The following is a 136,656-nucleotide window of genomic DNA, read 5'->3' as shown; positions in this document are numbered from 1 at the left end:
ATGAGGATAATGTCTTGAGTGCCTTAGTGCTTGTTCAGAGTGCCAGTGCTGTATATAGCTGGCAAACAGGTCTCAAACAATAGTTGATTATGTCTCTATTTAAGGGTATGTGCTGCTAGCAAATATTATGGGGTCTATTTACTAAGCAGTGTTAGGAGACAGAGTGAAAAGTGATAACGTGCCAGCCAATCAGCTCCCAACACAGCCTGTGACATTGCAGTTAGGAGCTGATTGGCTGACACCTTATTACTTTTCACTCTGTCTCCTAACACTGCTTAGTAAAAGACCCCCTATATGTATTACAGGGGTTCCCCATTCACACCACTTCCTGTTCCTCATCCATTGATAAGAAGGAATTTATATGAATTGTTGTGAAGGGAATACACTAATTCATGTATCATACATGCACATTTCAATAAATAAATATATATATATATATATATATTTATATATTAGAAGATGAACATTATGTGTTTTAGAAAAAATGTGTTTAGCTCCTTAGCTACTTTTCAGCTGAATAAAACATGCGCCTGTTTTCTTTCTGAGTCTTACTTGTTCTTGGTCGGGTAAGAAGTAATATCAAAGACGTAAATTCGTGTGTCTCTCTCCACACGACAGGCAAACATCTTGAAATAAACATTGGGAACATACACATGATATTTATAAAACAGCTGTAAAATAACCTCAGGTGTTTATATTTGGCAGGAAGGCAGCAAAAGGCATAATAAGACATTGAACACTTGGGGGCATGTTATAGAAAGATTAGTAATAGAAGAGGACAGACAGAAGGGCTGCCGCAGTAACCAATCTATGGTACTGAGCACATTTACAAGAGCATGACCTTGAAGCAAGATGGTAAAACAAACATTGCATTTTGCTTCCAATCCAACTAATGTGTGACAATGTCATGAATATACACATTTCATACCTGCCTAATCTCCCAAAAAGTCCAAAGTATTGGGAGACCTCCTACTACTCCTGTAGGGTATGCAAAGAGCTTGGATATGGGAAGATCTGCCAATCACAGAACTGCGCAAGATGCGGTGGGACGACATGATATAAAGACAGTCCGGAGCACAATATAAGGCAGCCCTGGCAGATTATCGGTCCCGGGGCTCAAGTAGGATTAACTGCCAGCCTCTCCATTGGGTGGTAAAGGGAGCAATATCACATTGGAAAGAAAATGCAAATGTAAAGGATAGGACTGAATGCCTCATACACACCTGTTTATAACTCTTTATGCTTTGATTCTTCACTCTTTACTCTGGGCCTGATTCAGTAGGTAAAGGAAATCCGGATCCTGAAACAGAATGGATGCCTAAGCCAGGATGATCTCCACTGGGATAAGTGGATGGTCATCATTAGCACTCTTGGCCTCAGACTCTGTTACACCTCAGTGCCAAGCAGAGATGCAACTTTTGGGAATGCCTGCCGAAGGGATGGGGGATTGTGACGTCACAAAAACAAATATCGTTCTCACTGAGATATTCTTGTCTTTCTGCAAGTCAACTTCCTAAATGGTGTAACACAGGCCCTCAAACTAGCCCACTAGTATATAAAACAATGAAACTTTGTGTGTGCACTACTCTATCCTACACAACTAACACTTGTTTACAAAATAATCAACAAATATACAGACAAAAAGTAACTTGTCACATTTTGCATCCTGGAGTTCCCTACTGAGGGGCTGGAAGTTGTGGTCCTGGGTCAATGATGGAGTCAGGAGCGAGGGGCCTGGATGTTCAGTCTCCTCATCCATAAGCATTGGATGTTGGCAAGACCTGACTTAGGGTGCGGAGTCTAACCTGCCGGGAGGTGTTCTTCAGTGGCCGCTCCAAGTGGGATATGGGTTTCAGCTGCACCCAGCAAGCAGGTCGCGGTCCCCAGGTCAGGGATCCGATGCGAGTGGGAATAGAGAAAGACACAACGCTTTGGTCCACTGGAAATATAATCTCTGTACCACTAGTCCCGAGAAGCACAATAGAGATGTTTCCTGAAGAGGTGCTGTGGCAGACCAGAGGGAGAGAATCCACTGAGGAGTAGGTTGTGCAGCTAACACTGGAGGGAAGTGAGTATATGCTGCAGTCACTGAAGGAGAGTGATGATTGCACCAGTTTGGATGACGTGGTGTCTGTACACTGATGCACGAGGATATGACACTGGTAAATAGCACACACAGGCAAGGATGTTCTGTAGCACTGCCGTACAACGATATGACACTGGTAAATAGCACACACGGGCAAGGATGTTCTGTAGCACTGTTGTACTAAGATATGACACTGGTAAATCGCACACACAGGCAAGGATGTTCTGTAGCACTGTTGTACAAGGATAAGGCTCTTATAAATAGCAAAGAGGAGAAAGGTGTTCTATAACACTGCTGCACAAGGATATGGCACTTTGTAAATAAAGTAATACTCAGGCAAAGGCACTTGAATTAGCACATACAGGCAAGGTGTTCTGTAGCACTGCTGTACAAGGATAAGGCTCTTAAAAATAGCAAACAGGAGAAAGGTATTCTATAACACTGCACAAGGGTGAACATTTCCTGCACTGCTGCACAAGGGTATGGTACTTTGTAAATATTACTCAGGCAAAGGCACTTGAATTAGCACACACAGGCAAGGTGTTCTGTAGCACTGCTGTGTAAACAGCAAACAGGCAGAGATGTCCTATCACACTGCTGCACAAGGATATGGTAAGTTGTAAATAATCAGTAGGACTCAGTACATAGGAGATGTACAGAGCATATACTGGAAATACCACTGGGAAGAGTCTCTGGAAGATTGAATGGATGAAGCAAACAGCAACCATCTGGGAATAACAAAGTTGATCAGGCAATTTCCCGTTCACCTGGAGTCCTGTTTACACCCCCAGGTAGCTGTCCATTGGATGAGCAAGTCTGCTGAAAACTGACACAGCTACCACTGGATAAGGATCTATCAGGTGATTCAGCCAAGATGACTGCGCCCATGACCATCGTCGCAGGAACTCCGATATGGAGAATTGCGTGACACTCACCTGGGCCCCAGGGAGAATACTCAGCAAGTCACCCACTGCTGTACCTGACATCTCACTGCTCTCGCTAATGAGGGGAAGCTGGCGCTGCAGTAAGTAACAGCCGATCCCAGGCAGAATCCTGACAGTAACCAGAACAGGAATAACAAGTATAGTCAGCAACAGTGTAGAATTATCAATACAATCGTCAGAAACGTCTAAGCGAAGAGTACAGACACATGAACACAGTCAGCCTACTGTCAACGGAGCCTAACTGGGTTTCGTGACATAAGATTAATACAGATACCCTGGAATTTCAGACAACACTCACTTGCAATATAGTAGGCACTTGTATAGACAGTGGGCCTCACCGAGGACCTACCCGGTCAGCCGACCTTGCCTGGTGCTCTTTCTGCTCTTACAGAGGCACTTTGCTCAGGCCTTCTCTGGAGCTGGACAGCAACGACTCCTCAGCTTGCAAAGTGGTACAATCATGACATGGAGCTTCTCTGGAGTCTTCTGTAGACCCAGCATCTCCACTGGCTGGATCAGTTTCTTCTACACAACACGCCCTCATTTTTTGCCACCACTACCTGTTACTTCCCACAAAACGGCCCCTGTCTGTCAATCACTTGCGAATAAATACTCACTACAATCGTCACATTTGGGACGGGATGCACAATTGCAGATATTGTAGTCATACCTCAGAAAATGACTTTTTTGGAGGTTTGGCTGCTCACCGCATGTTCACCAAGCTCCGGAATGCAATACATTCTGAGGCTTGGATGCGGTGGGCAATGCCATCTTTAGATCACCCCCAGCTACGCGGCGCGAGCATCAACGCATGTGCAGAAGGACTTCTGGGTCATAAACCTGGAAGCCCTTCTATCGCAAAGGACAGCTCTTACAACTGTTCTTTGTGATTGTATTCATGGATATCGGCGCTATTTACACGGCATGTATGCGAAGAGTGGGCGGGATGCATGTGAAACTTGATGCATTCCGCCCTTGATCTCAATTCAATTGCGTGCATAATGGCCTAACTACCATAGGTGCAGGCAGTGCAGCTGCTATGGGGTCCAGAGCTGAGACTGGGTCCACCTTCCCTGTCAAAATTACATGTGTTGTATACATTTTTCACCATTGGTTGGTACATAGAGGCCCTTACAAACCTTTGCCCACAAATAATCTAGTTACGCCCCTGGCCGTGCACGTCCTTTGTGGCCAGGACACATGCGCTGATAATCGCTCCAATGCGTAAATATTGTCATTGCGTACATCTCTGAAACAGGCCCCTTGATATTACCATAGCTCCTGGCTAGGTTTTCATCACACTTCTCCCTCGGAAAGATAAATATGCTGTTTCAAAAACTTAACATGAATATTTAGAATCAATGTGATGTTTCAGTTTAATGGATGAAAAATTGCTCATTAAAATTTAAGCATAACAAAATATTGATGAATGCATTATGTATTTGAATTTTCCTATGCACTTCAAGTCTACAAAGCTCGTAGCTTGCACAATGGCTTTTAATGTCCTAAAATAATCTTGGATTGCTTCCTAGTGCTGACACGACAGTATTAAATTACAAACATGAACAGTAAATATTAACATGTTGGTACTGGACTAGAAGTACTCTGGTATGAATGAAACGTTCTCCACAAATCATGGCATGTCTAAGTGTGACAAGTGCTTCATCTGGATTAGAAATAATGTATTAATATACTTCACACTCTTACCCAGACATTACTTATGTAACTTGGTAACCTATATGTTGTAGGCAGAAGTAGACAAACTGATGGTGCTACACCAGGAGGCTTATGTAATAACAAGTTGCCATGCTATGTCCCATGGTATCCAAACATAGTTATAATCTATTCTAGTAAAATACATTAACAAAAGACAAAGTCTGATTGATTCTCTTATTTGTATTTACGCAAAATGAATTAATCTGATGCCTTAATATTTCACATGATGAAAACATGCATAACTGTCTGCACATATTACACGCAAACCCTCATATAACAACTGGCCTGGCTTTTTATTTACTTAGCCTTTTAAATTTTTGGAATCTATTGTTATTAAGAGGTTATTAATTAGCTCCAACATCGTCAAATACTTTCATGTATGTATATTAACCCCCTAATTACCTTCCTCAGTCTCATCTTAATTACTCAATAAAGAATGAACCCCTTACCGCATAGGCGTATCTATAATGAGTGCAGGGTGAGGTGCCCATGAGCCGCTGAGTCTAGGGTAGAACACAAACTGCAACTATACAATGTACTTACCTCTACGGAGTCCGGCCCCACTGCTAAATAAATCACCAGGAAAATTGTGCTGCCGCTATTTTCCCAGAAGATTTGCACATGGACCGTAGAGAAGTCACTGGGAACATGGTATGGGAGCCATATTCCCTGAGACCTGTGCATGGGTTTCTATGCAACTGTGCCAATGAGAGAGGGGTGGGCATGCATGGAAACTGCACATGGGCCCCCTCCTCTCTTAAACCACCCCTGCCTTACTCCCATTATTCTTACTATTACCTCCCATAATCTATACATCCCCACCCTACTAACTTACCTTTTGGAGATCTTTTCTATTCCTATCCTGTTGCAGCCATACAGCAACATCCAGCAGCAGCTTCCTGTCAGGCAGGAGGCAGGGACTGTGCAGCCTAGTGCTGCTGAGCACGGCCCCTGAGAGGTGAAAACTGTAGGCTGTCCTCTCTGCTCACCAAGCTCTAAGGGGCGCAGCTGTTGCCGCATTTGCAACATCTCTGGTTGGTAGATATTGGTGAAATAGTCAGTAGGACATATTTCTATGAAAATTCAACATTCACAATGTTGACACCAGACTGTTGAGAAGTGCTGAATGTCGGCAGTCAGAATGTAAATATGGGCATTAGGTCATTAGGTCAATGAGCAATATGTCAACATTCAAAATGTCGACATGGTTAAAATGATGACATGTTCATAATATCAACATTTATCATATCGACTCCATAATGTCAACATATTTTAATCTAAACCTAAACCTGATCCAGAAAAACCCCACAACACATTCTGGTGTTGACATGTTATATGTCAACATTATGAACTTGTTGACATTTCTGAATGTTGACATTTTTCTTGTCAACCTTATGTTCATGATGTCCATTTTGTCCTTCTGACTGTCGACATTCAGAACCCGTTGATGTTCTGGTGTTGACATTCTGAATGTCGATATTTTGACTGGATATCTCAACAGCCCAGCATAGAGCTGATAGGGAGTACGGGCTTTGACCACTTGTGGCACTTTTCTTACATTACAATACAATATACAATCTTTCAAGGAGATTTGAAGTCTTTATATTTTAATAATATTTTTGACCAGCTAAATTTATAGTATTAAATCCACCTTCCTGACAGTGTAGTAAAAAAGTTAACAATGTCTTCTGTACAATATTTAGGCCCTACAGCAAATCCTCTAATCAGAGAAGAGAATCTGGGCCTGATTCAGACCTGCTCGCGAGCGCTGAGTGCTCGCAAGCGGGTCGATGTTGCCCAAGTGCGCATGCGCACGACGGAGGCGGCTCCGTCGTGCGCATGCGCGCGACCCGAATAACGACGGCCAAGCCGTCGTTATGGGTCTCGCACCAAAGGGGGCATGCTGTCGATGGTGATTGACAGCACGCCCCCTTTGGTGGGCGTGCCGGGGGCGTGGCTGCCCAGACGGAGGCGTTCCCATGGGAATGCCTACTGTCTGGGGCCGGCCCCACTGACATCTCTAGTGATGTCAGTGGGAGTGCTTTTGGCTCTAATAGAGCCAAAAGCACTCCAGGGCTTGCGGCATCTTGACCATCGCAACCATCATTTTGGCCGCTCCAAAAAGGAGGAGGGACGGCCTTGATTCAGAGCGAGCGCTCTGTCCGGCTCTGAATCAGGGCCTCTGTTCACATAGGAAACTCTTCTCGCTATACAGAACAGAGAGAACCTAGGGCTCCCATCATTTTAAAATGAATCCTAGGGCTCCCATTATATTTAAACGAACACTGCGACTCATGGAACCTGAATATTTATTTAGGCTATAAAATTCATCCTTTCTTTTGGGTGTTAAGCTTGTACAAACTTGTGATAAATGGAACTGAACTAAAGATACATTGTTTCTATGAACTGTACTTGTTTAGGCTATGCTAATATTATATAGAAGATATCAGATGGTATGATACTGTAGTATATGCACAATTGGCAATATTTGTACCATTTATTTTTTATAATTAATGAGAATATATTATAGAAGAACTTTTTAATAACAAATAAATTGATTTGTAATATTCTACTAGTTAAATTCAGCAATGTAAATAGGCTGTACATCAGCGCAGTTACTTTGGTTTTATATTTTCTTGCTGAGTAATGATATGTTTGCATAACCCTCCTTGTTACTCATTACAGGTGAGATGTCAAAGTGTGTGATGCTCACATTGTGTCATGTGATGAGAGGCAGTCTGAGGGGGTCTATTTACTAAGCTGTGTTAGGAGATCAAGTGAACGGAGATAAGGTACCAGCCAATCGGCTCCTAACTGCCATGTCACAGGCTGTGTTTGAAAAATGACAGTTAGGAGCTGATTGGCTGGTACCTTATCACCGTTCACAATACAAAAGTGCTGAATGAGCATGGAACACAGGGCCTGATTCAGAGCCGGACGCAATTCCAACCACGCATGCGTCCGGTTATCACTGCGCATGTGCGGCCGTATCTTTGCAGTCAGTTTTTTTTCGCTCGTATACACAGCGCGCAGGAAGTGACCTATGTAATTTGATTGACAGAATGGTCCGTTTATGGGTGGTGACGGGGGTGGAGATTTGAAAACGCAGGCGTGTCAAGCCGTTTTTTGGGCATACATTGATTATCTTGTGCGAGCGCAATATTTGAACGGAAGTTGTGATACTTCACTGTGTGATCCATTTTCCATTATGACTGCTCGTTCAGCTTGTGGTAGGGTATTGGATCTCGCAAAGACGATGGTGTCTTCGTAGCTCCCTTAGCGAATCGATGATTTGCTATTCTTCTGAATAAGGCACAAGACCAATTATTGGATCACTTGTTATAATGTGATGTGCAATGGCCCTGATTTATTAGCTAAATTTGGAACGCATGTTGTGATCCTATTTGTTTGTATGTTTGGAAATTACAACAGCAATCACCTAATAAATGTTTCATTTGTTATGTTATTTGAAATGTGATTGTTTTATTTGCTATATTTCCTACGCATGTTGTTGGCACATTTCCTTAGTTATTTTAGAGCACAACACCAATCACCTATGTTTTTTTTTTTTTTGTTTAAATACACAAAGATAATCACCTACTAATTGCTTAGCTTGTGTTATTGTTTACTTACCTGTTGGGTTTTGTTTTTTTTGGGGTGCAAATATTTTAGTATATGATCTTTCTCATGTATTTAAGTATGTTTGTTGCAGTCCCTTTTACCCAGTTGATAAAGAAATTTCAAACATTTTTTGTTTTTTTGATTTGCAAAAAAATTTTATTAATGTAATTTGTAGAAATATTCTTTTTTTTTGGGTCAGCCAAAAAGGAAAATTTTGTCATTTGCACAAATAAGAAATCTTACAAATTAAAAAATTCACAAGAAAGGAGATGGAGGTTTTGGTGTGGCCAAATATGGGGCAAACACAGAGATGGATTTTGTGGAAATTAGTCTGTGCTGTCAACGCCTTTTCGTCCGCTTGGCCTGGTGTTGCTGGGAGCATGACTTTGTCCGTGTGCTCCTGCGCCTGGCCTGGCCAGAGGTAGATGTTGTTGCCTCTGGCCTAGGCATAGGGCTAGGCACATTTTGAGGGATGGGCGATGTTGCGCCAGAGGTGGAGGGCCCTGATGTTCCGTCAGGAAGGGAGGGCGGCTCCAACATGCGCAGGCAGACGAGCTGCTCCAGGGCATTTGCTATTCTCACATTGGCCGCAGCATTTTCCTCCAGGGCGTCCGCCACCGTAGCAGATTGGCATCCATCCTCATCAGAATCTCGGTGTTCTTATCCGTTTTTTCATTGAGATCTGTGAGGAGGGCCACTGCCTGCGAGGGGGAATGCCCTGGACTGTCTGCCACAGGGTCCCCAGCCGGATATACTGCTTCCTCCCCTGCGGAGCCAGCAGGTCTACTGCGGTCAAAGCTCACTGGAGCAGACTCGTCCTCTTCTGTGCCTGTGTGGAAAAGATAGAAAAATAATGAAATTAGTAAATTAGAAACTTTACTTCTACATTTTTTATATAATTTTCATAAATTTTTATCTGCGGCAACATGTGGAGCCACAAAGTCTGGCATGTCTGTGTCCATGTTGGACACGCCAAACACCTCCTCTTCCTGCACACACCCCTGTGCCAGCTCCTCCAAATCAGTTAGCTCCAATGACACAGGGGTGGGCCCACCACCTGTCCCCCCTGCATGCCTAGCCCTATCTGCCAATTTTTGTTTTAGCCGATATTTGAAGTCGCTCCATCTGTTGTTAAAAAATGTAGGGTTAGACTTTTTCATAAAAAAAATAATAATTTGGAAATAGGTTACAGCATTTACGTACCGGCGTTTGACCTCTTTGGTTGAACGGAGAAAGTCACCAACCCCATTGACAGCACTGGCTATTTCCTCCCATAGTTTCCATCTCTGGGTTGCACCTATATTTCGGGGTGCCTGTGCCAGGTTATCAATGCACTTTTGCACCAAAGCCTCCATCTCCTTTCTTGTGAATTGAGGCTGCCTTTTGGGTTTGGCCCCGGCCTGGGTACTAGGCCCCGCAGCCTCCTCATTCTCAGTCTCAACACCTTTCAAAAAAATTAAAAAGAAACATTGGGCCTGATTCAGACCCACTCGCGAGCGGCTGTCCGCTCGCAAGTGGGTCGATGTTCTGCACTGAGCATGCGCACGACGGAGGGAGCTCCGTCGTGCGCATGCGCCAGACGCGACGAGCGAAGGAAAGTCCTTCGCTCGTTGTGTCTGATCAAAGGGGGCGTGCTGTCGATGTTGATTGGCAGCACGCCCCCTTTGGTAGGCGTGCCGGGGGCATGCCTCCCTGATGGGGGCGTTCCCATGGGAACGCCTCCCGTCAGAAGCCGGCCCACTGACATCACTAGTGATGTCAGTGGGAGTGATTTTGGCTCTGATAGAGCCAAAATCACTCCGGAGCTTGCGGTTGAAAACCTCAACCGCAGGCTCTGGCTCGCAGTTTAGATGGTCGCGATGGTCACGACCATCGCGGCCATCAAACTGCACGCTCGTATAGCCTGTGGGTGGTGACCCACAGCTATAAGAGCGTCCAGGAGGACGCTCCATTTTCATGGAGGGCGGCCCTCATTCAGAGCGTGCGCTCTGCTCAGAGCGTACGGCTCTGAATGAGGGCCATTATTTGTCTATTTTTTTGGGGGGTAACTTTAATTTTTGAGTTACTTACTGTGAGGTCCTGGATTTTGGCTTTGCTGCTTTTCAGTGGACATGATGAAACACTTGAATTCAGCAGACCCATTGTGGGCTCTCGTGATGTTTTTATAGATGCATTTGCATTATACGGGCGCATCTATTATGCGTCATTGATTTGAGCAGGAAAGTTCTGGCTATTTAAGGCTTTTTTGTAGCCTTGTTTCGGGGTGGGTTGTTTCGAGTGGTTGTTGTTGGAGTTGGCGTTGGAGTTTGAGTGTGAGTCGGAGTCGTGGTTTTTGGAGGAGAGTTTGGAGGTTTTTGGGAGAGTTTTGCTTTGCTTGGTTATTTTCGTTCGCATTTTTGCGTATTTTTTGTTTCACTAATTTTTCTTATTTTTGGAGGTGTTTTTTTTATTTTGGGTCGATTATAACTTGCAAATATTTTTTTCATTTTTAAGGTTAATACGTGTTTGCTTTGCTCTTATTTAGGTTTTGGTTTTTTTTCATTTGGTGTTTGGGATTTCGTTTATTTTGGTGTGTTCATCTTTGTGCGGTGTTTTTTTTTCATACATTATAACCCGTTATTTATCTACATTTTTCATGTTTATTTAAGGGGTCACGCTATGCAGATAGGTGTACCTAAAAACATGTTTTTTTTTAAATGGTTGTTTTTTGAGGAAAAATTTAAATGTATTGCGTATAGTTTGATCATCTCCTGTCTGTGGGTTAAGCGTACCATTAAGCGTTATTTTGTAAAATGTATTGCATATAGTTTGAACATCTCCTGTCTGTGGGTTAAGCGTACCATTAAGCATTATTTAGCAAAATGTATTGCGTATAGTTTGAACATCTCCTGTCTGTGGGGTAAGCGAACCATTAAGCGTTATTTTGTAAAATGTATTGCGTATAGTTTGAACATCTCCTGTCTGTGGGGTAAGCATACCATAAAGCGTTATTTTGTAAAATGTATTGCGTATAGTTTGAACATCTCCTGTCTGTGGGGTAAGCATACATTACAATTTTCATGTAAAATCCAAGAATAACTCAACATCATCTGTGTAGTGCATGCATTCTTGATATTTTGGCCTTAGCCTGTCATGTTTTTTGAAAAATGTTGACATTAATTATATGGAAATTCTAAATCGTAAGTTTACTGCAAGATGTCACTGCCCAACCCTGTAAGATTCTTCTTAATATGAAAAAAAGATAAGTATATTTTAACATTCTTAAATTTCGAAACCATAACTACATTGTCTAACATTTCAGACTGATGTTGGGCGAATTATAGTTGCAATGGTCCCGACCCCGACCAACCTGGACATCCTCCTAGGCATAGGCCTCATAGGCATGCAAGGCCCCAGATATTTCGAACACGTGTCACCCTTTTTGGAATGCCTGATGATGTGGTCTTAAAACGTTACCGCCTACCACCCCAAATCATCCTAGAGACTCTTTCATTAATAGAGAGTGATCTTGAAAGGCAAATTAACAATCCAACAGCAATACCACCACTTACGCAGTTAATGTCGGTGTTACATTTTTGTGCCTCAGGATCCTTCCAGACCACAGTCGGCATAGTAGCGGGAATTTCCCAATCCTCCTTTTCAAGGATCCTGAGGGCGGTAATGGATGCCCTATTTAAGCACATCCATCATTTTATTAATATGCCATTGGATATGGGATCCCTTAATGTGGTTAAGCAGAAATTTTTCGAAATTGCAGGCTTCCCACACATCATAGGGGTTGTGGACGGCACTCACATATCACTTCAACCTCCAGTAGTGCTGGAGGCAATATTTAGGAACCAAAAACATTTCCATTCAATGAATGTAATGGTGGTATGTGATGCCTCCCTCCAGATCCTGTCCCTGAATGCCAAATTTCCAGGAAGTGCACATGATTCATTAGTCATCTGGCAATCAGGGCTTTGGCACAAATTAAACAACCTACATGCTGGTGATGCGTGGCTTCTGGGTAAGTGGTACCCTTAATTTTAAAAACAAACACTGTTGACTTAGAAATGGTACTGATGTTATTTTTATTTTCACAGGAGACAGTGGTTACCCTTGCATGCCCTGGCTGCTCACTCCTTATTTGGTTCCTACAAGAGGGCCACAAAGTCAATATAATTCTGCACTTACTGCCACCAGGCAGGTGGTGGAGCACTGCATTGGCCTTTTAAAAGGCTGATTTAGATGCCTCCACCGCTCTGGTGGCGACCTAATGTATTTGCCGGCTATGGTTTCGAAAATTGTGGTCCTGTGTGGGATATTTCACAACATCGCCATAAGGAGTGGTGTCCCAATGCAGCCAGAGGATGCCTTGCCCAAGGATGGCCCCCCCGAGGTTGGTCAGAGGAGAGTGTCTGGGGGGCCATACGTGATGAGGTAGTGACACGTTTTTTCAGGTAATTTATTTCAAACATTTAGTTAATCAAACATTTGTGTTTTATATTTTTTGGACTGTTAAATTTCAAATGTGGTTTTTAATTTTAATTTTTCTTCTCTTTTTTTTACCAACAAATAAACAACCTGCATACTACCTGAAAATAAACGACTGTGACAAATATGTACCAAATTGGGAATTTACATCTGGACAAATTAATTATTACCATGAATTGTGGAAACATGTTGGCATGCTACATCTACAACCAGTTCTTGATGTTCTTTTTTTAAAATGTATATTAAGGGTGTTTGTGTTGTGTTTATTAAATGTTTGTTTGGAAAAATGTGTTTAAGTTACCGAAAATTTTTGGATTGAAAAAATGGGACAATGGCCCTCATTCAGAGCCGCTCGTTAGCGGCAGTACGCTCGTTCCGAGCGATGTTTGCACATCTGCGCATGCGTATGCTTTTTAGTACGCATGCGCGAACCAGTCAGTGCGGCTGAAAATCCTTTGTACGCTATATAGCGAGTGCCTGCTATTTTGAGTGACAGAATGAGGCGTATGTGGGTGGTAACAGGGGAAGGTGCTTGAAAATGGGGAGTGGAGATCCGAACGCAGGCGTGCTTAAAGGTCAAAACGGGCGTTTTATGGGTGTGTATATTTAAAACAGCAGCGTCATTGACCACGTCACTGGGTTATTTTATAGCCAGAACTGCACGCAAATTTGTGGTAGCAAACACCAACCACAAGAATAGCGAGCAGTTCATACGCTGGTCGATGTACTCGATTAATCTAATAAATAGCGGACATGACGTAGGATGCGTGCGGCCAGGGGGCGTTTTTAACAAATAAACGAGCGTATGTTTTGCTCGTTCGTTCAGACTTAGAGGTGTGAACACACTGCAATGTGCGTACGGATCATTTAAATAGCCACCCCTTGTTTTTAAACGAACGACCGCAAATAGCGTCCGGCTCTGAATGAGGGCCAATATTCTTAATTTTGTCCCAAGTGAAAACTGTTGAAAAAGTGGCTAAAATGCATTTAAAGGAATTCACTTTTGACACAGGTTTTTTTTTTTTTTCTTCGTTTTTTTTTTGGCTTTTTTTTTTTTTTTGGGGGGGGGAATAACAAAAGGTATTATGGCTAAGCAGTATGGAGGGAAAGACTAATACAAACACGGTTACGTAAATGTATCCCTAAAAAAAAAAAAATAATGTGCGTTATGGAATTTGCAAAAATTCTTATTAAATGTAATGGTATTAAAATGACCACTTTCCAAATTACTTGGAGTTCCCAAATATTCCTTTTCAAAATGTCAAAACACATTCCAAAAATGCAAACTTATTATTTATACCGGGATTAAAATGTTAGAGGCAAGGAAAGAGACTTATTAAACTTTTTTTTTTTGGACAAAAAAATGAAGAACTCTATCTAACAAAAAAAAGGCACAATTAGGGCCTCTTTAAGGCCAACAAATGGTCCAAACACACGAGAATTCCAATAATGTGGCCACGCAGATGCCCAAGCTCCTCGAAGACTGCATCAGTCTGCATCTGTGCCTCTGTTGAAAGAGAAATGTGTGTATTACTAAAATGTAGACATTAATATTTTTGATAATGGTCATTAGGATTAACATATAAAACAAGATAAGATACCATGCAAAATGGGGCAAACATTTCACATTTATTAAAATAAACTCCACATTGTAAACTTTCAAACACAAAGCAAATGTTAAATAAAAAAAAATAAAAACAAAAGTGGTTAGAACTAAAACATTTGCATATGAAGTAAGCCTAACACAAGTTGACAATGTTAAAATTAATTTAAAAAAACAGGAAAGACACAAGTGGTAGTGGTTTGGCATGTGTCATATGCGCAAGGTTAAACCAACTTTTTGGATTTTTTTTTAAAAAAGCAGATTTGTACTAAACAGAATTTTTTAGGTACACAGGGCAAATTTAAAGATCATATAAAATGGATCAAAAAGAAATATAAAGTCCAAAAAAACCCAAAAAAAAAACCACAGTGTATGCATAAAGGGAACATTTAAAAACATTACTTCCACCAAAAAAAAAAAAAAAATACCTGCAGCATTCAGAACCGGGGCAGAGTGGCCAAGCTCATCCTCAGATGATGACGGCCAATGGACATGTGATGTGGGAGGTGAACATGGAACTGATGAGGGAGTGGAACATGGAGAGGGTGGATCAGGGTGGGGGAGTCGAAATATGGATCCAAGTATGTATGCCGAACGAGAAACAAGGCAATCGAAAACCGACAGGCCAACTTCCGGAAATTACTTGTGCGAGCACAGACATCAACCAAAGACGAGTAGAGCGCTCGCTATTTTGAACGCTCGCTAGCTAGAGGAGGGGTTGGGTGAATATGGGGCGGAAGCCTAGCTACGAGCGAACAAACGTGCGAGCACTTTGTTTTACATATTTCCATTCGTACGGACTACGAGCGAACGGCCGCTTGCGTCCGGCTCTGAATCAGGCCCACAATCCTCTATATTGGTATTAATTTCAGTGCAGAGTTATAGCTTATTGGAATGAAACAGTGTAGCAGTCAATAGCAACAGATATAAATCCAATGATCAGTCTAAAAGGTATAAAATAATCCTCCTAAGATCCGTTTAGAGAAAAAAGGGTTCCTTATAATAACTGTGGATGTTTCTTTACCGCTAAAGTAATATTCAATATATGATGTAAAAACACTCCTGGAGTGCTGGTCCCACTGATAATACCTGTCCAGAGGGGGAAACATCTTTTTCCAATCGGCAGGTGTGGTCCCAAATAAAGCACCCCATGTGAAACACAAGTCGCGGCTGTAATGTTATCCTTATCTCCTGACACTCGTTGGCAACACGGCACCGCTGGCAAGTCACTGCCAATAGCTGGCAGCCTCTGGTGTCCCTGTGTAACTGTAGAGAAGGTAGGCGTCCCAAGCAGGGAGAGCGCGGACAATGCTCCGTTAGCTCAACCAGCACTTCACGTCAGTTGATGGTACAGAGCGGTAGTGGCCAGCTTACGTGTTCGGCACAGACCTGCTGGTAAATTGCTGTCAACAGCTGATCTGTTCAGCTGTCTCCTTAAAGGCAGCCTGTGTTTCCAATGTTCAAATGATAGCAGGGAGAAATAATGTCTCGCGGCTCACTGTTCGGCAGTGTAAGCAGATAGAATATGTGGTAAGGTCACAAATTGGGGAATAGCAGTTCAAGCCCCTCAGATGTTAGAATGCATATGCCGTCGCTGGGGCCTATTTATACACGCCCCTAAAATGGCGTCTAGATGCCCAGGCACGCCTGCGTTTCTCTGACCACCCCCCGTCACCACCTTCAAACGGTCACTTCCTGTAAATCACTCTGTGCAGACTCTGCGCGCTCACTGCGATTTCTTCCCGAACGCTGTGGCCGGTTCACGCACGTGCACTGTGTCTTATACTCATGCGCAGATTACAAACATCAGCTGGCTGCATCCAAACCAACCTGAATCAGGCCCTCAGTTCACCGAGCAACACTAATAAATCTATATCTTCTATTTGAAATATATTTGCTGGCTTGTTCTGATTATTTCAAGAACATCCATAAGGAAACAGGATGTCAATGACACTATATTTTGCAAGGCATTTCGAGCAATCCAGGGACTCATTGTGTTGCTCTGCGTTTTGTGCTAGCAGCAAAATGATGACCACCAATCATAGCTTTCATATAAAAGGCATTCAGATGTGGATGCAATGCCATTATTTACGCAGATTTTAGCCATTGCACATGTGTGTCAGTTGCACCACGCATGTGCAGCGATTGAATTGCGATGGCGCTCTCACAGAGGTTTCACTCGTAAAGTGAGTGACTGGTAGTCAGCGTTTTGGGAAGGTAACAGGAGTGGTTAGAAAAAATGCAGGCGTGTTGCTAATATTTAAACACTGTTTTCTAGGCATCCATAAATTAGCCACTGCATCCTTGCCGCAGCAGGAGAGCCCTCTGCATGTCTGGAGCCCCGCTATGTCTGCGACAGCTTAGACTTGCCCAAAAAGCTGATGGCTGCCTGATCTGCATTCAATGTTTCTGCTTTTGTGCGTGAGCAGCAGATGTGAGATGCTTCCAGTGGGCGTCTCTAAGCACTGGTTGGCAAGTGGCTCATTAGCATATATTCGCAATTGCAAATCCGTAAGAGATCGCAGCTGTGATGGCATATGAATCAGACCCAAAGCTTCCACAGACCTTCCTAACTAACTGTATAAAACCTATGTTCCAACACATCTTGTATTTTCTTTAGCTGGTCATATCTTATTGTAGAGCCATTAAAATATGTGATGCCCTGGGAATTTCTTTAGTGATGCACCACTAGAACCAGGTTTCGGGTGTGATTGCTATGCTTCCTTGTGGCCAAGCTCCCCGTCTTTGAGATAGGACACACCATGACAGAGAGGCAAGCCTAAGTGATATCCCCTTTTGCAGACACAGTGACCACTCTGGAAGGAAGGTACAACGTTATTTTATTATAGCAATAATAGGTACAATACAACAATTAGTATAGAAGGTATATAATAGACAGAATATAATTTTTTACAGATTACAATAGAAACGTATTTACTTTACACCTCCCTGTCCTCTACCAGTGACCCCAGCTGGCAAGTAGGGGTCAACAACAGGAAACACAGTTGTCACAAAGCTTTACGTTACTAAAGAAGTGAGGAATAAAAAGAAACACATAAAACTATGCTTGAATCAGTAGTGCACCAGCAGACGGTAGCATTTAAACACAGTCTTTGCTAACACTTGACCTTGGCTGAGAAAAATAGAGAAAACACATAGGCTATGTTTGAAGCAGTAGTACCCTGGCAAATTGTAGCATTTAAACACAGTCTTTGCTAACACTTTGGCCTTTGCTGAGAAAAATAGAGGAAACACATAGGCAATGCTTGAAGCAGTAGTGCACCGGCATTTTGTAGCATTTAAACACATTCTTTGCTAAGACTTTGGTCTTTTTCCGTCTTCCGGGAAGAATAGGTGCTCTCAGGCAGCAGCTCACTCCATTCTTTGTTTGTGATATCAGCGCTGTCCACATACAGCAAACCCCTTTTGACTAGCTCAGTGGAGCTCCACTCAATAGTCCCCAGCGCCGGCTGGCTCTCCCCATCACTCCAGGGAACTATTATTTAATACCTCTGTGCCACTCAAACACCCCTCCTCAGCAAGGCCTGACCAGTGGCGTAACTAGGGTCTGCGTAGCCCAGGGCAAGTTTCAGATTGGCGCCCCCCCACACACACACACTACAAATATATCTTGCGCGCCGAGGGCGTGCACCAAAAATATGGGTGTGGTCACCTACCAGAAGGTGGCGTGGCTACTGAATATGGGGCGTGCCAACATGACACAACACCCATATTTTGGCACATTCTTTTACATTCCATATGCACCTTATCTCTGCGGTGGTTTCTCACAACGTGGAACCTCTGAAGAATTGTATCCTCCCTGGGACGATGGCATCTTCAGTCGGTATTCACTATACATGTAGGTCACATCGTCCGGAAGATGCCTGTTCGTGTGGGAATAATAACAAAGTCATCATCATACAACAGCGGTTCAACCAGCCTCGTGCCTCCTGTGTAACTTCCTTTCCCCTGCGTCTCTCAGCCACACCATAATCCCACTGCATCATCCGTCAGCCACACCATAGCCTCCCCCCTGTGTCGTCTCACAGCACACCATCACCGCCACCCTGTGTCAACTCTCAGCACACCATCATCTCCCCCCTGCCTCATCTCTCAACATACCGTCACCTCCCCCCCTGCTTCGTCTCTCAATCAGGCGATCAGCTCCCTCCCTGCGTCGTCTCTCAGTCACACCATCATCTTCCCCCCGCGTTCTCTCTCAGCACAGACACACTGACACAGATATATATACACACACTGACACATGTATACACAGTCACACATATATATATATTATATATATATATACACATATACACACACTGACATATACACACTGACATATATTCACAATGACACATATACATACACACTGACATATACACATACATACACACTGACATATACACATACAGTACAATTCTGACACATAAACACACACTCAGGGCCATAGGGAAGGTGGTGCGGCTGGTGCCTCCGCACAGGGCGGAGTCCTCTAGCGGCACTGGCCACGAACTGCCCGACTCCAGAGAGGTCTGCAGAAAGTGACCTGCAGTGCTGCGCGGCGCACACCAGCGATGCCGGCGAAGATCCCCGTTCTCCACCCACCTCCGAGAGGAAAAGGTAAGCGCTCAGGGGAAGGAGGGGGGTGGGGGTGAGCGAGAGGGGCCGAAGTGCAGCACAAGGCGCACTGCCGTCCTGCTACGGCGCTGCACACACTGACATATACACACATTGACATATATTCACACTGACACATATACACACACACTGACATATACACACTGACATACACATACACACACTGACATATAGTCACACTGACACATATACACACACACTCATATACACACACACACTGACATACACACTGACATATACACATACAGTACATACTGACACATAGATACACACTGACATATACACATACAGCACATACTGACACATACACACACTAACACATATATACACACACACTGACATATACACATACATACACACTGACATATACACATACAGTACATACTGACACATATACACACACTGACATATACACATACACACACTGACACAGACACACACACGCAGACACACGCTGACACAGACGCATACAGACACACACAGACACACACACTGACACAGATACACACTAACACAGATACACACACGCTGACACAGATACACACATGCTGACAGTAACAGATACACACATGCTGACACAGATACACACATGTTGACACAGATACACACACTGACACATATATACACACGCTGATGCATATATACACACAAGCTTACACAGATACATACATGCTGACAGTAACACAAATACACACATGCTGACAGTAACAGATACACACATGCTGACACCGATACACACATGCTGACACATATATACACACGCTGATGCATATACACACATGCTTACACATATATACACACGCTGATGCACATGCTGACACATATATACACACGTTGATGCATATACACACATGCTTACACATATATACACACGTTGATGCATATACACACATGCTTACACAGATACATACATGCTGACAGTAACACAGATACACACATGCTGACACAGATACATATATGCTGACACACATATACATACATGCTGACACAGATACACACATGCTGACACAGATACACACATGCTGACAGTAACAGATACACACATGCTGACACAGATACACACATGCTGACACAGATACATACATGTTGACACAGATACACACACGCTGATGCATATACACACATGCTTACACATATATACACACGCTGATGCATACATGCTGACAGTAACACAGATACACACATGCTTACACAGATACATACATGCTGACAGTAACACAGATACACACATGCTGACACAGATACATATATGCTGACACATATACATACATGCTGACACATATACACACATGCTGACACAGATACACACATGCTGACACAGATACATACATGCTGACAGTAACAGATACACACATGCTGACACAGATACACACATGCTGACACAGATACATACATGTTGACACAGATACACACACTGACACATATATACACACACTGATGCATATATACACACATGCTTACACAGATACACACATGCTGACACAGATGCACACATGCTGACACCGATACACATATGCTGACACATATATACACACATGCTTACACATATTATATACACACGCTAATGCATATACACACATGCTTACACAGATACATACATGCTGGCAGTAACACAGATACACACATGCTGACACAGATACACACATGCTGACACAGATACATATATGCTGACACATATATACATACATGCTGACACATATACATACATGCTGACACAGATACACACATGCTGACACAGATACACACATGCTGACACATATATACACACGCTGATGCATATACACACATGCTGACACAGATACACACATGCTGACAGTAACAGATACACACATGCTGACACAGATACACACATGCTGACACAGATACATACATGTTGACACAGATACACACACTGACACATATATACACACGCTGATGCATATATACACACATGCTTACACAGATACACACATGCTTACACAGATACACACATGCTGACACAGATACACATATGCTGACACATATATACACACATGCTTACACATATATACACACGCTGATGCATATACACACATGGGTCCTCTTAGATTGCATTGGTTGATCTGTCTCAGGGCACCGCATTATAACACATTTTCCTTTATAGCACATTTTTACCCTTCACTGTGTGTTTAATATATATGTACTTCACTTTTTTATTTTCATTCTTTATGTGCAGCTGCAGCTGCTCCTAACTATCTCTTTACACTGCACTTTTCTTACTATGGTGGTGCCCTGGGGCAGCTTGGCTGGGCCGGTTTTGGGGGGTCCTGCGCTCTGGATTTGAACCCTAGTATGTTAAGGACCTACCCGAAAGAGGTTACCTGGATATGGTGGGTAGGCCCACAACCTTGGCTATGATTATGCTAAAAACCTCTATTGATTGCAACATTTTATTACATTTATATATATTATTAATAATTTGGAGTTGTGCACCTGAGATTTGTCTGTTTCTGTAACACATAGCACTCGCTGACACCCATAGACTCTCCTTAGGGATTTTTGACGTTTCTTAACACACAGTTTGTTCTCCTGTCTTAGTGGTTATTTTCAGCACTGATTTTCTGATTTTCATTTCTTTGACACCTCTTATAAACTCTGAGTGAGAAGGACTTGCATCACAATGAGAAGCATAAAAAGATACCTTCACTGGCAGCAGTTGCAGAAGCACCACTAATATAAATAAAGGCCAAGGCCTGAGCTTTTCCCTGCCACTGCGTGTGGTGAATGGCATATTGGCAATTTTATGTTTTTATGCACTAAACTTTTCCTTTATTAAAGGTGTTTTTTTCTTTACCACTGTAAAATATATATATTTTTATTTTAGATGGCCTGAGTTAAATCCTCTATGCCCTTGAGCATCGGCTTTAGTAGATAATGTTGAAGGAATAGTAACATCATGACTACTGCAGCACTAGTATTTGGTTGCTGCTCCTGCCCTTCTCTCAACTGATCGTTATCCATAACCACACACACACACAAGTTGTACAAACAAAAGAACAATTATTAATATATTTTGTGTAAATGACAACTGAAACTGCGGATTCACACTGCATATATTTATGTGAACGCAGTGGGTGACAGCGCACACTGGTTGTACAAACAAAAAACAATTTTTGGAACATTTAAAAAACTATTTATTTAACTTTTTGTGATACTGCGGATCACACCACTAATATTTATGTGTACACGGTGGGGGACAGCGCACACAGGGACTGATTCAGACCCGGACGCTATGCTGCGCTCGCTTACATCGAGCGATTTTTTGCAATCTGCGCATGCATATGAGTCGCAATGCGCGTGCATGAACCAGTCATTGCGATGGGAAAGTGCTAGCCCGTAGCCTGCAGTCGGGCCGCTATTTTGAGTGCCGTTTGTGGGTGGTAACAGGGGGAGATGCTTGAAAACGCGGGTGTGGATGTGCGAACGGAGGCATGCCCGACTGTCAGAACAGCGTTTAGTGGGTGTGCATAATTTGCAAAGTAGCGTCATGACACACATGATTGTATTTTAGCCTGAACTGCTCGCAATGTTGTGGTGGGAAAAGGCTACCACAAGCACTGCGAGCAGCTCCGATGGCTTCCGATGTTCCTGATTAATCCTACAACTGCCGGAGATGACGTGTGTTGCGAGTGGCAAAAGAGCGTCTTTATACAGGTGCGAGCGCATAGTGCGGCCGCTCGCTATTACTTAGTGGGCGGCTTTACGCGACACAGTGCGAGAGCATGATTTAAATAGCCGGCCCCTTTTAGCCAGCGAGCGGACGCAAATAGCGTCCAGGTCTAAATCAGGCCCACAGGTTGTACAAAAAATAAAAAAAATTATTTAAACTTTTTTTTTTTCTTAACTGAACACAATGGGGCATGTCCTGCTGAGTCACAGTGCAGCACCAGTGTGACAAACACAGTAGATGTAATAAATAATAACTAAATTCCTATACTATAAAAAAAAAATAAACAATGATTTACTATCTGCCTGTACTGTAAATCTAGCCCCGCTAATATTATTAACACTAAGACGTCTGAGGGGACTGGAGTGGACAGGTAGGTCAGCTCAGCACTGGAGTGAATGGACACAGTGGACAGATAAGTCAGGTCAGCTCAGCTCTACCACTGGAGTGGATGGACACAGCACAGCATCCACTGGAGAGGATGGACACAGTGGACAGATAGGTCAGCTCAGCCACAGGAGTGGATGGACACAGTGGACAAGATAAGTCAGGTCAACTCAGTTCAGGCACTGGAGTGGATGGATACAGCACAGCAGCAACTGGAGTGGAAGTACAAGGTGAACAGATAGGTCAGGTTAGCTCAGCCACAGGAGTGGATGGACACAGCACAGCAGCCACTGGAGTGGCTGGACACAGTGGACAAATAGGTCAGGTCAGCTCAGGCACTGGTGTGGATGGACACAGCACAGCAGCCAATGGAGTGGATGGACAAAGTGGACAGAGAGGACAGATCAGCTCAGTCTCTGGAATGGATGGACACAGCACAGCACAGAAGACACTGGAGTGGATGGACGCTAAACAACACAGCAGCCACTGGAGTGGATGGACACACAGCACAGCAGCATGAAGTCAGCACAGTGTGAAATGGAGCCCGAATCACCACTGCAGGGACTTATATAGAATCCGTAACCCACGAGAATCCGGCACTGGGACGATGACTTTTGCCTCGTTTTGAAATCTGGAATCGGTTGGGAGATCCAAGTGGTAGGTCTGGATTCCTCGGATTGTGCAAAATCGGGTCGGCCCGGTTCTCAGAGAGCAGAACCCGCTCATCTCTAATACAGACCAATATGTGAAACAGAATTTGTAACTTTTTTCCTACTCCATTGTGTCATCCTGTAATTACAGTTGCACTGTCAGTCACAAGATCTATGATATTAGAGACAGAAATTCCTTTTCTTCTTCAATTATGTGATTGAAACACCAACAATCTCTTCAGCTGAATGCTTGCCAGTTACTTCTAAATTAGCCCAGAAATGTGTTTGTACATTTTCATTAATAACTGTTCAGACAAAAGAAATGATGATTTGAAATTGCACTGCAATATCTGATTGAGTAACAAAGAAATACTGTACAGTGGGCCTGAGTCATTACGGCTCGCTATTGCGATTACGCACGCAGATGGCCGATTGTTGCGTACTGCGCATGCATTGCAGAGCACGTGCGCAAAGGCTTCACTGCGATCACACTGAGAGAGCAGTGACTACGCAGACCCATCTCAGAGTGATTGACAGTAAGTGACCATTTGGGGGTGTTGACGGGAGGGGGGTCGGCGAAACACAGGCTTGTCAATGTGTTTGAACGCCGTTACACTGCGATGGCATACACAGCTCCAGCTTTCAGGTTAGCAAATTCTGAGCAATTGTAGTTGTGTGTGAGGCTCCGATGGTACTCGATGTTACAGATGGTTTCACAGACTTGCATGGTATTACTGATATGAGTAAGGGGAAGTGGGCGTCCTTATGTTGTGCTGCGATGGCATAGCGATTGCAAACATTAGCATATTTTCGCAGTGGGTCTGCATGCGTAATAACAGCTGCGATCGCAATAGCGATTCATAATGAATCAGGCCCATGGCCTTTTAATTGCTTAATTATCAATGTCAGTGTCAAGTGTTTCCTTCCCAGAGGACGAGATGCACTAACATCTCGTCATACTTACCGCCGGTCACCGCCTCCCTGCTGATCGCATATGCACTGACATATGCAATCAGCAGGACAAAGGACAGCTCTTCCGATAAGAGCTGTCCTTTGCGATCTGCCCTGCGCCGTGGACTTCCGGGTTTATGACCCGGGAGTCCATCTGCGCATGCGCAGAGTGACGCGGCGGCTGCAGGGCATGCTGGGAGGGATCAGATCGGATCCCTCATACCAGCACAATGCGGTAGAAGCCCATAGGCTTCTCTAGGGTAACGCCAGCAAAAGCTGGCATTACCCTCCGCATCAGAGCCCGGCGGCCAGGAGATTGATACATACGGAAAATGCGGTAAACAGGGGTTTTACCGCATTTTCCTTTTAGGGCATCCCGGCCAGAAAGAGTCTGATGATGAAGGTTACAGGTTTTCATTTGATTGCATCATTTCTCAATGATTTTAGTAACGTCATCATTTGTTTACATTTTGATTGAGGCAGTTCTCCTTTTGCTGTTGTATACAATGTGTCACACACATGCTGGAGCCCTGTGTGCTCTTACCAGATCCCAAGGTGTTGTTCCCCACTCTGCTACACTGATAAATACTAACAGGGAACACATCACATATGGTAGCCAACATCGTGCATTTACCTGCGCACAGTATTGAGGTGTTGTTGGGGGCAAAGTAGGAATATATATCCATGCCGTTATCAACATTCACACACCGTCCCAACCGCACCTCGCATGCATTACTACAACACAGGGGCGGATTGGGCCACCGGGACGCCGGGCCGGTTCACGCTGGGCCGGCCCCTTTTTATGCCCTTTAGGGGCCGACTGCCGCCCTTCCCTCACCGACCCCACTGCCGGCCCAGCTGCAGTGCTGCAGCTTCTGGACATTGCCAGCAACCACCCCTCAGCTTACCCAGCACTCTGCCGCGATCGGAGCTCAGCTCCGATCGGGCAGTGTTTTGACCATAATAAAAATGGCCGACAGGGGAGATCCCCCATAAGCCATTGCGGAGCTGTCAGTCATAACTGACAGCTCCGCCTACAGGCTGCCTGCGGTCCGCCTCGGCGCCTCCTGGACCACGGCCGTCGGGGGGAGGGTGGGACGGACACTGCAGGGCGGTAGTGTGGTCGGCACATAAGTGCCGTCCGCACTACCTACTAGGAACAAACACACAGCCGCCGGCGCCGGCAGCTGTGTGTTTGTTTTAGCAGCCGTTGAGAGTAAGACAGACTCTCATTGGCTGCTGCGCCCACTGCCGGAGCCGGGCTCCATTTTCCGGCTCCCGCAGTGGGTGATGGGAGAGACATCATGACGTCTCTCCCATCATGCAGAGCACACCCGCCAAGGGGACAGAGGAGCGGATTGACTGGGACCTGCAGGGGGGGCGATCACTGCTGGGGGGAGGCTACCACTGGGGGAAACGCACGACTACTACTGGGGGCACTGCTAAGGGGGGAGATCACTACTGGGGGCACTGCTGGGTGGGAGATCACTACTGGGGGCACTGCTGAGGGGGCAGATCACTACTGGGGGCACTGCTGAGGGGGGAGATCACTACTGGGGGCACTGCTGAGGGGGGAGATCACTACTGGGGGCACTGCTGAGGGGGGAGATCACTACTGGGGGCACTGCTGGGGGGATCACTACTGGGGGCACTTCTGGGGGGGAGATGACTACTGGGGACACTGCTGAGGGGGGCACTGCTGGGGGGGGATCACTACTGGGGGCACTTCTGGGGGGTGGGGGGGAGATCACTACTGGGGCACTGCTGAGGGGGGAGATCACTACTGGGGGCACTGCTGAGGGGGAAGATCACTGCACTGCTGAGGGGGGAGATCACTGCTGGGGGGGCACTGCTGGGGGGGAGATCACTGCTGGGTGGGGAGGGGAGATCACTACTGGGGACACTGCTGAGGGGGGAGATCACTACTGGGGCACTGCTGGGGGGGATATCACTACTGGGGGCACTTCTGGGGGGGAGATCACTACTGGGGGCACTGCTGAGGGGGAAGATCACTACTGGGGCACTGCTGGGGGGGAGATCACTACTGGGGGCACTACTGGGGGCACTGCTGAGGGGGGAGATCACTACTGGGGGCACTGCTGAGGGGGGAGATCACTGCTGGGGGGGTACTGCTGGGGGGAGATCACTGCTGGGGGCACTGCTGGGGGGGAGGGCACTGCTGGGGGGGGGAGATCACTACTGGGGGCAGGCTACTACTGGGGGAACTGCTGGGGGGGAGATCACTACTGGGGGCACTGCTGTGGTGAGGCTACTACTGGGGGCAACGCTGGGGGGGAGATCACTACTGGGGGCACTGCTGGGGGAAAGCTACTACTGGGGGCACGAATACTATGGGGACATTGCTGGGGGGAGGCTACTACTGAGGGCACGACTACTGCTGGGGGGAGGTTACTACTGGGGGCACTGCTGGGGGAGGCTATTATTTGGGGCTCTATTACTACTGGGGGCATTGCTGGGGGGGAGGCTACTACTGGGGGCATTGGTGGGGGGCTACTACTGGGGGCACTGCACAGGGGAGGATTAGTACTGGGGGCACTGCACAGGGGTGTGCACCTTGCCAGGGGTTAGTAGTAGCCGCGACTGCGTACAACTTAGAATCAGGCTCTATACGGAGGGAGTATCTCATTCCCTCAGTAGGACCCTGCCCTCTCAATAGAGCCCGCCCCCATCAGGGCTGCTTGCAAAAATCTCCCGGGCTGGTTTTCGATCCCAATCCGCCCCTGCTACAACATTACTTTTATCTGAATCAGCTCTTTTGTGTCAAGTGTATTCTACTGAATGGAAGAAAGGCAATAGCCAGAGTCAAAGCCGATGAACACCGGTATCATCATCACAACACCACAAAGGAACAAATAAGACTAAGCACACATGTGCAAAAATTGCATTCCTATTTGTTACAGATGCCTAGGCATACAGGAACTGCAAAAGCGGGGCCTGATAATGAATATAGGGCCTGATTCAGCAAGGATCGCTATTGTGATTACGCATGCAGACAGCATCGTAGTGACTACGCAGACCCATTGACAGGAAGTGAGTGTTTGGGGGTGTTGACGGGGGAGGGGGTGGTCAGGAAAACGCAGGCGAGTCAGTGCGTTTGAATGCCGTTACAGGGGCGTGCATAAATTAGCCACTGCGATGGCATGTGCAGCTTGAGCTCTCACTGCGTGCGATGAGGTTAGGAAATTCTGAGTAAGGCCAGACCTGTTGTAATTTTGCGTGAGGCTCCGACGGTACTCGAAGTTACCGATGGTTTTGCAGTCTTGCAAAGTATTACGGATGTGAGTGAGGGGAAGTGGGCGTCCTTATGTTGGGCTGCGATGGCAAACATTAGCATATTTTCACAATGGGTCTGTGTGCGTAATTGCAGCTGCGATCGCAATAGCAATCCGTAATGAATCAGGTCCATAACACTATCAGCTTGTCCAGCAACTATGACATGCTATTATTGCATAAAATCTAAAGCCACAAGAACAAAAATAGGAGCAGGGTCTCAAGATCAATAACATTCATACACAGTGATGTGTGGTGTCCTATGATATTACCCACACCAGGAGGCAACCAATACACAGGGCTGTATTCATCATGTTAATTATTGGACCCCGACAATTAATATTCCTACTCGCCCCAAGCAGAGCAGTGTAACTAGTGGCGTGCATGACCTACAGGTCACGCATGCGCACAAGAGTCCCGGCGTCCGGTGATAGGAGCCGGATAGGGGTGGAGGGATCTGGAAGGATCCCTTTTTGCGACTCTGGACTCCTTCCCACAGGGTAGAAGCGGGTTGCGGGTGGGAGCACTCTCCATCTGAAGAAGGCGAATGCTCCAGCAGTCAAACTTCAAAAATATTGTATTTTCGGAGCTTGATGAATACTGACCCCATACTAGTGTATGGGGACAGCGGGCTATTCCGGGAGAGAAGGATAAGCAGGAGTTATCTATGATATCTCCTGCATTACCTTTTTGATGAATGGCCCGAATGTTCATTTTCATCTGCTTTTGTAGAAATTAATTGATGATGAATTGAGCTCTCAGTGACTTTTACAGATGACTATTCAATATAAAGGGGTCTATTTAGTGAGCAGTGTTAGGAGACAGAGTGAAAAGTGATAAGAAAGTGATAAGGTGCCAGCCAATCAGCTCCCAATTGTCATTTTTCAAACACAGGCTGTGAGATGACAGTTTGGAGCTGATTGGCTGGCACCTTATCACTTTCTTATCACTTTTCACTTTGGGGTCTATTTACTAAGCAGTGTTAGGAGACAGAGTGAAAAGTGATAAGAAAGTGATAAGGTGCCAGCCAATCAGCTCCCAACTGTCATTTTTCAGACACAGCCTGTGAGATGGCAGTTAGGCCCGGATTGGCTGGTACGTTATCACTTTTCACTCTGTCTCCTAACACTGCTTAGTGAATAGACCCCTCTGTCTCCTAACACTGCTTAGTAAATAGACCCCCAAGTCACGTATCTAATGAACAAAGAAAAATGTGTCAAGTTACAAAACTGAGCAGTGGAAAGGATGTGTGAAGAAGGAAGTATATCAAACCTTCAAGAAAGATAACGTGGAGAAGTTGCTCATAGCAATCAGTTTCTAGCTATGGTTTATTTAGACCAGTCTATAAAATGAAACAAGCTGATTGGTTGCTCAGGGTAACTTCTCCATGTTATCTCTCTTGAAGGTTTTATACATCTTGACCATAGTGACTGCTCTACTGCACTGCTAGACAGCTATAACCAGAAGGATTGCGATTGCCCTGATCACCTCCTCTCATGGATCCACCACTACAGCAACCAAACCTACTGTAGATATTCATTAAACTGTCAGCAGAAAGAATAACCATAGGTTGCAAATAGACAGTTATAGATGAATGTAAAACAGATGGCAGGGTTGTTCACTACAAAACTTTTCCATGAGAAGACATCAAATGTTTTTAAGAAACATGGGTCCAATAGACTGAGCCGGTTTTGAGAAGGTGTATCAAGTTATCACTGTTGTAGTTTTCTGGGCCTGATTCAGCACGGATCACACGGCTGCATTTGCCCGCTAGCTGAGAAAATATGCTAATGAATGCAATCGAACGGCAACTGCAGCACTATACCAAGATGCCCATCACTGTATAAAGTCGCCCACTTCCCATGACATGCATCCGCAAGTCAGCGAAAACATCGGTAACATAGAGTAACATCGGAACCATTCGCATAGTTGTGGTTGACCTGACCCTACCTCACAAACTGCTAAAATTCCTGTTGCCATCTAGACCTCTGCCAGTGTATGCAATCGCAGGGGCTTCATTATGCACGCCCCTGTAACTGCGTTTAAATGCACACGCATGCCTGCGTTCCGCTGATCACCCCCTCTCCACCCCCAAACGGTCACTTCATGTCAATCACTATGAGATGGGAGTGCGTGCTTCCTGATCGCAGCGGTTTGTTCGCGCACGCGCAGTGCAATGCATACACATGTGCAGAGTGCAAACATCTACCGGCTGCATGCGAATGCAGCCTTGTGAACCAACCGCAATAAGGCCCTCTCTTCATTGTTACAATGTACTGTATTCCAGAATCTCTTTGTTCAATCCATCTTGTTACACTATGAAGCTTACACTATGCTAAAAAATGCTATCAGACCTCTGAAAATGCAGTTTCCCATATGCACCAAGACTTTCCAGAGTTTGTTCCTGATAGGCAATGCCATCTATAGATGGCATTGCCTACTAGAAGCCTATTTTGGAGTTTTCCCCAAGAGGAATCCAATAGAATCCCTCTCAGGGTCTCCCACGACTCGTGCATGCGCTGGCCAATGGCCGCGCTCTTTAGAAGTATAAATTGCAAGCTCTTTTGCACAGCTTAGTCATTGTGACACCTTCCACCGTATAATGTACACAATAATAGAAAGCATATAGAAGTAGGAAGCAGTGCTGCGTAGTAAGTTCATATTATACACTGGTGAATTGCCAGGGACAATTTCACAAAAAATAATACCATTACTGGAAATCAAGGATGTTCAACAGCCATGAATTAATATGTATTAAGATTGAATCACTCCGAATAACACAATTATCTCTATAATGCAATATTAAGGACAAGACAATTGTATTATGTTTAACACACTTTTACATGTTGCTCACAATTTATTGATTTAGTAACTGTTTGTGATATTACAAATGTAAAGGGGAACAATCAACAAATTTGTATTATTTAAATTTATATTTAAACAAAACCTGTGGAAGTGTGTAGTTACTACTATACTGTATGCTTTGGTGCTGATGCAGAGTTTAATGACAGTACATTTTCAGAGAATATTTTGTGTGTTCTTCCTCTGCGCATGCTCCAGAATCTAGAGTGCTCAAATAAAGGTGATGCAGAGCCCTACTGTTACAATCCATCATGACAGCTCATATCTGCTGCAGATTCCTGCCAGAGCTGAGAGGGTTAACAGGCAAAAGCAGCCACAATGAGGTTTGCTCCAGCTGGGAAGCCTCCGTAAACATGCAGCACTCAGCTGCTCATAGTGGTATTTACCAGAGGCTGGTCTTGTTTGCTCACACAAGATTGGCTCTGACTTCTGTTATAGGGCAGCCAGCCCATTCCTGCCTTACCAGAGATAGTTTCTTTTGGAAGTCATGCCATCTGGTCCCTGTTCCTGTATCTGCTGTTTGGTATTCCTGGTTACTGTCCTGGATCTGCCTTGCATTACCTGTACCTGTTGCAAGTGTACTTTTGCTATTCCATCCTGCAATATTTGTACATATTTATTGCTGCTATTATACTCTGCAAAACACACGCTGGTTAATATATTGCTATTCCGTTCTGCATTATATGTTATGCTGCAATTCCATACTGTCAGTTGCATGTGTATCTGCGTTTATTGCTATACCATCTTGCAATATATCTGTTGTTTGTGATTGCCACTATTTTATGTAGGTGCGTTTATATGCAATCGTTTTCTGTTATTATATGCAGTGCATGCTGCTCTGTGGTAATTATTCTCCGATAACATTACCTTTGTACTACTACTCCAGTTTTATCTTGCAAACTCCTGCTGTTTGTATAAGCCCCTAATGTCCACCAGAGGTTAAGACCTGGCGGCATCCTAAGTACTGATGAGTGTGTTGTACTCTAAAAAAATGGGCGGTTGTTATAGGCAGAAGCTCTCCCTAGAGTGGCTCTAGGGGACTTATTCAAATACAGAGAAGATTCATTAAACCTACTCTCCATTTGTGACTAACGGAGCATGAATGGGCTGTAACTGGGCATTTTCACATAGGCATGGTTCAGTGTCGACGGAAATGCAGTGTATTCAGAGTTGTTTGGGAGCATAAATACACCTTCTTTCAGACAGATATTTGCACCATGTGTAGAGCTAGTTGAAGTGTGCACTGATGGTGATGATGGTATCAAACCGAGCATACTATGGGAACGATCTGGCCACTGAGATATGTACAATTCTGCATATGGGCAAAATCCATTGTGAGAAGCATCAACAGCACTGCTGCTGAGAACTATTGGAGATATAGATTCAATTTGAGAACTGTTTGGTGTCTTTTTTATTCTATTAGTTTAGGGTTTTACAAATAAGAAAACAGGTACACCCATTTTGGATTGCATTTCAATAACTATAGCAAAGGTGTTGCTCTATCAAGGATTCCTACTGTTTTGCAATGCATCCACTAATTAAGTTTTCTGCATTTTCCAGCTATTAACAAGCTGTAGCTGTGTCTGGACTTTCAAGCCATAATGGCCAGAATGGTGATAATGTTTCCTCTGTATCTGAAAACCTTGTTCCTGACCTGGCAATCTAGTGTATCTGTAAACCTTGTTCCTTACCTTGTCAGTACCAGCAGTAATGGACATGACTGGCCTGCTTCCAAACACTCAGCAGGTCAATAATTGCTGGCTTAATGAATCCGAATTCTCAACAGAACCCAGCTGGGCTCAGCCTCAGGCTAGAGATGACATAACACCTTTCTCAGGTGTTATCACTAATCTCCAGCACTGATGACTATTGCTTTCAGTATAGTTTGCTTCCAGTGTTGTTTAAACTCCGGTGTTTGGTCTTCTTGACAGCAGCACATCCATACCTACATTTCCATAGGTGGTGTTTCCAGATAGATTCCTCATACCAGCTAAGTACTCTGCTGCTTTCATGGTGGGACCAACTATACAGAGCTGCAATCTGGGTCCTCACTAAGTAAAGTTCATATCCTCTTTCAGTGATCCTTGGTGAAGTCCAGTGAGGGTCTTAGGTTGAGACAATATCACGTTTGCATTTATGATCTATGTGCATGTGTGTACTCTGATACACTTGCTGTCTTATTTTCAGGCCCAGGGTTATTGAATCTACTCTATGTATCTCATTGCATGCTACACGCTGTTCCCACAGTGCAAACATATCCTTGCCTCTCATTGCATTTTACGCACTGTTCCGACAGTGCCAATACATCCATGTCTCTCATTGCAAGATACATGTTGTTCCCACAGTGACAATATATCCATGTCTCTCATTGCACACAATACACTATTCCCACAGTGGCAACACCTCTGTGTACTTTATTGCATGCTACGTGCTGTACAAACAGTGCCAACACCTCCGTGTACCTTATATGCTATACAAACAGTGCCAATACCTCTATGTTCCTTATTGCATGCTACACACTGTACAAACAGTGCAGTGTATCTGTGTACTATATTGAATGCTACCAAACTACTACCTCTCGCACTATTGCAGCTTTCGCCGCTTTTGGTGTTTTCCTGTACAAGCAAAATCCCAAGGCTTCACAGACCTGTGAACCCTCTGTATCAGCAAACATTGTTTCTAATCTGGTAACACTATCTACTAACCTTGTTCATGAATTGGTATATTTTTGTATCTGCATATCTTATACCTAACCTAGCAATCCCATGAGTTTTTGCTACCAGTGTGCAATCTCCAGCTCCTGTGACTTTTTGACCTATGTGCAATCTTTAGCTCCTGTGACTCTGTTGTGTGTAATCCCCCAGGCTTTTGAGGTTTTGTTACCCATGTGCAATCCTCAGCTCTTACCTGCTTGCTATCCTGATTGCATGCTTCACCCTAAAGGGATCTGAACCATTGTCTATTCCTGCATGTTCCCATTTCAAGCATATTGCTATATTTTACATCTTCTCCACTTACAGAGGCTTTATCCAACAACACAATGTTTATTGCTGACAAACAGCTAGATATGGAAAGCTCAGTAGTGAGCACTTTGCTATTCTATCTTTACAGGCTTGTTATACAGCCATGGCCAAAAGTTTTGAGAATGACACAAGTATTGGTTTTCACAAAGATTGCTGCGTCAGTGTTTTTAAACCTTTATGTCAGATGTTACTATGGTATACTGAAGTAAAATTACAAGCATTTCATAAGTGTCAAACGCTTTTATTGACAATTACATGAAGTTTATGCAAAGAGTCAATATTTGCAGTGTTGACCCTTCTTTTTCAAGACCTCCGCAATTCGCCCTGGCATTCTGTCAATCAACTTCTGGGCCAAATACTGACTGATGGCCGCCCATTCTTGCCTAATCAATGCTTGGAATTTGTCAGGATTTGTGGGTTTTTGTTTGTCCACCCACCTCTTGAGGATTGACCACAAGTTCTCAATGGGATTAAGGTCTGGGGAGTTTCCTGGCCATGGACTCAAAATTTCGATGTTTTGTTCCCCGAGTCTAATAATGACCCAATCAATTCAGTTTGATTTCTATTGGGGATTGTGATTGGTTTCGGGCCACAGACACTGCTCTATTAATCCAATTGTTTCTAAACATTCTTGAATCACGGTTGCCCTAGAGTAAAAGCATTTGTTTCACAGCACTAGGCCAAAAATGTCTTATTGAAATATTCAGCAAAGACGGATAAATTATATTAAGTAAATTGTGCTTATCAAGTATGTGGTGGTGGACTTCTGTTTGTCTACATATTTTATGAAAGGCAAAACCAGTGCTGGTGGCTGCCAATCATATTGACCATAAATTTGATTTGGTTGTGGACCACTAACCCGAGTTGCAAGCAAGGCACCCAGGGCCTGATTCAGATGTTGGCCCAGTGCGCATGCGCACTGCACGAGACCCGGATAGCGACCAGCAAGCCGTCGCTCCGGGTCTCGTACCAAAGGGGTCGTGCTGTCGATGGTGAGTGACAGCATGCCCCCTTTGGTGGGCGTGCCGGGGGCGTGGCTGCCCGGCCCCACTGACATCACAAGTGATGTCAGTGAGAGTGCTCTCAGCTCTGATAGAGCCGAAAGCACTCCTACCACAAGGGTCTCGTTGCAAGCCCGATGGTTACGATGGTCTTGATCATCGTGACCATCTTCCTGGCCACTCGCTATAGCTGTGGGTGGTCACCCACAGCTATACAAGCGGCCAGGAGGCCACTCTAAAAATGAAGAAAGACGGCCCTGATTCAGAGCGAGCGCTCTGTCAGAGCGTACGGCTCTGAATCAGGGCCCCAGTTTGGAAACCACTACTTTAATCTATTTAAATCACACTGATATCCAGTTACCACACTCACATTCTCATAATGCTACACCCCTCTCTGAGTCCATGAATAGGACAAGTACTGGCAAAATTTGGACTATTGTGAGGTATGAAAGTATGTCTCACTCTCTTATGATGATCGTGGAGTTTCACACTGTAACTACCCGAACACTGTTTCTACAACCACTGATCCAAAGGACCAGATAATGTACTCTCTGGAGGCCTGACAACTTTAATTTGTTCTACAGGGAGATTGTCATGAACAAGACAGTATGTATTTTAATAGGGACAGCAGAGTGACCAGACACACGCATCTCATCTCTTATGATCCATAAATGCCACGAAACCTCTAAAGCTATGGTTGATACATATGTGGAATTAAGGCGAGATCTCCCAGACTCCTGAGACAGGGCCGTAACTAGGGGGAGGGGGGGGCTAGGGGAGCTTGTGCACCGGGTGCCGGATTTGAGGGGTAGCCAAGGCGAGATATGTCATGTGACTGATGATGTCAGCTCACCTCCGGCCGGAGCTTCCGAGTGTGTCTATGTCAGCGCTCCCCTCTCTCTCTCCCTGGCTGCACACAGGCATCCGGGTCCCGGGCAGCAAGGGAAACCGGATCGCCATAGCAATCACAGCCCTCCCACTGTCAGTCCCCTGCCCTGACACCTCTCCTGGGGCCCCCTGCTGATGGCACTTCAGGATGCAGTGGCTTCTGGGAAGTGTAGTTTCTCCAGTTTCCGGCATGAGGCCCTGAGTGACTGCTAGAGCTGGATGTTTACTTCATGTTGTGAGGCTGCAGACTGGTGTGGGCAGAGCATAAAGTGGTCCTGGAGAGGTGGTGGAACTCATTTCCCCCGCCGTCTACTCTCCCCCCCACCCCCAACCCCCGCCACGCTAGTCTAACAGGCCAAAACAAGTGTGAAAACTGTTCTCTACACACACACTATTGTGTATAGGAAACTGTAAAGTCAATGGCAGGGAGCCTGGGGGCCACCTAGGCCCCAGAAGCTTTTGGGGCTATGACAGTGCGAAATACATTTTAGATGCTTTTTTTAGCACTCCTGCCATCAGCTGAGACTACAATGTTATAGAACTTTTTTTTTTTCTTTTTAAGTGATCTATCATCAGTGTTATCTTTCTGCCGTGCCTTTTTTTATGGGGTCTCCACAAACTAGTCTATGTCACTTGGATGCCTAATGTTTTTTGCATCCCCTATGTATTGCCTTTGCTTTAGTCTTTCCTTACCTATATGCTGGTTTCTCTGAAAGGGACCTCTGAGTAAATTGAAACTCCCCCTAGACAGACAGTGAGTAGCTTTGTGTCTGTGGGACTTCTGTGCAGGGACTTGGTGGAGGTGGAACTAGTTCCACCTGCCATTAGAGGTGATGGAGCTCAGGGGGTCATTCAGACCCGCTCGCGAGCAAAGGATGCTCGCAAGCGGGTCGATGTTGCCCCACTGCGCATGCGCACGACGGAGGGAGCTCCGTCGTGTGCATGCGCGACACCCGGATAGCGACGGGCTCTCCGTCGCTCCGGGTCTCGCACCAAAGGGGGCATGCTGTCGATGTTGATTGACAGCAAGTCCCCTTTGGTGGGCGTGCGGGGGGCGTGGCTGCCCAGATGGAGGCGTTCCCATGGGAATGCCTACCGTCTGAAGCCGCCCCACTGACATCAGTAGTGATGTCAGTGGGAGTGATTTTGGCTCTGATAGAGCCAAAATCACTCCTGGGCTTGCGGCAGCGAGACCCTACTGCAGGGTCTCGTCGCAAGCCCGATGGTCGCGAAGGTCTTGACCATCGCGACCATCTTTTTGGCCGCTCGCATATGCTGTGGGTGGTCACCCACAGCTATGCGAGCGGCCAGGAGGCCGCTCCATTTTCAGGTAGGAGGGCCCTGATTCAGAGCGAGCACTCCGGTCAGAGCGTTCAGCTCTGAATCAGGCCCTCAGGCCCTGATTCAGAGCCGGATGCTCTGACAGAGCGCTCGCTCTGAATCAGGGCCGTCCCTGCTCCAGTTTGGAGCGGCCTCCTGGCCGCTAGCATAGCTGTGGGTGACCACCCACAGCTATAGCGAGCGGCCAAAATGATGGTCGCGATGGTCAAGACCATCGCGACCATCGGACTTGCGACGAGACCCTTGCGGTAGGGTCTCGCTGCCGCAAGCCCTGGAGTGCTTTTGGCTCTATCGGAGCCAAAAGCAGTCCTACTGACATCACTAGTGATGTCAGTGGGGCCGGCCCCAGACGGTAGGCGTTCCCGTGGGAACGCCTCCGTCTGGGCGGCCACGCCCCCGGCACGCCCACCAAAGGGGGCGTACTGTCAATCACCATCAACAGCATGCCCCCTTTGGTGCGAGACCCATAACGACGGCTTGGCCATCGTTATTCGGGTCTCGCGCATGCGCACTTGGGCAACATCGACCCGCTTGCGAGTGTTCAGCGCTCGCGAGCGGGTCTGAATCAGGCCCTCAGGGCCTAATTCAGAGATGAACGCAACTGCAAGTCGCATGCAGAACAAGCGATTGTTTGCCATTGCGCATGTGTATACATCGCAGTGTGCGAAGGCAGCAGGGCATTTGCTGTGCGTTCATGCAGACCACGGAGGTCCATTTCAGATTGATTGACAGGAAGCGACTGTTTGGGGGTGTTGACAGGGTGTGGTTAGGGAGACGCAGGTGTGCCTGGCCATTTGAACGCCGTTATGTGGGCGTGCATAAATAAGCCACTACAATTGCATACGCAGCCCTGCGTGGCAGAAGAGCTCATTGGCCTGCATCAGGTCAGACCTTCCGCAAGGGTAAAATGGCCGCCGATGAACTTTGAAGTTACCGATGTTTGTAGGTATGCGTAGTAGTGGATGATCTGTGCTAACAGTAGCAAATTTTTGCAACTGCATTGTGTATGGAGACGCAGTTGCGGTCGCATTAGTGTCTGTCTCTGAATCAGGCCCTCAAAGTGCCTGGGCTCTGTGTATAATAAAGAGCTGGGACAACCTATGTTTAGAGCTGAAACCCCCTATACAGCTGAGCAACCTCTGTATACAGCTAATGCTGACCCACCCCTATCTATGTTACTATATCAGCTGTTGCACACAGCAGGGGGTTGAAAAGACAAAGGCCCTCATTCAGAGTCGGTCGTAAGCAGCCACTCGGTCATACGCCTAACGATCGAGAATCAGAAAAAAAAACAATCGCACGGCCGGGCAATCGCAACCAAAGTGACGCCCATACATGAACAAAGCACCTCCTTTAGCTAACGAGTGATAGCAGTCAGGGCCGGCCTTCCCATTACGCCAAGTACGCAGCTGCGTACGGCGCCAAACTGTAAGGGCGCAGCCGGCATCACAATGCCACTGCACCACTTTCAGGGGAAGACTGCAGTCCCGGCTCCTGGAATCCCAGCTCCCGGGCCCGGACCCTGACTCAACGAGGAAGCCCGCCGAGGTCCGCCCACTCCTATCGCTACTACCTCCAGCGGCGCTCGCCGCGTCCAAAACAAACTTTGCTGAACATACCCGCCGGCGGCAGCCAGCGGTCCATCCCCTATAGTCAATAAAGTTTGTTTTGGATGCGGAGCCCGTGATGACGTCACGTGCCGCTGGAGGGAGTAGCGATAGGAGCAGGTGGGCCCCGGCGGTATGAAGTGGTGACAGGGCTGTGGGAGTCTGGATGTACAGGAAGGTGAAGGAGGTAGAAGAAGATGGAGGCTGGGCCAGAGGAAGGTAATGAGGACTGGGGGGCAGAAGGTGACAGGTCACAGAGGCAGGTGAAGGGGACAGAGGATAATGAAGGAGGCTGTAGACAGAGGAAGGTGATGGGTGGCAGGAAGCAGAGGCAAGTGAAGGGGGCAGAGGATGATGAGAGAGGCAGAGGAAAAGGTGATGGGAGTAGGAGGTGACAGGGGCTGGAAGCAGAGGAAGGTGAAGGGGCAGAAGCAGATGAAGGAGGCTAGGGCAAAGGAAGGTGATGGGGGCTAGGGTAGAAGGTGACGGGCTGGAAGCAGATGAAGGGGATGGTGCCTGGGGACGGAGGAAGGTGAAGGGGACAGAGGAAGGTGATGGGGGCAGGAGGTGACAGGCTGGAAGCAGAGAAAGGTGATGTTTCCTGGTGATGGTGGCTGGGGACGGAGGAAGGTGACAGGAGGCTTCTGGGTTGAGGATGGTGATGAGAGGCTGAATTTGAGGAAAATGATGTGGGGCTGACGACTAAGGATTGCTGGCTGCAGACACCATTCCTCCTACCCCTGAGGCATCCACAGTACTGTCATCAAGAAGACCTAGCACAAAAGACGGAAGACAAGAACTACAGACTGAGAGACAGTGTGGTAAGCCATGGCGTATTTTTACTTTATTTAAAGGCTGGCATATATTTAAGTATTTCAGTTTTTATTTTTATATATATATATATATATATATATATATATATATATATATATATATATGGGATGTGCAGGCTCGGATAGGTTCGAGTTTGCACGTGGAGTTCGGATTTTTCCCTCCAAAAAAACGTAACTCAGAAAGAAGCAAAACGTCATCTTGCACGGACGAACATCATCATTCCTGGACAAAAGTCCAGGAATGATGATGTTCGTCCGTGCAAGATGACGTTTTGCTTCTTTCTGAGTTACGTTTTTTTGGAGGGAAAAATCCGAACTCCACGTGCAAACTCGACCCTATCCGAGCCTGCACATCCCTAATATATATTGGTAAATAGGCGGCACTCCAGAGACTTCTACCTCCGTGAACAAACGTTTTATGTTCAACGTGTCAGGGTTACATTCCCTTCATCAGGATACACAAACGGGGGGGAGGCACGGGGGGGGCGACATGTTCTTGCACCTGGGCCCACCACTCTAGTTCTGACACTGGGGGGAGGCATTACATGTATGTGGCATAATGCAATATAAAGGGCATTGCATGTGTGTGGCATAATGTATTAGAAAGGGCATTACTGATGTCACCCCCTCCCTGTTACCAACTGCTGTCACTCTCTCCCTGCTGTCACCGTCTTCCTGTCACCCAGTGCTATTACCCTCTCCCTGTCATCACCCACTGCTGTCACTATCTCCCTGTCACCCAGTGCTGTCCCCCTCTCCCTGTCATCACCCACTGATCTCCCTGTCACCCAGTGCTGTCACCCTCTCCCAGTTGTCACTCAGTGCTGTCATCCTCTCCCTGTCACCCAGTGCTGTCACCCTATCCCTGAATATGTATCTTTGGGTATAAATGCAACTTAGCACCCAGGGTGGTCCTGCTGTATAAGGACTTCATACATAGTCATGTGGGGTCTATGTGTTTTTTTTGCAAAGCATAAAAGCATAATTATTTTCCCGTGGGGGCTAATGTGTGTTTTTTTTTATGCGTAGCCTATGGGGGTTATTCAATTAGATGCAGGGTTTCCCCCGTGACTAATTACCATAAAAAAATCCCCGCTGCGCGGGGAAAGGCTGTGCAATTAAATAACTTTTTTCTGTTGCCGAAAAATCGGGAATATTCCATAAGGGGCGCCAAAATTTATATCCGCTTACCAAAAAAATTAGGCTTGGGCCGGCCCTGATAGCAGTTAGCTATCGAGTTGATCGTTGTCAGTCGCTGTATGTTAATTTTCTTCTGATGGTTGCGGCCGCTTGTGTTGTGTGCAAATTACACCAAAAATTACCAAAAAAACGCCGTCCCCATGAAATGTATTTATTCTTATTATTCGCTAATGCAACTGAATCAATTACAAGCCAATTAGCAGTGTTATTAGCAACAACAAACGATTATTAGCTGCTTGCATTGTGTGGCACAAAATAGAAGCATCAAACATAACATCAGTCACATTCGATAGTATCGATTGTACTCTGGTGCTTGAGAGAGCACATACCCAACCTCAAATTGTACGATCAGCCAGGCCTCTAACCTGCTTGCAGAGTGACGTTTTACTACATGCGGCCTTCTACAGTATGTCGGTCGTAGCAGGTAATTTATGTACACCCCTAAAACGCCCTGGAAACGGTGAGGAACGCCTGCGTTTTTAGACCACCGCCCCTGTCACCACCCACAAATGGCCTTTCATGTCAATCAACTCTCTGAAGCCACTTCCTGCTCGTAAGCCGTACGATCGACAGTATTTTGGATCGCAAGGTCTCGTACGCACATGCGCACAACTAACCATACGCATGCGTGGTTTGGAAACATCGCTTACTACTGACTCTGAATGAGGTCCAAAGTCTATAGTTATGGCGAGGGGGGGGGGGGGTCGGGCGCCAAATTGCTGCTTGTCCCAGTTAACAAAAATCCTAGTTTCCTTGCATGCCTACAAAGTGGACACAAACCTTCTGCTAATACTCTGATATACTGAAGCAAGATATGCCCACCCATTCTATTCATCCCTCCTGTCTGCATCTCACAGAAATGAGGTATGAAATGTAAGCAAGTGTGGCTAAAACTTAGGTGTGAGTAGGGTCCTGCGAGCCGTTCCACATGCAATAATTGTTCAGAGGAAATTCATATTTTTGTGCACACCCCCTGAACAGGTGAAAAGATAGGGACAATCTTTATTTTAAGGTATAAATGTAGGGACAGGATTCTGGTACAACACTCCTAATGAATAATCATGCACTTGGAGGGGTTTAAATAGCATAACATGGGCAATAAAGACATGCCAGTTTTCAGGTGAACTTCTATAAAAAGCTCAATATTGGGTTAAATGATGTGGGACAGGTATGTGCAGGTGTAAATGATGTAGGACAGGTATGTGCAGGTGTAAATGATGTAGGACAGGTATGTTGAGTTTTAAGTAATGTGGGGACAGGTATGTGGAGGTGTAAATGATGTGGGACAGAATTGTGGAGGTATAAATGATTTGGGACAGGTATGTGGAAGTGTAAATGATGCGGGACAGGTATGTGGAGGTGTAAATGATGTGGGACAGGTATGTGGAGGTGCAAATGATGTGGGACAGGTATGTGGAGGTTTAAATGATGTGGGACAGGTATGTGGAGGTGTAAATGATGTGGGGCAGGTATGTGGAGGTGTAAATGGTGTGGGACATTTATGTGGAGGTGTAAATGGTGTGGGACATTTATGTGGAGGTGTAAATGGTGTGGGACATTTATGTGGAGGTGTAAGTGATGTGGCACAGGTATGTGGAGATGTAAATGATGTGGAACAGGTATGTGAAGGTGTAAATGATGTGGGACAGGTATGTGAGGTGTAAATAATGTGGGGTAAGTATGTGGAGGTGTAAATTATGTGGTACAGGTATGTGAAGGTGTAAATGATGTGGGACAGGTATGTGGATGTGTAAATGATGTGGGACAAGTAAGTGGAGGTGTAAGTGAGGTGGGACAGGTATGTGGAGGTGTAAATGATGTGGAACAGGTATGTGGAGGTGTAAATGATGTGGGACAGGTATGTGGAGGTGTAAATGATGTGGGACAGGTATGTGGAGGTGTAAATGAGGTGGGGCAGGTAGGTGGAGGTGTAAGTGATATGGCACAGGTATGTGGAGGTGTAAATGATGTAGGACAGGTATGTTGAGTTGTAAGTAATGTGGGAACAGGTATGTGGAGGTGTAAATGATGTGGGACAGGTAAGAGGAGGTGTAAATGATGTGGGACAGGTATGTGGAAGTGTAAATGATGCGAGACAGGTATGTGGAGGTATAAGTGATGTGGGACAGGTATGTGGAGGTGTAAATGATGTGGTACAGGTATGTGGAGGTGTAAATGATGTGGTACAGGTATGTGGAGGTGTAAATGATGTGGGACAGGTATGTGGAGGTGTAAATGATGTGGGACAGGTATGTGGAGGTGTAAATGAGGTGGGGCAGGTAGGTGGAGGTGTAAGTGATGTAGGACAGGTATGTGGAGGTGTAAATGATGTGGTACAGGTATGTGGAGGTGTAAATTATGTGGTACAGGTATGTGGAGGTGTAAATGATGTGGGACTGGTATGTGGAGGTGTAAATGATGTGGGACAGGTATGTGGAGGTGTAAATGAGGTGGGTCAGGTAGGTGGAGGTGTAAGTGATGTGGGACAGGTATGTGGAGGTAATGTATTGATTGGAGAGGAGTTAGAACTTGCCAATGAGAGGTAAAAGTGTTTATTCTAATTTTTCCAAACTTATACAAAACCAGTTTTCTATAACCCAAAATACTGAAGAGACTTTAATTTACTGAAAAACACTTGCTTGCTATAATTCTTCCACCATTAATAAAAAGTGCAACAATCAGCCATTGTTACTGTTTTAAAAACCTCCATTACTTTCCTAATGGCCACTAACAGCCTTCTATATGGTCCTGCTATCTTAGTTGTCACTTTTTTGGGGTCCAGGATGGTTTCCCCACTTTTTCATGCACTTCTTCCAGGTCGCACACTCGCCGCAAATTGGGATATTTAATTGGATCTTGCATTTTTCGGGTGCACCCAATCATGCGAAGTATGCGTGTTTCACAAAATAAGCTTTCGCTCCTAATCAGATTGTGCCCAGAAAAAAAAAGATGTGATTGCTATTCATAGTTTAGCAAACAGACACTTCTTACTTAGTTTTGCAATTTATTCATATAGATCAATATATTTTTCTCAAGACAAACAGTTTGGAAGGAAACAGTGGATGGAATGACCAGACAAAAAGAGCAGTTGGGAGGTATGAAAACACTCTCCACAAGTTTAGCAAAGTTTACCTAAAATAACTTGTTCAAAGTACACGAGTGCAGTGAACAAAATGATGTACTTTGGATCTTTATCGGTTATTTTACTGCAAGTTGAAAAGTTTGGTTTAACTATTTTCAGGCATGTTTAAAGTTATAGTATATTCAGATACATGATAAGTCATGCTCTGATGAAAGTGCATTAATAGAAAAACATTGGATTTGCATTAAAACAATGCAGGGGTGTATCTAGGCGTTTGAGTGCCCCTGGCAAAATAAGGGACTGGCGCCCCCCCCATATTTGAAATAGGGAAGGTGCACATGGCAAAAAGAGACGTGGTCTTGTGGAGAAGGGGCGTGCACACACACATTATATATATATATATATATATATATATATAAAATATATACAGTCAGGTTCATAAATATTGGGACATAGGCCCTCATTCAGACCCACTCGCAAGCGGGCGCACGTACGTTAGGCGTACGTACAAAAATATTTAAATTCAATGGCTCGCTCGTATTTTCGTTCGCATCTAAAATTCCTCCCTAAACTCTGGCGACCCCTCCTCTAACTAACGAGCGTGCGAAATAGCGAGCGTACATCCCCGAAATGGCTTGAAGGGAACGCACGCACAAGTGAAACCGGAAGTGGCCTTGTCAGATGTCGATTACCTGCTCCTTTATTCTGCCTACCTCCCTCAATCGTATCATGCCAATCAATGTATCAATTAGCTTAATTGTTTTTTTTTTTTCAACACAATGCAAGAAACTTTACTCTTGTCCGTGTTTGTGTTTACCCGCAGAATACGTACGGATGGAACATTCGCTTTTATTGTTCAAAAAACATGTGAACCACAATTAAACAATTGTTCTATTGCTGTGGATCCCCGCATATTTTCCGGGGTTCATTTCTTTATTTAAATTTGCAAAAGCATGTCACTGCATCAAGCCTATCATAACTCTCCAGAGATTTCTGGCCCTGTTGAACACATGACTCATACACTAACCAATAAAATTGCTCCTGTTAATTTCCAAAATACATTAGCCAATCAGAAATTTTGGCCACACTTTATCAAAAATGTTTTGTATGAAAAACTCCATTGCCATCATGAGAGCCTCCGCATTCACCAGGCGCGAGCTGCTGGTGCTTACGGAGGTGATGGATAGGCGGATCACCAGCCAGCCTCCACCCATCACCAACCGGCAGAAGCGCTCCGCGTATGCGGAGGCACGGTCCAGCCTGCGGTCGTTGGGTTCACGCCGCAACATCGGGCAGCTTGAGCGCAGGTGGTCAGACCTGCAACGGCGAACGCCCCGCTTGCTGGCATGCTTTCGCATGCAGATCGTTGAAAGTAAGTGTTATGTATTGTGGTTTTCATGTTTGTGTTTGTGGGGCAAACTGCGTGTGCATGTTTTCCTGTCTGTCCTATTAATTATTTGTCCTCATATCTGCGTGTGCATGTTTTCCTGTCTGTCCTATTAATTATTTGTCCTCATATCTGCGTGTGCATGTTTTCCTGTCTGTCCTATTAATTATTTGTCCTCATATCTGCATGTGCATGTTTTCCTGTCTGTCCTATTAATTATTTGTCCTCATATCTGCGTGTGCATGTTTTCCTGTCTGTCCTATTAATTATTTGTCCTCATATCTGCGTGTGCATGTTTTCCTGTCTGTCCTATTAATTATTTGTCCTCATATCTGCGTGTGCATGTTTTCCTGTCTGTCCTATTAATTATTTGTCCTCATATCAGCGTTTGCTTGTTTTCCCTCTATTTCTGTTTTTTTCATTCTACTCCTTTTTGCATGTTTTTTGTTGCTGGTTTTTTTTTTATTTGGGCCCCGGATTTGCCCAGAAACTAACCTCAATTTGTTTGACATATTTTAGGAGGACAGCCAAGACTACGCCGTCACCGTCCGGCCAGAAGGCGTTCCCGGCCACTATCCCCAACCCCCAGCCAACACTCCACCCCAAATATTTCCCCTATACCCCACTCCTCCCCAGCCTTCCCAGACCCTCTCCCAGAACTGTCGGGCCTCCTTCCCCTCCGTCCCACTTCCCCCTCTCCTCCACCCACCCCTCTTCCAATTACCCCCTCCCCGGAGTCCATCATTACCCCTCCCCGTTCTTTGGGGAATGAAGGCTCCTCCTCCGAGGAGGAACATGGAGGGACTTCCGGAGCTCCCGTTTTGGCTCCCGGTATGTTTTTATTTCTCATTTTTTTTAACCACAAACTGTTTGTATGTAATCATGTGTCGTGCCTTTATTCGTGCTTGTTTGGTTTACTTTTGGTGATTTAGCAGTTTGCCTTTACCTCTTCCTGCTGATTTCAACATACACATATCACACCTGTGTGAATTTGTACATAGGCCTTGTATTTTTGCCAGCACCCCCTTTTTGTTTTGGTTTTTTTTTTTCGGTTTAGGAGTGATTTCGTTGTGTTTTTGTTTTTTTAATGTGGATTCCCTATTGTTTTATTAATCCACACACTTTTCTCACCCACAGAGGAACAGAGGCGTCGTCAAGAGGTGGAGGATTGTGTTGGCCAGATGCGCCAACATGTAATTGGCCTTCTTGTGGCCCTTGACCGGCTGTCTGGCATCCTTCGCCAGTAGTTTTTTTTGTTTATTTTCGTTTTGTAAATAAATTTTGTAGTTCTAATATACGTTCTGGCTCATTCTTTTTTTCTAAAACACAAATAGTTTTCCCTGACATAAGTAGACTGTTCCTGCAAGGATTTCCATTTTTTAAAAGTTAGATTGTATTTTGTATTTGTATGTTAAACAGCCACAAGAAACACATAACAGTAACAATGTCATTTCCCTTTTTGGGTGTAGTGTCAATTAGATATTTCGCCATTTTACAGGTTCCTAGTTGGTGTGCAAGCTGCTTAGGCCAATCTTCAAAATCCAAAGGTTTGGACAGGCTTCCTTTTGGTGTGGGTTGGGAACCTGCAAACATATTTCAGTTTACATCAACTGGTGTCAGTACTGGATTACCCCTTAGTCAATTGTAAGATGTGTTAACCTGGTTCCACTTGCTGTTAACGTCCAAAAAAAGGAAGACCATTTCACTCTCCAAACATTTATTCACAACATAAATGAGAAATCAAAGTGGTCAGTCCCAAAACAAAAAAACAGTGATAATCTCAAATACAACACATACAAATAAAATATTTAATTAAAAAAAACAATCAAGAACTGGTTGACGAAGGACCATGCCAACATGATTCCACAAACATGGCGTTGCGATATGGGTTCCAGAATATATGGACAAAATCACCAGATCCAGGTTTGGTAAGGGTAGCAGGAAGTAGTGAGCGTTGGAGTGGCAAAGATTATGTGAACAAACAGAAGATGGTGAAAAAATAAAAAAAAATTAGATGTTCGCAAACAAACACAAACACATTAGGTATAAACACTGTAGTTTGGGTCAAACTTACCTAAAAAATCTGGCCACCACATCATCGCATATGGCCCCCCCACATACTGACCTCCGACCAACCTCGGGGGGGCCATCCTCAGGTAAGGCATCCTCTGGCTGCATTGGGACACCACTCCTTATGGCAATGTTGTGAAATATCCCACACAGGACCACAATTTTCGACACCATATCCGGCAAATACATGAGCTCGCCACCAGAGCGGTGGAGGCATCTGAATCGGCCTTTTAAAAGGCCGATACAGCGCTCCACCACTTGCCTGGTGGCTGTAAGTGCGGAATTATACTCACTTTGTGGGCCTGGTGTGGGAGCCAAATAAGGAGTGAGCAGCCAGGACATGCAAGGGTATCCACTGTCTCCTGTGAAAAATAAGAGACAACATCAGGAACACTGTGTATCAAGCTTAACATTGTTATGTACTAAAGGTCTCCACTTACCCAGAAGCCACGCATCACCAGCTTGTAGGTTGGTTAATTTCTGCCATATCCCTGATTGCCGGATGACGAAGGAGTCATGTGCACTTCCTGGTAACTTAGCATTCAGGGACAGGATCTGGAGGGAGGCATCACATACCACCATTACATTCAGGGAGTGATAGTGTTTCCTGTTTCGAAATATTGCCTCCAGCCGTGCTGGAGGCTGAAGTGGTATGTGAGTACCATCCACAACCCCTATGATGTGTGGGAAGCCAGCTATTTGGTAAAAATTGGCCTTGGCCACACTAAGGGCACCCATATCCAAAGGCATTTGAATAAAATGATGGAGGTGCTTGAAAAGTGCCTCCATCACTGCCCTCAGGATCCGGGAAAAGGAGGATTGGGAGATGCCCGCCACTATTCCCACCGTTGTTTGAAACGATCCTGAGGCACAGAAATGTAACACCGCCATAAATTGCGTCAGTGGTGGTATTGCTGTTGGACTGTCAATTTGTCGCTCAAGATCACTTTCTATTAACGGTAGCGTCTTAAAACCTCATCATCGGGCATTCCAAAAAGGGTGACACGTGTTCGAAATATCTGGGGCCTTGCATGCCTACGCCTGGGATGAGATTGAGGTTGGTCGGCTTCCGGGAGCATGGCCAGAACAATCCTCCCCAGATCAACCTGAAATTCCAAAATTTAAAAGTAAGGCTTTTGACCCACCCCAAAGCTATATTAAAACAACTTAGCTTGATGATACCATCCATTGCTGCTTACATGCCGGGGTATTGTCATGATACGTCCAAACTGAAAATAAACAACAAAATTACTTGACACATTTCACTCTGTGCATTTTTGTGGATACATTTTGTGCTAGACCAAAGTTCAAATATGCCAAACACCCATTTAGCAAAACCGCAAAGCGACATTTAACACAGTACATCAAAACGGGTCGAAATGTTGGCTCAAAAAGCGAAAGCTAAACCATCAAAAAGTTAGAATGATTATTAAGCTGTTTAAAATGCGCTAATTAGTTCGCTAATACAAGTCACAAGAGTAACTACTAAAAATGTGCTAATTAGTTCGCTAATACAAGTCACAAGAGTAACTACTAAAAATGCGCTAATTAGTTCGCTAATACAAGTCACAAGAGTAACTACTAAAAATGCGCTAATTAGTTCGCTAATACAAGATAAAAAATGGACTTACCAAGAGCAAATATCTAAGATGCAAAATCAAAAGGTCTTTGGGGTCGAAAATAAACAAAATCTAAAATAGAATAAATTAGGTATCCAAAAATTACAAAATATACGAAACACAATGAAACAACAATTGAACAAAAGTTAGACTTCACAAAACTTACCAAATCAACAAACGAGGTCCCAAAAATATAAACCAACAAAGATAACGGAAAAAAAAACGCAAATCTAACCAACAAACGATTCTCCAACCTCCAACTCCTTTCCACACAATCAATAAACTCCAGCCAAGATAACCTCCAACAATCCAAAAACGCCACCTCGGCTTGAGACACACCAAGCCATAAATAGTGTTTCGTTTCCCGCACAAATTAAGGAGGGATCATAGGGCCGCACAATCAATGATGCGGCCGCAAAATAAGGACGCATGTATAAATACGTCACGAAAACACATTCAAATTCTGGTGTATTTCTTGTTTGGACCGCAGACATGGCGACAGACCAGGTAAAAAATGCCCAAGAGTCAGGCGGTAAGTCTTTCATGCATTTTCTATCAACGATTAATTGAAACATAAGATGAGGCAAGTTGTGATTTTGTGAATTCTGTAAATTTACACAAATAGGTGAGGAGGATGACATGGAAGAGGCTGCTGGGCCCAGTATTCCGGCCAAAGCGGCCAAAAAAAAAAGGCAGCCACATTTCACAAGAAAGGAGATGGAGGTTTTGATCCAGAAGTGTGTGGACATCCTGCCACAGGCAGACAGGAATATGAGTCTAAGCCAGAAGTGGAGAATGTGGGAAGAGGTAGCCGTTGCTGTCAATACGGTGGGTGATTATGTCCGTCTAGCCCGGGATGTCAAACGGCGGTAAGTAAACCCTTGCCCCACCTAAAAACAAACCCCATTTTAAACCAAAGGATAATGGCTTCCATTTTTCCCCACAGATGGGGCGACTTCAAATATCGCCTAAAGCAAAAACTCGCGGACAGGGCTAGGCATGCAAGGGGGACAGGTGGGGGTCCCACCCCTGTGTCATTGGAGTTGACGGATTTAGAAGAGCTGGCACAGGGGTGTGTGCAGCCTGTGGAGGTGTTTGGCGTGTCCAACATGGATACGGACATGCCAGACTTTGCGGCTCCTCATGTTGGCCCAGGTAAGTATTGTGATGTCACCAACTCTGAAATGCTATTGTGCCAATATGTAGATTCTAATGTGAGTCTTTTCTCATTTTTCCAACAGAGACACAGGCGGATGAGTCTGCTCCAGAGGGAAGCCTTGGCCGCAGAATTTCTGCTGGCTCTGCAGGGGAGGAACCAGTACATCCGGCTGAGGACCCTGCAGAAGCCAGTCCAGGGCGTGCCCCCTCGCAGGCAGTGGGCCTCCTCACAGAACTCAATTTCAAATCGGATTTCCATACGGAGATTCTGCAGAGGATGGACGCCAGTCTGCTACGGGTGGCTGAGGCCCTGGAGCAAAATGCTGCGGCCAACGTGACCATTGGTCAGGCCCTGGCGGAAAATACCAGGGCCAACATCCGCATCGCCGATGCCCTGGAGCAGCTCGTTCGCCAGCACATGGTGGAGCCGACCTCCCTTCCTGCCGGAACATCAGGATCCTCCACCTCTGGCACAACATCAGCCAATCCTCCAAATGTGCCTAGCCCTGTGCCTAGTCCAGAGGCCACAACATCTGCCTCTGGACAGGCCAGCCCGATGGCATCCCGGACCCGGTCTGGCGCCCACCCTCCCCCATCCAAACGGGCGAAAATACGGTGACAGCAATGGCGACTTTTCCCACACTCCTTCTGTGCTTGGCTCATATTCCTTTCTGGTCAAAACTTCCCTCTCCTTTCTTGTGAAATGTTTTTAAGTAATTTTTGTACGTTTATGTTATCAGTTATTGATTTTTTTTTTTGATAAAAAGTATCTTTGGCAGAAAAACTAAAAAAAAATATTATGCCAATTGGTTTGTGTTTAAACAATAAATTTATGAAAAAAATCTGACATTGTATTGTGACATTATTGGACAAATGGGTTACATTTAATCCTGGCCCTAAAGGCAAAAAAGGACACCAAAAACCATTTCATTTGTATACAAAAAAGGCCTCTTGAAGGAACGTTTAAAAAAACACATAACGATGCAAATTGCACATTAAAAAAAAAAAGGGGAGCTAATTAAAACATGATGACATTATTGTCACAATAGGCCATAAACAACAAATTGAGGCCAAAAAAAACCCCAAAAAATGTACGCCAATTGATTGTGTAATCCTGACATTAGCAGGTATGATTTCCACCTGCGTACGGTTTTGTGCTATCCCAATAACCTGCTTTCCAAACACATACCAAGCCGGTTTTCAATACAACACTAATTGCTTTTGTGACCACCCGCGATTAATCGCTGCAACATCGTGGAGTCCCGGGACGGAGGAGAAGGCCATCGCCAATGTGGTCGAGTAATCCAGACCCTAAACTGTGCGAGCATTTTGAAGGGAAAGAGGATGTTCCAGTGACGTATGTGACGGTCCGCACACATTTGACGTTCGCATCTGCTAATGTATGTACGCCCCAAAAACGCCTCGCCACGCCTGCGTTTTTCCATCTCCACCCCCGTCAACACCCAAAAACGCCCTGTTCTGTCAATCACATTTGACATGTCACTTCCTGTACGCTATTTTAGGAACGACAGATAAAAAGCTCGCAATCTGCCGTACGCACATGCGCAGTGTAACACCGATGCATGCGTGGTTAGTCAACATCGGAACGCAACGAGCGTACTGCTGTTTGCGAGTGGCTCTGAATGAGGGCCATTGACAGAATTTTCATATTTTGGCCTCTATTCACCACCACAATGGCTTTGAAATGAAACAAACAAGATGTGCTTTAACTGCAGACTTTCAAATTTAATTTGAGGGTAATTACATCCAAATCAGGTGAACGGTGTAGGAATTACAACTGTTTCTATATGTGCCTCCCACTTTTTAAAGGGCCAAAAGTAATGGGACTATCAACTCAAAAGCTATTTCATGGACAGGTGTGGGCTATTCCCTCGTTATTTCATTATCAATTAAGCAGGTAAAAGGTCTGGAGTTGATTCTAGGTGTGACATTTGCATTTGGAATCAGTTGCTGTCGACTCTCAATATGAGATCCAAAGAGCTGTCACTATCAGTGAAGCAAGCCATCATTAGGCTGAAAAATCAAAACAAACCCATCAGAGAGATAGCAAAAACATTAGGTGTGGCCAAATCAACTGTTTGGAACATTCTTAAAAAGAAAGAACGCACCGGAGAGCTCAGCAACACCAAAAGACCCGGAAGACCATGGAAAACAACTGTGGTGGATGACAGAAGAATTATTTCCCTGGTGAAGAAAAACCCCTTCACAATAGTTGGCCAAATCAAGAACACTCTCCAGGAGGTAGGTGTATATGTGTCAAAGTCAACAATCAAGAGAAGACTTCACAAGAGTGATTATAAAGGGTTCACCACAAGATGTAAACCATTGGTGAGCCACAAAAACAGAAAGACCAGATTAGAGTTTGCCAAACAACATCTAAAAAAGCCATTACAGTTCTGGAACAACATCCTATGGACAGATGAGACAAAGATCAACTTGTAACAGAGTGATGGGAAGAGAAGAGTATGGAGAAGGAAAGGAACTGCTCATGATCCAAAACATACCACCTCATCAATAAAGCATGGTGGTGGTAGTGTCATGGCGTGGGCATGTATGGCTGCCAATGGAACTGGTTCCCTTGTATTTATTGATGATGTGACTGCTGACAAAAGCAGCAGAATGAATTTTGAAGTGTTTCGGGCAATATTATATGCTCATATTCAGTCAAATGCTTCAGAACTCATTGGACGGCGCTTCACAGTGCAGATGGACAATGACCCGAAGCGTACTGCAAAAGCAACCAAAGAGTTTTTTAAGGCTAAAAAGTAGAATATTATGCAATGGCCAAGTCAATCCCCTGACCTGAATCCGATTGAGCATGCATTTCACTTGATGAAGACAAAACTGATGGAAAATGCCCCAAGAACAAGCAGGAACTGAAGACATTGGCAGTAGAGGCCTGGCAGAGCATCACCAGGGATGAAACCCAGCGTCTGGTGATGTCTATGCATTCCAGACTTCAGGCTGTAATTGCCTGCAAAGGATTTGCAACAAAGTATTAAAAAGTGAAAGTTAGATTTAGGATTGTTTAGTTTGTCCCATTACTTTTGGCCCCTTAAAAAGTGGGAGGCACGTATAGAAACCGTTGTAATTCCTACACCGTTCACCTGATTTGGATGTAATTACCCTCAATTTAAATCCGAAAGTCTGCAGTTAAAGCACATCTTGTTTTTTTCATTTCAAAGCCATTGTGGTGGTGAATAAAGGCCAAAATATGAAAATTATGTCCCAATATTTATGCACCTGACTGTATATATATGCACACACACATATATATATATATATACACACATATATATTTATATATATATATACACAAACATATATATATATATATATATATATATTAGGGATGTGCAGGAATGATGTATAGGGGCTGCAGCCAATGCAGTCCCTAGAAGCCAGTGTGCATGCACGGGTCTTTGTTTTTGTTTTCTTCTTCCCCTACACTGACCATGGCTTGTGCTCTTGCTCTCTTATCTTTTGTTCTTTATCACCCCTTACCTGATGATGCTGCAGTGCGGCAGGCAGCACGGCGGCAGGTGCGGACATAGCAGCAGGAGGAGCAAACAGAGAAGAGGGAGGTGCTGGCAGCTCCCTGGGGCTTAAGGTTGACGAGACACTACCTTAGGGTCTCGTCGTAAGCCCGGATGGTTGCGATGGTCTTGACCATCGCCCTTAGCGGTCGTTAGAGCTGTGGGTGTTAACCCACAGCCTAACGAACGACATGGAGGCGGCCGTTCAGGATGCAGTCACCCTGATTCAGAACAACCGCCAGTGGCGTAACTAGGGCAGGGTGAGCGGGGTGCGTGCCCTGGGCGCCGTGGGACCGGTGGCGCGGGGGGCGCCGCCGACCACGGTCCGGCCCGCCCTAGTTAGCCACCAGTAAAACACCGACCGCAGTGCGTGCGGTCAGCGCTACACATTTACACAGAGCCGGCGCTAGGCTTCCAGCGCCGGTCCTGTGCTGCACACCTGAGCCCGTTCCCTCCCCCTGAGCGCTTGCCCAATAGCACCAGGAGGCAGGCTCAGGCTGTGCATAACACACGCATCGCTGCCAGCGCTGGCAGCGATGCTTGTGTTAAACAGCAGCCAATGAGAGTCAGATAGACTCTCATTGACTGCTGCAGTGCCCACTGCAAGAGCCGGACGGAAGTCCGGCTCCTGCAGTGGGTAATGGGACAGACGTCATGACATCATGACATCTCTCCCATACTGCTGAGCGCGCCAGCCCGGGAGGACTGGCGGGCGGCGGCGGGAGAGTTGTCGCGGACCGGAGCAGCAGCGTGGATTCAGGTAAGTATATTTTTATATATATTTTTTTTAAACCTGCCTGCACTACTGGGGGCACAACGGGGGAGGGGGGTGGCTACTACTGGGGGGACCATTATTGGGAGGACCTCTACTGGGGGGGGCTATTACTGGGGGCACCATTATTGGGAGGACCTCTACTGGGGGGGGCTATTACTGGGGGCACTTAATCGGGAGGGGGAACCTCAACTGGGGACCACTACTTGGGGGGGGCTACTACTGGGGGCATTATAAAAGGGGCCTACTACTAGGGGCACTGCACTGGGGGGACCACAACTGGGGGCAATAATAGGAAGGACTACTACAGGGGGCACTGGATAGGCGGGATCACTACTGGGGGCCTGCATCAGGGGGACAACTACTGGGGGCACTGCATGGGAGGGGGGGAGCTACTACTGGGGGCATTATAAAAGGGGCCTACTACTAGGGGCACTGCACTGGGGGGACCACTACTGGGGCAATAACAGGAAGGACCACTACAGGGACCACTGGATAGGGGGGGTCACTACTGGGGGCCTGCATCAGGGGGACCACTACTGGGGGCACTGCATGGGAGGGGGGTACTACTACTGGGGGCACTATATAAGGGACTTACTGCTAGGGGCACTGCACTGGGGGGATCACTACAGGGGGCACTAGATAGGGGGGATCACTACTGGGAAAACTGCATGGGGGGGACTACTGCTGGGAGCACTATATAAAGGGCACTGCATAGGGGGGGACTACTACTGGGGGCACTATATAAAGGGCACTGCATAAGGGGATACCACTACTGGGCGCACTGCATTGTGGGGACTGCTACTGGGGGCACTGCATAAGGGGGAACACTACATAGGGCACTGCATTTGGGGGGACCACTACTGGAGGCACTGAGTAAGGGGAACTAATTGGGGGCTGTAAAAGGGGGACCACTACTGGGGATACTGTATAAGGGGCACTACTATGGGCCTGCAAGAGGGACCACAACTGCATACTGGGGGTACTGTATATAGTGGGTACTACTGGGGTTAAGGTGCATATGGATAGGAATGTTCAGCGTGAAAATAAAGGGGTGTGTCATGTTGACACGCTCCCTTTTTTAAGTGACCACGCCCATTTTTTTTCAGCGCGCGCACATATCGGGGTGATGAGGGGGGCTCCCTTTTCAAATTTGCCCTGGGCTCCAAATACCCTAGTTACGCCACTGACGACCGCTTGCATCCTACGACCGCCTCTGAATGAGGCCCTCTATCTATATATTAAAGTGACATTTACCCACCAACTCCTGCATCTTAAGAGGCTACATTAGGAACAGGTGTTTTTCCCTTTTCATTACAGCCAATTGTCCCAAATGCATATTATCTATCATTAATGTTTTTATCATGTATATCATGTAAATTTTCTATTTAGATATGAATAATATTCATTAAACCAATTTATATTTAAATCCATTCCATTACATGTATTTACTTGTTAATCAAAATGTAGCGCTGTTTTTATACCTTTATATCATTTGTCTTCTTGACGTTGACTACCCTCAATTTTCACAGCAGCTGTAGAAATACAACCCTAAGCAGCGCCTGACACAGAATTTACCTGTTAATTCTCACTCTAGTGCGATATACTAACCTGCTTTCAGTTGGGCAGGTCCTCCTTCGGCTCCCTCCATCACTCCATGGTCCCTCTCAGGCTCCGGCTGCTGCGCTGTGTTCTCCCCACCGCAATGCTGCTGCTGCCAGGTAGCGTCTCCCCTCTGTTCCCCGGTGACACTTGTAAGTGCTTCTTCAATTAACTGCATTTACAAGTGCCACCGGGGATCGGAAGGGAGACGCTTCCCGGCAGCGGCAGCAGCATTGTGGCTGGGAGAACATAGTAAAGTTTAAACAAAAAAAACTCTACAGCCCCCCTTTGCCTGCAGCCGCTGTAGACCGGGAAGATTTTTTTATATTTAATTACCTTAGCTGTATTCAGTGCTGTGCATGCGCAGTACTGTTTCCAGCTGCGGTAAGGTAGGAATAGGCAGGGGGAAGTATCTATTTCCCGAAAAGTTGACAGCTTTTCGGAATAGATACTTATGGAGAGGAGGAATGAAGAATTCCTCCAGTAATTAAGTAGAACTCCATGCGAGTTCTAAACCTAATTACCACCAAGAATATTTAAGTATTAATGAATAGGCCCCTGTGTTTGAAAAATGACAGGAGCTGATTGGCTGGTACTTTATCACGCTCCAGTTTATCACTTTCCAGAGCTCGGTACATCTGCCCCTATGTCTTTATGTCACACATAGGGTGCGGGGCAACCGGCTTTAGAAAGTAGAGCACTTAGCAGCTTAGGGATGGACATGGACAGCCTGGCATCAAATGGTTGCCGGGCTTCTGACATCAAATCATGCGACCCGATGGCAACTAGCCATCACATCACAACAATTCTTTAGTATCTATGATGTATTACAATACAACAGATGAAAAGATTTTAGTTCCCATTGGGCAAGAGCCGATCATACACTTTGGGCTTGTGCTATACGGTTACAAGTCGCAGTATGAATACTATCAGTATTCCACACTGCTTATTATTTCATTTTCTTTAACCATGTGTTTAATGTTTACACTAATTAATTTGTTCAGATTGATTATGCATTATAGATTCCATTCTAATAGTATATATGCATATATTGAACCTGATTCTGAGTCACACACAGATCTGTACGCATCTGCAGCTAGTGAATTTTAGCAGACTGCGCAAGCGCTGTATTGAGCGTAAACATTTCTGCATATCGCCGGGCAAATCTGAATGGGACCCATCTAGGCTACTTCTCTCAATTTGTGAAATGGGAGTTTTTGTGTGTCAACTGGGCTTTCACACGGAAAAAAGAACCGTATCATGGGAGTGACGTGAACATGTATCCAGAATTGCATCCTTTTCTGAGACATGGGGATCGATTCAATTCATCGTGATGCTTGATAGCCCCGGGAGGGAGCTTCCAGAGCTATTCAATTCAGCGAGCTGTTTGGTCTAACAGTTGGCAGCTAAGTCGGAGAATGCTGGTTCTCACGACTTAACCTGGGTGTTTAGTTGCAAGAACCGGCATTCTCCGAATAAAGTGCCGGCCACGAGTCTGTTAGCACTGCGCTAAGCCGGAAAACAGCCTATCGGTCTGCACTTTTGTCGGATGTCTCCTTGCACCCTCAGGGGGTTGCAAGAATAAATCCTTTAGTCGGACCAAACAGCACGCTGAATTGAATAGCTCCAGGGGCTCCAATCAGTGGCTATTCAGCATCGCGCTGAATGAATCGAGCGCATGGTGTGTCTGTGAAGTAGGTTGTTCATTAGGAGTGCCCAACCAACCTTAGTTACAAATACAATCAGCTCCTAGCTGTCACTTTACAGGCTGTGTTTGAAAAATGACAGCTAGGAGCTGATTGGTTGGTACTTTATCTCCATCCACTTTATCTCTCTCCCAGGCTTACTACATAGACCCCAAAATTGGAAAATCATGCTCAAAGCCCTCTTGCGTTCAGCTGTGTCACTCTAGTCTAGGTAGTCTGGGTAATACCCAGGCCCGCCGACGGGAGGACTAAGGGGACACCTATACCATTAGGAAACACAAATGATAACTATGGCCCTCATTCAGAGCCGGACGCTATTTGCGGTCGTTCGTTTAAAAACAAGGGGTGGCTATTTAAATGATCCGTACGCACATTGCAGTGTGTTCACACCTCTAAGTCTGAACGAACGAGCAAAACATACGCTCGTTTATTTGTTAAAAACGCCCCCTGGCCGCACGCATCCTACGTCATGTCCGCTATTTATTAGATTAATCGAGTACATCGACCAGCGTATGAACTGCTCGCTATTCTTGTGGTTGGTGTTTGCTACCACAAATTTGCGTGCAGTTCTGGCTATAAAATAACCCAGTGACGTGGTCAATGACGCTGCTGTTTTAAATATACACACCCATAAAACGCCCGTTTTGACCTTTAAGCACGCCTGCGTTCGGATCTCCACTCCCCATTTTCAAGCACCTTCCCCTGTTACCACCCACATACGCCTCATTCTGTCACTCAAAATAGCAGGCACTCGCTATATAGCGTACAAAGGATTTTCGGCCGCACTGACTGGTTCGCGCATGCGTACTAAAAAGCGTACGCATGCGCAGATGTGCAAACATCGCTCGGAACGAGCGTACTGCCGCTAACGAGCGGCTCTGAATGAGGGCCTATGTTATCAAGTAGGAACGCTGCAATGGGTGGGTTTCCAATTAATTGAGAGTAGCTGGAAAATAGGGATAGTTAGTCCCTTAACCAAGAAAATAGCAATCAAATAGTACCAGCGCTCAAAAATATAATCACATTAAATATACATTATGTTTTCTTCAAGAGCAATATAAAATATACATAAAAAATACATAAATAATAAAAACAATATAAAAAAAAAAAATTTGATATAAAAAAATTGCGTTCTGAGCAGCATATAAATATTAAGGTGATCCACCATATAGGCTGCATATAGTCTATTAAATGGATTTGTCTAGCAATAGGATAATCCACATTGTCTCACTGCAGCCACAGTATTAGTTTCTTGTACCGCAATGTTCTTAGGAGACTTAAGATCCCAAAATGTTTAATGGTGAGAAGGGATGTGCATTCCCAATTGAAGATATAGTTACCAGTTCCAGTGTCCTAAATCATGTGGGGTCTTGTTTTAGCAATGCTCGCAGAACTGTCGCAAATGGATGTTCCCCCTGGGCACGGTTCCTGGTCCAAAGTAGCAATCTCCAGTAATGGATAATCTCACCAAAGTGTAGGGAATATATATACTCCAAGCGGTAAAGGTGGTCTCCTATAAGCCAAAACTGACGCGTTTCACTGCGTGGAACCGCAGCTTTATCAAAGGTAAATAAATTGATAAAGCTGCGGTTCCACGCAGACAGTGTCAGGGGCTGGAAGCAGAGGAAGGTGATGGTGCCTGGTGAAGGCGCTAGCCACAGCCCGTGATGCATACCACACTCCCTGTGCATACCACACCCCCACAATACTGGTCATGCCCCACCGCATCACTAGTCACACCCCTGAGGTGGCACACAATAGGCCCTTTGTAGATTTCAGCTCCAGGCCCATGTGGACCTTAATCTGTCCACAGCCAGGAATACAGTCTCCCCTGTGCCTCTGGATCACTGAGGAGTGAGTTCAGGTTCTTCTGTCTCAGATGTCCAGCCCCAGGTATTCCATGTGCACGATGTATTGATGATTTCGCTGCATAGTGCATATACTGTAAATGTATACATACCCATTCATATTTTCATGACCTATTTGACCAGATGCCTTGCATGGTATTTTATAGATTTGTGGTCAGAGTGCGCATAACAGTTAAAGTAAAAAGTCACCTGTACATGTAGTTTACTGTTGCCATGTCTGGATGTGTTAATCCTCAGGAGGGGAACCCCAATTTACGTGCCCCTCTCAATCGGGCCATCTATCTTTTCCAATAGATATAAAGGGCCAAATGTAATAGGTAGTCTGTTTTAGTAACAGTACAAACTCGCACTTCCTCGCACTTTTAAAAAGTGCGAGTTTGTACTGAAACTCGCAAATTCAATAGCCTGCAAACTTTTCAGCTCGGGGCTACTGCATTTGCGAGTTTAGGACTATGTAAACTGACACCTTTTAATTAAAAGCTGCGAGTTTTAGAGAAGCCATCACAGATCAGTGAGATCCGTGATGGCTTCTGTGTGTGTTTTAAAAAAAAAAATGTGCACCCCCTCCCCAAAAGCATAACCAGCCCCGGGCTTTATAAAGCCTGTTCTGGTTCTAAAAATACAGGGGCCAAAATGCGTAGGGGGCCCCTGTATATTAAGAACCAGCACAGGGCTTTGTTGAGCTGGTTCTGGAAAATCAGGGGACAAAATGAGTAGGGGTCCCCTGAAAATTCCAGAACCAGCACCGAACTCTTTCTAGCGGGGGGATAATGCCACAGCCAGGGAAAACCTTTCACCGGTTTCCCCGGCCAAAGCATTATCCCTGACCGCTAGTCAGTCCAGGCCGGGGATCCCTGGGGAGTTGGGTACCCCCCCAATAAAGGGCACTGATAGCCCGGGGCTATCCCTGGCACCCTATGCCCGTGGGTGCCGGGTTGATAGTGTAAAAATACATTTTCCATAGTCTTTATTTGTAGAACCACAAGTACCAGCAAGCCTCCCCTGCATGCTGGTATTTGGAGAGCCACAAATACCAGCATGCGGGGCATTACGGGCCCGCTGGCACTTGTAGTTCCACAACTAAAGAAATACGTAAATAAACAAACATACACCGTGAATGTACAATTTTATTAAAATATACATGCACACTCACAATCACACTCACACATACTCACCTAGTATCCGAAGTAATCCATAGGGGTGTACCTGAAAAAAAAAATCCATACTCACCTCTCCTATGCGTCGATCACGTCCACTTGTCCAAGTAGGTAATCCAGGGGTTAAAATAAAAAAACACAAAAAACCGAACCATGCCGGACTGAGCAAAGGTATGTGTGTACACATACCTTTGCTCCGCGTAAATGTGTGCCCCGTCAGTGAAGGGGCCGCCAGCCAATCAGGGAGCATCTCCGTCGGAGCAGCTCTCTGATTATCTGAATGCGGCCAGCCTGTGTGTCCCATAGACTTCTATGGTGAGAAATCCCCATAGAAATCTATTGTGGGAACCGCTACATCGTAGCCGCAAGATTAATTGAGGTTAATCTTGTGGTTACATCAATGATACAATGTCGCGAAACCAGTGAAAGGTTTTCCCTGGCTGTGGCATTATCCCCCCGCTAGAAAGAGTTCGGTGCTGGTTCTGGAATTTTCAGGGGACCCCTACTCGTTTTGTCCCCTGATTTTCCAGAACCAGCTCAACAAAGCCCTGTGCTGGTTCTTAATATACAGGGGCCCCCTACGCATTTTGGACCCTGTATTTTTAGAACCAGAACAGGCTTTATAAAGCCCCAGGCTGGTTATGCTTTTGGGGAGGGGGTGCACATCATTTTTTTTAATTTAAAAACATTTAACATAAGTACACACAGAAACATGTACATATCTCATGAATATGTGCATGTTTCTGTGTTAATCTGACCTGCTCAGGATGTACTCGCTAGCCTGAATAGGTCTATTATTTGGGGACTTTTGGTTATCTTTCTTTTGCGAGTCTGAAACAGACACTCTATTACATTGGGCGAGTTGATTGTTTTCAATGTGAAAACATCTGGATGCGAGTTTGAGAATGGAGAGTTTTAGTAACTCTGAAAAATGCGAGTTTTAGTGAACAGACACCCTATTACATTGGAGAGTTGTGAAAAATTGCGAGTTTAGCACCAAACTTGCAATTTACCAAAACAGACTACCTATTACATTTGGCCCATAATGTTCACCATTTCTAAACTCATCTCTGTTGACCTTTTAGGGATAAAGCTTATTTTAGCCCTACTATGCCTTGCCCTTATTCCTTACACAGTTCCTGTTAAGCAAGACACCTTTATTTATTTTTTAAATGTTATTTTATTAATTGAGCAATATAGAATCAATAGTGCATTTCCTGGGATGTAGCCAACGTCGGAGCAGGCAGCACACAGTGCTTCTCCTGGGATGTAGCCGAGGCCAAAGCAGGCGGCAGACAGTGCATCTCCAGGGATGTAGCCGAAATCGGGGCAGGCGGCAGACAGTGCATCTCCAGGGATGTAGCCAAGGTCAAGCAGGCAGCAGACAATGAATTTACAGGGACATAGCTGAGGTCAGGGCAGGCGGCAAACAGTGCATCTCCTGGGACCTAGTCGAGGTCAGGGCAGGCGACAGACAATGCATCTCCAGGGACATACCCGAGGTAAGGGCAGGTGGCAGACAGTGCATCTCCTGGGTCCTAGCCAGGTTCGGGGCATGCAGCAAACAATACATCTCCATGGACGTAGCTGAGGTCAGGGCAGGCAGCAGACAGTGCATTTCCAGAGACATAGCCGAGGTCAGGTCAGGTGGCAGACAGTGCATCTCCTGGGACCTAGCCGAGGTCAGGGCAGGCAGCAGACAATGCATCTCCAGGGACGTAGCCGAGGTCAGGGCAGGCAGCAGACAATGCATCTCCAGGGACGTAGCCGAGGTCAGGGCAGACGGCAAACAGTGCATGTCCTGGGATGTAGCCGAGGTCGAACAGTTGGCAGACAGTGCATCTCCAGGGACGTAGCCGAGGTTAATCAGGCAGCAGACAGTGCATTTCCAGGGACATAGCCAAGGTCAGGGCAGGCGGCAGACAGTGCATCTACTGACCTAGCCATGGTCAGGGCAGGCGACAGACTGCATCTCCTGGGATGTAGCTGAGGTCAGGGCAGGTGGCAGACTGCATCTCCAGGGACATAGCTGAGGTCAGGGCAGGTGGGAGACAGTGCATTTCCAGGGACATAGCCGAGGTCAAGGCAGGCGGCAGACAGTGCATCTCCAGGGACATACCCGAGGTCAGGGCAGGCGACAGACAATGCATCTCCAGGGACATACCCGAGGTCAGGGCAGGTGGCAGACAGTGCATCTCCTGGGTCCTAGCTGAGTTCGGGGCATGCAGCAAACAATGCATCTCCATGGACGGAGCTGAGGTCAGGACAGGCAGCAGACAGAGCATTTCCAGAGTCATAGCCGAGGTCAGGGCAGGTGGCAGACAGTGCATCTCCTGGGACCTAGCTGAGGTCAGGGCAGGCAGCAGACAATGCATCTCCAGGGACGTAGCCGAGGTCAGGGCAGGCAGCAAACAGTGCATCTCCTGGGATGTAGCCGAGGTCGAACAGTTGGCAGACAGTGCATCTCCAGGTACGTAGCCGAGGTTGGTCAGGCAGCAGACAGTGCATTTCCAGGGACATAGCCGAGGTCAGGGCAGGCGGCAGACAGTGCATCTACTGGGACCTAGCCGAGGTCAGGGCAGGCGACAGACTGCATCTCCTGGGATGTAGCTGAGATCAGGGCAGGCGGCAGATTGTGCATCTCCAGGGACGTAGCCGAGTTTGGGGTAGGCAGCAGACAGCAAAGGAACAAGATGTTTTTAGGATTGCAGATTTTTCTACTTTTTTTTTAGTGCAGGTCTACGTCTGATGGCATAGTGTCTGCTTCCATTGGCATGTTGTGATAAGTTTCACCCCATTTAGGGCACACATATTGAATGTTATCTAAAAGCTTTTGGTTCGTGATAGTAATTGGTTCTTTGAACACTTCACTATGGGACAAAGGAATTTGCTGTTTTTCATCTAGATCCATATAGTCCTTGTGCAATATAACTGGGGATGCTGTTTTTCCAGTCTCTGTCACTGCCCAGTTAATTGAAGAGAAGAAGCAGTGTTTTCGGACATTGCCATTTACTCCAAGCCGGAGGGACTGTTCCTTACACAGCAGCTTTGTTATAATGTCCTTTGTTACAGGATCAGTAATCCCTGAATACGTTGGTTCTTGAGTAAGGATCATTGTGTTTACCACAGAAGCTGACTCTCCAATAAAAGGGTACTTGCGTAGGGTGAGTAGATATAAAATAACACCATATGCGAACCAATCCACACCAGCACTGTATGGCTGGCAAGTTATAATTTCTGGAGCATTATAGCCATTGGTCCCACCAAGTACTTTGGCGTTGGTTTGTCCATATGCATTCAATAGGGCCAGACCAAAGTCTGTGTTTTTAACATGTCCCTCTGTGGTTAGTAATATGTTCTCCAATTTGAGGTCTCTGTGAATAATTCCTCTTGAATGCATGAACTGCAATCCACAAACCAGTTCAGCAGCTATAAATTTTATTGTTGTTAGGTCCACTGGTGATGTCTTCACAAAATCGACCTGATCCCCTCCGCCAGCCAGTTCCATTACACAGTATAGATAGCTCTCTGTGTGGAAGGCTGCATAACCATGGATCATAAAAATGCTCTCATGTGACATTTTAAGTACCTGACACTCAACCAAACTGTTCTCATGTTCTATTATTGCTGTCTTCTTTAAGATTTTAATTAATGCTCTCTTCTTTAAGATTTTCAAGATTTTTCTTTCCCTACGAATAGCATCTGTTGCCAGCATCACTTTGCCATAACCTCCCTTTCCAAGTAGTGAGTGGAAAGTAAATTGCTCCACTGTTAAAGGTACAGTGTCTGTGCTTTGGTGGCTGGTGGGCACTGTGCAGCTCTCTTCTGCAGTTTGCTGAACCATTGGGATGCCTGGTTGGCCTCTGCTAATTGCTGTTATGAATTGATTTTTATTCTTTTTTACAAATCCAGCAAACCTGTCCCAGCATCTCTGTATAGCTGCTTTGCCTGGTTTCTTTTTGGTCATCTCTTTTTTTGAAAGGTTTGTCTGGCCTACCCAATGGCTGCATCCCTCCCCTGGATCTTTAGCAATGTCAAAGTTTCTCCTGTGTCTCACTCGCCAAAATCTGGGACATCTGCTGCATGCTCTTATGAACTGGTCTCTTTTCTTTTTTAGAAGTCCAACAAACCTGTCCCAGCCTCTCTGTACACCTGCTACAAATGCATTGTTTATTCTCACCTCTCTCTTACCTGCTTTTGCCTAGCCTGCCTCCTTTCCTCTGCGTCTCTCTGCTTTTTTGGTATGTTTTCCTCGGTTTTTCCGTCTCCCCGCTTTGTCTGGAGGTTTTTTTCTCTTAATAGTTCCCATGTTATGTCAGAAGACAACAATAGGGCTCTTAGAGAATAAAGCAAACTTGCAATATCACAAGATGTGACTGCGCAGTTTGGAGTTTCTGAAAACAGAGTTTCAAGGGTTTCAACAGCTGTACAAGTAGTTCTGTGATGTCATCAATAATTGTGATGTCACAAGTAATTGCAGTGTGCAGTTGAGCTTAGTCCTAAAGCACATACATTATGGCAGTTGATGGATATGTAAGTTTCATCCTGTCCAAACTGTAAAAGATACAGTATATCTAAAATGTACTTGTGCCCATATTAAGACATTAAAATGAATAATTTATAAGAGAGAATACATTTTGGATATTAGACTGTATTGCTGACAGTATTTATCAGAATAGAGAAGCATTTTAAAACAGCCTTTATTTCAATTTTAGACAGTGGGTTACAGTCAGAAATAGCACAGTCTGATCTTTGTGATGCTAACTGCTATGTATTACAGAAAAAATGACCAGTAACCTACTAGGCTTCATTTTCACTTTAACAATATGGGGCCAATTTATCATAAACAGTCCTTTTGTGGCGATATGTGAGACTTTTTTATGTCAATAACCGTAAGATGTCTGCCAGAGATAGGAAACTGCAGAGATATGATTGGTCTGCACAGTCACAGTTCCAACTGGACCTTTAATAGGGAGGTTTCAGGTTCATGTGATCATTAAGTGCCATTATTCTTTTTTGTCACTTTAACAAGGGGTATCTCCTTTTATTTGTAGACTTTCACATTACACTGTTGATATAAGCAGAGTGGGGGGTGCAATTGAGGTGATTAAAGGAAGGCGCTAGGCAGGGCCGTAGCTAGGGTAGTGCGGTTGGTGCCATCGCACAGGGCACCACAGGTCAGGGGGCGCTGTTTGGGCCTGTCAAATTTCTGTTTATTATTATTCTTGCTTGTAGCTTCCTCTTATTTCATCCCCAGCAGCTCCTGGCCTCTCCTATCTCTTCCCTGGCCCTTCCCCATGAAGCCATGGCCCTTTTTTGGGTGCATTATGTCCCTTTGAAAAATGAGAGGGGCGCCAATGCTCTTTCTGGCACAGGGCACCAAAAAGTCTAGTTACGGCTCTGGTGATAGCCACAGCCCATTATGCGGACCCAGGGCCGGCTCCAGGGGTCGGAGCACCCTGTACTGGTCCTTTCAAGTGCGCTGTATCTTCGCACACGGCAAAGCCGCCCGTGCCCAAAAATGGTGGCGTGGCCTAATTACCATAAGCCACGACCCCCTACGTGACGTTATTAGGAGGCATGCTGACCTCCAAATAACGTCAGGCTGGGGGGAACCTCACTAGCTGGGATTTCCCCATGCCTTTTCCCGTCACTGAATGGATGTCGCGCGCATGCACGCAGCATCCATTCAGAGTCTCCGGGGTCCGGAACCGCCGCACAGCTGCAGCGGTGGGGGTCCCCAACCTCCCAATTTGACCACCCGCGGGCTACTTCGACCCACGGGTGGAACAGCGTCCCGCTGAAATCGGGATGTTGCAGAGGGGTGCACCCTCTATGGGTGACGCCCCTGTGTGACTGCACAGGTCGAACACCTTTAGAGCTGGCCCTGTGCAGACCACACCCCCACAACACTGGTCATGCCCCACCACATCACTAGTCACACCCCCTGAGGCAGCACAAAATAGGCCCTTTGTAAATTTGAGCTCCATGCCCATGTGGACCTTAATCTGTCCACTGCAGAGACATTAGTGTACCGGGCACCAAGATTTCTGTTGCCAAGCCTGGTAATACATTCCTATGGATGTTAAGTAGTGTAGTCCTATACAGACCTTTACGTGTGCTTGCCATCAGTATCACACTGTATCAAAATGTGTCGGTAAAGAAATGCACTAATAAATCAAGCAACATATACAAAATAGTGCAGGATCAAACAAATAAACTGATTACTACTTGATGCCGTTACTCCAACACCGATATTATTACTTGGGATAGGAGCAGATAACAATTGACACTGCCAGCTTACTACTAGGATGTCAGTCTTTCATTAAGGTAGAGCAGTCATGTATTATTTATTAAGGAGACGGGGTGGCGGAGGCTGACGTTAGTAGCTGCCTCAGGGGACTGTGGTCTGAGTCAGAGGCAGCAGCGTCACTGGTGACTGATGTACACACAGCAGCTACAGGTACAGGGAGACACCGGCACTGTCACTTTAAGGCGTTAGGTGACTTAGCTGCAGTCACTTGTCCCTCGGCGGCTGCCGTCAGCGGCGGAGCGTGTTCGGGAAGGTCGGGTGGCAGAGGTTACAGCTGCACCACGTGTGTCAGTGTGAGGAGAGTGGCCGCCGGCTCTGTCCTTCCAGCAGCGCGATCCGCCCCCAGCACAGACAGAGGACATGGTCAGCAAGACGGAGGAGCCCGGCGTGCAGAGCCCCCCTGCCCCCGCTCACTGCCCCGACAGGAGGCCGGCACCCTGCTGCGGTAATTGCACTGTGTCCTACTACTACATCTGTGAGAGTGTGTGTGTACAGTGTGCTGCTATCTAGGCGAATGCGGAGTATGACCTGCTCCTTATACAGTGTTTGACGGACATACAGTGATACAGAGCATGATCTGACCATACTGTGATTCAGGGCTGCAGTATACAGTTGTGAAGAGTATGACTTGCTCTTGGACTTTATAAAGTGATTCAGTGTTGCAGTATATAGGGTTTCAGAGTATGACTGTTCTAATACTGTGATTCAGTGCTGCAATATACAGTAGTGCAGTGTATGACTTGCTCTTGGATCTTATACAGGGATTTAGTGCTGCAGTATATAGGGGTGCAGAGTATTATACTGTGATTCAGTGCTGCAGTATACAGGGGTGCAGAGTATTACTTATGCTGTGATTCAGTGCTGCAGTATACAGGGGTGCAGAGTATTACTTGTGCTGTGATTCAGTGCTGCAGTATACAGGGGTGCAGAGTATTACTTGTGCTGTGATTCAGTGCTGCAGTATACAGGGGTGCAGAGTATTACTTGTGCTGTGATTCAGTGCTGCAGTATACAGGAGTGCAGAGTATTACTTGTGCTGTGATTTAGTGCTGCAGTATACAGTAGTGCAGAGTTTGACCTGTTCTTGGACCTTATACAGTAATTAAGTGCTGCCATATATAGGAGTGACGTGTATGATCTAGATAAACCATGTGGGTTAGTCGTGCATAGTATCAGGGGTCTGATCACCGTGATGTGTGATGAAAAACACTCAGTGAATGGTAATGTGACTGGCAGACAGAGGTCTGTGTAGTACTACTCAGCGGTATAGTGTTGTTATCAGGGTTTGTTGGCAGATGAGCTGCTATGGCGTTTTCATGGTGGGTGTATGCAGTATATACATTGGAGTTATTGAAGGCCCACTTGTTATAAATGAGCCCCACATTGTAGAACTCATGGATACTTTACTAGTATAATAAGCACAGAAATACTCTCACACTGCCCCCTGGTTATAGCTGAGACCACACTGCTGGTACTGCCATGGTCTTTGCCAGCCAGCTCATTATTGTGTTCCCTTCATTCCCAGTGTGGAAACTATTGTCCTTGGGGGAAGGCTACACACACTCCTGCCGATCCCGTGACAGCCTATGTCTGCTGCTGGCTGTGATCACACTTGCAAAACCAGCAGCTTGTCCTTGGTCTGCACAGCAGAGCACACTGCTGGACATTGTAATGTCACTGACCTAACAGCTCAAGTGTAATATAGAAACCAGGCTGCTACAGCACTTGCACTGAATAATGAGTGAGACTGACATGTATCCAATCTGTAACTCTCTGGCTTCACATTGTATAACTGTAAATGTCTGGTGATGTGTTTATGTGTATATATATATATATATATATATATATATATATATATATATATAATTTATTTATTTTTTTTATTTATTGAAAAAATTGAGAATCAAAGAAATGAAGTCAGTTTAATAACTTTCTGAAGTTCTTCTGGTAATGCTGGGTTTTGGATTACACCCATTGCTAGTTCCTTAGATAGATTGCTGAGTTGGAGATCACTTAACTTGGGAGTCACAATGGATTATTATCAGCAGGCCTGTGTAGTAACATGGGGTGCATAATTGGCTTCTCATCGATACCCAGCTGTTAGAGATCCCTGTGTGTAACTACAGGTCCCAGCATGCCTTGTCAGTCTGTGTCTGGCAGGAAATGCTGGGAGCTGTCACAGCCAGAGACCTGTGTGTGTGATCACATGGTGCTGGAGGTGACTGCGTGCTCAGGGCACTATGGGAACATGAAGCACACACAGCAGCTGACACACTTCCTGCTCCCAGAGCCTTAATCAAGGTCACCTTCATCCGACCGTACCATTTTTTTGTGGGGGTGTATGTATTCCCATGTTTGTAGCAGCAACGGGCACATACATCCATGTCCTAGGGCACGTTAAAGGCTGCTGATTATTTATGTAATAGATGTAATCCGAATAAGATATTTTAGCTTGCTTGGGTCACAAGCGTGAAGTCGGTTATGGGAGAAAAAAAGAGAGCACCCCTCTGTATTTCGGTGTAAATGGTTGCTCCCCAGAAACCCGGATGTTATTGGACGCCATGCTGGGACTGGCAGAGGGTGTTCAGTGGGAAAGCGAAACTGGACAGTGAGACTGGATGGCAGGCTAATTAACCCATCATCTGCCTTACTGATGGGACAATCCCAGAGCATGTATAATAAATCTAGTAGTAGTAATCTGCTGGTATGTGTTCCCACTGCCCGCCCCACATGATTATGCATTTAAAGCTAAGGCCTGTATTCAATTAGATGCGAAAAGTCGGAAACTTTTCGCCTAGTGTACTTTCTGCCGCATTAGCCTGTTTGAGATGCGAATTTGTGGCATGCGCATCCCCGTGATTCGCCCAATTCGTTATAAATTCAGAACAGGAGAAAATGCAAATAGGCGAATGCATAACAGGCGGAAAGTACTGAATAGATTGGGGGAAATCAGTCTGTACCCCAAAATAAGATACACTGACACTGGAAATCATTACAGATGTGTACTCTTAGCTCTAATAAATGTACTTTGGGCGGAATTCAATTGTTTACGCGGTCCGGATCTCCCGTCTAAAGTGACAGATCGTGGGCCGCTATTCAATTGCTGCCATTTTTCACGGTAATCGCGCCCAAAGTGGTCGGGTTTAGCCACGTAAAGCATCTACCCCCGACCAAAGTACTGGGTGCTACCGCGAAAAGTGATGTTAAATATCCACCTGCTGCATGCACCTGCAATCCTAAAAACACCTTGCCCATCCCTACAGCCCCCCAAAAAACCTATTTCGCTACTTTTCAACCTCGCCCCCCCACCCCACTTTTTTCATTTTTGCCCCCAAAATGACATGTCTTTTTTGGGGTGTTCTAAGGTTTTTCTTTTTTTTTTGGGCTGATTTGTCCTTTGGGGGATGTCCAAAGGGTTCTGAATCAATTCCTCACATTTGCACCCCAAAATAGAGATTTTGCACTTTTTTACGCCTGCCATTCTTTGGAGAAACTTTCGGCCTGTTTCAGTGCATTGAGTCTCTTGCAAAGTGATTGACAGGTAGTAATAGTGTTCACTCTGTCTGGCTCCGGGCCTAGAAAGGGCACTCTTGCGTGCGCCCGGAAAGGGGGCGTGGCCATGAGAAAAGGGGGCATGTCTTTAATACGCACCCTTTTTTTTAAAATCACTCCCAGTAGGGGCGTGCCCATACTGGGCTGCCTCCAAGCTCTCCACTCTGTGAATAGATACGCACAGGATCTATTCGCTGGTGGTGATCTCTGCACTGCTATTTTTCCCACCCGCAAGACCCTGCGGGTGGGTTCTATGTTGTTTTTGTGGGTGCTGGCAAAATGTCAGGGGACAGTCTACCCTTTTGAAATCGGGCAGGACGCGGCACCCCACTAAAACGGCCTAGCGGGAATGCTAAGTAAGCATTTAGAGGTGGTTAAGGAAGCATGTCTGACCGTTCAAACGCCATTTCACAGGCGTGCATAAATTAGCCATTGCAATCTACTTCGCAGCATGAGAGCTCCCTGCATGTCAGGAGAGACACAGTTTTTGAGACAGGTCAGACTTCACTCAGGGCACTTGGCTGCCAAACTGCATCGATGTTCCCGATGTTTACGCTGATGCACGTCGTCGGACAAGTATGAGAAGGCAGCAGTGGTTGTCCCTATGCTCAGGTAAGCTTTGGAATAGCATATTAGCAATTTAGTGTTCATTCTAGCACCCTGCACCTGTCACAACCCGTGCAGTTCTTCTTTTCTGTCTGGGGTGTCACTCTCTGCTCTGGGGCTTCTAGCACACTCAGAAGCCCCAGAGCAAAAAGAGACACCCCAGACAGGAAGGAGGACCTGCGCGAATTGTGACAGGTGCAGGGTGCTAGAATGAACACAAAGCATTGTCTTTCAGCAGCACAGAGAAATATGTTACAGTACGTTTATAGATAAAAACAGGCACAATTCTAAAGCTACAAAACTCTTTTCTGTGATTCTTCCTATTTAGCTAAACTGTAGCTAAATCATCTGGGTATATGGTTACTACATTTATTGTGATTTGTAAGTTACATGGTCTAGAAATGGTTTTTAATTTTTTTTTCCTTTTAAATGTTTTGTTGATAGCCTTCTTGAAAAAATAAAACACTATCTCAGATCTCTGTTATTCAACATATATATTCAGTGTAACTTAAACTGGGTACAGATTACCCTGACACACACACAGGTGATTCAGCCCATAGAGCCTGGTGGCTGGATCACTGCTGGTGTCATTCGGGCCTGTTGGTGTGGCCAAAAATGGCAGCTTGCACAGGCAACTCCTGATCACATTCTCAAAAATTCACTATTAAGATCTTATTGGTTTCTACTGGATTACACATTGGCATTGTTTTCAGGCCAGTTGTGTGCATTGTGCTATTGGATCAAACCTCAATTGACATCTACCACTGTATCATTTATTACAGGCAGGGGAGATTTGATGCGGGTCTCCCTTGCAAATGAGCGAAATCCCACACCTCCCAATTTAAAACAGAATTCACTTTGTATACGCGGGATCCCGGCCGATGATATACTGACACCGGAATCCAAAATGCTGATGCCACTATCCCGAATGAGCTCAGGATGGTGGCGGCGGCATCCCGACCACCGGAATCCCGAACGTTCAGACGCCGGGTAAGTATGACTGTCTCGGGGATAGGATTAGGCACCCCCAGGGGGAGATTAGGATTAGGCATCCTCTGGGGAGGGTTAAGCACCACTAAGGGAGGGTTAGTGGGGGAAGAGGTGGAGGGTTATGGTACTTACCGCCCCTGTCGGGATCTTCAGTCATCGGGATGCTGTTGTCGGGATTTGAATTGGCGGCTGTTGAGCCACCGGTATTTCATACAAAACCCGTATACTCTGTACAGTCATTGGGTGGTCAGGAAGAGGCTTTTGCTATGTACCCTCAATGGGTAGACTGAAGTCTGCGTTCACTAGGTACAGCAATTAGGTTGCCGGTAACTGTAAGTGATTATTCCCAACCACTTAAGTGGAGTCAAAGGGCCCCTCCTACACACTACACGATTTGGCCGATTCCGATGCATCAGAACGACAAATTGTTAAAATCGTGCAGTGCGTAGGCACTATATCGTGCAGTGCGCGCTCCCGTGCGGTCGTCAATTGCATCGTCTGATCTTTTGTACATGCAGTCCAACCAGACGATGTAGCTGACTACTCCATGCACTGGTATGTGGTGGGGGCCGACATATCAGATGGTCGGGCAATGGATCGTCGGCGGGATTCGTCTTGTCGCATCGCTGGGTACACATGTCGTCTAGTGTGTACCCAGCTTAAGTCTGTCATCGTGTCATTAACAAATGGATTTTGACTGTAGAGACATGCTTTGCATGGAATAGCCAATATGACCTAGGACTGGCAGGTGCTCTAATAGGTTGTTGACAATTAGCAACAAGTTTAATATTTCTTTGACAGCTAAGTAAATGTTCTCTTAACAGATCGCCACTCTTCAGATGCACCTCACAACCACAGCGAACACTTTGGGGGAAATAAAAAATTTTTGAGACGGCCGCTGGAAGTATTTAAATGTTGTGACGATTGGGTGTGAGTGCCGTACGTGCCCATAATTTTTGTGCGATAAGTACGGCTTATGGGTCCCCAAACTACATTTTCGGCAGTGCCCGCAATAGTTTAGTCAGGTTTAGCTGCTTTATGCGTCTAAACCTAGTGCATTTGGGCCCAACATATGCAAAATGTAATGGACAACCAAAGCAATTGAATATTGTCCCCCCGTTAATTTAGAAGGGATAGAGGGCACGAAAAGATCAGTTGAATTCCCCCATCCGCCTGTTACGTACTGTGCTAAATGACATTCATCATGGACGCTGAAATGACCAGTAGTTGCCAAACATACAGTGCATCCGGGAAGTATTCATTCAATACCCCATAATGACAACGTGTAGAAAGTTTTTTATTTTTTTTTGAGATTTTTGCAAATGTAATAAAAAAATAAAAGGAAACTACATGTACATAAGTATTCACAGCCTTTGCAATGAAGCTCAAAATTGAGCTCAGGTGCATCCTGTTTCCACTGATCATCCTTGAGATGTTCCTACAGCTTAATTGGAGTCCACCTGTGGTAAATTCAGTTGATTGGACATGATTTTGAAAGGCATACACCTGTCTATATAAGGTCCCACTATTGACAGTGCATGTCAAAGCACAAACCAAGCATGACGTCCAAGGAATTATCTGTAGACCTCTGAGACAGGATTGTCTCGAGGCACAAATCTGGGGAAGGGTGCAGAAAAATATCTGCTGCTTTGAAGGTCCCAATGAGCACAGTGGCCTCCATCATCCGTAAATGGAAGAAGTTCGGAACCACCAGGACTCTTCCTAGAGTTGGCCGGCCGTCTGAACTGAGCGATCGTGGGAGAAGGGCCCTAGTCAGGGAGGTGACCAAGAACTCGATGGTCACTCTCTGAGTTTACAGCATTCCTCTATGAAGAGAGGAGAACCTTCCAGAAGGACAACCATCTCTGCAGCAATCCACCAATCAGGCCTGTATGGTAGAGTGGCCAGACAGAAGCCACTCCTTAGTAAAAAGCACATGGCAGCTCGCCTGGAGTTTGCCAAAATGCACCTGAAGGACTCTTAGACCATGAGAAACAAAATTCTTTGGTCTGATGAGACAAAGATTGAACTCTTTTGGCGTGAATGCCAGGCGTTATGTTTGGAGGAAACCAGGCACCGCTCCTCACAAGGCCAATACCATCCCTACAGTGAAGCATGATGGTGGCAGCATCATGAAGTGGGGATGTTTTTCAGCGGCAGGAACTGGGAGACTAGTCAGGATAGAGGGAAAGATGAATGCAGCAATGTACAGAGACATCCTGATTGAAAACCTGCTCCAGAGCGCTCTTGACCTCAGACTGGGGTGACGGTTCATCTTTCAGCAGAACAACGACCCTAAGCACACAGCCAAAGATATCAAAGGAGTGGCTTCAGGACAACTCTGTGAATGTCCTTGAGTGGCCCAGCCATCTCTGGAGAGATCTGAAAATCCAACTTGATGGCGCTTGAGAGGTGCTGCAAAGAGGAATGGGCGAAACTGCCCAAAGATAGGTGTGCCAAGCTTGTGGCATCATATTTAAAAAGACTTGAGGCTGTAATTGCTACCAAAGGTGCATCAACAAAGTATTGAGCAAAGGCTGTGAATACTTATGTACATGTGATTTCTTCGTTTTTTTTAAATTAAATTTGCAAAAATCTCAAAACTTTTTACACGTTATCATTATGGGGTTTTGTGTGTAGAATTTTGAGGGCAAAAATGAATTTATTCCATTTTGGAATAAGGCTGTAACATAACAAAATGTGGAAAAAGTGAAGTGCTGTGAATACTTTCCGGATGCACTGTACAGTATTGTGTGTCTGTGGTTTCGGAGTCAGATTGTAAACTCTTCTGATACAGGCTAACTTCTAAAAATAAAATATATATTGTAAGGCACTTCATATAATGTTCTTGAGTGGCGACATGACAGGGGCATATTCATTTAGCCGCGATAAGCCGTTTTTTGCGAAAAAGTTTCGCAGATGACATCATTTCGCCAGGCGAAAACTTATCCCCGTATTCAATGCCAAAGACTTTTCGCCTACGCAGAAAGTCAATGCATTGGTATAGGCGAAAAAGATTCGCCTATGAAACCAGGCGGAAAAAGTGCAGAATTGCGGTTTTGGGATGCAAAGGTGGGGAAACCACCCTGCACCCTTGGGGCAGGCCACCAAAGGTTAACTGAGTCAAAAAGAAGAACACCCCAAGAAATTACTTTGAAAACTAGGGCTAAAGATGCATTTTTTTTCAAGTTTTTAAAACTTCACTTTTGCGATTTAAACCATGCTTGCACCCATTTTCATGTACCCCAAATTTGCAGGGACTAGTTATTTTCACCATAAAAAACTGCTAAATACTATTCTTCACCACTTGTGCAAATATGCTAATTAGCAGCTATTGGGAGCATTTAATTACCCCAAATAGCTTCAGCAGGGCTATTCAGGGGCATCTACATTGATCCCCAATGTTAGTGCATCTTTTGGGGGTGTCAGGCTGATTTCCCCAAATCTGACAGCACTTTTCTCCTGTCTGAGTTTTGCTGGGCCCCTTTTTTGCATCCTTTGGAATTGACTAGGGCAAATAGCTGGGCCGTGCACAAAAAGTTTTAGCCTCCAAAACCAAAAAGTCGGCGAAAAGTACGGCAGGCGAAACCTGTCTGTCTTTTCGCGTCTAATTGAATATGCCCCTTAGCCTACATTAATTGAAAGAACAAAAAGTTAACCCTGTATTCAAATCTTTAATGGCTGCACTATAATTGTACAATCAGTCGGCTGTTTAGGGAGGGCTTTATAGAGAGATGTCCCATTTACAGTCAAATTACATGGCGATAGATTAAAGTTAATAGGCAGGTTATTGGCAAATGATTAATTTAATATTCTCTACTATTGTATCAAAATATGAGTAATGAAATCACAAAAATCAGTGTGCAGTGCGCTAGGACACTGCACCTCCACCTATTAGGATGAATTACAATTAAATCGGCAATGCACAGGATGATCCAGCCACTCTGTGGAGGGAATTCAATTGTTTGCGCCGGTGGCCATCTATGATGGGCGCGTGACAGCAATTCAATTGTTTCTCCTTTCCGGGGCGAGAGGCGCCAGCATTTCTACTCGCACCCTCCTGCGGTGGCGAGCAGAAATGTGTGAAAAGTCTGTGGTGTGAGCGCCCTAACCACAACTTCAGATGGGTTTGGCAACTACACGCGGCTAAACCCTGTCTATTTGGGCAACAAAGGGCAATAATTAATGGGCGCCTAAAACAATTGAATTGCTCCCTGTATGTACTAAATGACAGGATGGATGTCCTGATTGGCTGCATGCAGGTAACCACCTAAGATTAGATCTGGTCACCTGGCTACATCCAGCAATAGTTAATCAGACAAGATTGTAAACTGTCCACATTAGCCAGTCGGTAGTGGTCATTTTCCCTTTGCATTTATTAACATGAGCTGGTGGGATTACCATTGATATCTGCAATCAGCTGTGATTCCACAGTGTGTGTGACCAGCTGGAGGGTCCAATAATTGATGACCTGTATCATACTGAAGACTACTTAAGTGCAGATATTAATGGTTATACGGGTTGAGCATTCCATATCCAAATATTCCGAAATACGGAATATTTTTAGCATGACTGAGATAGTGAAACCTTTGCTTTCTGATATTTCAATGTACAGAAACTTTGTTTAAGGCACAAATTTAATACAAATATAGTATAAAATAACCTTTAGTTTGTGTGTATAAGGTGTATATGAAACATTAAATGAATTTCATGTATGTATACAAACTTTTTTTTGATGCACAAAATTATTTAAAATATTGTATAAAATGACCTGCAGGCTGTGTGTATAAGGTACATATAAAACATAAATGCATTCTGTGTTTAGATTTGGGTCCAAATTACAAGATATCTCATTATGGTATACAAATATTCCAAAATACTTAATATTCCGATATCCATAATACCCCTGGTCCCAAGCATTTTGGATATGGGAGACTCAACCTGTATTGAAAACAGAAAATGCATCACTATGTTAATCCTTCGGTGTATTAGCCAGGTAATCCTCCTTCTGTACTGTATATTGTTTTCCATTTTTTATTTTAAGACTGTTAGATTTTATGTGCTGTGTGCCCTTCCCATGTTTCAGCTCGGCCTGTTCCGTTAACATCTGGAACACTTGGTAGCAGTTAGTCCAATTTTAGTCATGTTTTGTAGCTTCTGGAGAGACATCAGCCCTGCGAAGGCCTCTTGTCAGCTCACACACTTTTACTCTGAGGCTCCGTAACATCCACTTTGTTTTCAGAACTTGAGCCTTCAGTGATGCCAAGTCTGGCCAGCAGCCAGCAGAACTTTGTAGTCCACGCACCACGCTTTAGAAGTACAGTTGGGATCTACAGGCTGTTCAGTCACAGTCCTTTATTTATTTTCTCTCTTGTATATAAATAGTAATGCCACCACCGCACCAGAGGCAGGGTCAGGATTATTACTTGTTATATTTAGCTTGTCCTTGTAGTACGCATGTGGATGTTACATTTCGTCAGTGAAGATGGGCAACTGTATTTGCTGCACGCGTTGCCTCGAAGTCATCTTTCGTAAGATAGTCCCTGGGTTAGAAGGTGAAGGCCAATCACTGTTGCAAAATTCTTCTTCCCCGCAAAGCTTTATGCAGGACCTTGCCAGGAGAGATTACGGCAGTCGCCAGCATGGGAAATTGGCAGAGGATAAGTTTAGTAGCGATGTTTGTTGCCAAGACACATTTGAAGAGCAGAATGACTTTGGTTATGCCCATGACTCTGAGGAAGATGAGGGAATATGCGAGTGTGAAGACATTTTGGCTCCCCGTGCCTTTTGCAGTGACCTTCCAGCTGGCATAACGGATGTGCCAGACCACTCTCCCTCCCTGCTGACATATGCTCCTCCAGAACTAAACTTTACTGCACAGCAGCTACAGGGACCTGAAGGAACTTCTGACCCGATGGTGGATTTTGCAAAGGCAGATAGAGGGACAGTGCAACAGCAAAGAATTATAATATGTCATGATTTGTGCACCTCTTCTAAGACTTCAGATAATAGTAAAGACCTGCGTCTTGCCAATCCATGCCATGGAATGAGATTGGAGCAGAAGGCCATGGGTAGCATGGTAGATGAACAGAGAAATCCCAGGTCTCATGCAGTACTGGCCACAAATGAAGCAAACTCCCATGAAAGATTGTGTTATATTAAGAGGGAGTTGAGATCAGGTAAGATGAGATTGCTATGCCCCATTTATCAACCTAGAGGCAATTATTGTTTTATCCATTTGGTTTTACCTAAGATCCTAGTGATGAATAGCAATAATTGGTTAAAGGTCATGTTTGTGCGGAAGCCTAGAATGATGTAATCGTTACTGGCTGAAGCCATTTTCTGCTTTACTGGCCAAAACATTGTACACAACAAGGAACAATATGGGGAATATTTTGCATTACTTAGGATGAAGTTCTTATTTAGGTAGCATATTGTTATATAGCTTTATTTTATATTGGGAAGAGCAGAAAAGTGTGTAGTTGCAATTATCCATGATTTCAACAAAACAGCAAGATAGTGTCACTAGTGCAGTCTGTATGGAGAGGTCTACAAGATGTCCATCTTCATCTCACAGAATATCTTCACCACTGCTTCATTCCAAGATATGAAACCATATAATGGATAGAACTCACCACAGGCACTCAAATACCATTCACTGAAAGGTTTCTTTAACACCTCCTTTTTCTTTAGACAAGTCACACTCCTTAAGGGTCTATGGACAGACACTCACCATTAATCCGCCTTGGTTCATGCATATAAAGGTTTCTTGTTACGACTCCCCTTCTATATCCAACTGATGCCGAAAAAATGTCTATTTTATTAAAACAATTCTTTATTCCAAATCGGAACCATAAAAGGCAAAAATAATCACATCACATCATATAAAAAAATAATTATAAAAACATGAAGCAGTATTGGGACTGGAGGTGGCAATAGGATATTCACAATATGGTTTAGAAACACATCTCTGATAACCCGGGAATATTCAGAGATGTGATTATTTTTGCCTTTTATGGTTCCGATCCATTATATGGTTTCATATCTTGGAATGAAGCAGTGGTGAAGATATTCTGTGAGATGAAGATGGACATCTTGTAGACCTCTCCATACAGACTGCGCTAGTGACACTATCTTGCTGTTTTGTTGAAGTTGTGTATTATCCATGATGACTTCTAACTTCAAGCATTTATAGGTATCATTTCAATTAGACTTGACAGGGGCAATTTGCTGTTGTAACAGAGTGGAAATGTTGCCAACAGCTCAGCAACATGCCTCTATGCGGCCCGTACTCGTGGATTTTTATACTCTGCCCTAGGGTACCGCCGGACTCTTCGAGTCCAGGGGTACCGTAAACTCGGCATGCAGCCTCACTTGCTTGTGCCTAATTGAATTGACCCCATAATGCTGAATAATAATTATTTATTATTAGTTATTGGTTTGATCCACTCATGTGAGCCAAAATAACTTTGGTGTATGCATATCGTGTATTTATTAAAGGGACATGCATTAACATGACCTTAAATGTATGTAAAAGCCAGCTGCGTTTCTACAAATGTAGTGACAGTGTAGGGTATTATATTTAGTACGATAATCCCTGGGAGCAGCAGAACCGCTCTAGCTATAATATTATCCTCCCTTCACAGGTAGTGCCACCTGCATTGTTACCTGTATAGTAGAGATCACCCCTTCCCTGAGCCCGAGCAGGCAGGAAGACCAGGCACAGTGCTGCTTGCCAGGTATATGTAGAGTGGATATGGACCTGTTTGTGGCTGTTCCCACAGCTATTAAGGGTGTTGTGCTATAGAGAGGAGGATAGGTCTAGTGTGGCACTAGGTAGGGGAGAGATGTGTGAACACCAACATCTCTTATACACTCTAAACAAGAATATAATTTAGTTTAGTGAAGCATAGGCTGTGATATATATATTACTGGCCAACAATAGGCTTTCTTGAGTAAACTAAGAGGCTACTATTGTTTTATTATTTTGGGTACTTTTGTATTTTTTATGGAATTATTTACATATATTATTATTTATTTCTTCCTGTAAGGCAATACTAGTTTATAGAGAAATGTAAAAACGTAGACAATTGATACACTTCTACTGTACAAAGTTTGTATAAATACAGTAAATTGTGTTGTGCTTAGTTTTTATTTTAATCACAACAACGTTTCATCGTCTGACTTCATCAGGAGGCGACTGTACTGTGTATGTTTACAATGATTTGCCCCCGGTCCTTGTATATGTAATCTATATATTTAGTCTTAGATCACAGAGATTTCTTACATTTCCCCCAGAGCAGGTAAGTCTTCATAGCCAGTGTGCAAATAAATGGTGACTGACCTCTACTCTCTGACTTTGATGACTGGGCACTTACTATCGTGCCTAAGTAGGCAAAAAGAATATATATGTGAGAGAACAGAATTAGGTTACAACAAAGTGAATGTAGACATCTTGTGGACTGAACCAATATTCACTGTAGTGACAGAACTGTGGCATGAGGCACAAAGTGAATGGATAGGTTACACTCTTATCCAGGGATGGGGAACCTCAGGCCCAGGGGCCGTATAAGGCCCGCGGAGTCATTTTATCTGGCCCTCAGAGCTTTTCGCTGCTAACCTCATCTGGCTAGCAGTGTGCCTAGACTGGCATCCTGCAGCCAGAATCTACGCAGCAGTGCCGCCTGGAGCGTCCTTAGGACGCATCAGTCGGTCACACCACTGCCCTTACAGCTCCCCGCAGCATCCTCAGGATGCTCCAGGCATTGCTATAATCACCGGCAATTGTGGCCCCGCCCAGTGTGACATCACATGGAGGGAGCGTGGCCTGCAAATAATGTTATATATATCAAATTGGCCCTTGGCAGTAAAAAAGGTTCCCCACCCCTGCTCTAATCAATTTAGGTCTAGGTATGCAACATTTTTATAACTGTTATAGAACTATTACCGTGTTTGCCAGCAGAATAAGGCCTAATGTGGCTGATGCAGTTAAAGGTACCCTGTTTGCAGATCGTATTGTGTGTGTGTGTGTGTGTGTGTGTGTGTGTGTTTGCTTGCTCTCTGCATGTTCCGAAAAAGGGAAGAGAAGGCTGCAGGTAGCCATGTTGACCCCTAACTTAGAACACTTATCGGTGTCCATTCAATTAGATGTGAGGGAGGCGAATTGCCATTGTAACAGTGTGGAAATACTGCCAACGGACCAGCAACTTGCCCCACTCTCGGCCTGATTATCGTCCGGACTCGTGGATTTTTATACGCAGCCGTGTGCGTTTACAAGGCTAAGCCCTGAATTTGATCACAACAGCGCGATAAGTAATGGGCACCCTCGCGCCTGCTGGAGTAACATCGCAAAGTGCGCCCTACTTACTCCAACCCTGCTCCAAGCTTAATGTGTTCACAGTCATACCCCTAGCCATACCACGCAGGAAGATGAATTGACCATTGTCCTCGTTGTAGTCATAGCCTCTGTACTCTTTTGATTGCGAATATACAAGCACGGTGTGGAATCTCATGGTTTAAGCTGATCTCAAGGGTTGTGTGAGCAGAACTCTGTACCTCTGTGAAACTTTTTCTATATATTTTTGGCACAAATTGCTCCTTTCTCCTTCAGTACATGATAAGTTGCCACCACGGTGTCTAGGCGACAGCTTCGCTGGAGCATTTGCTAGCATTTTGTTGCTAATAGAGAAGTTTGTTTAGTTAACCTTTCAATGACTTCAGAGGAGGAATGAACTTTATTAGAGTATGGCAACGTTACTTGGGCAACCTGTAAATGATTTCCTGAGTAATTACTTAAATTCTAAAAGAAAATATTTCATAATTTTTCTTTCCAGATCCCTTTATTCATCCTTGCAGCAAGAAAATAATATCCTTTGTTTGGATCATATGACGTTTGCGAGTCTGAGTTTGTTGAAGCATGATATGCATTCTCTGTAATCAGCAGGAAAACTCTAAACTGGTCCCATAAACAAGGGAAAACCTATAGACTCACAAAAAACCTACAGAGCCTGTTCTTCCCTTTGCCTGGGGTTGCAGCCACACCCATAGTGGGGATTTTGTGAAAACTTTCTGCCAGTATACGAGGTAATCGGCCTCTCCTTTTTATTTAACACGGACGTTTTACATTTATTTTTATGATGTGCTGCTCACGTCTTCTTTAGTCATGGAGGTCACAGATTCTGCAGGTAATATTATTTTGCATTGCTTTGGTTTGTTCTCTGTGTACGGTCTATTTGGTATTTATGAACACAGAACAAGATGCAGAGCAGCAGAATCTCAGAATCCGTGGCACTCGCATAGAAGGTGCTACATGCATGCAGGTCAGACACATTTCACTCCAGCTCTGCGGTTTATATCTTTTAGCCATTGCCCCTGGGATCCTCCTGAAATTTCTTATGGTTTTCTCAAAATACATAGTTGTATGGTACTTTATTTTTTTTTATTTGCTTGAATAATGTAGAAGGCACAGTAAGGGCCACATGTGATGAATGGCTTTAGAGTTGTACTGGTGTGGAATAGGAATTGTAATATAGAAATTATTATTTAATGCCTGAAATATGCAGAGGAGGAGTTCTGTTCTATTCCAGCCCATTCAACCGAAAAGGTCATCTATAGAATATCTGGTGTTCGCTGTACTTTTAGGCACTGTGTGTAAGGAATGATGCTGTGAATTTTATCCACAGATTGTTCTATTTCAAGGCTTTTTAATATTTTCTGCCTATCCCAAATCTGGCACAGTCTAAAAGTGCCTAGGAATATAGCTGAGGTTCATGCTTTTTGTGTTTTTTTTTATTTTTTTTATTTTTTGCAGTGGAATCTAAAAATATTAATTGCCTACGACAGTGGCAAACACAGGATTTCTAGAGTGGGATTTCCAAATGCTTGATTTTAGAGTGAGTGTGGCCAGTCCATCAAGAGGACATAATTAGCACTTATTCAGCTTTAATATGCATCATACAAAAGTGTATTGTGTGTCATAATTCCAGCATATACAGGTCCAGTGATCACAGTAAGCCATTAAATGTGGCAGTAGGGCCATCCTGCTTGAGTGGAATGTTTTTATTTCAGATGTGGGTACTATTCCAGAGCATTGGAGCAAGTCCTGGAGTCTGGGGAAACAGCAGAAGAACCTAGCACTGCCCTGGTCATATATGTAGATATTGGTCTCCTTATGCACTGGATAGTGTATTATTATACAATATTAATAATGAAGCCTATTGATGGTCAATAGCAGTGCACCCCTAACAGTGCATGTTTTCCAGATCTAGTTGGTGCACAGGTGTATTTATTACTGGCTGACGCATGTTAAAAGATCCACAGGTGGTGTAATTATTTAATTTGTGATACTGATAAGAACATGCAGCATTAGTAACATTCTATTATATTACTATTTCTATTGTGGTTATGGTGTGGGCTGGGGAGGGGGGTTTCCAGGCAACTGGAAACTCCCCCCTGCATTTTCCTATGCACGTTGTCCACTAGGCTTACATGTGTGACCTTACCACTGTTGTGTGTACATTTAGGAGGCGTAATATACTGTAGGTCTATTCTAGAGTATATCTAGGATGTTTACTACACAGGGGAATACAGAGTATTTCCTGTTAATGCTTTATTTATATAAACCAAAGTAACATGTTCTTATAGCAATATACCTCACACTTGTGGCTTAACAAAAACAAATATCTCTAGCAGCCAACCAGCACTCACACGTGGAGAATGCCAATCTCCACACACAAAAGAATTGGATACAAAGACAACAGTGCAGTAAGCTGTGGCACTCAGAAATAATAATCGTTCATAATTCAATTAATAGCATAAAATTTATTAAAACATTTTCTCACGTCAAATACCTCCCTGGAGTACATATAAATAACAATGTGTGCAACATTAACAATACAGGTGGCCACACATCTAAAGATTATCTGTCCAACCAGCCAACTAGTTGATTGGTTGGAATGAAAATCTGGTAAGGTATGAAAGCAAATGACAATCAGCAATTTGCTCCCAACGCTGGAAAATGGACCAAAACTCTTGTTTGAACAAATTGTTTAGATCAAATATTTAACAAACTTGTCTGATGACCATTTTCATCTGTTTTCTGGCATTTAGTAGCAAATTGCTGATCATCAGTTACTCCCATACATTACCAGATTTTCATTCCAACCAATCAACAAGTTGGCTGGTTGGATGTAAGTTGGTCTAGTGTGTGGCCAGCTTAAGACATCAATGTAGAGAATAAATGTGCATATCTCTTTCACACAGTTGCAAGCAGCTACACTAATTTAATGATATTTTTTATACAATGCAGCATGAAGCACACGAGTAACAGTGTTTCTAATATCAATCCAGGAGCACAAATTAAAGTCAGCCTTTTCTTATAGTAGGGCCCATACACCTACACGATCAGCTTCCGATCCGTTTTACATCCGATTACCCTGCAGTTCCGTTGGCACGTTTGTTTTTTCTTAGCACAGGATCTGTCGTATGATCGATCCTGTGCCTCACGCGCTCATTAGGGAATAGGGACAAACAGTCATTGAAATGACTGTATTGCCACGCGATGAATTGCATGAAAAAAAAATGCCACGTTCTGAACACGATACGATGGAACACATGTGCTGCACATATTATCATTAGATACGATTGAAGGACCCACGGGAGTGCACATCGGATGTAAAAATGCACGATTTCAACAAGACTGAACGTACGTCGAAAATCGCGTGATCGTCTAGAAATTGCGTAGGTGTATGGGACCTTTAGTTTTCCGTAACAAATGCTGAGCACAATTTAAAGGGCATAAAATAGCATGTGCTAGAAGATTCCAATAGATCTCTAATCTTCCGTCTGGTAAGTTAGAAGTGTGGGGTTAATACTTTCACAAATGTAGGTAAAGTCTTGATATCCAATGTCCTCACTTTATACTCACTGTCCTTGAGTACCAAGCAAACAGCGTCACAGCTGGCAGCTCACGCCGCTGCACAGCAAAGAATTAGCTGATCGTAGGTGGCAGGCAAGCCAGGGAGTCGCTGCACTCCAGCGATCATCTACTGCGAAGGTGAACTACAGACGGCCCATCCAGAGTAACAGTTGGTCAACGGTGTTGAACAATTCCACAGCATATAGGTTGATCTGGACACAGTGGGATGGAGTAAGGCACAATGCAATGGATACAGCACGCTGTGTGCTCGGCACTCAAGGACTGTGAGTATAAAGTGAGGACATTGGATATCATGACTTTACCTACATTTGTGAAAGTATTATCCCCACACTTCTAACTTACCGGACGGAAGATTAGAGATCTATTGGAGTCTTCTAGCACATGCAATTTTATGAGCTTTAAATTGTGCTCAGCATTTGTTACGGAAGACTAAAGGTGCCCACACACATAGCGACATTTTACACGATTTGATTTTGATTTCAACGAATCGTAACAACGAATCGGGTAAAAAAAGTACAAATCGTGAGTTTATACTCACGAGCACGATGCCGATGCACGTCCCCGCTCGTCGTACATCGCATCTTCTGATCTGCCGTGCTGTAGGGCAGATTAGCCAATCTGGGATACAATGCATTGGCTGCAAGATAGATCTTTAGTCAGATTGGACATTTTTAACTCCAAATCGTGATCACGACGGCAAGGGAGCTCCCGTGAAAGTTCATGAGGAAATTGGCCATAAAATCGTATCGTGAGGACATCGGTATGTGTGTGGGCACCTTAAGAAGAGGCTGACTTTTATTTGTGCTCCTGGATTGATATTAGAAACACTGTTACTCGTGTGCTTCATGCTGCATTGTACAAAAAATATCATTATATTTAACAACAATTAGTGTAGCTGCTTGCAACTGTGTGAAGAAGATATGCACATTTATTCTCTACATTGATGTCTTATTATTAATGTTGCACACATTGTTATTTATATGTACCCCCGAGAGGTATTAAACTTGTGATAACATGTTTTATAAAATTTATGCAATTAATTGAATTATGAACGATTGTTATTTCTGAGCGTCACCGCTTACTGCATGGTTGTCTGTGTGACATGTTCTTATGTTACTTTTAAAATGATATCTCCAATTATATCTGCTTCTTAGTTGAAAAAGTGTTTTTTATATTTTTTTTTTTCCTCTTTTTTTGTAGTATAACAAAGTATTTCTTGAAAACAAGTGTGTGTAAAATAATCTTATTACTATAAAGTTTGTTCCAAGGTGTGTGTTAGCAGAAGGGGGCAATTCAATTCAACGGGATGTGGATAGTGCCGGGAAGGAGTTCCCGGAGCAATTTATTTGTCCCCATCACATCCTGCAGTTAGTCGGGAGATGCCTGTTACCGCGCCTGTTTAGATGCGCTAACCTGCATTCTCCGACTTAAGTGCCGATCTCGATGCTGTTAGCGCTGCGCTAAGCCGGACGGTCGACACTTAAGTTGGATTTCTGCTCGCACCTCAGGAGGGTGCAAGCAGAAATCCTGTAGTCAGACTTAACAGTGTGGTCATTTGAATAGCTCCGCGGCCACCTCCTCCTGGCACTATTCATATCATGTTGAATTGAATCGTCCCAAAGAAGGCAAATCACTTCTCGTCAATGGGAAGTTATGCACATCGCCAAGAGTTAGTATTCCGCAACATTGAAATTATTCCTGCACGCCTCTGTGAAGTGTCAGGAGAAATGTGCGTTGGTGATGGTGGCAAGGTATGGGGAGTTTGACTGGTCATACTGCACTTTGGGCATCGCTTCTATTTGAATTGTCCCCAACAAATGTTTAACTTCTATATTCTTACCGTTCAATGTAGGCGACCACTGTTCATGCATGCATCAGTGATGAATGGATGTTTTTATACTAGCCTGCATCAGTTTGACGTTTTGCCATTTTTGTGAGTTACATTGTATAGGTGGCACTTGTAGTACCTGGTTTGTGTCTCATCCCCAAGACAGCATTGCATGCAATCTGTATCCTAATGCTTCTAATGGGAATTGGCTTAGCAGATGTATTCCTGTCCCCCTCCCCAAGACATTATACAGTAGTCAGATAACGATGTACACCATGTGTCACAGTCTTCATCCCGCCCACATGAACATTCATGGCTGATACTGGATACGTCCGCTAAATCTCAGCTAATTGCATTATTCATGTCCTATTCACCCAGTAGAGTTTCAAAATGCGCTGAAGCAGCAAGATATTAAGATGCTTTGTTTGGTTTGCAGTCAGTTTATTAGTCTCATCCTAATAGAGCAATTTATCGGTTTAAGGCAGTGAGCTTAGTTAGGACTGACTATTTTTTCTCCTCCGTTTACTGAGCCAGGCCTCTAAGTGCTTGTATATCTGCTGTCAGAAGATGTTTTATTGCTAGAACTTAGATGCTACTACTCACATTACAAAACACTGTTAAATACAGTACTACTGCCCTGTGGTACCACATACTACAACCAAAACCATGATTTAAAAGAGAAAGAGTAAGTGTCCTGCACTCATCATGTCTTAATGGATAATCAAGGCTTTTCGTTAGGGAAAAATATATTAATTTACCTAATGAACGCCAGCTCTGATACTCATTTTAGCCGGAGTATGTTGACATTTCAGTTAAGCAAATTGTTAAAGGAGCACCAAAAGCTACAAGCTGCATTATATGTTGATTAATTATACGAGACTCTAAAATGTTGGAAACATTACAGCGTTCATTCACTTGTGTTTTTTGGACCAGTTTTTATGGATGTTCCCTCGTTTATATGTAGAGATGCTTTTGTATTTCTGAGTGTCAACAGACTACTGTTTGATAACATCCAGGAGTCTCCATCAGGCAATGCTCCATTATTCAGCCAGTCAGTCCCGATCACTGAAGTAAATAAGGAGCCTTTTCTCTTTCACATCAGAACATTCCAGCGGCATGACCTTGATGAATGGAGATAGGGCCCATGAGCATCAGACAGAGGTGGAGCCAAAGCAGAACGGACATGATGTTGGAGAGCAGGCAGAGGACGGAAGTGAACAGGAGGTCATTGTTATCCAGGATACTGGTTTCACAGTCAAAATACAAGCCCCTGGGATAGAGACATTTTCTATTCAGGTAATGCGTCAATTATGCATATTTTCTTTTCAAAGCTGCACTTATTTTGGCTCCATTTCCTCCAGTCCAAGAAAGAGGATATGTATTTGGGTATAACGCAATATTCTATATCTGTCTGTCTCCTCAGGTGTCCCCCCAGGAGATGGTTCAGGAGATCCATCAGGTTCTCATGGACAGGGAAGACACCTGTCATAGGACGTGTTTTTCACTCCAGCTGGATGGAAATGTGCTTGACAACTTTGCTGAGCTTAAAACCATAGAAGGCTTTGAGGAGGGCTCTGTCCTAAAGGTTGTTGAAGGTGGGTGATATGTTATGATTTAACACACACATTGCTTTGATATACATATGTAGGTATCATTTTCATAAATACTGCAGTCTGATGTCCTGTCAAACCATTTTTGCTTACTCTTTACTGGGAGGTAGTCTGCATCCCGACAAGCGGGATGCTGACGGTCAAAATGATGGCCCCAGAATCCCGACGGAGAACCCGGCTCCAGTATCCCGACCGCCGGCATCCCGAAGGTAAGTATTTGGGGTTAGGGGGAGGGTTAGGTTTAGGGTTAGAGTTAGGCACTTGGGGGAGGTTTAGGGTTAGGCACTAAGGGTGGAGGGTTAGGTTTAGGGTGCGGGGAGGGGGAGGTTAGGTTTAGGCACTAGGGGGGAGGTTAGGGTCAGGCATCGGGGGAGGTAGGGATAAGGGTTAGGGTACTTATCTGATGGAGTCGGGATTCTGACTTTCGGGATGCTGCTGTCGGTACCATTGCTGCTTGCAACCTATTTGCTTTTTGGGATCTGATGAAACCGGATGTACCTGGGGGCAACGCAGAAGATGACCGGTCACCAATGTAACTCATTTGTGTGCCAGGCATTGTGTGGTGCCTGTTGACAACTTGTATAACATTGGTGATTCACTGTACATTGTACTCCTTTGGTTGCAACTCTTACTCAATGGGAATCTGTATTACATGTTTATAGGATTTCTTACTGTCATTTTGGAACTGCAGAGTAATAGATGTTTGCAGTGTTCTCCCCAGTATTTTGCGGGTGCACCACTCGGCACTTTGGGAGCCTACAAGTGGGGACAGTAACTGGGAGCTGTATAAAAAGGACCAGATCCTACAGACTTTGCAGTTTTTTCATAATCAGACAACTGGGCCTCTAATAAGAAGAGGAGAATTAATATATAAAATGTTATTTCAATTTTAAAACATTATAAGGTTAGGGTTTAAAACATTTCATTATTGCGAAGGCCCCCACCTGGCTGCTTCTTGATGCCACCCAGCTGGAAACATTTTCTGGGGAGAACACTGTGTTTGTATTCTGTAAGAAACTGCTCCTCATATTTTGTGGGTGTCTGTAATACATTCATGTCATGTGCTGGTTACATCTCCACATATAGAACCATACACTGTGCGTGAGGCCAGAATCCATGTACGCCACATAAGAGACCTTTTGAAGAGCCTGGACCCGTCTGATGCATTCAATGGAGTGGACTGCAACTCCCTGTCATTCTTAAGTATCTTCACAGACGGTGACCTTGGAGGTGTGTGAGTTGGGCAACCTGGGTACATTTAAATGTAGAATTGAGGGATTTCCAACCTCTCGAGATTTTTCATTATACATTAAACTTGTTTTCTGAAATCCCTGTCGGCTAAGAGCAAAATTTAAGTTTTTTTTTTGTTTGTTTTTTTTTCCAAAGAACTATAACATAAGCCAAGTATTTCTGTGTTTATCTGGAAACTGAACACTGTGGGGCTAATGCAGATGTGCATGTCAGTCTGTTTGCGTAGCGTATTTTGTGTGGGTTCACACTGCGCATGCTCAGAAAATGAGCGCAGGCAATTGCAGCTGCGCAGCCTCAGAAGTAATATAAGCGCATAGACCTTTACTGAAGAAGTGGAACTTGGATGAGAATGGGCGTACTCAAGTAGGCAAAGTATAGTAAGTGGGCGTGTTCATGCAAATGCATCCCAACACGTAAGCAAATCAGGCGGCGTGTCTCTTGTATCTAGTACACAATAATCTAGTACACGATGTGTAAGTGCACGATGAGGATGATTAATGGTAAGCCAAGCACATTTGTTGCTCAAGATACAGTTCCCTATTTTTCTGTGCACGTTTCTTTTGAGTAATTTACACTTGGTTTGCTTACAACTCTACCTAAGTCCATGTGCTGTCTTTTATATCTCATACTGTATAAACCTGGAGTTTACACACCGCGAATAAGCAGATCCTCGCTCACACTCACATGTTTAGTCTTGTGCATTGCTACTGATTCCAATATCCTGATATGTCGCCTTTTAATGTCTAACATGTCAGAGGCTTTCCCATTCCATTTATTCACATTATAGATAGGAGTAATGTGACCTGCTCCTCTAAAAGATGAAAAATATATACGGCCTATTTATGTTGCAGATAATGGAAAGAAGAAAAAAAAGGGGGCTGAGCTGGAACAGATAGACTGCACCCCTCCCGAAAACATTTTGCCAGGCAGTAAAGAGAGACCCATCTGCCCTCTTCAGCCACAGAACAAGGACTGGAAGGTAAAATGATAACATTGTTGAGAATAAATTAGCAATATTGTAAAATATAGTTCATTGTACATTCAAAGGAGTCACTAGTAATCGCACTGAACAAGTGACTTTGTTCTTGGTTCCATAGATAGAACGTGCCCGTGAGCTACTCAATTGCTTCCCGTGACTAACTCCAATCCTGCACTTAGCGTACGTTTCTGCTCACACCCACATGCAGTGTGAGCAGCAGTCTGCGTTAAGTTGGCCTCTGGGGCAAGTGTGCTCGGCACTTAGCCTGGAAGCTGCTGCTTAATGCAGCTAATCCTGGGCATTATCGTGGGAAATAGTGCTCGTTGTGGACGGTAATTGAATATCTCCCAGGCCCGGGAGCTAAATTCCTATGTAAGAATTGTTTCTCTACCACAGACACACAATCGAAGGTGCTTTTTTATCAGCAGTACCCAGTACCAGTATGGTCAGGATGCATTGTATTGCAGATCATTAATTGCTCACCTCTATACAGAACAGGTCAGTAAATACTATGTTTGTTTATTTTTTGTTTAACAGCCTTTGCAATGCTTGAAAGTGTTCACTATGAGTGGCTGGAACCCCCCTCCCGGGAACAGGAAAATGCACGGAGACCTGATGTATTTGTATGTGATAACTATGGAGGACCGCCATGTCAGCATCACAGCGTCTACCCGGGGATTCTACCTCAACCAGTGAGTATTGCTTTATAATAAGACCTAGGGGTAAATTTACTAAAGTGAGAGTTTTTAGAAGTGATGTTGCCCATAGCAACCAATCAGATTCTACTTAACATTTAACTAGCACCTTTTAGAAGATAATAGCTAGAATCTGATTGGTTGCTATAGGCAATATCACTTCTAAAACTCTCACTTTAGTAATTTTATCCCCTATAGTCCAAACATGAAGCTGAACCAGTCGTCCATTTGCACCAGTCCGACATATGCTTTGACAAGTTTGATGGTAACTCATCTGTGGAGAGTACGAACGCAACTCAATAGCCATGAACCCTTCTCCCGTATAGTAGAAGGGTAAAGGTGCGGTGGCCAGGACCGCAGAGGTTCATCCGATGCTTGCCTCTCTGCGTGCCTGGGAAAACAGCCAAGTCCTAAAGTTTCACGATTACCTCTTACACTTGTCTCTAATTTTCAGATTGTTATTTCACATTTAGTAATCTTAGTTAGTCATACAAGTGGTATATAAAGTTTATCAGGTCATTGAAAGCTGTAACTGGTGCTTAAGAATCTTTAGATGAATTTTTAAACAGCATCTATTTTGGTGTTCAAGGCTTGATCTAGTACATCAGTCAGATCCAAGGTTGCCCTGTACTTTCTCTTGAATAATGCCCATTAATCAATTTGTTTTTATATTTAACCTTCTTCACTAAACTTCTGAACTTTTGTGCCTGGGTACCTTTGGTAATTACACTTTCCATTCCGCAGATCTACAGCATACAACTTTAATCCCAAACCAGCCAACCCCAGCTTCCTCAGTCACTCCTTGGTGGAATTGCTCAACCAGGTCAGCGCCATATTCAAGAAGAATTTTGCTGCCCTGCAGAAGAAGAGGTAAAACTGCATTGTAATTATAGTGCTATATAGTACTCTAAAACCAGTTTAATGCTGCTGTGAACTAGTATGGACAAGAATTTCTTTTAAAGAGCGCTTAGAATTAGGGATGTGCAGGCTCGGATAGGTTCGAGTTTGCACGTGGAGTTCGGATTTTTCCCTCCAAAAAAACGGAACTCAAAAAGAGGCAAAACGTCATCTTGCACGGACGAACATCATCATTCCTGGACTTTTGTCCAGGAATGATGATGTTCGTCCGTGCAAGATGACGTTTAGCCTCTTTCTGAGTTCCGTTTTTTTGGAGGGAAAAATCCGAACTCCACGTGCAAACTCGAACCTATGCGAGCCTGCACATCCCTACTTAGAATTATTATGCTAGACTTGCTGGGAGTTCTGCAATGGCATCTGCTGGAACACTGCAGGGGGCAAATGGATGTGGTTAAAACCTATGACATTATCTCATTAGGTCTATAAAAGGAGAGGGTTTATCTGATCATTTCTGTGCATCCTGCGTATGAGCACAATGATTGTTTTTTGTTTGTTTTTTATCTCGTTTAGTCTGTTGCAGAATGTAGACTTATTTTTTAAAATATTTTTAAAGACAAAACCGATTTTGCTTTAAATATGAATTAATTTGGAAAACAGTATTATAACGGGTTCAATTACTACATCATTATTTGACAAAATATTATATGTTGGCAGTTAGGTTATTTTAGTCCCATATTTCCCAATAGACATTTTAATTTCTATTCTGTAAGACCAACAATTTTAGGAAATGTTTAGTTGTTTTATATTTTAAATCAATTGAAAGTGTTTTACTTTTAGTAAGTAAGAGTTCTTTATTTGACTTGATGGCAATAGTTAGCTGGTGTATCCAGATATGTTTTTACTGTTGGGCTCCTAAACTTGCGCAGAAGCTGCTGTGATGATCAGGCTTTGACTGCTTTTTGCCAGGGTTCAGAGACACCCGTTTGAGCGGATTGCTACCCCATTCCAACTATACACCTGGACTGCACCCCAGGTTGAACATGCCATGGACTGCGTTAGAGCCGAAGATGCCTACACGTCACGCCTGGGGTATGAGGAGCATATTCCTGGGCAGGTAATGAGCAGCAAATAACTGTTTGTTTTTTTGGGTTGTTTTGTTTTTTAAATAGTCCCCATATTAATTAATATTGTGTTTTATTACAGTTAATATATGTGGGATTTTAAATAAAAAAAAAAAATCAAAAGTCACAAAACATTGTATATGAATTACATGGGCAGTGCCTATATTTTACACAGTTACTTCACTCGGTTGTTACAAAAACAAACAAAAAGTTAAGTGTGTGTAATTCTGTTTTCAAATAGTTTTATTTCTGTTAGCAGGAGTGTGTCAGGTCATATGTTTTGATTAGAATACACAACAGATACTAATGTATCCAATCCTGTAAATATGTCTATATTTACACTTCAGTATGATGTGCACAATACCACGACCACATTTATCTAATCATGATATCTGCGATAAATGGAGATTGAATGTGCATAAACATTGTACTATTCCATGGCTGATCAAAACATTTTCAGGTGATGCTGCATAGAATAATGCACCTTCTGCTATCAATTAATAATGGATATTAGAAGTTACCTCTGTGTTCCACAACCTTTACAAAATAAAATTGTCACAGTTACTTCTTTATAATCTACATTACAGGGTGTATATCCCTATGTATAGAACAGGAGACTTTCCAGTCACTGGTCGCATTAAACACAATTTATCTGATGTCTTTCAGTATCTTTTATAGGCAGGTTGGGGATTCTGCTCTTTGACATGGCCACTGTGCTGTATCTCTGATAAGTGTTATGGTTTGTTATCTTGCAGACCAGAGACTGGAATGAAGAGCTGCAGACGACAAGAGAATTGCCTCGTAAGAACTTGCCAGAAAGACTGTTGAGAGAGCGAGCCATTTTCAAGGTAATGGCTACTGTCCTAGGTGGAACTGTTTAGGTATTAGCTACGGCCCTAGGAGGTGGGACAGTTTAGGTATTAGCTACGGCCCTAGGAGGTGGAACAGTTTAGGTAATGGCTACTGCCCTAGGAGGTGGGACAGTTTAGGTATTAGCTACGGCCCCAGGAGGTGGAACAGTTTAGGTCATAGCTACTGTCCTAGGAAGTTGAACAGTTTAGGTCATAGCTACTGTCCTAGGAGGTGGAACAGTTTAGGTCATAACTACTGTCCTAGGAGGTGGAACAATTTAAGTATTTGCTACGGCCCTAGGAGGTGGAACAGTTTAGGTAATGGCTACTGTCCTAGGAGGTGGAACAGTTTAGGTAATGGCTACTGTCCTAGGAGGTGGAACAGTTTAGGTCATAGCTACTGTCCTAGGAAGTTGAACAGTTTAGGTCATAGCTACTGTCCTAGGAGGTGGAACAGTTTAGGTCATAACTACTGTCCTAGGAGGTGGAACAATTTAAGTATTTGCTACGGCCCTAGGAGGTGGAACAGTTTAGGTAATGGCTACTGTCCTAGGAGGTGGAACAGTTTAGGTAATGGCTACTGTCCTAGGAGGTGGAACAGTTTAGGTAATGGCTACTGTCCTAGGAGGTGAAACAGTTTAGGTCATAGCTACTGTCCTAGGAAGTTGAACAGTTTAGGTCATAGCTACTGTCCTAGGAGGTGGAACAGTTTAGGTCATAACTACTGTCCTAGGAGGTGGAACAATTTAAGTATTTGCTACGGCCCTAGGAGGTGGAACAGTTAAGTTTTCAACATTTGTTTAGGGAGCTTGTAATGATATAATTTTGCATACACTCTGTGAGGATCTGCACACTGGCCTGTACTTATCGGCCTTACAATACTGAGGAAAATATACAGAGACTAGATCTCATAGGTTTTAAAGTCTGTCAGAATTTCCCCACTTCTGACAATCTGGGAACAGTGGTAGTACAGCATGTCAGTGCTAAAACACTATACAATTAGTGATGGCGTAGGGTTTCATGGCTGTATCACCAATTAATCGTATTTGGGACAGATGACTGCATTCCCGTTTACAGTGCTGTGTAATATGTTGGCACTTTATAATCGCTGGATAATAATGTGAACTCTCTTACCCGTCAGATCTCATTAAGGACACTGGGTCTGATTCAGGTTTGTACGTAAACCCAGCGGTTTACGTACATATCTGATGTTTGTGGGTTTTGCTTACGTGCAGAACAGGATCTGCGTGATGGCTTGCATCCCCCCCAGCTCCTTAGCCACAGCATGATTGACACGTTGCCGCGTTTGGGAGGCGACGACCTGGAACCCTTGTAGTTCTATAAAATGCAGGCGTATTGCCCTGTTTTGTAGGCGTGCCAAGCCCATGGTCTGCGTCGTTGGACCCAGACTTTCTGGACCTGACAAAGAAGTCCCGACGGGCAGGCTGAGTAAGCTTCAGCTTACGCAGCCTGGCCGAGGGCAGCAACCATCCATCCGAAGCAGCATCTACGGATGCTGTACTCGGATCGCAGATGCATGCAGGAGGCGTCTTATTTCCTACAGACGCTTTCTGTTGCATTTGCATTTTAGTTGGACGGTATTACACAGCTGCTTCCTTGATTCAGGCCCACTATCCTATAGATGTGGCTGAAACTTCAGTTGTAGTATTAAATTTTACCTTTTGTTTGTGTATTTGGGGTTTTAGTGGGCCTCTAATTTTGTACTTAACTATTATACAGTAGTATTGTTTATCTGTTCTACTAGGGTTTACAGCTTGTTGTGAAATCTATTAGAGGTCTACCCTGTCCCAGGTGTGTGATGGGCCCCTTAATACTCTGTCTGTGATTGGCACATGTTCCTTACTGAGTCTTTCTTTTAGGTCCACAGTGACTTTACAGCAGCTGCTACTCGAGGTGCTATGGCTGTCATTGATGGGAATGTCATGGCCATCAATCCCAGCGAGGAGACAAAGATGCAAATGTTTATCTGGAACAATATCTTCTTCAGTTTGGGTTTTGATGTCCGGGATCACTACAAAGATTTTGGTGGGGATAGTGCTGCCTATGTATCCCCCACAAATGATCTTAATGGTGTACGGACATACAATGCTGTGGATGTGGAAGGACTGTACACGTTGGGGACAGTGGTGGTGGATTATCGAGGTTACAGGGTTACTGCACAATCCATTATTCCAGGGATATTGGAGCGGGAACAAGAGCAGAGTGTCATTTACGGGTCTATTGACTTTGGCAAAACTGTTGTTTCTCACCCCAAGTACATGGAGTTGTTGGAGAAAACCAGCCGGCCACTTAAGATATTAAAACACAAAGTCCTTAATGACAAAGATGAGGAAGTGGAACTCTGCTCCTCCGTGGAGTGCAAAGGTATCATTGGGAATGATGGGCGCCACTACATTTTGGATCTTCTACGTACTTTCCCTCCAGACCTCAATTTCCTTCCTGTTAAAGATGAGGACTTGCTAGAAGAATGTCAGAAGATGGGTTTCCCCAAAGAACACAGACACAAATTATGCTGCCTACGTCAGGAGCTGGTGGACGCCTTTGTGGAACACCGGTAACTCTACTTATTTCTTAAGTGATGTTACTTGTCTGTATGTAGAACCAGTTGAAATATGGGAGTGTAGCGGCGATGTTTTGGTTGATCCCAAAGACCTCTGTCATCCTCCCCTCTTTATTCCTGGAAAGTAGTAACATTACAGCAGTTAATTCTTACCAGAGTTTGTCATCTAAAATTTAATGTACGGTGTTCTTTACAGTCATCTGTTAATCCAGGTCTAAACACTGGTGCAATACAGATATGCCCAGCTAATTTGTTGCCTATGGTGCAGTGAATGATCGGAGCCACGCACTGCACACGCAAACGCGCCTCCATAGAAATGAACGGTGCACAATGCGATCACACCATAGCATATGGAGGCGCAGGGAATCACGTGGCATGATGCGCGCGCACATTTGTGGTGCGATCAGCCACAATAAACCTGGACACATCTGTATACAGTGATTTCTATTCCTGTTTTTTTTTTTTTATTTCATTTTGAAGTTTTTTTTTTTTTTTTCTTTCTTTGTGTGTCCTGATGAGTGTATCTTCTGCTGAAAAGTTACAAATAAGGGATACAGACAAAGATGGGTTTTGTAGCACTTCCTATGAGACATGGCTCGGGGGAGATCTGATTCCTTCTCCTCCACAGTTTTGTCCCCTTCCGCACCTCCTTACTTAGGGGAATGAGGGTAGTTTTCGTACTTGTTATTTCCTCCTCTGCAGCGCTGTAGGGATAGACAGAACAAACCACACAGGAATGCTAGGCCTCTATTCTGCTCCTCTGGTTTGCTTGCTGGGCCAATGGCAAATTGAGGAGGTACAATATATCTAGTTATAAAGGAGGGCAGCAGTCATGTTTTTCTTCCTCCCAATGTCCTGTCACCATGAGGAAGGAACATAACTCATCATCTTTGTAGAAAGGCACTTAGTGGGAAGAACAAAGAATCCCCTTTTATCCTGTAGACAATTTGCCCAGCAGGTCCTTTCTTAGTGTTCACTCTAGCTCCGGCGGCAGGCAGGGTGCCGGGGCTAGAGAGGGCAACTTTGTGCACGTGGGCGAAAAGGGGGCGTGGCCATAAAAGGGGGTGTGTCTATAAGATGCGTCCCCTTTTTCATCATACTTGGGGGCATGCCCGGCACTTACAGACATGCCGGGCAGCCCCCAAGCGCTGCAGACAGGGAGAACAGATGCCGGGCGCATGCCCCCTGGCGTCTATTCTCCGGCGGTGACCGGGTCACCGCACATTTCTCCACCCGTGGGACGCTGCGTCCCGCGGGTGAAGACTGCACCCGCAGCCTGTGAGGGCAGGGTGCTTTTTGCCCTCCTTCTGGAGGGCAGGGTGCTTTTTGCCATCCAGAAGGAGGGCAGGGTGCCGCACCCTGCTAAAACAGCCTAGCAGGAACGCTACTTTCTTGTCTCATTGCAATCTATAGTTCCCTGTGTCATCGGCAGCCGGTACAGGCAGGAGGGAAACTAATTGACACTTTCTGGGAGCTGAACAAAGCATGTTGTAAATTGCAGGACAATATAAATTGGAAATGAAGCACAACACGCTGGAGGCGAGCACTGCAAACACACAGCCTCTCCCTCTTCTACCCTGAGCGCATCATGTGCTGCTGCTTTCCTGTATGGTTTGGTCCACCCCTGAGTTCTCACTCAAACCCACCCGCTGGCTACATCATAGTGTCACGTGGCTGTAAAAAGGGAGAACACCGTGGAGCATATTCTTTATAAGAAAATAACTTATTGTAAACCTATAAAGCTTCACTACCACCTAATGTTTTAATTTAATAACATGCTCCTCCCTTTAGCTAATGAAGTGGGAGGAGCGTGTTCACTTTATAATGGCGAAGAGGGGTGAGTGAGAGGAGCATACAGAATCCAGTCACACCACTCTCCACACACCAATCCCATTGCTTAAGTAACCAATATTAGGAGAAAAATGTGAGTATTATGTACACTAATGGTGCATACACATGGTCAGATTTGATGATTGAACGATTTTTACAACGATTTGAACAATTTCATCAACGATGAACGTTTCTGACAGTATTAAAATTAATGAAATTGTCAAAATCTGACTGCAAACACAGTCGATGTCAGAGATCGTTATCTGACATGCGGGAACGCGCATCGTTCGTCGATGTATGGCCTACATGTCAAAGATATGAACGATTAAGCAATTATTACAATCGTTATCATTCATATCTGATAAGAAATGTGACAGTGTGTATACACCATTAGACATACTTAGAGTACACACAAATCTGGTATAGCCAAATCCATGATAGATCTTCTCATACAGTGTATGCCAGGCCTAGCCAACCTGTAGCATTCCAACTGTTGTGAAACTACAAGTCCCAGCATACCCAACCTCCGATCAGCTATATTAAAGCATGCTTGGACTTGTAGTTTTACAACAGCTGGAGAGCCACAAGTTGGCCAGGCCTGGTGCTTGCACTTATCTAGGTTTAAAACCTCTCTTTAATGCAGCCACTCCCTATAGCAATGTGCAAGAGTGTGTTTGTGTGTATATATTCCTGGTTAGCAGTATACAAACAGATGCCTTTGTTGGCTATTGTACAATCTAGTGGCAGGTGCACAAAGGGGCGAGTTAAGACCCATATAGTAACAAGTAAATCTGATTACATACTCTTGGACTGTACAGAAAGCCGATCCCATGGTTTTGTCCACTATTCATAGCAAACCATTTGTGTGTGACTAGAATACAAACAGAGGCTATTCTGGTGGCTAGTGTACATATTGTATTCTAGCCAATTTTGGTGAACAGTATACTAAACATTCAACTACTTAGTTTTTCTTATACAAAGTTCAACATAAGGCCGAATTCAATTAGAGGCGAAAAGCGTTCACCGATGCGATGTTTTCGCCACATTCCCCCATATCGCCCTATTCAATTTCAGGATGCTTTTGCATGTCCCTGAAGTCCATAGGCAAAAACAGGTGTAAAAGTTTTACCACCCAGAGGCAGGTTTTTTACAATCCCTATTTTGGGCTAAAAATGTAGGGACTTGGTTCAGAACCCTTTGGACCCCCTAATGAGTAGGAAAATAAAATGTAAAAAATATCTTAATTCTCCCTTAAAGAAGGCATGTACATTTTGGGATGTAAATTTAAAAAGTGTTTGAAAATGAGTATAAAGTACTGGGTCAGGTATTTTGGGGTACTGTATGGTTGGGACAGGTGTTTTTTTTTTTTTTTTTTGTTAAAGGCACTTTAGAGACCCAAAAATATACTAGTACCCATTTAAATGTACCCCCAATTTAACTACAGCAATTAGTTTTCACAAAATAAATTGCTTTAGATTATTTTACCACATTTATGCAAATAGGCATATAACAGCCATTTGACTCCATTTAAGAACCGTAAATACTATTATTAGGGCTACTAATACACTTCTATATTGATTTCCAGGGTCAATTAGGCTTTTTATAGGGTACAGACTAATTTTCCCCAAAATAAGCTGTACTTTTTGCTAGATTCGCCATTCACACATCTGCATTTTCGCCTGTTTTGGAATTGAATAGGGTGGAAAGCGGTAATGCTTATTGTGAATAGCGCAAAAACTTCACGTCCAAACAGGCAAATGAGGCAAAAAGATTGCAGCTGCAAATGCATTTTGCGGGCTGCGACTTTTTACCTGTAATTGAATTTGGCCCTATAGTCTGATAACCAAAGTTAGTAGCTACTGTCTAAAGCTGGGCTCTAACCTAGTACGTGTGTATATTCCGTTTTGTCTACCTTGTCCTAATGATTTATTTATAGTGTTGTGGAAAAACAAACATTTACAAACTCAATGGGGGTGATTCAGTTGTTTTATTGTGCCCGTAGTGACAGGAGATCGGGGTGCGATATTCAATCAGTGATCGCACTGAGCCAAGAAATGTGAACCCAGGAACCCCTCACTTTAAAAAAAAAAAAAATTGGGGTTCTACCCGACTTTTTCTGGGTCCCATCTGAATGAAGGTTTTCTGAGCGCTCGCAAGCGGGTCGATGTTGGCCAAGTGCGCATGAGGGAGCCGGCTCCGTCGTGCGCATGCGCGAGACCCAGATAACGGGCATGCCGTCGCTATGGGTCTCGCTACAAAGGGGGCGTGCTGTCGATGGTGAGTGACAGCACGCCCCCTTTGGTGGGCGTGCCGGGGGCGTGACTGGCCAGACGGAGGCGTTCCCATGGGAACGCCTACCGTCTGGGGCCGGCCTCACTGACATCACAAGTGCTTGCGGCAGAAGAGACCCTACCACAAGGGTCTCGTCGCAAGCCCGATGGTCGAGATGGTCTTGACCATCGCGACCATCTTTTTGGCCACTCACTATAGGTGTGGGTGGTCACCCACAGCTATGCGAGCGGCCAGGAGGCCACTCTACAAAAGAGAAGGAGGGTCCTGATTCAGAGCGAGTGCTCTGAAAGAGCGTCAGGCTCTGAATCAGGTCCACTGTTCAATAGCTAAAAAAAAAAAAAAAAACCCTACAAATATTCTCTACACCTTAAAAGCTCCCACAGTGTGACAGCAGAGGGTAAACAACCACTAGCCTTCTAGCCTAAGGCCAGCACGTGTCCTAAAAATAATTTAACCAAGAAGCTGTTGCGCAGCATCATTTGCAGACCCAGAGACTCGGCTACATGTTGCGACATATTCCCGCCCGTACACACACTGTTTGTATCGATCATCCAGCACACCGCTAACGATGATCACGAGTCCCTATAGTAACCTGGTCGATATCGACCAGGTTGGCCGCATGCACGGTCGATGGACTATATCTTTTATCATTCATACGTGTCCGCACACCGCAGGTCGTTGATGGGTTGGAGGCACCAAAAATGCACGATATGAATGATAATATGATCGAAATCGTGCATTTTTATCGTACCGTATGTACGCACCTTAAGAGGGCTGTTTAACGTGCATGATGGGTTAGTTGTATGGGGACACATCTGTATTACTTGATATACTGTAACCATATAAAATACACTTGTAACACATCATAGTGTTGCTGAAAAATACTTTTCTTCCCTCAGAGGAGTTGGAGCCTGAGGTTTCCTTGGTGACAGTGATTTGAGGCCGTTTGTTTTGGGAGGGGAATATGGTGACTAAGACATGCTGTCGACTGGGTCTACAATTATTTTGTATTTATGGCAAAAAAATATATATATATTTTATCACATAAAACGCAGTGTATGTTTAAAGCTTATTAAGCTATCGGCTGAGAGTGCACCCTCTTACATGCTCCCTCCTGGGGTACAGGGAGTGTGTGTATTATAGCTACCGTATATACTCCAGTATAAGCTGAGTTTTTCAGCACATTTTTTGTGCTGAAAAAGTACTCCCTCGGCTTATACTCGAGTGAAGTGTGTAGCGCTGACCGGACGGAGTTCGGTCAGCGCTACACAGCACAAACACACAGCCGCCGGAGCCGGCAGCTGTGTGTTTGTTGTAATCAGCAGCCGCTGAGAGTCTGTCAGACTCTCAGCGGCTGCTGCTGCTCCCACTGCGGGAGCCATCTTCCGTCTCCCGCAGTGGGTTATGGGAGAGACGTCATGAGTAATGACGTCTCTCCCATGCAAAGCGGCCGGAGGAGCTGTTAGCGGCGGTACCGGGAGCGGGGGTTTCAGGTAAGTGTTTTATTTTTTTATTTTTATTACGTCTCTCTACTGGGGGGGGGGGGACTACTGGGGGCACTACCAGGGAGCGATTACTACAGGGGGCACTACCAGGGGGGATTACTACTGGGGGCACAACCAGGGGGAATTACTACTGGGAGCACTACCAGCTGCTGCATTTCCCACCCTAGGCTTATACTCGAGTCAATAAGTTTTCCCAGTTATTTGTGGTAAAAGTAGGTACCTCGGCTTATATTCAGGTCGACTTATACTAGAGTATATACGATATATTGTTTTGGGGTTCTTTTTGCTTGATAAATACTTAATGCACAATGTAATAAAGCAATATTAACTAATGTAGAATATTGTGACCTTTACAGTATATCCTGGCTAACTGTTTTACAGTGTGCTTCATTTTCCCAATCTAACTTTGTCAGTGACAAAATAACATGTCGCGGTGAACTTGAGCGAGATCCATATTGCAGCTTTCCATGTAATGATGTGATGCTCTTGCAGATACCTCCTGTTCATGAAGTTGGCTGCCATGCAGCTCATGCAGCAGAAGAACTCCTCACAGGAGAGCACCAATGCCCTGGAAAATGGGGCGCCTGCAGCCTTGTCCGAACCCTCTGCCAAAAGTGAGCCTCAGGAAGACAGCCCAGCCGAGGACAAGGATGGGGATAGTGTAGACGTGGAGTCCCAGCTCAAGGACTTAGAAGAAACTGAGGCCTCTCACAATGAAACAGGTATACAGCTTATGTACATGGACTGTGAATGCTAAATATACAGTTCACATAAACCACCTAGTACAGAAAGAAATCTATAATCATAATCACAAAAGAGGTGGAAGCATTAGAGTATTAGTATTCACTATAAATGTATAAGCTCAAAAGTGGCTGTTTGCAAACAAAGAAATACTTTTCTTTTTTTATTTATTTTTTGTTAATATTATTTTCTCTCGTATTAAAGGACACCTTGAAATTCAATTTGTACGTTCATTAATTTAAACAATGATATTGAATAAAATACGTAGTTGGCATCAGACATTCCTCCCAGTGCAGCATGTCCCTTTACTGTAGCTGACCAGCAATGCTCTCCTTGGTTATTCCTGCACTTGCTTCAGTGTTGTCAGAGTTCCTCCTCCTTCATACGAAGCGCAATGTGGATGGGAAAGTCATTGTAGAAGGACAATGACAGGACAAGGTCTGTAAGAGGAAAGGCCTACCTCAGCTGTGAGAGAGTCAATGGACATATTTGGGGTGATTCAATTGTTTATTGCTCCCAGTTTAATTGTTTTGGTTGACCAGCCACAAGGCTACAGTTATCGTTGATTTCTGCTCCCATGCTCTTGGGGTGCGAGCAGATATCCACTTAGGGCTTTAGTGTCGGGCGTGACTTAACTGCAGCGTGCCCGGAACTTGGCCATGCTAAGCAGCTTCTCCCATGCTAATCCTGTGCATTAGGGCACGAGAATGCGCCATCACAACCAGAGCGGGGCTGGAAATGTAAACAATTGAATAACTCCTGGTCACATTAAACGTGAGCTACTGGAGCAATAAACAATTGAATCTCCCCGATTTAGGTCAATTAAATTAGGGGGGAATGGTGGCAATGCCCTGTATATGCCATTGCAGTGGTGTTGAAACGCCGACGACAGCCTATATGGCATGTTTTAGTTTACAGCACATAGGCGTGCATTATGAAATGATGCTATTTAGGGGTTATAGTAAGTAGCAATCTCCTCAACATGCGCTGGGGTATACATTACATTCCTATAAGTAATGGTATATGATCCAAGATTCAGGAATGCCTCCCTCAGATTTGATTCTTTCAGTGGGGAATGAAGTTTTCCGGCGCCTTTTCCATGCTTCTGCTGCTGCTTCTGACACTGCAGTGAGGACACAGAGCAGCTGCCTGGCTGCTCCCAGGTGATAACACTCAGCTGCTTAGTTTGTTCCCAGGAATTTGTTTTTACCCCGTTCCTGATCCAGGATAAGCATGGAAAAGACGCTGGAAAACGTCAATCTCCACTGAAAGAATCAAATCTGGAGACATGGATTCAACCACCGGATACTGCTATGTTGTCCTATGAGGGAGGCATTCCTGAATCTTGGATCATATACAAATTCAGTGTTCTCCCCATAAAATTTTTCCAGCCGGGTGGCATCAAAAAGTAGCCGGGTGGGGGCCTTAATAATAGAAATAATAAAATGTTTTAAACTTTGACCTTATAATGATTTAAACTTGAAATAACATTGTATATATTAATTCTCCTCTTCTTATTAGAGGCCCAGTCGTCTGATTATGAAAAAACTGCAAAGTCTGTAGAATCTCCTTTTTATACAGCAAAAGATTTTATGTTTACACATAAAATTCAGGCGCATAAAAAGACTAAATCTAAATATAATGTCTATAGATAAGCTGCTCCTAAAGAGGTGTTACCTGTAAACACACCTATATCAGCCAAAAATGTAAATCTGGATATGACGTCACTATATAGATATTTTGACTATTGACCCAATAGTGTTATAAAGCTTATGACTAGATCCAGACAAAGAGTGCTAAATAAACAATTTATTACATATTGCATAAAAGACAAAAAATATAAAATATATAAAACACACAATACAAAACAATTACATACAGACTGGTTCAGTATGATTTTAAAAGTCACAACAGATAACCCCTGCAGAAGGTATCTCTGTTGTCCTATGTTAAATGTAGCACTGTTTCAATGTGATTCCACAATGAACATCAACCTCCAAACAAGTAATTAATACGGATCACCCGTTGTGTCAAGGCTCCTTTGTAGATATATATAATGTATGTATGCAAGTTATGCAAGTTTATTACAATCCTTGCTCCATTTGACCAGGAATGGTCTCCACTCTTGTTTTAAATCAGAGTCACACACTGACGCAATCTCACTAAAATGGATACTTAGTGCTGATGTGTTCAATTAGCACCAGATAGAGGGGCACTGGTTTGCTAAGTACGTTTAAAAGTCTCCTGAACACGGGTTCATTAGTGAGGACTCGCAGTCCTGGTAATAACAACACTGTCCATGCACACAGAAGTGGGAGAATGATAGAGACTGCTTGACATAAATTGGTCTCAATAATGATACATTACCGCCGGCCGGCTTTTGATGGTGGGTGTACTGATCTGTCAGTTATAGAGAAAATGTCCCGGACCTTACTCCCACAGATGTTCTAGCTCTGCTAGATAGTGTAAATCTTGTGCATGCACTCCCGATGCTGTGGCTCAACCGCTCATCAGTCTCGAGGCCGTTCGTTCTTTCAGATATTGGAGAACCAGCTGATGGTGAATAGGGAATCCCTAAAATCCTTTTTATACAGCTAACAGATACTGTCCCCACTTGCAGGCTCTCAAAGTGCCGGGTGGTAGGCTGTTTCTTGCCGGACGGTATACCTGCAAGATACAGCCTGGGGAGAACACTGCAATTACTTCTTGGAATGTAATGTATACCCCACCGCATGTTGATGAGATTGCTACCTTTATTTGTCATCTGCTGGTCCCTAAATAATCCTCCAATAGTTGTTTAGCTTATTAAACATTATTCAAAACTTTAGGTGGGCACACACTACACATTATCTTGAGTGATTTGGCCGATTTCCAATGTATCGGAATCGCAAATCGTGTACACACGATCACGATGCCAATGCACGCTCCCGCTGGTTGTCCATCGCATCCTCAGATCTTTTGTACATGCAGAAAGATCTGAGGATGTCGCTAGCGATGCCATGCTGCCGAATGTAGCACGGCCCCCGTTACCCACACTCTGACGCTGACAGCATCGGCAAGTGTGTATGCACTTGCCGATGCTGCACTCCCACCGGGTCCGTCGCGCACGATAGATTGGCTTGGGTACACATGGTCTAATGTGTACCCAGCTTTTGTTTTTGCCATTTAATTTTCTGTAAGCTGTTATGAATGTTTATGGACGGTATATTGTTTTTTTCATATACAGCCATGGCCAAAAGTTTTGAGTGACACAAATATTGGTCTTCACAAAGTCTGCTGCTTCAGTTTTGCATATACTCCAGAATGTCATGAAGAGTGATCAGATGAATTGCAATTAATGGCAAAGTCCCTCTTTACCATGAAAATGAACTTAATCCCAAAAACAAAATTTCCACTGCATTTCAGCCCTGCCACAGAAGGACCAGCTGACATCATGTCAGTGATTCTCTTATTAACACAGGTGAGAGTGTTGACTAGGACAAGGCTGTCATGCTGATTGAGTTAGAATAACAGACTGAAAGCTTTAAAAGGAGGGTGGAGCTTGAAATCATTGTTCTTCCACTGTTAACCATGGTTACCTGCAAGGAAACACGTGTAGTCATCATTGCTTTGCACAAAAAGGGCTTCACAGGCAAGGATATTGCTGCTAGTAAGATTGCACCTAAATCAACCATTTATCGGATCATCAAGAACTTCAAGTACAGAGGTACAATAGTTGTGAAGAAGGCTTCAGGATGCTCAAGAATGTCCAGCAAGCGCCAGGACCATCTCCTAAAGTTGATTCAGCTGCGAATCGGGGCACCACCAGTGCAGAGCTTGCTCAGGAATGGCAGCAGGCAGGTGTGAGTGCATCTCCACGCACAGTGAGACGAAGACTTTTTGGAGGATGGGCTGGTGTCAAGAATGGCAGCAAAGAAGCCACTTCTCTCCAGGAAACACATCAGGGATTGGACTGCTGAGCACTAGGGTAAAGTTATTTTCTCTGATGAATCCCCTTTCAGATGTTTGGGGCATCTGGAAAAAAACGCTTGTCCGGAGGAGAAGGAAAGGAGAGTGCTACCATCAGTCCTGTGTCATGCCAACAGTAAAGCATCCTGAGACCAATTATGTGTGGGGGTTGCTTTTCAGCCAAGGGAGTGGGCTCAATCACAATTTTGCCGAAGAACGCAGCCATGAATAAAGAAAGGTACCAAAACATCCTCCAAGAGCAACTTCTCCCAACCATCCAAGAACAGTTTGGTGACGAACAATGCCTTATCCAGCATGATGGAGCACCTTGCGATAAGGCAAAAGTGGTAACTAAGTGGCTCGGGGAACAAAACAGATAATTTTGTATCCATGGCCAGGAAACTCCCCAGACCTTAATCCCATTGAGAACTTGTGGTCAATCCTCAAGAGGTGGCTGGACAAACACAAACCCTCAAATTCTGACAAACTCCAAGCATTTATTAGGCAAGAATAGGCGGCCATCCGTCAGTATGTGGCCCAGAAGTTGATTGACAGCATGCCAGGGCGAATTGCAGAGGTCTTGTAAAGAAGGGTGAACACTGAAAATATTGACTTTGCATAAACTTAATGTAATTGTCAATAAAAGCCTTTGACAATTATGAAATTATTGTAATTTTACTTCAGCATACCATAGTAACATCTGACAAAAAGGTCTAAAAACACTGATGCAGCAAACTTTGTGAAAAACAATACTTGTGTCTTTCTCAAAACTTTTGGCCACGGCTGTATATAAATGCGATATAGACCTTTTTTTTTTTTTTTTAAATGAGTTTATACGGTATATTAACAGCAATGATTTTAACCTTCGATTTATACATAAACTCAATAAATAGATCGAATTGTAGATTTGGATTTAAAGAGTGAATATTTGACAGTGACCACAAAAACTTGCATTAAAGAAGTAGATGGCAATGGCCACTTACATTATAATAGTGGAAGCCTGAAAAGCAATAGAAGAATAACAGATGCTTTTCCCAGTTGTACAGAGTCAAAACAAACCGCAGAGATCCAGATGAGGGCAATTCCACACTGGGCAATCCTGAAGATGGCTTGTGTACTGGATATATTCTTACCACCCCAAACCAGATGATGTCTTTAGAGGGCATAACCGTATTAAGAATATCCTTGTCCTTTAATGTATTGACAAATTGCAGAAGCCAAACCCCATACTTTTGTTAGAAGGCGATATTGCTGGTGTCCGCACTTCAATAATCCCTAGGAACATAAAAATCAGGCCATTAATTGTATATCTACCTCTATTGTATATTTAGTTGTTAGGGAATACAGGATCATTTATACAATGGGTTCTTCTGTTGATGTGACATTTTTCGGTGTTCTTAATACATAAGAGTAATTCATAGAACATCTCTTTATTTTCCAGTGGACCTGAAGAGCAGGGAGGTGATCCGGAAAGCCTGCCAGGCTGTGGGTTCCGTCAGTGAGATGTCCTTTGATATCCGCTTCAACCCAGATATCTTTTCTCCAGGTGCGGAATAAAGTGACCAACTGCTTATGAATTTTATCTGGTGCTCAAAATCTATATATGTTTTGTATTATTTGATGAGTTAAAGCAAGCACCTGTTCAGCTCAGATGTTTGTGTTCATGTTGTACAGATAGGGAATATACACACAGGAATTACACCCTTGGTATGTTTAGTTGGTAACAGGTAACACGATGAGCTCCAGATGGTGAAATTGAAGACTGTTAAGGGCCTATTTATCAACAAGTTTTATCATAGAGGCCTGTTTATCAATGAGTGATAAAACTTCAATGATAAATGGTGCTCCAGCCAATCGGCTTCCAACTGTCATTTTCCAAACAGCACACAGTTGGGAGCTGATTGGCTGGAACACCATTGTTATACGCAACAGCTTTTATTACTTGTTGCGTATGACAAAACTCATTGATAAATAGGCCCCTTGGTCATCTATCCAAACCTTGGATTTTCCACAGTTGCCAATATTTATGCTACATCCTAAAGGCGCACATCCACTTGCCGATTAGGAAAAGACAGTACGATTATGACAACGTAATCGTACCATCATTCCTGTTCCTCTGTAGTGCCTACATTGAACGATTAGTCATTCAGTGCAGGCACCCTGCCAATCTGTCGCTATCGGCAGATTGACCGGCATGTTCAGCCGATGATTGGTGTCGGAAACGACCAGTGGGACCAGTGTGAGCGCACATGGCTGGTTGTCTCTGACATTTATTGTGCACGATTAATGGACGACTGAACGATAACTGTCATTATCGTTCAGTCGTCCATTAATATCTGCTGGTGGATGTGCGCCTTAAGATGTATGAAGCTTTAGAGAGAGATCAAGTACTAACCAATCTGCTCCTAACTGTCATTTTACAGGCTGTGTTTGAAAAATGACAGTTAAGAGCTGATTGGTTAGTACTTGATCTCTCTCCACTTTTCTTTCTCCAAGACTTTGTACATCTCCCCCTCAATCTGGTATTTGCAAAGGCTGAGGGGCCATCTTTGTGGATGCGGTCACTTCCCCTTCGCAGTGCATCACGGCATACTTTAGTGAGCTGCATCTCGGTAAAGCTATTCCTTCATACAATGTATATACTCTACTCAGTCTGCTTTTTGTCTCAGAACATTGGTGTCCCCATTAGACACTACACAATATCTATTGATGTCTCTCTACAGGAGTGCGTTTCCCGGAGTCTGCGCAGACAGAGGTGTACAATCAGAAACTGCTACTGAAGGATGCAGCAGCCTTTGTCCTGTCGTGTCAGATTCCTTGCTTGGTAAGAAGCTGTGCTGAGAACACGTCCCTCAGTCTGTTTACTTTTCTGTCCCAAACTACTTTCATGGATGATCTTGTTTATAGATATATTAGGGTGCATTTGTCTATGGGCATCAGATCACCTATTGCTATCATTCTTCAACTCCTGTATGCACTGTATTGACATGGATGAGGACAGAACAATCCAATTACTTCCTCAGAATACTCACAGTGGCACACAGTATATTGGGAAGGGAAGTACAGATGTGTCCTCATACACCAAGCCCCAATGCAGCGTTAGTGAGCTGCGATGAGTGGTGTAGAGTCTTTTTTTTTTTTCGCATCTGTTTTGCCAATTCTCTTTAGAATCCTCTCCTAATAGAGCAAATCATTATTTTTTTTCCTTCCAGTGGATATAAAGAATATTAAACATTTTTTATAACACAGGTTTGTGTGTTAAGCAAACAGGTCGTCTATACGAAATGGGTTTTAAATAAAGTAAAGTGGGGTTTGTGCTACTCCTACCTTCCCTATTCATCATTACAGAGCTTTACAGACTGCCTGTGCTACTGTTAGTAGCTGTTTAGTAAAACCATTTTATGCCATTTCAGATCAAGGATTGTCTTGACCATAATGTAGTCCCTATGGATGGAGCCACATTGGCTGAAGCTATGCACCAGAGAGGAATCAACATGCGCTACCTGGGCAAAGTTATAGATATTGTCAACAAGTTCCCTGTCCCCTCTCAGCTTGACCACGTCTATGTGAGTATTTCTACTGCTAACAGCGCTGTAATAGACCTGCTCAGCAGGTGGAGCTGGCATAAACCTTTAGTAACATCAGGTGACTACTTCCTAGTGATTTAATAGGTTGCAATCCCATGACTGCAGGCTCAATTCACGTATTGGCTGCCTCCACTGGGTGCATGTAACCGGTATAATTGAAGCAAAATGTGTTGAAGACCTTGCAATAACACCTTATGGACATTTTTGCATGGTTAGGATTTTGTTGCCACCTAGTGAAATGATCCAAGTTTACAATATTAATTGTTTTTCCTCCTCTTTTTGTCTTAGAAAATACTAATCAGTGAAGTAATTACTAGGTCTGCAAAGCACATTTTTAAGACCTATCTACAGGTAAGAGATGTTATGAATAAATCTATATATTAAATGGAAATCACAATTTAGAAATGTACCCCTATGTTTTAGTTAGTCTTTCATTAAAGTGCTGCTTGTATAAATAGTTTTTGATTTACAGATGGATTTTAATCTTGTTAACACCCAAGATTTCCACAGCTGGGTTAGACCTTATCAAGTAAATTACAGTTTTTATACTGTTCTAAGTAGGTAATGACTCAAATGACACTTCAGTCACACAAGCATGGGGATGTCCTCAGTGTGACTGTAACCAGGAGGAAGGATGCACCAGCTTAGTAACGGATCATGGGCGGGACGCATACCAGCGTTTAGTAACACTGTATGTGTGAAGATGTAAGCAAGGACCGCTCTACTGATAAGAACTGTCCTTTGTGGGGACTTTTGGGTTTATGACCCGGGTGTCCTACTGTGCAAGGCCAACCATCCGCCAGAGTATGCGCGAGCCGTGGGGGACCCTGGGAGAGATCCTGTTGGATTCCGTTTGGTGAATATTCCGATAAGAACCCTATAGAACCGTCTATAGATGGCGTTGTTTAACAGGAATAAGCTTCCAGAAAGCTTTGCATATAGTAATTGTGTTCAAAGCTCCGAAAATAGGTTTGACAGCATTTTTTAGCATAGTGCATCCCGCCCCATATCTCTCACATTACAGATGTTATCAGCTGCCTCTCAAATGATGTCATTATAGACTAAAAACCATGCATTGCAAAGACTCTATGGGGTCTGTTTACTAAGCCTTGAATGGAGATAAAGTACCAACCAACCAGCTCCTAACTGCTACTTTTCAAACATATCAGTTAGGAGCTGGTTGGCTGTTACTTTATCTCTGTTCACTTTATCTCCATCCAAGGTTAGTACACAGGTTCTCAAACTCAGTCCTCAGGAACCCAAACAGTGCATGTTTTCCAGGTCTTCTCACAGAATTAAAAGTGAAATATCTCCACCAATGAACGACATTGAGCACACCCTGCCAGGGACACACTAGACGATATCGCTCAGGGAGCATATCGTCTAGTGCACAGGTTCTCAAACTCTGTCCTCAGGACCCCACACAGTGCATGTTTGCAGGTCTGCTGACAGAATCACAATTGAAATAATTAGCTTCACCTGTGGATTTTTTTAAAATGTGTCAGTGAGTAATGACTACATCTGTGCACCTGCTGGGTGACCTGGAAAATATGAACTGTGTGGAGTCCTGAGGACCGAGTTTGAGAGTCACTGGCTTAGTAAATAGACACCTATATCTCGAGCTAGTCATTTACTACAAATGTTCCTTCCTTAATATGTACTTTTGTGTCTGCACCTGCTCTGCTTCATCACAGTTCTATCTAATGACGGAGGTGGGAAGCAGCCACTATTATTGTACATTCTTGGTTCTTTGAAAAAAGCAATTTGCCCTGCAACACACTGTAGCAAAATCAAAAATACTTAAATCCTACATGATAATAGAGATTCAGAGGTATTAGTTACATACATTTGCAAATATATGAATAAGCGCCAGGCCAACCGTCAAGGCTCCTCTATACTGGCGTCCCTAACATTAAGGGGTTCACGTCCGAGAAGCTAGGCACCCTAAAAAATTCCAGCCAAGGACCATCCCCAGGGCATCACACGAAAAGGGAAAAAAGGTGATAGTGAAGTGTAAAGGATAGATGTGTAAAGATAAATCAATAAGTGTTAATGAAATGTGAAAGAATTAAATTGACATAAATAATATACAAACAATTAGAGAAGTGATAAAAATATTCTATGTGAATTAAGTGGTGATGCCATGAGAAAGGTCCAGCCAGAACAACCCCGGGGGCCCCACTCCCAAACGCTCACCCCAAAATAATTATTGCTACATAATAGTAGCACCCACTCTGGGTCATATAATTGCAAATTGGTGTACTGCATGATAACAGCACATGTATGAGCTGAGAGCTAACTTACCTTGGAGGTACCCCAAAAAACCTCCACATGGCACTATAAGGACCAGCACCTCCTCCTAATGCTGACTTCCTTCATGCCTCTCCAAACTGCAAACAAAAAATATGGTAGTTGCTGAAATCAGCTTAATGACATACCACAGGTGCTTGTAAAGGGTGGGGTTTACACTGAGCACAGAAAAAGAGAGATTTGCCCTCCAGCACACTGTAGCAAAATCAAAAATACTTAAATTCTACTTGATAATAGAGATTGAGGTATTAGTTACATACATTTGCAAATATATGAATAAGCGCCAGGCCAATCGTCAAGGCTCCTCTATACTGGCGTCCCTAACATTAAGCGGTTCACGTCCGAGAAGCAAGGCACCCCAAAAAAATTCCAAACAAGGGCCATACCCAGGGCATCACACGAAAAGGGGAAAAAATTATTGGTTCTTTGTCAGTGGCCTGGATCAGTGGAACGGCAGTGTGGAGTAGTGAAGTGCATACCACCCTCTGATACAGACAGGGCATGGGTATAATAGGGAAGGAACACCTTCATACCGCGTGATATTTAATGCAACAGGCATCCATGGAATATTTTTATTGGTGAATGTTTCACATTCGTTTTCTCCTGATGGATTTGCCCTGTTTCGCCACTGTGCTGACGCATGTACAATTTGAGCCATTAGGTGATTTCGATTCCGGCCAATATGGATTCTCATGATTAATTTTTGTGCGACATACAGTGTTGGAATAATGAGAATAAGTTGTATATTAAACCAGAGTAATGATTAGCCAAAACTAAATTAAATTACAGCTATTTTATCTAATTTACTATTAAGATATACTTAAGTATAAATTGTTGTGTTACATCCGGCCTGATATTGGGATGCTGGACGTGAATCTCTGACCTAGACAAATGGTTATAAGACACCAATATAGTGTTACCTGAGGAAGAAGGTAGGTACAGTGTAAACGTTGTGCACAAGGCTTTTACCCTCGGCCTTACTGGATAAAGTTTTGGTGATACAACCTGAAGCTGTTCCTGTATTTTTTTTCCAGGGGTTTATTTATGATGGGTGCAGGGTGTGCGATGTACATGGGCCCCTGGGTCCAGGGGGGCCTGCACCGCACACCCTGCACCCATATTACACTTAACACTCCGGAGTCTCATGTTGGCACCAGAATCAGTGTTGTAAAAAAAGCCTGCGGCCACTTTCCCGGCGTTCTGCGCATGCGCAGTATGGAAAACACAAGGAAAGTGGCCAACGCAGCCATTTTTCCCGGTGACCTGCGCATGCGCTGTAGACTCTGGGCACACTGTAGTGCCCAGAGTCTTATCAGTGCGGCACTGCACTGCGCTCTGCTTTGCCGTTCGCCGGACTGAGAGGAGGGGCCCGTGACTGAGACTGCACCTGAGCCCCCTCCTCTCTTGAAACGCCCCTGTTTATTTCCTATATGGTGCTCTCCATTTGGAAGCCTATAAACAGCAATACTGCTATAACTTGCTTTGCAGACATGCTGACACTTTATAATACTTGGGTGAAATCCACGATATTTTGGAAAAAATATATAATAAACGTTTCATTAGTAAATAATGCATTAAGTTGATTGTATTGAGTTTTATTAAATATTTTTACATAATGTCTCTTGTATGTTACGTTTATAACTTGTATTGATGGAATGGATCCATTGGTGCGACGTCTTGTACACCATTATCTACTTGATAGCAGGCACTGTTCTAACATAACCCATTATTCTCCCCTTTCCAGGGAGTGGAGCTGTCAGGTTTATCTGCTGCCATCAGCCACTTCCTGAACGCCTTCCTCAGCTCCTTCCCCAACTCTGTGGCTCACCTTCCTGCTGATGAGCTGGTCTCCAAGAAAAAGAACAAGAAGCGTAAGAATCGGAACCTCAGCAGCTCTGACAACACGGCCTGGGCCAGCGTCACCCCACAGGAGTTATGGAAAAACATCTGTTCCGAAGCCAAAGCCTACTATGACTTTAGTCTTGAGTGGTGAGTGAGCAAGCTCTGTTCAGCCAACCCAATTACAGGGTGTGATCTTTTCTGTATACCTGTCCCGACTCTGAACTTACACATTGCAAATCCATCGGTGATCAGCACTGAAGATAATGCCCCAATTGTAGTCTACCGCCGATACAAATACACAACATTGCTGTATAGTAACCATTGGAATGCTCTGCACCAACTGTGTTTTAGATTAAGTTATCCGAAAGCAAATTACATGGGGTTGTGACGCAGTTGGGAGCCACAGTCAGACAATCGGGGACCGTAAGTGAGTGTGAAAGGTGCAGGACATAGGCCAACTCAATACTGCAGAGTGAAAGTACAGCTGATCAGTGAGGGTGTGCTGCATGTAAGAGCAGGAAGTATTTGCCCTACTGTTGCAGCACAAGATGATTTAGTTGGCTCGGCTGCAAGTTCTGCTCTCGGGCAAACTTTGCACCGAACGCCAAATCGGCCTCTTAATACTCTGCAGTTTTTTTCCATTTAGTAAAAGATTTGTGGTCGCGCACTTTCTATTACTATGTAGATCTCAGTTATCCTTATTGCGAATCTCATTTGCATTCTGTTCATCATGCAGCAAATTGAGCACTGCACAAATAGGATGCTTGGGCCTATGTATCAGCCACCAGTTTGGATTAATATTCTGCATCCAAACAAAGGCAACAAATATAGATCTCAGACTATTTATGGTGCTTTCACCTAGTCCTTGTGTTTTTTGTGTTCTCAATGGTCCTTTGTGCAGACATAGTTGGGATTACTAAATTGTAAAGGAGAATGGCTATTTTTATTAAAGCTGAAGAGAATTGTATAACATTTGCATTATGGAAATCCTGTGTCCTCTTTTTTTTTTTTTTTTTTTTTTTGTAGTGAAAATGTGGACCAGACTGTGGAGATGTACAACCTCCAGAAAATCAGCCTTCTCCGAGAAATCTGTATCAAAGTTGGCATTCAGGTAAGTGCCACCCACACCATACAGCGGTGTCCTGCAGTTTTGTACATCACAAATCCATATGGCAGAATTGTTCATACTCTAGGGGGTAAATTTATTTAAGTGAGAGCTTTTAGAGGTGGAGATGTTGCCCATAGCAACCAATCAGATTCTAGCTATTATCTTTTAGAAGGTGCTAGTTAAATGTTAAGTAGAATCTGATTGGATGCTATGGGCAACATCTCCACTTCTAAAACTAAAAACTCTCACTTTACAGCTACAATACCATGGGGTGTATTTACTAAAGTGCAGATGTTCCTGCTTGGTCTAGCACTAGTTCTAACTGCAAATTGACGCTAGACACTTCCATGTGTAATTAGATTGAACACAGCAATATTTCTCTACAGCTGAGCAGTATATTGCCAATCGGACCCAAGCAAGAACCAGCAAATCTAGTACGTGGGTTAGCACTGGTTCATGTAGGCTTGTGGCACATTACGGGCATGCCTTGTTTCCCCTGTGTCTGGTCACAAAAGGATACCTATGACCACCACTGCAGCAACACAGAATGTGTGAATTCATATTGCATTGTAATTACAACCTTATACACATGATCTATATCCAGTCAGTATGTCAGGACTGCGTCATATGGAAGATGTGTCAAAATCCCTTGTGAGCAAACACTAGCAGACTCGCAACAGCCAGTTCCTAAAGGGAAAAGGCTGGAATTTAGAGAAACCCACATTTTGTTGACCAAGATCTTGTTCCCTCCTTTCTGTGTATTGATAATATCGCGTTGCCACGTCTCGTAATCTGTTTGCCAGAGCTGTAGCAGTGCTATATTCACGGTGCTTGTTTATAAGTGAACATTTTGCAGATTGTGAACAGGTTCATGATCTTTTATCATCGCCATGAATCCATGTGCCTTGCTTAGCACAGCCAAGTTGCACTTCTGCACATGGCCGCTTGCACTAGTCCCTGCAGTGAGCAATGCACGACACAGTATTCTCACCCTAGTGACTGGTATAGCACTTTCTTTTAAAAGGATTCGAACCACTAGTCAAGATCCTATAATTGTGCAAATTCATAATGTTGTAGTGTATATAATAATACAATTCCTTTGCCCTCAGGTACTGCTGAAAGAGTACAACTTTGATAGCAGGCACAAACCAACCTTTACTGAGGAAGACATATTGAATATTTTCCCCGTGGTGAAACATGTCAATCCCAAAGCGTCTGATGCTTTCCATTTCTTCCAGAGTGGGCAGGCTAAAGTACAGCAAGGTGGGTCATTCCAATGGGATTATTTCTCTTACTCTGGGGTGTGAATTACATTGGGTATCTGCTAACAACCGCTCTAAGCCATATGCATTCCAAGCGGGAAGGAACCTTTTACAGCAACCCTAATGATACTGCTGTCATTCTGTATAACTTGCTTGGATCATCTTTTCATGTATAAATAGGTGCCTCGTATTTAGGTTGAAGTTCCTATAATTTCCATTTGTGTCTCGCTCTAGGATTTCTTAAAGAAGGATGTGAACTAATCAACGAAGCTTTAAATTTGTTTAATAACGTGTATGGCGCCATGCACGTAGAGATCTGCGCGTGCCTACGACTTCTCGCCCGACTCAACTACATCATGGGCGACTACTCAGAAGTAAGTGGCCGCCCCTGGCGCATGCTTACTGTAGCAGATTGTTGCTTCCTCCGTGCCACTGTTGTGTAAAGGCCCCCATACATCAGAGATTGATTGCAGCAATCATGCAGTTTGCATTCGATTGTGTATAAAAATCTTTCCCTTTTTCAATCGATTACAGAATTGCCACAATCGATTGAAAAAGGGTAAGATTTTTATACACAATTGTTTGCAAATTGCACGATTGCTGCAATCAATCTCTGATGTATGGGGGCCTTTAGAGACAAGCTGTTCATATTATGGTACTTTTTCCTGGGAAGTTTAGCAACTTTTTCCTGTGAACCAGTTTTCAGAAATCTCCCAAATACGAGAGCTGATTGAAAAGTAATGAGACTGATTATTTTTATTCAGAATCCGATTACTCCACAGGATCTGAACATTTTATTTTATTTTTTTTCAAAGTAGTGTCCTTCACATTCAATACAATTTTTGCAGCGTTGCAACAACAATTCAGATACTGACTGTGACATCACTTTTAGTATTGTAGCTGTGGCATTTTTCACTTCATCTTCTGTTGAGAATTTCCTTCAGCGCAATTGTTTTTTCAGGGTTGGGATTGCCCAGAAATCACAGGGCGCGAAGTACAGGATTTATGGAGGGTGTTCCAGTGCTGTCCCATTAATTTCAGTCAGTGCTGTCAATGCAACAGCAGCAACATGTGGGCGAGCATTGTCTTGGAGCAAAAACCACTTTCGTCAGCAAATGTGGTCTTTTTTTTTCCTCATGGCTCCACGCAAATGGGTTTTCAGGACGTTTGCATAGTAGTCACCATTAAATGTCGACCCACGGGGAACCCAGTCCTGTAGGATCATACCGTGCGCATCAAAGAACAGCAGAAGAATGACTTTACATGCCAAAGGAATCACACAGAATTATGAACGAAGATCTTCCACTTGCTGTGACCAAACAAAAAAGACTAGGGCAGTCCAACCGCAGGTTCAGACACATCGATGTATGAGCTTCGAAATTACCAGTATAGCGTTGCCACATCTACCTATGGGACAGAAAAACAGAGGCCGTCTCAATACTTGTTTAATCAGCTCTCGTAACTCGCTACATGGTTCTGCAATCTCAGTAGATACCCAAGATGTATATCTGCGATCTATCCCTGGGTGTCGGTGTAAGACCATGGCTGACCGCATCAATAGTAATGGCTTAAAGTGGCTATTAGAGTCTGCAGGCTCACAATATATTTTCACTGAATATCGATTACCCACAAATTCATGGTCGCTAACAATCCCTGCGCAGTGATTACCGTGTGCGGAAATTGGCATAAAGCACTTAATGACATATAGACCTGTGCTCCCTGACTGGGAAATCCAATTCTAATAATGATTATTTTTAAATCTATAGAAGTATAATTTAGACAGAAGCCAGAACTAATTTTGTAAACCATTGCTCGGTTTTCTGTTGGAAGTATTCTTGTTGTGTTTTTTTTGTTTTTTGTTTTTTTATTGTCGTTGTCTACAATTTAATATGATATGAAGTATAAATAATATGAAATTGGTCATACGTATAAAAGTCTTGTTTATACTATATTCAGTACAGTAGTGTTCCAAAGATGACATTTGTAATGGAAAACATGGGATAGATTGCTGTGCCTGTAGGTATATTGGAGGTGACGGGTCTTCTGAAATTCTATGCTTACTAGTAGCAGAAGTGTTTTACTGTGTGTCTGCTTGTAGCTCTGATTGTTAAATGGCGTGCTTGTTTTGTTCTATGCAAGGCATTAAACAATCAGCAGAAAGCCGTTCTGATGAGCGAGAGAATATTGAGCATTGAACACCCCAGCACCATCCAGGAATACGTAAGTGTACCCCAAACTCTTGGGACTTGTGTTGTAACTCTCCATCATATCTGCATTCTTAGTCCTAGTGCGCTGTCTCACTTGTGTGTTTGTTTCAGATGCATCTAGCTCTGTACTGTTTTGCCAATAACCAGCTCTCCACTGCATTAAATCTGCTGTACCGAGCTCGCTATCTCATACTGCTTCTGTTTGGAGAAGGACATCCGGAGATGGCACTACTGGATGTAAGTATGTTCTACAGTACCCCAGACTACTGAAATACTACAAATGTATTGACATGATGATGTCGGTGTCGCTGTCTTTTTTTTTTTTTTTTTTTTGGAAGGGGGGGGGGGTGGATACTCCTTAGACTAGGTACACACTTAGAGATTTTTTATACGATATGCCCGATTCTGACGAATCGGAACGACAAATCGTACCCACTACATGAAGCCCAACCTGACAGTGCAGCTGCCCCATGCAGCAGGATACAGCAGGGGCAGGCATATCAGGCGGTCGGGCACCCGGAACGTCTACTGTGTACCTGCCGCCCGATGTGTCGGCCCGTCGGCAGGGGGGTTGCCGGTCACATGGCTAGGTACACACGTCATTTAGTGTGTAACCAACTTTACTCCAAATTATTGCTCCTTCCAGCACTAAGGTCAGGTACCCAGTGGCACTGTATTTATTACCACAAATACATGTATGATATGCCTTTGTTAAAAGCGGTTTTAATAGTTTTTGGGGGTCCTAGGATAAATGCATGGATATCATAAGAAGAGTTTGGAAAACACAAATCCACAACACCAGTTAAAATTCAGGTGGGCATGATGGCACTGGGAATGGTTCTGTTGTCAGGATTGTTTTCTTGCATTGTACCAGCGTTATAAATGCTTGTAAAATGCATGAAATAAACGTCCGTTATTGTGCAGAGCTACAAATACATGTAATAAGGTATATAACCCAGTAATTATTGTGAAATCGTCATGACAGGACTCAGTCGTGTAACATTGTTGTGCTGGTGTAACCAAGTTTGTACCTTCTGTATCTTATAGAGCAACATTGGCTTAGTGCTTCATGGTGTAATGGAGTATGAGCTCTCCCTCCGCTTCCTGGAGAATGCGCTTACCATCAACTCCAAATATCACGGAGCCAAGTCGCTCAAGGTCGCACTCAGGTGATTAGAGATTTATTCCACGTGCATAGAGATGGTCTTAGAAGGATGCAGTCTTATGTTATAATAAAGAATTGCTTAGTTTGGACATTTGAGGTGTTTTAAAACAAACAAGAATCTGCAAATCCTGAAATGTTTATTTTGCTGTAAATGGAACTTGTGATGTGTAAGTTGAATACAAACAGAACATAAAATGAATTATTGCTGTGGTTCAGTTTGGAAAATGATTAACAGAAAAAAAAGGATTTGAGGGAAGTTCCGATACATGCCAGGCGCTGTACATCACTTCCATGACCCGCACACCGCGCAATCCCCTACATTACCAATGCAGGAAAATCGGCATTGTAGTGGGTACCGTGTATGGCAAATCTGTGTAGCTGGGCATTACAGTGATGCATGGCGGCACATTGAGGCTAATTAAATTGACCCTTTTGTCTGAGCTCACTGGTGCTGTTACCACTATAGGGAGTACTAGCATTGCAAAGTTTCTTCTCAAGCTATGATTTTGTATGCTGTCACCCTTATTCACCAAGTAGTTCTAATAGGAACAAATTAATTATAAATAAGTAAAGTCCATGGAGCAGTATCTTGAAATGTAACACCGCATTCACTCCTAATTGGAATGCCTCCTTTGTATTGGTTGATCCATAGCCTGTAAATGATTCTATAAGGACACAGCTGTAAGCTACAATGTTAGGAGGAAGATTCTTCACTGACAGAGCAGAGACAGACTGGCTTAATGCCATACAGGGTGCTTTGCTTAAATGTACCGTATGGTCTGCTAGAGTCATACAGAAGGGCAGGGCCTGCTATAGCACAGTAGATCAAATGGCTGAATGCTTTTTGGCCGCTCAGATACCGTAGAATATTATTGAAAAGATTTCGACTAGGTGGTGATTCTTGGGGAAGTTACTATATTACAATATTTGTTTATTAATAGTCATTAATAAAGCGCACACATTCTGCAGCGCATTACAGATAATTTCAGTTATTTACATCAGTCCCTGCCCTGGTGGTGCTTGCATTCACTACCACATGTACATACAGCTATTCAATAAGGCACAGGTTCTCAAACTCTCTCCTCAGGACCCCAAACGGTGCATGTTTTCCAGGTGTCTTCATAGAATCACAAGTGAAATTATTAGCTCCACCTGTGGATCTTTTAAAATGCATCTGCTGGGTGACCTGGAAAACATTTCAGGTTTGGGGTCCTGAGGACCGAGTTTGAGAACCACTGCAATAAGGTAAAGTTTTTGCCAGACTACCAGTATGTTTTTGGATTGTGCGAGGAAACCAGAGTACCCGGACGAAAGCCACACAAACATGGAGAGAGTATACAATATCCAAACTCCACACAGATAGGGCCTTGGTGGGAAATGAGCTCTGAGCTGAGGGTCACTAATGCTAACCACTACACCTACTGTGTTGCCTGTATTTGAGAAAAGAGCGCGTTCCACCGCTTTTTTTATTTCTTTTTTATTTTTTTAAGGTAATATTACATTTCTAAACGCATCTTTTACATCTTTGCATTTTGATAGATATTTTTGCTTTGTTTTTATGTCTGGCAGTCACCATCTTGTAGCACGTGTGTATGAGACTAAAGGGGAGTTTCGCTCTGCCTTACAGCACGAGAAAGAAGGATACACCATATACAAGAACCAGGTGAGCTATTGTCAGTCTGCTATTTTCAATTTCTGGGCAAGTCATGACTTGTTATAGCCCATATAACTCTAGTGTTCCTGTTATTGGTGTGTGACTGTCATGTTTTCCTTATAGCCTACGTACAGTATTTTGCGCATTAGTTTGTTCATCATTTCTACAGTGACAATTATTGTCCGTTATACATTCGATTTTTTATTTTTTTTTTATTTATAACTAATGTATTTCACTGACCATCTGTGTTGGGGCATTTTGCATTTCTATTGTTCTATGTATGAAACTGAAAACTGTTGTGTACGCCCAGAATCTGAGAATGCACCCTGCTAGGCATTTGCGGGGGCCTTGGGGCAGAGTGGTGCCGTCCCCAGGGCCCTGCACGATGGCACTACTCGCACACTCCTGCTTATGGTTCTGTCTGAGAGTTATCTTGTTAGGAGAACTGCTGCACGCATAGTATATAAATGTGTGTGGGTGTTTATCATCCTTCATCCAGCTGGGGGAGCAGCATGAGAAGACCAAAGAAAGCTCTGACTACTTGAAGTACCTGACCCAGCAGGCTGTAGCTCTACAGCGCACAATGAATGAGATTTACAAGAATGGGTCCAGTGCCAACATAATGCCATTGAAGGTATGCACCTTGGAACTTCCCGAATAAAGTCACCAGTCTTTCCATTTCCATTTAAATTGTTTATTTTGTTTTTTGAAAGAAGAGGATTATTTTTTTTTGTTGTTTAAACTTTCATTACCCTAACCTGACCTTGCTTATATCACTGCTGCTATGTGCTCCTGTAATCCATAGTAACATCCCTCTCCCATGTCACCAGTTTACTGTTCTATTCTTCAACCCCTGGGTGATATATATCTTTTTATCTATTTTCAGTTCACGGCTCCCAGCATGGCCAGTGTCCTGGATCAGCTCAATATCATTAATGGAATCTTGTTCATCCCACTCAGGTGACCTTTTCATTGATGTGTACAGTATTATCGTTCATGAAAATCAATGTGCTGCGCAGACAGATATTGCACTGCACATCTCATACAGTGCACGGGGAGGGCTATACACCCACAGCAGTGGAAATGAAATGGTACTTCTGTATATAAAATGCATTAATGTCAAAGCAGTGTCACTAATAAGATGTAGTGTCTGTCTGTTATCGCTTCTCATGTTGTCATATTTCTGCTCTTTTTTGGGGCTGACCTGTCCACAATTATATCTGACTTTATCCAAACTGATGTCACATGTACCCTTTACCACAAGGCTTTGTCTGCAACCTATTGTATTATAAAAGGGGGGCTTTTGAGATTGGATAAAAGGATTATAGGGAATGGCAAGATCAGCCAGCATAATGGAGAAACAATACTATGTTATACAGCCAAGATTTAGGCAAAATAGGGCTATTGGGCTGAAATAACGGTGCAGCCCCCAATATGGTAAATGCTGGAACAGCAGCTCTGCGGTGCTGTAGGGCTGTAAATTACAGCCATGTATAGCGTGATGGCAACTAAACGTGATAAGAGATGCTGTGTATAATATGCTGAGCCATATCTTCTCAAAAGTACACACCGCTAGTAGATGCGTTGCCTAGAACAACGTGGGGCTGAGCCAGCCCTGCTGGCAGGTACATGAAGTCATGGGTGCCGAGAGAGAGGGTATACGGATTGCCTGGGCTTATATATAAGGTTCAGTATGATCTGGTTGCAAGCTCACAATTAGAACAGGTACTAGTCTACTATGCTAAGCTATATATGCAAGTGTGTGTATATCTGATCTCCTCTTCTCCTGCAATGGCATAGAACATGAGGGTATCATCCAATTGCTCCATGAATGCATATATGTCCATGGCAACCATTTTATATTTCTCTCCAAGCATGGCATAGCTTAGTGTTGTACATAGATGCTGTTTTCTGTCAGTGGCTATATTTCTGACATTCATCTTGTTGTTATAGTCAAAAAGACCTGGAGAATCTGAAAGCCGAGGTGCAGCGTCGTCAACAGCTACAAGAAGCCATCACAGGAGCTGAGAATCAGGAGATTGAAGACAAAGGAACTAAAGCATCAGAAGAAGCTGAAAAGATCACATGTACAAATGAGACTTCTGAGACACAAAGCTCTGCTTAGCTCTTTCTTCTGGTGTTTGGACTGAACCTTTTTGGAAACTTTAACCCCTCAGTAGGGTTTTCACCAAGGCCTGTAGGTTAACTAAGCGTCTCTTGGCGATAATATTGCACAGGTACAAATGCAAATAATACACAATGCAAAGAACTAATCATGAAACAATCAATGAGCTTGTGTCTGCTGCACTGAGGCTCCGTGTCCCTAAGAAGCTGTTGTGTGCATGAGAATCGGGCTTCATCCTGCCTAATACTGGGACTTCAATGTGCGTGTAAGTTGTTGGGTGTGTATGTCATGGGAAATCTATTTCTGCATTTTGTGTTTGTACCTTTATAGGGAACCGTTCTGCTTAGAGGTGACTGAATATTTCTCAGGTCATTTAGTAATGCGGACTGTGACAGATTTTGGGAGAGAGAGTCCACGAGGAAAATTAGAAGCCCGATCTCCTAAATTCCGAGCCATGATGCAGCTCGCGGCCACAGCAGACTTAAGCCATACACTAAGTGGAAAACGAATGAAAACATAATTCCATAATGCATTTGGGTGAAAATAGACGTGGACAATGTACTCTGTGGGACTTCCATTTTTGTTTTGTTTTATTTAGGAGAGAGCACATGGTAACCCATTTGCTCTTCAGCTTTCTTTTATTTTTTTATTAAGAAATATTAGGTTTTATGTTTTTTCTTTTTTTTGTTTTGTTGGTTTTTTTTAGGTCTTTTTGTGTGTATGGTGGTACAATGACATGCGTGAATATGCACAACTGTTTCTTCAGTGTGCTTCAAAGACTATATAGAGCCACAATATATATCCTTCTCCACAAGCTACGGGAAGTACCCCTTCTATTCTCTTGTCACCCGCAAGCTTAGTGCCTGAATGTATAAACAAACACTGGTCACTACACAGTATTGTGGTATAAAGTCCAAAGCTTGCGGATATATAATATCTTGTTGGCCCACTACAGCATTTACTTGCTGCAACCCCCTTCATGAATAAGGCTCCGTCCTGAGAGAATTTTTCTTTCTTGTTTTGTTTTTTTTCACCAGAATCTCGCCACGTGCCACCACTATTTCCAAGCGGCAACATATTGCAAAAAGGTTTTGTACCAGCTACAAACTATTAGATCAGTGACTTGTTTTGATAAAACACCCAGAGTGTGGACCATTTTATTGTGATCTGATGTAAAATGCCATGATCAAAAATACACCAGTAGGCCACAAATTTGTCACCTAAATAACGATACATTGCTTTTGTTCTGACTATAAAGTTGTGTCCAATTTTCTTTGTTATTAAAACAGCAGTTGATTGTAAAGAGCATTTTCACTCCTTAACTGCCTTAACCCCCCAGCGTTCTGCAGATTTGTTCTCTCCCGTTAGTGTGAAGTAACCATGTGGTCTTGGGCCGCTCTGTCCTTTAAGAAAATGTCTTTTAGCTGATGTGGGCATAATACGGTGGGTCTGGCGTTCTCAAACAGTTCATTATACACCCTGAAAGTTTTTTGGGTTATACAAGTAACTTACAAAGGTAAGAGGTTTCTAAAACAAAAAGGAGTATCTGCGGCTCTCTAGTATGTTGCTAGCTGATTATAGCTCAGTCTTGCTAAGCATCATGGGAGATGGTCCTGGGATTACAGTAGTGATCCCGGGTTCTCCATCTTGTAATCTGATTGTATCTACACCATTATTATTATTTTTTTTAAATGACCCTACAGAGTTCTAAAAGTCAAATTTTTTTTTTTCCTTCTCTATGAACTCAAGATTATTATAGCGCTTGGGTTGTACAAGTTTCCTGTATTTTATATTGTTTTTGGATCAAGTTCTTAAAACCCCTCTTAACCTTGTAGTATTTTCAAATGAGTCTAGAAGACATAAAGTATAACCTGACTCTGACCTCCTGGGCCTAAACTGGCACGCGTCTTACGATATGTGATTTTTGGCACCAGTTGGTCAGGGGTAGATCTCTTTGGGAGGGCATCCAGTTTAGCATATCCAGTGACTACTGCTCATCGCCAATGCCTCTTTTGTAATTGTTCAAATGCTGCTCTGTACTGTCTCATGATAAATGTATTTTTGGAAAGAAACTTCACTTAATGAAACCATAATAAGTAAAAGCACTGTTGTCATTTGTCCTAAACAACATGTTCTTTAAATTTGCAAATTTTAGCCTTTAATAAATTGACAATAATGCATCTTCACGTGGTGCTTTTCTTTACTCAATTGTGAGGGCTTTGACGACTTGTCTGATCACTTTCTTAAAATTCACATTATTTCATGTCTCTAGTTAAAAAACAAAAGTTGTATATTCGCTTGCTCTAGAGGAATTTTTTAAATTGTGTGTGTGTATGTATATATGTGTGTATGTATGTGTGTGTGTGTGTGTGTGTGTGTGTGTGTATATATATATATATATGTTTTTTTTTTTTTTATTAAAAATTAAATGATTTACATTTTTGAAGCTCAAGTTCTTTTCTTTTAATTCCTACGGACTGTTCATTACAGAACCTGCCATCTCCTCCTTGCAGCAATAGATCTTGCTGTACAATATGACCTTACTAGGCTGGTATGGGCAAAGATCCAATCTCTTCTAATGTAGTCACTACAACAATCTACCATATTCCTGCCGGGCGCCATTTTCATATTAAGGCAGGAAGCAAATAATTGTGCAGCTCCCTACTAGCATTGTGGCATTCCTGGACTTGTAATTCAAGATGTGAAACAGTCAGATGTTTGTTCTATTCTCGAAGTGCTGATTAATCGCTGTTTTTATAAGGAGGGATGGAGGCAATAAAATTTAGCCAGGGGTGCGTTTCAGTTTCTGACTTGTTTTTTTTATGAACTGTTTTCCATTAAGCCAGGGCCACAGAAGGTGCCACATCGATTCAGGGGTATCATTCTCTCATTCACTCCCCAAACCTCCACAACCCAAGAACACCTAGAAGAGCCTCAGGGGAAATGTATTAAAACTAATAAAGAAAAAGAATCAGAGAAGTGGACAATAGCAACCAATCAGATCTTAGGGAAGTCTATAAAATGCTAGCTAGAAGCTTTGATACATCTCCCCTTAGTGTATTTAAGCACAGGACTGACAACCTTTGGAAGTTTTTGAGGGCCCTTTTTTTTTTTTTTTTTTTTTTTTTTTTTTTTACCTCCACCAAAAATAAAAGGTTAGAAAGAAACACCCACACGTGTTACATAATAAGTGCATTTGAGTTGATAAATAGAAGTACTCTCAAACCTCGGTTAAAAAGGCTCTAATGTGAATGTTCTAAATCTGCATCGTTTTCCCTCCCTCCAATGAAAAGAATTGCACAAGTTCTCTAATAAAGAAAAGGGACACATTAATTTTAAATTGTGTTTTTACTTCAGGTACTTTCTTTCTGATCTGCTGCCTATTGTTCCTGTCTAACAGCTGTAATTTTCCAGCATCGCTAGTGAGACCCTGCTCGCGGGATCTAATGAATTAAACTAGCTAATGCTGTATCACACCGCTGTAAAATGTATAGTTAACACAATACAGAGTTATGGGGAAGAAATTATACAGGTGTGCACTTTATACTGTAAAAATGTAGTGCTGTAAAGGTAAAACTGTTTTAATAGAACAATTGAAAGCAGTATGTCAAAGCTGGATATAACTAAATACTCATTAATAATTTATGATGAGGAACCTGGAACTGCTTCACAATGTTGTCACCTATAATAACCACCGTTCCCTTAGAGAACTACACTCACAAGTACTTTAATGCTCCCAGGACTTGTTGTAGAAAAGACTACTTGCCTGGTGGACATTACAGGTTTGGCGGTAGGTAAGGTAGCTCAAAATGTAATGACAGATAAAAACCATGCCATGGCTGCCTTGGTCTTTAGGAGGGGCGGTACCTGACGATGACCCAATCCTTTTTTTTTCTCTAGTCAACTTCACGTATGGGGATTGTGAGCAGATCATATTCAGTGTCACAAATTTACAGTTTTTGAACTCAGAATGGGGAAGGATAAGAAACAAAGGTCCAGGTCGGAAGTCGGTGGTAGGTCAGATGGTGGATCCCATCAAGGCATGCGTCAATTTCTAAAGCCTGCTGGTACCACTGCGGCAGATGAGTCCTCTGCACCAACCTCACCTGCTGCATCTTCTTCAGACAGATTGTCTCCAGGAGCTAATCATAGTTCTAGCTCTTCAGCACCTACCTTCTTGGATGAGATTAGTGAAATTCTCTCACGTTAAATCACTTCCTACGAAACAGGATTTTCAGTCTCTGGAGGCCAAGCTTCAGTCTACTATTCGTCAGGAAGTAGCCACTATTCAATCGGATATGGCTGAGTTGGCAACCAGGATTGATGGCCTGGAAGACTACAAAGAGATATATGCAGATGCTTTCCACAGAATCACAGAAGTTCTCTCCCACCAACAATCTGAGATCCGCTCTTAAATCACGTATGGACGACCTGGATAATCGTGGTAGACGCAACATCAGGATACGTGGTCTACCTGAAGATGTAACGCAACCCAACCTCATAGATGCCCTTCCGAAAATATTTGGGGAGATCCATGGTCTAGACCCCAATGGTGAAATTTTGTTTGATAGGGCGCATCGGGCCCTTCGTCCGAGAGGCCTGCCCTCTGACAAACCCTGAGATGTAATATGTCGCCTTCATTATCATACCCAAAAAGAAGCTATCTTGCAGAAGGTCCGCCAACTTGAAGAGGTCGATTTTAACGGGGACAAAATCCAACTTTTTCCCGACCTATCATGGTATACCTTGCAACAAAGGAAGGCTATGAGACCACTCACAGAACAACTTCGCAAACATTCCCTGAGATATCGCTGGGGTTTTCCATTCAATCTTCAAGTAACACATAATGGGAAGAATGTTGTTCTCAATTCACCAGATGATCTCCCTTCCTTCTTCTCAGCTTTGGGTATAAATCCAGTGGCACTTCCGGATTGGGAGCACCTTCACAGCCCTTTAGCGATTCCTTCCCTTCCTTCTGATGGAGAAAATTGGCATAGAGTCTCAAGCTCCAAACGCAAGACGACGTTTGTCTCCAAACACCTGGAGAGGAGACACGATCACTTCACTTTATATTTATAATTGATGAGACCGTTCCAGGTTCTTTCTATCTACAAAAGACTTCGGTCTTAATTATACATTTAAATGTTATGATGCCAACGTTCATTTTGTTGTATTTTTGATATACCTTAACTAATTATTTCAGCAATATTTGTGACGTTATTTTTTATTATGTCTATAAGTTTCATAATGCAAAATTATCCGTGGGATTTTCCCTAGTTGAAGTTGATTTAATTTTATAAATGTTTGGGTGGTTGTTATTGCCGCCCTCCGAACCCCCTCAATGCTACATTTTTTTTCTTTACATCCTGGACATGGATCTGTTTTTTGTCTCCTGGCTGTCCAGATGCATTATATGCGATTGTTTTTTTTTATTTTCTCTTTCCTCCCCTCTTTTTCCGTCCCTCTTCCCTTTCCACTACCCTCCCACTTTTTAAGGGTGAAATACATGGTTGGGTAACTTACACTGTATCAAGAGGTGCAGATTGTCATGCTATCTTCACATTGATAATTTATGTCCAGTCGTAAGTCTGTGTTGCGGATTGTCACCATTAATGCCAAGGGTTTGAATGTCCCTGAAAAGAGATCCCAAATGCTGAGGTCCTTTTGTGCTGATAAAGTAGATATAGCACTTGTACAGAAAACGCATTTCAAGAAAGGGCATGCACCCCCTTTGAAAATTTTTTACTTCCCTCAAGTATTTACTGGTGATAAATTCAGTCAGTAAAACTTTGGGTGTTGCCGTTTTGTTTGCTCGCCACTTACAAATGTACTCTATACCATCAGCGCTTCTCTTTTTTTGAATGTTTACACACCTAATTCTGGTCAACCCACTTTTATTGCTGCTGTTTTAGATAAAGCTGAGACTTTATTGGACGGAATTACGGTTGTAGGAGGTGATTTAAATTGGCCTCTTGATCCTCTTCGTGACACTTCCAATAAAACAACTCATAGGCCAGGGAAGGAGTTTAGGCGGATGAGACGCACCCTTCACGACCATCAGCTAGCTGATTCCTGGCGGATCGCTCATCCAGCTATATCTGACTTTACCTTCTCTCGCCACCCCACCACACCTACTCGAAAATCGATTATCTTTTCTTGAGTCACCGACATCTACATCTCATTTCAAACACTTCTAATAGGATCTATCACGTTGTCTGACCATGCTGAAGTTTTCCTTACCCTTTCCCTTCCACAACACTCGCTCAATCCTTGGTCATGGCGTTTTAACAATATCCTTCTACAAGATGCCTATTGCAAATCCCAAATCGAGTCCTCCATAGACTCTTTTATATTGAACAAAATTACCAAGATGATATTTCCAAGGTAACGGTGTGGGAGGGCACATAAATGTGTACTCTGGGGCACTTGCATTCAATTAGGCTCCTATTTAAAAAAACAGAAAACGAAGCAAAGAGATGCTCTTTTGAGATCAAATCCTTGGAAATTTCCCACAAAGCTTCCTTATCTCCACACTATTATTCTAAATTGGAAGAAGCTAGAGCTGCACTTCATAAACTCTCCGTGGATAAAATTAAACTGTCCTACCGTAAATGCCGTAGTCGTTTCTATTAATGGGGAAATAGACCGGGTAAGATGTTGGCTAGTGTGCTGCGTGAACAGCGTGCGATCACGTTTATTCAAGTTATAAAAGACGAGCATGGCCAGACCCATAATGAAACTAAACGAATCACTGAGTCCTTCCGGTCTTACTATGCTAAACTCTATAACCTTAAGAACCTGGGTCAGGACTCGGACATTATCACCCATCGAGAGGCGATTTAATCTTATTTAAGATCGCTTAACTATCCTCAGCTCTCTCCAGAAGAGGTTGATTCTCTTGAAACACCTTTCTCCATTGAAGGGGTGGATCAGGCAATCTCCTCTCCAGCTGGTAAAAGTCCTGGTCCAGATGGATTTTCTACAGCCTATTATAAGGCTTTCAAAGATAGACTTGGCACCCCTTATGACTCGTGATGGTACGCGTTTTTCCAAACAATCACTAGAGGCACACATTACTGTCTTACCTAAGGAGGGTAAAGACGCTACCTTTATGCCCTAGTTATAGGCCTATTTCACTCCTAAATATTGACTTGAAGATTTTTGCTAGGTTCCTAGCCAACTGGTTGAAAACATTCCTACCTAAATTGATCCACGATGACCAGGTTGGTTTTGTCTTAGGTCGCGAGGCCAGAGACAATACAACAAAAGTTATTAATTTAATACACCAAGCCTCTCTCTCATCTACCCAGACTATTATTTTATCAACTGACGCAGAGAAGGCTTTCGACAGGGTCGACTGGGAGTTTGTCAGGTCTTTTACGTCATTTGGGATTAGGGCCTACATGTCTGCAGAGAATTTTGGCACTATATGATGTTCCCACAACAAGAATTAGGATAAATGGATCCCTCTCTGACTCATTTTCTATTTCAAATAGTACGAGGCAGGGCTGCCCTCTCTCTCCTCTTTTATTCGTCCTATGTATGGAGGCTTTAGCTAGGGCAATACGTAATAATGTGAACATTTCTGGTATCCATATAGGCAGTAAGGAATATAAGCTAGCACTCTTTGCAGATGACCTTCTTGCAGTGCTCTCTAACCCAGCTACCTCTCTTCCGAACCTTTTTTCAGAATTCCAAAAATTTGGTATGTTTTGAAATTTTATAATTAATTATTCTAAATCTGTGGCTAGGAGTCTGACTGCCCCTCCTTCCTTGGTAAATTATTTGAAACAATCCTTCTCCTTTATTTGGCATCCCACTAGACTTAAATATCTCGGAGTCTTCCTTACTAAAGACCTATCCCAACTGTTCTCGAATAATTTTTTACCATTATTACAAACTATCCGCACTGATTTGGCCAAATGGCGTACCACTCGCTTATCCTGGATCGGCAGGATTAACGTGATCAAAATGAATTCCTTGCCCAAAATTTTATATTTAATGCAAACCCTTCCAATCCATAAACCTCCAGCATGGTTTGCGGAGATGGATCGCCTTATCCGTAGATTTGTCTGGAACACCTCTACACCATGCTTTAAACATGCTATCCTTTACTGCCGTAAACAAGACGGAGGTCTGCAACTTCCCCACATCACTAGCTATTAGCATGCCATAATGCTTAATCGTGTTCTTGAATGGACTCGAGCGAAGGGTTTCAAACAGTGGATCATGTTGGAGGAAAGCAGTCTGGCTCAGCCCATAGAAATTGCTCCATGGCTTCCCAAACTACCAATCGTTAGACATCCCACTATAACACCAACACTACGCGCTTGGCAGAAATTGCGACGTCTCCCCCATATTTCATCTAATGTTTCCCCTCTCACTTCCTTTCTTGGGAGTTTGGACTTCCTTCCTGGGCTCTCCACCCTGTCCTTTCAAAACTGGATGAGTGATGGTCACTTTCGACTGGGTCAGATGGTTTGTTCGTCGGGGGTGCGCCCGTTTACAGAACTCCAGGAATCATGGCATCTCCCCCAATCCGAATTCTGGAAATACCTCCAAATACGGCATTTTATCACCACTTCTTGCAAGCTTCCTGATCTCTCCAGGACTCTTACCTTATTTGAATCCTTATGCTCTTCCTCTCAAACTCCATCCCATACTATATCCAAATTGTATTCACTAATTATTGGAAATTTGTATAAACTACCACCTCAATTTACTGTAGTGTGGGAAAAAGAACTCCAAGATACAGTTCAGGATATTGATTGGGAGATTGTTTTTAATAACACTTTTGCCAGTTCTTTTTGTATAGCTACTCTTGAAACTCTCTACAAAGTCTTAACACGTTGGTATAGATATCCAGTACTTTTAAATAAAATGTATCCGCAGGTCCCAAAAGTCTGCTGGAGATGTAACTCTGCATCAGGTAGCCTTCTCCATATATGGTGGGATTGCCCCTCCCTGGCTACTTTTTGGTTGAACGTATTTGAATGTTATAAATGAAAACAAAATTTGATCCTGCACCAGAGAGTGTGGAATATTCTATGAGCTCTATTACCATATATTATAATAGATATTATTTATATTCTGGTTATCCTATTTACAGGAATGTGTCAATGTAGAAAAAATTGTTGTTGAAATTCATACAACACTTATAAATGTAATCCTGTAATAAGGCGGTGCCACCAATGCCTCTACTTATAACTAGTATTCTTGAGCAAAGAAGAAAAAGAATAGAGTACTATTATATGGTGCATTCTTTATCGCCCAACTATTCCACACATAATTCTGATAATTCAATAAATATTAAAATAACAAATCTTTATTGATATAATATTAAAAACTAATATATAAGGTACACGATATAAAATAGGATTGCATTTTATCCGGTTCATCTTTCTCCCAGTATTATTCAAAAGGAGAGTAGATTGTGCTAATGCATCAAATATATCTATAATTTGCAGATAGTATTCGTAAGTTCCCTCTGAGTAGGAGAATTTGGATATAGGCAACAATTGTTGCAATATAATTACAAAATCTATCTGTCAATTTTCTCAGTTACAATAGTAACAAATTTAAGATACAGGTGGATAGAGTCTGCATAATAGCACTAGTGGTCACAACATTGTGGATCGAAGCTAATAGGGAAACACAGACCTGAGTTGTTTCTGGTTTAAAATATATGGTGCTTAGACAACTGTTGATACTGTATATTGGGGAATAGAGATATACTATACCCAGAGAATAGATTTATTTCATTATATATAATATAGATAACATGCTACAGTGGCAATTGGACATTTTTTAATTCACTTTATTCATTGATATCATTCACTACACCACTTCTCATTCCTGTTTAGAAATAATACTATTGTTTTTATATTTTGCCGTATAGGTGTCCCTTGTATATTAGTTTTTAATATCATATCAATAAAGATTTGTTATTTTAATATTTATTGAATTATCAGAATTATGTGTGGAATAGTTGGGCGATAAAGAGTGCACCATACAATAGTACTCTATTATTTTTCTTCTTTGCTCATGAATACGTATTTGAATGTTCCAAGATAATTCTTGGGGGAGAGGTCCCTAGAGATCCTGTTTTTTGGCTTTTAAACATGACTTCTCATACAGCTTCGTACAAGAATTCCTTACTGAGGCACTTAAACAATGCAGCTAAAGCGGTAATCCCTGTTTTATGGAAGTCCACCTCACCTCCCTCCATTAAAGATTGGTTCAAGAGGATCGATTATTACATGGATATGAGGACATCATATCCTTTTCTAAAGGTAATCCCACCGACTTTACTGTTTTATGGTCCCCTTGGCTGCTGTTCAAGGGCTCTACACAATATTCCATGTTTAATGGCTTTAACTCTGTACCCGTATCTGTCTCTTCTTGATTCTGATATAATCTATTTGAGATGATGAAATTTGCCCCCATAGATCACCCCTTCATCCCCCGCTTAGTTTCCTTCTTCCCCTCTGACCTTCCTTCCCCTGAACTTTCCCCTATATTGTTTATTTATTGTCTATTTTTTTTTATAGTTTACTGTTTATTTTATTCTATTGCATAATCTATTATGTGATTTGTTTACATTGTATTGGAATTTTGATTGTATTATTCGAAATGGAACCTCCAATTGTCAACTGTTTGAATCCATGTGCTTTTTCCATTTTGCTCTTTCCAAAATGTATGATTTTCTTTTCAATAAAAACATTACATAGTGTATACAGTATAAAGGCAAGCAGAAGTCGGGCTGGCAGTGGTCAACAGCAACGTGCAGTACGCAGGCTGAGGGTCAAGACAGGCAGTGATCAGTAATCAAGGGGGAGATGTATTAACATTCTGCTAAAGAACATTAAATGTCTGGACCTCCTTCGCCCATTATCGTGGTGAAGCAGGTCCAGACACCACCCGGATGTATTATAAGTTGTTTTGCCGAAGAGTGTTAACTGACCTGTCTGGCGAAGTCCACTCTCAATCTTGTGGCTGCTTTAACCGACGCTTGCAGAGATTCTGCGTATGCAGCAATCAAAACTTTACAGTGGCACCTGTGGCTAATTGAAGAAAACAAAACTTAGGTGATTTTTTAGGAACAGTTCCTGGCTGTATATTCCGACAGCCAGGGACAGTGCTGTGTTGTGGCAACAAAATCTATAGCGGCAGTTGTTGGAAATGTCAGCACAACTGACCATACATTGCCACACCAGATTGGCGCCCTATCTAGGTATAGCAGCATCAATAATGACAGGAGCGCATAGCTTCCCTTATTATTATTGCATTTTCTACTTCAGGGTCCATAGGGGGGGACCATAGGGTTGTTGACCTTGGGGTATAGCTGGATCTGGATCCACGGGCACCACGCAGTTAAAGCTTTTGCTGCTCCCAGGATGTACTTGGGTCCATCCTCTATACCCCGCCCCTGAGCCACAGGGACCTCAGTTTTAGTTGGTGCCCGGCCGGAGTCGGGTCACCCTGGCGCAGTGGGACTGCATAAGCAGCCCCTAAGCTTATTTTTATTTTTAAAAGAAGAGTTTATTTTTACTTCTTCAGAGCGGCAGCATCAGACTGTCCATCTGGACATTCACGCTGCCGCTCCAACAACCCCGCTGGCGCTGCGATGCCAGTACTGATCTGGGGATCGCAGCGGGACCCCGAAGTCAGTACTAGCAGGGCTCCGGGACCTCCTACAGACTGCTGCCGGATTCTACGGGGACAGGTAAGCCGCGGGCAGCGCATTGCGCTGCCCTTGGGGGAAAAGGGGCAGTTGCTCACCGCCGCTCCCTGGGGACAGACCGGCGGTGCTAGTAGCGGCAGCGGGCTCCCCCTCCTTAGGAATACCCTGCGTGACCGCTGGGCCACCAGGGAATAATTGCTGGAAGGAAACCAGCGTCCCTGGGGTTAATCACTAGCCAGGTGAGGCAGCCTGCCCTGGTTTAGCGGCTCCTTCCCTCAGCTCAGCACGCCTTCTCTCATGCGTGCTGGCGTTGCTGAGCTGTTCCTCCTACGGCCACTCCTCACAGCTCTTCGGCGGCCATCTTCTCGTGGCAAACGCAGATCTCCCAGGCGGTGCATGGAACGGTCCCCCTGCGTACTTCTCCCCTGCAAAAGGACTATG

At 43.9% G+C, this 136,656-nt stretch overlaps 1 protein-coding gene and 1 pseudogene across 2 annotated transcripts; one reads left to right on the top strand and one right to left on the bottom strand.

Annotated features, from left to right (window-relative positions):
• Positions 1–63,512: 63,512 nt before the first annotated feature.
• On the bottom strand, positions 63,513–65,093 carry LOC148502710 (protein kinase C delta type-like; annotated as a pseudogene).
• Positions 65,094–67,243: 2,150 nt separating this feature from the next.
• On the top strand, positions 67,244–126,718 carry CLUH (CLUH binding protein of NUMT mRNA). Of its 2 annotated transcripts, none has more exons than XM_088449469.1 (26): positions 67,244–67,542; positions 88,113–88,306; positions 88,434–88,605; positions 89,707–89,850; positions 90,723–90,850; positions 91,388–91,542; positions 92,290–92,415; positions 93,370–93,517; positions 94,280–94,372; positions 96,256–96,950; positions 103,076–103,305; positions 108,714–108,818; positions 109,996–110,096; positions 110,686–110,838; positions 111,148–111,210; positions 114,914–115,158; positions 116,038–116,122; positions 117,229–117,382; positions 117,616–117,755; positions 119,521–119,601; positions 119,700–119,825; positions 120,636–120,757; positions 122,323–122,416; positions 122,907–123,041; positions 123,294–123,367; positions 124,361–126,718. In XM_088449469.1, the coding sequence occupies exons 1-26, from the start codon at positions 67,458–67,460 to the stop codon at positions 124,530–124,532; spliced, it is 4,020 nt and encodes a 1,339-aa protein (XP_088305595.1). In that variant the 5' UTR covers positions 67,244–67,457; the 3' UTR covers positions 124,533–126,718. The 2 variants fall into 2 exon arrangements, with proteins under 2 accessions (XP_088305595.1, XP_088305596.1); XM_088449470.1 differs by lacking the exon at positions 67,244–67,542 and adding an exon at positions 77,731–78,424.
• The last annotated feature ends 9,938 nt before the right edge of the window (positions 126,719–136,656 follow it).

The sequence above is a fragment of the Taudactylus pleione genome, unplaced genomic scaffold (genome assembly GCF_031769625.1).
Source record: "Taudactylus pleione unplaced genomic scaffold, aTauple2 ptg000485l, whole genome shotgun sequence".
NCBI classification, from domain to species: domain Eukaryota; kingdom Metazoa; phylum Chordata; class Amphibia; order Anura; family Myobatrachidae; genus Taudactylus; species Taudactylus pleione.
The sequence above is the reverse complement of the archived record's forward strand: the minus strand, read 5'-3'. Positions and strand labels throughout refer to the sequence as shown.

What these genes read in the sequence shown, in the direction of transcription:
- CLUH (XM_088449470.1), top strand. Translation starts at nt 77,731, where the DNA reads ATGGGCAACTGTATTTGCTGCACGCGTTGCCTCGAAGTCATCTTTCGT. An exon ending in TAAGAGGGAGTTGAGATCAG is followed by an intron (nt 78,425 to 88,112) that starts GTAAGATGAGAT and finishes CTTTCACATCAG; the next exon opens with AACATTCCAGCGGCATGACC. An exon ending in TATGACTTTAGTCTTGAGTG is followed by an intron (nt 115,159 to 116,037) that starts GTGAGTGAGCAA and finishes TTTTTTTTGTAG; the next exon opens with TGAAAATGTGGACCAGACTG.